Raw genomic sequence first — 140,907 nt, 5'->3', positions numbered from 1 at the left:
AGGCTCTTCATGATTTCCTTTTAGCCTTTCCCAGTTCCTAGCTTGTATTTAGATGTTCTCTCTTGTATACTTTCTGTATACTTGGGCTATGCCTATTTACTTGGCAATAAAATTCTCTTATTACTTATTAAAAAAAAAATATTGTTAAATTTTTTTTTAATTTACTTTTGTGTTTAATTTCATTGGGCTTCTCCAGCTTGTGTCTTCAATTGGTAGCTTGTTATCTGCGACTGCTGAATAATATTTTGTCAGCTGTTCTGCATCTATGCTGGTTTCTGCCCATCATTATTGAAGCTTTCAATATAGGAGTTAATTTAAATTGTCTTACGAAGTCCTCTAATGATTCATTAGGTTTATGAACGACGACTTGTTAGTTTTTTATTGAAAAAGAGGTACCACATTTTTTTTTTATAAGAAAATAGGTAGCACAATTTCTGTCTACCAAATCACTCCCCTTTTTATTTCCTGTTATTTCATTTTTATATTTCGTATGCAGCTTCATACCAGAATTCTCAAGGGGCCCAGAACGAGAATGATCCGAATAATACAACTGTGGGTATTTTATTTGTTCCCTGCATGGAGATCACTTTCATTGCAACATGTTTGTGACTTCACAAATTTCATTGCAGATATTTGTTGGCAATTTGGATCCTAATGTTACAGATGACCATTTGAGACAAGTCTTCAGCCAATACGGGCAATTAGTACATGTTAAGATACCGTCAGGCAAGCGGTGTGGCTTTGTTCAATTTGTTGACAGGCAAGTAAATTTGCCAGATATTTGTCCGGTGGTGTTCTTCAACCATACAGAACATTTTTTAAATATGGGAAACCATACAATACATTTTCTTATTATGTTGTGATGCATCAGAAGCTGTGCCGAGGAAGCATTGAGGATGCTAAATGGAACTCAGTTGGGTGGACAAAATATAAGACTTTCTTGGGGTCGTAGTCCTTCGAACAAACAGACGGTATGTTTTACCTAACACTCTAAATTGCTTTGGCCGGGATGCTTTTGCTTATATGTTTGAATGTATCCGACTAATTTTACAGGGTACCTCTGCTGGTGTTCAGCCCCAGCCAGATCCAAACCAGTGGAATGGTGGATATTACGGATATGCATATGGACATGAAGGCTATGGTTATGCCGCTGCTCCCCAAGATCCTAATGTGTATGGATATTCTTATGGAAATTACCAGCAGCAGCCACCTCAGCAGCAAGCTGGGTATAGCTAAGAAGTTGGGCTTCTTCTCTGTGGCTACCTTTGTTTTCATATAATATTATATTTAATAAATAAATTTGGCAGTGAGAACTGTTGGAAGCTACTTTGGACCTCTTCCCAGCCTTTTAGATTCTTTCCTTTCCTGTCTTGTTAAAATGTCTCTCGCTGACGTTGTGTCCCTGATAAGATTCTGCAACCATTAGTTATGTGTATTTTGTTTTCTGAGCAAGGTATGTGTACTTGCTTTAGTGCCCGTGTGAGCTAGTGTGAACTTTCACCATTTTATGTACCAAAAGTCCAAAACTATTGACCATTTTTCTAGCCAATCACGACAACCCACAAGATTAACTCTATTAATCATGATCATCCGTCACAAACTCACACCAAGCATTAGAATGGTTGCCACGACCATCATTATCTTCGCAAGACAATCATTTTCACCAGTCACCATCTACTATTACAAATGTCAATCCACAGCTAGAGAGTTCTTAAGATTGTCATGGAGCAAGTGCATACCAAAAATGTGCTCACCTGAACTGGGAAAAAAAAATTCCAAACAGGCAGAATGTCCTATTGACCATATTTTTCCAGAGAGGGCTTTGCATGACCAACTTCCACATCACACAAATGTATTTTTTTTATTGGCACCAAGTGTCCGGAAACATCATTCTGACTAATCTTGAGGGTGCATATGTGTTTTTGCAAGTGCATCTCGAGTAATTTAAAGAAAAAAATCTTTCTATCTGATAGCCCCTAGAAATTATTTGCACCTAGTGAGATTCGAACTTGGATCTTGGAGGGAGCATATCACTAAGACTAGCCTTTACCCCCTAGTAGTTTCACACAAATTTTTTAGTAAGAGCAAATGGGAAAGAAAGTAAAATAACCCCCAATCAAATTATTGCATGATTGAAATTAGAGGGAAAGTATAAACAACAGGAAAAGTACACGAAGTAGAGGGAGTTAGTCTCCTCTCTTTCTAGAAAGAGAAACTACCGCTTCTCTAGAAAAGTTACTCATCCTTTCTAATTTGTATTTCCACTAGAAAGGAGGATAGAATCTTGGCTCCCTTTCTCCTCTTCATTCCTTTCATAGTATATGTCTCTTCATTAATTTTCTTCTAGTGTTTTTAATCCTTCATTTCTGCTGGTTTGGTTTTGTCCATATCTACCGCACTCCGGCGACCGACTGCTTGCATCTGCCCCACCACGCAACCCCCTAGCCGCTAATCTATCTGGACAAAGTGGAACTGCGACAAAAATCTTGGCACGTGATCCTCACTCGTGGCTTTTTCTGCACGTGGCTACCACCACGTCAAGATCTTTAGATATGACCGATCCCATTTGACAATCATCAGCACGTGGTCTTCATGCACCGTCATAGGCGAGCTTGAAGAAACTCGATCAGCTACAATCCAATCCATTCGATGTCAATTTTTCTACTATATTTCCGCTTTCTTTAACCTATGATCTTGAATGAGGGAATACGAGTCTCTTTAAGAAATACGAGTCTCTTTAAGAAATATCTCAAGACAATAACTTGTAGTGCACCTTCATCATCCATTGCCTCCAACGGTGGCATCATAGTTCTCACAATTGTGCAAACTGTAAAAAATCATCATTTAATACAACATCCTCTTTGCTAGGTATGGGTGGGGACCAAGCTTTTGGTCTCAAAACACGTTTTTTTTTATCATTTTTACACTATAATTGTTGTAATAAGATGTTTGTTGGGAGCCTCATCCCCTTTCATCCCCTTCTCATATATCTTGTTTTCCTTTTATTAATGATATATATATACATACATACACATATATATATATAATATATGATCAAAAATATATATATATATATATATATATAATATATGCTTGCTTCAGGGGGGAAAAGAAAAGGAGAAGTACACAAATATCCATATGCCAGAATTATGTGTTGCAATCTGGTTTCTTCTGAAGGTGCTAATTTATGACTTTTGAGTACTAGAAAGTTGCTTCAGGGGGGAAAAGAAAAGGAGAAGTACACAAATATCCATATGCCAGAATTATGTGTTGCAATCTGGTTTCTTCTGAAGGTGCTAATTTATGACTTTTGAGTACTAGAAAGTATGCAATGAAGACTGAAAAGCTGTCACTGAAGTTCTGGGCCCACAGCATCATTTTCAGCCTGGACAAACAAATTTCGTGTTATGTACTCTTCTTAGAATGTTGAATGGAGAACGGTCGGTCAGTCAACTCAATACCTGCAGTTCTGCTATCCTTTTCAGCTGCGCTTCTTCACCTCCATCAGACAACGGTAGTGCTGCAACCAGACTATCAAACTGCGAATGAACAAGTGTTGGAATTTATAATAATCGGACCGAAAAATCCCATGCGCATGGACAGAAAACAAGTAAAAGAAGACTCGAAAACTTGTATGTCATACGCCTCAGTTCACCATATCATCGAAAAACTCTGTTAGATCTTATTCCAAAACCAACAATACTCCACATAATTCAACCGACGGTTGCGAGAAAATCTTAAATGGTTTCCAGGAGGTATATGCTGAAGTAGCCAAATGTGAACTATTTGAATTTCTGAAAGAATCTACAGGATGATAATCCGCCATTCTAAGCTGCAAAAAAACTTGAGGGCTAAAAATCTTTTTACCTGTTTAGTGGCCTTGATGAGTGCAATGATGAGAAGCTTGGGTTGTTCGAAGAAGTTGGGGGCGGCGTCGTCAGCGGGGTTATTCGGAGGTGGTTCGGGATAATTAGGGGAGAGTCGAACAGGAGGAGTGTCCCTTTGCAGTACTGTACCGAATGTGTTAAAGGCTAGCGCTGCGATCGTATTCGCTTCTTGTTGTAATTGCGATATTATGTCCATCTTCTTCCCTCAAAATCAATCAATCTTAAGATTTGCATACTGACCGGCCAACCATTCCAGTTCAGTGGACGACGGAGCTCGGAGAGGGGACTTTTACTTTGCGAATGGAACGTTGCCTTTTGGACGGATTTCACATGATCATCTGCCAGCGTTATTATCATTTCAAATTAAGTACGGAAACCTTTCGTCCAAATTTATTTATTTCGTGCATGCTTGATTCAACAAAAATTACAGGACTCTAATCTAAATGTATAAATCAGTTAAAGAAAATTTGCAGGTTATAACAGGTTCTGTAACAAAAATTGTCAATTCTTAGACTTGTTTAGATAGTGAGATTAGATGAGATGATTTAAGATAAATTATATAAAATATTGTTCGAATATTATTTTTTATATTATTATTATTTTAAAATTTAAAAAAATTATAATGATAATACGAGATATTATGAATTGAAAGTGTTTTATATACAAACGGGATCTAATGTAGCGTATATGAACGAACACTAACCTAATCCATTTAAATGAATGAGTTTAGACTACTTAAATCTAATCCCATAATTTTGGGTTGGATTTGCAGATCGTGTTCGTCCGTAAATAGTCAACAAAACTACTGAAGATAGAGCACGAAACCTCCCCAAATATCATGGGAGAACCATCACCTAGATAAAACCGACATTAATTTTCAAGGCTCAAGAATATAACAAAGCTTAAAAAGGGTGACAAAACCATCTCCTTTCCCAGAAAAAACAAAGAATAACAAACCACAAGAGAGCTGTCAGATTAACAGGAGAGAATAATCTTATATCCTAGCGTCAACTTAAACATGGGAGCCATGACCGGAATGCTACCTGTTTATTCCCCAACCTTCACACTACCCTCGTGTCTTTTCTTCTACATTTTTTGTTTCACAAATGATTCTCAGGTCTCTCATAGGGATCTAAGATTGTGGTATCGGGTCATCTTTGACACCATTTTCCATATTCCTTCCGGTACCAGAACTATGGAGCTGGGGTTCCAACATTCCTGGAAGAGCGGATTCTTTGCTGGTTGGCTGGTTGGACTCTGATGGAATAATAGCCTCTCCCTCAGACATCATTGCTGGATGGCTGCTCCATAGCAGAGAGTGTGATCCCAACTCGGTAGCATTAACAGGATCACTTGCAGGTCTTCCATTTGAGAGGGACGTATCAGTTCCACTTGAATTCTCAATAGCAGGCTCCAATTGTGTTTCTTCTGCTATATCTTTTTCTGGAGAAGCCCGTTCTTCCATCACAATGTTGGCGGGCTTATTCATCTGTTCTGAAGACATGGGTTTCAGTTCAGCAAATACAAAAGTATGGTTGAGTTCGAGATTTGGGTACTTCACTTCATCACGAACCAATTCATTAGGCTTAAGGTCAAGACTCACACGGTGCTGAATTTGAGGCTCTTTAGTAGCGATATCAGTGCCTGGCACCATGTCAACAACTGGTTCAGATGCCGATTCTGCTTTTGATTCCTTAGTTCCCTCTCCATTGTGATTAGCTCCTTCAATCAGTGGGGAAGCTTCACATTCCTCCAACACCTCATCATGTTCAACAGTCTCATCATGATCCGGCTGTGCCGTAGTAGATGTAGATTGGCTCACAAGTCCAGGCTCTGATGTTTTCTGAGGCACTTCATTTCCTCCCAAGGAAAGACTTGCATCATTCTTTGGAGAGTTGGCAGCCACAGTTACCATAACAGAGGCAGATAGGTTCTCAGGTGCATTTGGGATTGCAGACTGAAGCCCAGGGGACTGAAGTTGATCTGAAAGTTCAGGTGCATGGGTTTTAAGCTCAGTAGGTTGCTTACTACTTTGTCCAGATGGGACGACAGAATTATGGAGCTGAGATTGATGGTTGAGAACTGGGATTGGAATCTCTTTTCTGTCGTACATCTTAACATGTGGAGCAACGTCATTTGCAGCATTAATTGGGGTGAACCTTCCTGGAAGAAAGACAACACCCCTCAGATGTGTGTCAGTGTCCCCAACCTTAACATTAAGTAGATATCCAGCATCAAATGAACCTTCAATCACACCAGTAACCACCTGACCCACCATGGCACCATCAGCATCATCACTTGTAACCCCACTTTCTTTATTTTTCCTTGTGCTTCCAGATGCAGGTGTCATGGATTTATTCTTCCCCAGCACCAGATTTTCATCCTTCCGTGGACGACCGCGCTTCCGTTTCATAGGAAGGTCTGCAGGAGATAAAGAACTGGTCCTTTGACTCTGTTGGCTCATCTTGCACAAATGAATGAAAATGAGAATTGCACACTGGTCTTAAAATTTTCCCTGCAAACAAGTAAAAACAATTGTATGATTAGTCTACACAATGCTTGGTCAATATTATAAAATCTCTGATTCCCTGGTTAACTTGGCAGATACCCTATAACTTTAAACATCACTGCCGATGAGTGCATATGTTGTGCCAAACCATGCTTGAGTTAATTGGCAAAAGGAACTAATTTTCATACGTCCACAAAATCATTGCTGAATACACACACATGCCCAAATTATAACCAATGCAACTGTAGAAATTATGAACTATACTTAGCTATGGTCATATGAAGTTTGACAGATTCAACAAAGGAGACAGGACATAGCCTCAACATCCTAGTTAAAGATAAAACGGTGATAAGTAAGCATGTCCAACAAAACAATTCTTTTGGGGTGAAGGGAGGTGGATATGCAGAACTACCTCATTAATTATGCAACCATTGCAAACATGTCATATTCATACCCATACCGAAGTGTACATATACATCATGTACACCTCCAAAATTTTAAAACACTAAAAGTAACACTTAGAACAATATTTCAGCAAAAAGTGAAGGGCACATAGTAAATAAGCTATTGTTTTATAAGTGCAGTAAATAAGCTACTTTCGAAATAATTCAAAAAAGACGAGCACTTATAAACTAATGACTTCTCATGATGACTGCTCAATAGGACTTGCGATTATATATCTAAACACGTCTCTATAATTCCCAAGGAAAAGTGTCCCGCTCTATGCCTTGCATGGCATAGTACAACTTAAGATCTTCCTTCCCTTGAACAGTTATGGTAGCTCTGCCTTTGAACAATGACCTCAAACAATACTGCATCTGTAGAGGATCTGCTATAAAAAGTTTCCTCGATGACTAACAGTTTCAGAACATAAACCCTCAAGTATATACACAGTTCTATCTCTATTTTTTTAAGAGCACAGAACTCCGTAATTTTATGAAATAAACCCATACTTATGGCGGACTTATGTCCTTCACTTACACTCAGAGGCAAAACAAACACTATGAACCAATCATTCCATGAGTACTGAGGTTTTCACCATACTTGCTCGATCCTGAGGCATTTACACACTTCTGCTCGGGCATCTTGTTGGATTGAACATGAAACAGGAGACATATATGAGGTTTAAGACAACAATGATGATGAAACCAAGAGCTTGTTGGCAAGTACAAATAAATAGGGCCCCCTCCTCTCGCAGTTGAATTGACACAGGCTACTTCATTCTACTCAAATGTGAAGAAAAGAAGAATGCAACTTGGCAAGCATGTGGATATCACCCCTAGCTCAACCGCTTAACCTTTGCCCTAAGCCCTGAAGCCAGAACTCAACCAATCACTTTGAAGTTTAGCTAAGTTGGGCAGGCCTAACAATGAAATTTTCAATCTAGTTCATGGTTTTTACTTGCCCTTTTATGTATTAACAATATCTCTTCACTGTGACTAACAACAATAAAAAGAGATCCAAATAATAACTAATTTTTTTAAACATAATCAAGAACCCGTATTAATTAATAAACTAAAACACTTGAACAATATTTCTTCAAGTAAAAAGGAATATAATCCAAGTGAAGGAGGTCAAGGCTTGCCAAATACCTCCTAATGTTCTCAAGATGGTCAAACGGGATTTATTTTCATATCGAGATCCTCAGAAATTAACTTATCTCCACCAATATTTGGTGAAAAAAGAATAGAACATTGACTTTTTTTCCCACCTGGGGGGTTAAGAACAGAGAAGAAACAACTTAAACTACTCATTGAGTACTAAAAGTTTGAGCAAAGCCAAGATATTTCAGCCATGGAAGTGATGGACCTCAATCATTCCTTGTTTACTGACATTGTCTATTGGAACCAATCACTTGTCAAATTTATATCTAATTAAAAAAATCAATTTCGCAGTGGAAAATATATCTAAATCCTTCCTTTTCAGGAAAGACTTGGAATTGTCACAAATAATATCAAACACAAAATCCAGCACAAAAACAAGTTTCCCAAAAACAAAGTTTAAATTTTTATAAAAACAGAAGACCTAAAACAAATAAGTTTGGCTCCGAGACAGCTAGGTCAATCTTAGGATTTAACCAAACCTAGAAACAAACAGCCATAAATGATATGTCATCACAAACAGAAATGTACAACATGAATCATACGACCCAAAATAGTTCACACCCTTTTAAAAATTCATTTTCTGATAGGCAGTCGAAGATTTCATTAAAAGCTTAACAGGCATCCAAAGTCGTAGTATACAAGATACACACCTCATTAGAAATAAGAAAAAATAAAAGAAAATCACGGAAACTCAGCCCATTAAAATCTATAGAAGCTGCCCAAAAGAACAAAGTATTAAAAAAAAGAGTTCTAAAAAAAATTCATATATAATAATTTCATTCTAATGCCAACATTCCCATATTTTGAACTGCATTAACCATTTCAGTCAATCTAACAGAGAATAAGAAATCTCAGCTCACTAATGAACTAACCCACAATACGAAAAGACAAGCACCTCTCTACCTCGGACCAAAAACCTAAATGATACACCGAGCCAAAAAACTATCTTGCACTTTTTTGGATCAACAATGACATAAAATCAGAAACAAACAAAAATGTAAAAATTCTTACTATAAAATCGCAAAATGCTAATGCAGATTTAAACAATCACATACGAATTGCACGGTCTCCAATGAATTGAGAAGCAAAAAGGCTTTCCGAAGAACCGATCATGAAATCCCAAAAATCTGATGAAATGGTGGGAGATCGTGTCATTTAGTAATTAATTTATTTCATTCATGTACTACGTTGTTTATTTCTATGGATTTCGCGTGTTTGTTTGGTTCGTGGGATTTTAATTTTTCTCACAGTCCGTAACGGAACGGACTACGAATTACTTGGGCTTGGCGCTGGGTTTAGAACCGTTTCTCCCCCAAAACGTTGCAATAAGATAAGCGGTGCGGGTACGGACACAGAGAAAACAATGCGCTAGGGCATGAAGTTTACCCGTCCGGACCGGAAAACCCCAACGGATCGAATGGTTCCAGTCAGCCCGGACTGGGCCGTAAGGGTATTGGTTGGTTAGTCCATACGATTTCAGGGTTTCGGTTTTCGATCTGGTCATGGAGTGTGGTTTTTTATCCTTGATCAATATATATAGTTTTTTAATTTTTTTATATTATAATTATATAAATTAAGTATGTAATTTTTATCTAACCTATCACTATTGACTATATAAAATGTTAAATATGCTATTAACTAATATGCTATCAATTAACTAATATATTATATGATAAATCATAATATTATATGAAATGATACATACTCTAGTTTCTACCCATAATTAAAGTAATTAAGTTAATTTTTTGTGAGATACCTAAATTACCAGTAAGTATGAAGTATCTATAGACAATGACAATTATTCATTAACCATATAAAAATGTTAAAAGTTTAATATAAGTCGTTGCGCATTAAATATCATAATTCATTTACATATCGAGTAATAAGTTAGTAGCTATTAACATCGTAAATATAATTATAATTAAATATTTTTTTAATGAGTTAATTACATAATTCACATTAAAGAGCTAATTTAATTTTAATTTTGAATTCTTTTATATAGTTTGGCCGAAAATACTTGTTAGAAGGTAATTTTGGACTTTTTATATGTTTGGTCCATTTTGCATTAATTTAGATTGAATGGATCGACCGGACCAATAGATGACAGTCTGGTCCAGTCTATAGGAATAATCGGTCCGATCTTGATCTGAAAAATGGGTAGATCAAAATTTTTGGTCTAGTCCAAAAATTTCTTCTTAAACCAGCTGAACCAGACCGATTATACTCCTACAATGCGTTTAAAGCTAGGTATGCCCATGTCGTTCATGAGCTGGCACGATCAACTTCATGTCATTTAAGACAACTCTATCGATTTTAGATGAAATCGATAATATTCTTTGATTTAAGATATAAAGTATTTTATTTATCCATCCAACTAAATATTAATCATGGCCGCCATTGGTCCCAAGAATATATAAAGAGCAATGATATCCTTACAACCGAATTATACTTTATTTACAATTTATCAATAAAATTATATTTAAAAAAAATTCAAACCCATCAAATTAAAATCAAAATTAAAATAAATATCTCAAAAAATATTATTTTATTAGAAGATTGGAAAAAAATTGTAAAGGGGTAGTTGTTTAATCATTTCTCATATATAAATCAATCTCCCTTATTGTGGTCGTGCCTTAGTCTTTATTGAGGTGTCATTATGTCACGTCAGCATTTTTTTTCAGCCCCTATGCCATCCCATTCCGTCTACAGCTCTCTTACACAACGTCCCACACGTCTCCTTGTTCTCAAGCTTGGCAGCAAAATCTTGATCCTTCAACGTCCCGCACATCTCTTTAATGTTCCGCATGGATCCTTTCCCCCCCCCCCTCTCTCTCTCTCTCTCTCTCTCTCTCGTTTCCTGTTTCTTTATTCTTTTTTTTTTTCTTCCAGGTATCTATCACCGACATCCTCACTTTGAGTTCTAGGTATTCCCGTTTCTTCATTACTTTTCTTTTGAGTTTCAATTTTTTCCAGGTATTCCTTTCATTTTTATACATTCAAAATGAGTTCTAAGAGATAAAAATGACATTTTTACACGTTCTCTCAGTTTTCATTTTTACACATTATAGAAAGTGATTTCTAAGAGATAAGAAGTAGTGGGCGACGATGGTAGTAGGTTGACGCCAGAAATACATCGGCGACGATACTAAGTAGAGAATCTCGTCGGCGGCAGCACTGGGTAGAGAATTTGTGCATTGTCATAGCTTGACTCTATTCTAGTTGAAAAAATCTACAAGCATAAGAAGCCTATCTATTGGTACACGCCCAGATAAACAAATATTGATAGTAAAATGGAGTGAATCGAGAAATTGATAGAACGTATAAAGGCTTGGAGAAAAATACTGATTCAATAGTTTTGCAATACGGGGAGAAGGGGAGAAGGAAGAAACGCAGAAGGAGAAAAAAAGAAAAAGAAATGTCGGGGAGAAGGGGTAAAGGGAGGGAAAAAAAAGACACGTGACATTATTAATGTGTCACATCTATATATGAAAATAATAGTAAAAAGTAGTGAAAAGTAATAAATAGTAGAAAAAATAAATAAAAAATAATAATAAAATAAAAAATAGTAGTGAGAATGTTTGAGATTACTTGAAGTACTCTTACTAACCGAACCAGGAGGATTGGGTTTCGCAATAAGTTTTTGTTGTTTATTTTTTGTTTTTTGCTTTTGTTTAGGGGGAAGCAATTAGATTTTAAATAAATGGATTATATACCCAACATGCTTAAATATGGAATTTAGCATCCATGCTGCATTATCACAATTGACCCATCTAATATGAGGCTTAACCACAATTTCGGGTATTTTAATCCTACTTTGTGGCTGTAAGATGAATAAGAACAAAGAATAAAAAAAGTATAAAAAATAAAACATTTGAAAAAGGACAATGATACAACAACTATATTACAAATTAACTATGTTTTATTTTATTTTATTACAAAAGTAATTTTTCTCTTTATTTCAAAACTATATTAACTAGCTATTCCAACGAAAAACTACTTAAAATATGACATATCAAGTATCAACGGGTATAATTAAAGATGATAAAATTTAAGATAAATAACTGTATTTTTCCTTCAATGTGTGTGGAAATAATGTGTGCCCGGTTGATAAATATTTTGGAAGATAAATATTTTGGCATAAATAAATTTTATAAAAGTAAACTTATAAATTATCGTAATTTGATATGATACATTATATTATAAAATAGATCTAACGTATACCCGTGAATTTGATTTTAGGAAATATTTTTATAACCGTAGAACTTTTCTTTTGATAAATGGGTGGGGCCGGGGTGGAGATCAAATTTCCAAAATGCATGTAACGTGCCTCTAACTAAATAATTTAATAAATAGTAAATTAGAAATACTGTACATATAAGAAGTCTCCATAAGCAGTCGGTGATTTGACTCTCGGGGAAAGCCACTGCCCAACTACTCGATATGGGGTTGCCTGTTAAGAACTTGGGTGTACGTTGTCCCCTCGCTTTCTTTGGACACTTGGGGTTTCCAGCAGTTTGTCGTTTAAATTAATGTAAAATATGTATCATTCATGATGCCGGTGGATGTTTTTGTCTGTTTTATATCCGGCAAGCTTCATGATGCTTTTTAGAGAGGAATGTTATAATCTCACACTTTGTACTCATAATTTCTTTTTTTATAAAGTATGATGTTTATGTTTTTTTTTTTATAGAATCACATAAATTATGACGTAGTGAATAGTAATTGATGAAAAAAATTTATATTTTAAAAAATAATACTAGATCTAATTATAGATTGAAGCGTCGTGTATTTTTTTTTAAAAATATAATCTATTATTAAAATAATTTATTTTTCATATTCATCCTATATTATTTTTTTCATTTCTTTTTTTAAAAAAGAGCGACAATTTTGCACTCTTTTGAGTCTCTAGCAAACATGAGCAGTGACCACTGACCAGTCAAAAAATAGAAAAAAAAAACATGCCCAACTGCTGGTTTGTCAACCCAAGGTCCCACTAATATTATCATTGGTCTAAAATAAATAGAGAACACTGACTAATATTTCTATTACAATCCATGTCATAGTCAACCCGACGTATTTGGTACGTGTTACCCTGATTTATGGTCAGTTATTTTTTATAAAAATAATTATTTTTTATAAAAATAATCATTCTCATCGTAAATATTATGTCACAATTATTTATTTTTAAATATATATAATATAGTAAAGTACATGTGGTATTTGCTTGCTTGTTTTAGATATATTAATGTTCATTATTTAAAGGCTTGAACATGGGTGATAGCCTTTAATTTCTTGTTGATAGTCATGTATTTTAAATGCAATAATCAGAGAGTAGGTTTAGTTTTGCTTACGCGATGTTGCAAGGCCAGCTAAGAGTAGAGCCTGCTCGTTTACTCCTCCATTATTTTTCTACCAAACACTGATGGCCGGGCATGCCCCAGCTTCATCATCAATATATGAATTATGACCTCTGCTAGCTATGATTCATGCCCCATTTCAAGCTTTTCATTATACTGATGATCTATAAATATTCCTATCTGCAATAACATTTCAGCTTGCACTGCATCCCTGGCCTCTTTTCTCCGGCTCTCTCACTCACAGCCACAGGAGGCTATTCTGTAGGAAATGGCTCTTCTGATGGGACAGTATGCTTACTCAAAGATCGATCAGGAAGACCCGGAAGAGAAAAAACATCGACAAGCTCAATTCTTGATCGATAAAATACTTCTGCAAGCGGATGATCGAAGAAGCCCATCGTTTTTTAGAATCAGGATATGCAAGTTGAAGGTTAAGATTGGGAAGAGACTAAAGAAGCTGAGGAAGAGCATGTCGTTGGGTATGTCTGCGGCTAGAGTTGGTGTTTACAAACGAGTAATGATTCACATGAAAACATGGAAGCGCCTTTTTCAGTACCGTGGAGATCAGACCATCAATGTTAACGGCGGCCTGCAGCCTTCTGTGTTCGCTCGAGGCTTAATTTTGTCCTAGTTTTCGTCTTTGTTTGTGGGAATTTAATATATATATACTGTCATCCATCTGCTTCTTGTTACTGTTTCATGCGATATATATATGCAGCATTGTTGTACCCCTTTTTATGATCTTGCTTGGATTCAATCCTACACCTTTCGAGCCGAGTTTGAAGATTGATCACTCTCTCTCTCTCTCTCTGCTTCCGGCCACAAACACAGTCTAAAACTAAGCGCTCGAGATGATATTCCGATCAACAAAACAAACGGAATATTTATTTGAAATTAAAAGTACAATGAAGTTTAGGCTTTGATTGTTAATAAAAAGAATATATATATATATATATGTATATTTCCATCTACGTTAATACTACGTAGTACGTACGTACCTATCAGCTTTAACCTCTCCATCAAATTAGAACGAGTGAAGAAGTGGGTATGGAAAGTCTTCAGATTGCAGTCTGCGGACCAACCTATGTGTCATAGCCAGTCCAAGAGTAACTATTTTAGCGTCTGCAACGTCTGACTTCTTAAATACATTAGCTAGGTATCTTTTTTTCAAAGCATCTTTAATTTCCGACGTACATCACATAAATATGTATGCATGTATGTATGCATAGAGCTTACGAATCTGCATGCCTAGCTAGGCGCCCAATATTACATCCATGCATGACACCACCATTGAGGGGTACTACTTGGATTAACGCCAGTCCCTTAATACATGCATGTTGGCTCCAACCTGATCAAAGTCATCAAATTAAGGTGAACGCAGGATCATTATATATATATATATATGTATGTATGTATGTATGTATGTATGTATGTATATCTTTCCACAACATGCTCTCTCTCTCTCTCTCTATATATATATATATTATATATATATATATATATACACTATCTTCATTTTCTCACTGTATAAATAAATATACCAAAATTACTATATATTTGTTCATGACTTGAGTCGTTATATATATATGATCATCTGATCACTAATCTTATAGTTTGATGATATTTACTTTATTTTTATAAAAAAAAAAATATTCAGAGATTAAATCAACCAATGCAAACATGCCACTGAATTAAATTATAAAATTATTCTTATTTTATATAAATTTGTAAAAAATTTATAGTTGTAAGGTAATAATTTTATATATATAATGTACCTCAATTTTGGACCTGGTCAGGAGTGGCTCGTTAGAAATTACATTCGGCCCACAGCTTAGAACCCTTTGAATTTGGTCCCAGACTCCCAAGCTAACCATCATCGCAGATTTCGTTCTTTGTTCGGCACTTTGTGTTTGTTTCTCCAAGTTTCTCGGCAACCACGGAGATCTTCAGCTTCTTGTTTCAACTATATGCGTTTGCGTTGAGAATTTAATAATCGTACTGGTTGATTTCTTTTAGGTGCCCCTGAATTTTTAATAATCTTTAGTTTTATCGGGGAATTTTACACTTCGTCGAGAATTTTATGAAGAAGTCTAGTTAATTGAGTTGCTTTAGGTAGTTATTCGTCAACGCTCATAATTTAGGTTCGGTTAATCTCAAAATTCAAGGTTGGTTTGACGGGGTTTGTTGAATGGATATCTCTGAGAGGATGGGTGTAATGCGGTGCTCTTGTTCCCAATTCCGGGTGGGACTTTAGTGATCTAAAATTAAATTTCCAAGATTTTGGTTCTGGTCTAGTAGAAATGAGTGTGGTGGGATTTGATATTGGAAATGAGAACTGTGTTATTGCAGTTGCGAAGCAACGTGGGATTGATGTTGTGCTGAACGATGAATCAAAGCGTGAAACACCAGCAGTGGTGTCATTTGGCGTGAAGCAGCGGTTCATGGGTTTGGCTGGAGCCGCTTGTGCGACAATGAACCCCAAATCAACTATTTCTCAAGTGAAGAGGTTAATTGGTAGGAAATTTAAGGAACCGGATGTTCAGAACGACCTTAAGTTGTTTCCTTTTGAATCTTTAGAAGGTCCAGATGGGGGCATCTTAATTAGTTTGGAATATTTGGGCGAGATACAAAAGTTCACTCCGGAACATATTCTGGGAATGCTGTTTTCTCATTTGAAGCGCATAACTGAGAAGAATCTTGAAATGCCCATTTCGAACTGTGTGATTGGGATTCCCTCTTACTTCACGGATTTGCAGAGACGTGCTTTTTTGGATGCCGCCGCAATTGCTGGACTGAAACCGCTGAGATTGATGCATGACTGTACTGCTACAGCACTTGGTTATGGTATTTACAAGACTGATTTCTCTGATGCGGGCCCAACTTACGTTGTGTTTGTGGACATTGGTCATTGTGACACACAGGTTTGTATTGCATCATTTGAGAGTGGACAAATGAGGATAATTTCCCATGCTTTTGACAAGAACTTGGGAGGCAGAGATTTTGATGAGGTTCTGTTCAGTTATTTTGCTGCACAGTTCAAGGAGCAGTATGATATCAATGTCTATTCAAATGCCAAAGCATCTATTAGGCTGAGGGCGTCTTGTGAAAAACTAAAGAAGGTGCTGAGTGCGAATGCAGAGGCACCATTAAATATAGAGTGCTTGATGGATGAGAAAGATGTTATGGGTTTTATTAGAAGGGAGGATTTTGAGAAATTGTCATTAGACTTGCAAGAGAGAATTAGCGTCCCTTGTCGTAAGGCTTTGGCTGACTCTGGTTTGACTGTGGAGAAACTCCACTCAGTAGAGCTTGTTGGCTCAGGATCTCGGATACCAGCTATTAGTAGAAGGTTAACTTCTCTATTCAAGAGAGAACCAAGCCGGACAGTGAATGCGAGTGAGTGTGTGGCACGTGGTTGTGCTCTTCAGTGCGCAATGCTTAGCCCGATATTCCATGTAAGAGAATACGAGGTTCGTCCTGTTTCTATCCAGCAGTTCATAGTTTGCATTGTTTCTATGAAGATGATATCTTTTGGAGCGAGATACAACGATTTCTACCTTATTGGTTTTTTTTCGCATGTTCATCATGTTTTCAGACATTTGCGTGCTTATATTCTTTGTTTTCATATCTTTTCTGGTTAATATGGAAAGATGTTTCTTTGAAGTTAGGACTACCACATATCAATTGTTGGCCATTCTGCAAATAATGTTGTTCTAATCTCTCCAGGACAATTTTTTATTTTTATACATAATCCTACCTATTTCTATTCTTTCGTGAGAAGGGGCATAAGCTTCATTAATTGTCATTACTAAGAGTTGGACTATCAAAGTTGGGTCTTGAGGCTGGAGACATTGATAGAGAACTAACTCAAACTAACTCCTAATGGCATCCTCTGTATTCTTATTTTCAATTCTATTTTTTTCTGACCACTAAAAACATGATATAAATTAGTCATTTCTGAAATAAGCATGGATTATCATAAGTTTCAAATTCTCTTCAAAACACCACCAGAATATTAGAGATGCCTGCTGTACTTTTGTGTGAAGTTCTTATTGGTATTATGATGTTCACAGATGCCTTCATTCATTCCTTATCAAAAAACTCTTGCTGTCATTCACAGGTTCAAGACGCATTTCCTTTCTCCATAGGATTCTCATCAGATAAAGGTCCAGTTTGCACACTTTCAAATGGCGCACTTTTGCAAAAACACCATCCATTTCCAAGTGTGAAGATTTTTAGTTTGCGTAGAACTCATATTTTCCATATGGAAGCCTACTATGCTGATCTAAGCGAATTACCTACTGGGGTATCATCTAAAATAAGCAGTTTTAAGGTATGACTTCCTCTTGAATATGCCTTTTCCATACATAAATGTAAATTTTGAGGTCTGTAGATAATATATTTAATCTAAATCATCCATGCTACTGGTTTACACAACGTAACAAATTTACAGTAGCTCCTTTTGGGTATTTAACAATTGTAATGTAAACCACTCCTTATTATGATCTTAAAGCAATTTTCCTTCAGATTGTCCCCTCTCCTCTCTCCTTTTTCACTATAAGACAAACTTGTTTCTGTGGCATTTTGTTGCTCTCATTTTATTTATCACTCTTAAGAATAGAAGAGAGGAATGGTTAGATTATTAGCATCCTGATAGTTACAATCTTTTATGCTAGTGAAATGCCCGTTAGCGACATTCTAATCTGTAACTTAGGGGTGGTCGTGGCCTTAAGATTGGATGGTGAAAATGGTTTGTTGTGGCTGACCTCAGCACTGAGGATAGAAGACTTGGTTGAATCGATCTTAGTAGAAACTAGTACTTACTGTTGCATGGCTACCTTGAAAAGTAAGGGTCCATTTGGCAACATAACTATTATCAAGTATTCTCAGATATTCTAAGAAATTCCCTTCCTAAACATCACTCAAATACAACACTTTTTAATTTCAAATTTTTAACGTTTTCATCTAATCATTACGAATTTTCCAAACTCCTAAACAAAACACAAAAAACAATACTACTTTTTCAAATTTCAAAATAAAAATTATATTAAAAAATTATATTCAAACAAATTTTTTAACTTTATAATATTTTTATTCAATTTTTTCTCTCCTTTTTCAAAACCCAATAAAACATCTTAACTCAAACCATTTAACTACTATTCACAGATATACTGAGACGTCACAAGAAACTAAGGGCTGGTTTGGAAAAAGTTTACATCCCAAAATTCTCATCTCATCTTATCTCAACAAATCACATCTCCTTCCTAAATATCGTTCAAACACAAATACTTTCAAATTAATCATTACAACTTTCCAAAACTTTCAAACAAAAAATAAAAAACAATTCAACTTTTTCAAATCCCCAAACAAAAATAATCTTAAAAAATTATATTCTAACAATATATTAACTTTATAATATTTTTTATTCAATTTTTCTTTTCTCATTTCCCAAAACCTCATAAAACATTAACTCAAACTATCTCACTACTATTCACAAACTATCTTATTACTATTTACAAAATTCTCATCTCATCTCACTCCCCAAGCTTGTTGATTTGAAAAATTTGAATTATTTTTTATTTTTTGTTTGAAAGTTTGGGAAAGTTGTAATGATTAGTTTGTAAGTATTTGTATTTGAGTGATGTTTGGGAAGGAGATGGGATGAGACGAAATGAGAATTTTGGGATGAAAACTTTTTCCAAACAAGCCTAGGGAGGTTTGGATAGTGAGTGGAGATGAGATGAGTTGAGATGAAAGTGAAAGTTGAATAAAATATTATTAGAATATTATTTTTAATATTATTTTGTCTTGGGATTTGAAAAAATTGAATTGTTTATTGTATTTTATTTAGAAATTTGATAAAGTTGTAATGATTAGATGAGATGAGTTGAGATGATTTTGGTCTCCAAACGTCCCCTAAATGGGCCCTTAAGAGTTTAGTCAGCTTGGTTGGTTTGTCTTGATGCATAGCCATAGATATCTTCAGTGCACAAAAAAGGCATAATATTGGCCATTTAAAGTAGCCATGGGCCCTTGATCACATGATGCTAGCCTATATTTATATACTCTCTCATGCCTACCGATCTAAAAAAGAAGAAGTTATATACTCTCTCATTCCCATGTTACAGAATTGCTGCTACTGGCTTTCATTTATCATGTTTACAGATTCAGCATACATGAAGACAGATACCTTTGGGTAATAGTTAATGATGACTAAAAGTTGATATTTAATCGTTGCAACATTTTCATTAGTTTGGAGATGACATAGTGCAACACTTCTTATGTTCCTCTCTCTTTAATGCATATTTAAATTGACAATGCTGTGACAGCATGAGGTTAAATTTGTCTCCGTCTCCGTCTGCATTTTTTTTTTTTTTTTAAATTGAACTTTTATTAAAAAACCCTCACTGAGGCGGAGGAATAACCATATACAATCAAGCAAGACACTAGGACTTATCTACATAAATAAGACAATTCCCAAAAGTCCGTCCTCCAAAGACCCCGCAACCGTCCAATACCAATGTCATTTCCAACAAACTCCATGATGTTACTATTAGCACCGGCCTTTGCTAAAAAATCAGCTGCCATATTAGCTTCTCTATAAATGTGATAAATGCAGCAATTTAGCAGTCAGAAAAGAGATTGGATTTCTTCCCAAAAATCCCACATATACCAGAGATTACAAGAACCAGATGTGATCCATCCCACCACTACTTTTGAGTCCAACTCAACTATCAAGTTTCTAATATCAAGCTGCTGCGCCATTCTAAGCCCATCCAATAAAGCACATCCCTCAGCAACTGAATTAGTCGACACCGTAGGAATGCGCAAATCCCGCCAAAGCACGACCATGAATGTCTCGTATGATACCGCCACCGCCAGAAGGCCCTGGATTTCCGTTCAAACCCCATCAACATTAAGTTTAAACCATCCACTCCTTGGCCGAGACCACGCTATTGCTTTAGGAGGCTTTACGGTAGGAGGAATAATAGGGCAGTTCAACTCCTTTAGAATGCTTTCATCTCTAGAAGACAAACTTGAAAAGCACCGGAACTGTGAAGAGATATCCAGCAAAAAATATTTGACCATCTGAACCACAGCTGCCCAATTCATAGCCTCGTCCTCCATACGTGCCGCACACTTTGAACGCCAAATTGCCCAAGTAATTAAAATGGGAATGATGCCTCTACACAACCCAGCTTGAGATGATTTTGATGCCCGAAGCCACCAGACGTTTACCACACCTTGCCAAGTACGTAATTGAGGAAGTCTAATAGCAAAAACAGCAGCAAAATAATCCCACACTTTACGCGCCATGTCTCCTTCACACAACACATGATCAATAGTTTCAACCTGAGGAGAAAGACAACAATTACATTTGGAAACTATTGGAATACCAATTTTTTGAATCAATGCATCCACAGGTAATGCTTCCTTTCGGGCTCTCCAACAAACAAAGGACATCTTTTTAGGAACATGTTTTTGCCACTGCCATTTTCTCCAAGAATAGATATTGCCTCTCTTTCGGATAATTTCCCATGCCGACTTAGTGCTAAATTTACCATTAGACTTCGGCACCCAGATGAGGATATCCCATCCAGTTCTCAGCCTTACTTGAGATGAAATAATTTTTGTAACAATTTCCACTGGTACCAAATCACAAAGCTTGCGCTCATCCCAAAAATAATTTCCAAGAACCGCATTCAATTTCAAAGTAATTGAACCAAATATTTGGAATTACTAATCAACAAAGGAAACACAGACATGATACCTTTCCAGAATCTAGTACCCCGCGGGTTGCCCAAGACTGACACCGGATGAGCATCGCCAACATATTGTTTTCTAACAAATTCAGCCCATAAAGAGTTTCCAACTAATAATTTCCAAGCAAATTTCATAAATAAAGAGGATTGAACTTCAGAGAGATCTCTAATGCTCAAACCCAAACAAATTCGATTCCAAGCCACCCATTTTCTTTTCTTTGATTCCTCCCCACTACCCCAAAGAAAATTAGAGAAAATGGAAATCAAAGCTTTATAGACCCCCTTCGGAATATTTAGCACCGATAAAATATGAATGGGCATGCTGCTTAGAACATGTTCGATAAGAATTATTTTTCCCCTGAAGGACAAAGTTTTACTCTTCTATCCCGCAAGTGTTTTCTGCACTTTAATAAGCAAAGGCTCAAATAATCGAGCTGTGAGTCGGCTCACATGTAATGGAACTCCAAGATAATTACAAGGCCACTTCCCCTCCACAAAACCTGTAATTCGAAGCACCTCACCCTTCCTACCAAGAGGAGAATTATTTGAAAAGAAAATAGATGATTTGGTAGGACTTACAAGCTGACCCGATATAGCTTCATATGAGTGCATCGTTTTCATGATCTGTCGAATTGATCTTTTTCCACCATTAGCAAAAAGAAGAAGGTCATCTGCATAAAACAAGTGACTAATCATTGCCCCTCCATGGTGGAATGGCTTAATACCTTTATTAAACTCATCTCGAATCATACGAGAAAGTAGCTCTTTAGATAAAATAAAAAGGTATGGCGATAAGGGATCGCCCTGTCGAAGACCCCAAGAAGGCTTGAAAAAACCTTTAACCTTCCCATTTAGCATTATAGAACACATAGGCGAAGAGATGCAATTAAAAATAAGATCCCTCCATTTCGCCGAAAACCCCAAACGCCTCATCACTTCCAATAAGAATTTCCAATTAACCCGATCATAAGCTTTAGCCATATCAATCTTTATCATGATATTTCCCCCCCGAACTCGCCTATTGATACCTTGTACCATTCCTGTGCAATGGCAATGTTATCGAAGATGCTACACCCTTTACAAAAGGCTGATTGCTCTTGGGAAATTAATTTCCCCATTATCGGTGCCAACCTACTAACCATTATTTTAGTCATCACCTTATACACCTCAGAACACAAACTTATGGGCCGGAATTGCACAAAACTCTCAGGAGCATCAACTTTTGGAATCAACACAATATTTGTAGCACCAAAGAAAGTAGCTAGCAGCATTCCATCAAAGAACTCAAATAGCCATGTTCAACAAATCATCTTTAATAATATCCCAAGCAAGCTGAAAAAAACTTGCTGAGAAACCATTAGGTCCTAGGCTACTGTCTTGAGGGATTGACCAAAGAGCCTCCTTAACTTCCTCCATCACGGGACTCTAGCACAAATAAGAATTATCCTCATCTGAAATGGAGGGAGCTAATACATTCATGACTTCTGCGTCTTCCGTAACCATGGACGTCGAAAGCATCTCACGGAAATAATTCACCGCACCACTATGTACTTCGTCTGCTGTGATAAGGGTTCGGCCATCTTTCAGACGCATGTGATCAATAATTCTATTTTTCCTCTTGCACTTTAACGACACATGAAAGAATGCCGTATTTGAATCGCCTTCCGTAAGCCATTTAATCCTAGATTTTTGACATCCCATAATTTATTGGCGATGTAATAAATCAAAATGTTTTTGCTTACATAACAATAACTCAGCCTCCGCATCTAGAGAGAAATTATCAATCACATTATGTTCTAGAGCAATCAGATCCTCTTCAATAGCTTTCATCTCTAGCTCAACCTTTCCAAAAACCTCCACATTCCACTTCCTTAACACCTATCTTAATTTTTTAAGCTTCAAACTCATCCTCACCATCGCACAGCCAGCAACTTCCTGCTCCCAACAATCACATACCACATCCAAAAAATTTGAATGAGTACACCACATGCACTGGAATCAGAAAATTCAAGGGCCCCTTTATCTCTCACGAATGAGTTCAATACTCATCGGACAATGATCCGACAAAGTTCTAGATAAATATTCCATCCTCCCCTCTGCAAACGAACTTAAAAACTCAGTGTTGACTAACACTCTATCAAGCCACGCCCAAATCCTACCACCCCCTAGCCTCCCATTGCACCAGGAAAACCGCTGACCCGACGAAGGAATGTCCACCAAACCGCATGCTTGAATACAATTATTGAACTCCCTAGTTGCACAAGAAGACCGAAAGCTTCCACCAATCTTTTCTTTGACATCCCGAAAAATATTGAAATCTCCTCCAAGAAACCAAGGAGAATCCTGCACTGAAAGATCACAAAGATATCTCCAAAGTGAATGACGCTGCTGTTGGAAACAACTAGCATATACAAATGTAGCGAGAACATGAGAATCTCCACAAGAAAACCAGCCAGAAAGAGCCTGATCCATCGACAACATCAATTCAAAATCCATCCCTTCAGCCCAAAACAGCCATACCTCTCACCTCCAGCATCAGTGTTATGACAGAAATTTGGAAGCTTCAACCACCTAGCCCAACGCTTGCATTTATTAACGAAAAGAAAAGGTTCTAATAAAGCCACCACTGATGGCTTATGCTTATTCAAAATACGCCGCAACATAGCCTTCGACGAACAAATACCCCTAATATTCCAAATAAGAATATTCATCAATTAATAATGTTTATTAGAACGAGTAATCCTCTCAAGGACTACAGTAGCTGTCCTTTTTTTCACACCGCGAAGATTTTTAATCGGGATAGAAATATCAATGTCCGACTCATAACATTTTGCAGCCAGTTCTTCCAGTTCATCCTCGTCTTCCTTCTCAGACACAGAATTGCCATGCATCTTCCTCCGATTCAGCCATTACTTCCCCCTCCTCCACTACTCCATCAACATCTCTACATAATTCATACTCCAATGCTTCATCTATAATTTTCATGGAGCTTCTGGATTTCAACAACCCATCATGAAGATCATCAAAATCCGCCATGGTCGCTTCCTTCTCAGACTGATCAAACCAACTATCATTGGCCTTATTCAACTATCCGTTTGCGTTTCTTAATCTGTAATTATTCTTTCTTTTTACCGTGGGGTATTCATCTTCCAATCGTTCAGGAAGTAATCAATGTCTTTGTCTGAAGCCATTTGCAGTCACTGTTTAATTTTGTTCCTTGGTTTATTTACACTGGATTAATGATTTTTCATTTATCTAGGTTGGCCCTTTCCAAGCTTCTCACATGGAAGCAACAAAAGTTAAAGTTAGACTGCAGCTAAACATTCATGGAATTGTTACTGTAGTATCAGCCTCAGTAAGTATATAATTTTATCAGTCAATACACTCGGCATATTGGGCCTAAGATATTTTTTAAAATATAATGATAAGTTATCATAATCCTTTTCTACTGTATCAGCAGCTATTGGAGGATGATATTGTTGATCCCCATGCAAGGAGTGATGCTCACTTGACTTCAGATAAGATGGAGGCAGAATCCAATCGTGGGTCTGCTTCTGTCCCAAATAGTGCCGAAGATGGTAACCTTAAACATTTGAAACCTTCATCCATGTCTGCTGTAAGTTCAATTGGCTAACCATTTTTTGTGATTTTTAGCTCTAGACTGTGTTGCCATTAACAATTTATTGCCTTCCACATTCTCTGGAAAAGTGAGAAACATATGTTTTTTTTCTTTTGTAGTTATTCTCACCTTTGAGAGCCTTAATCTTATGTACATCTTATGTTGTGTTCAACTGAGGACATTCTTTGTTATGAGTTGGGAGTTAAGGCTTTAAATTCATTTCCTTGAGTAGGATGATGGGATGAGGAAAAGCAAGGTTGTCAAAAGGCTTGATATTCCTGTTAGTGAGCATGTCTATGGTAGAATGGCAGATGCTGAGCTCTTGGAAGCTCAAAAGAAAGAACTTCAGCTGCTGCAACAAGACTTAAAGATGGAGCATACCAAAGATAAGAAAAATGCGTTGGAGTCTTATGTCTATGAGATGCGCGATAAGGTATAATACAAAATCCCAAATCAGCGTCTTAGCTATCCTCCCAAATCTAAAGACCGCTTCTGAGACTAGGGGAATCTGAATTTGAGTCAAACCTACTACACCTTGGCAAAGCCTTTGTAGAATATGGCTATAAATATTTTGCACGTATGTAGAGGAACAGAAACTGACTCTCTGTCATGGTAACACTTGATCATTCCTTGATTAGATGAGGGGATCAAAGGCTGTTGTGACATTGACCTTTAGAGAGGCTCTACTGGAGGGAATGGTTGGAGAAATTCCTGGGCTTGTTCCCTTAAGCCTCGCTTCTAATGTCGGGACTTAGCAACGTTTTAAGCCTAAACCTTACTGCTTTACCCATGCGGTTGCGGTTTCTTATTACCATTTTTCGCTTGAAATATATGCTTACCTTTTCTTGGCTACATTTGAATATATAATTTTATCCTAGTATGATTTTGATGGAAATTAAGTTCCCTTACTTTCAGTGTATTCAATGTATTTCTTCTAGTTTGTATTGGATTTGAAATGAAAAAGTCTTAGTTATGACTTTCCCTCATATAGTTAGCTGATGATACCTCATGTATTTAACTAATGATTGAATATCTGGGTCTGAATAATTGGTATGTGCAAACCAGACACCCCCCCCATGTGTGTCGAAGTCTTAAGACTATCACTATTCATTCTTTTAAACTTTTGATGCCATTATTTATTGGAGGGGTGATGCATCACATTCCTTTTTTTCAACATTTTCTTGTATCCTTTATTAAAGACATTGAGCATGATGATAGACACTAATTAAGATTTTGCTTTGGTATAAAGCCTCTTTCTTCTTGTGAAAATAAAAGCTGATAAACAACTAGAATTTACAACTAGGATGCTAGTGACAGGGTTCATATCTACAATTCTCTCATTCTTTTCTCTTTTTTTTTTTCTTTTTTTTTTTATAGGTAACAATTCCTTCATTTGTCATGAGGTCATGGTATTTCATTTGTCAAGTCCATTTTGCCAATGTTTAGAGTTTCATGTGTGAATTGTACTTAATATACTCCAAGTCTTCATACTGTTTTATTCAATTTCAATGTTCTGGATGCTTGCATAACACTACTATGTGATAGATATTATATAAATATCTAGGATTCTACACCGAGTTAGAGAGGGAAAGGATCTCCAGTAATCTTGAACAGATAGAAGAGTGGCTTTATGAAGATGGAGCTGATGAATCTGTAGATGTTTATACTGAAAAACTGGAGTACCTTGCAAAGGTGAAGAACAGTTTGTCATTTTTTTAATGAATTATTACTTAAATGATGCATCTAACAGGGTTTTAATTTGTAATAGCTGCTTGATCCCATTGAGAACCGATATAAGGAGGAAGAGGCACGGGCCCAAGCTAGTAAGGGTCTATTAGATTGTATCACAGAATACCGGATGCTTGTACTTCCAGCTGGGGAGAGAGATGTGGTATGATTCTTGTGCATCAATTGGTTGGTGGTGCAGACATTCTTGGTAAATAGCCTCGATACATCATTTTGGTCCTTTTCTTTTACAGATCATTGGTGAATGCAATAAAGCAGAGCAATGGCTACATGAGAAGATCCAACTGCAGAATTCTTTGCCTAAAAATGCTGATCCGATATTATGGTCAAACGAAATCAAGAGAAAGGCAGAGGCTCTCGACATGTACAGTTCTGATACTATTAATTTCCAGTTAACAAATCTATGATTTAAAAAAATCGTACATATAAAGTCCACCTACAGTGTTTAAACTTCTGAGTTCTTTGATTGGAGAATGACAGAAACTCATTAGTCATTGGGCATCATATAGGGCAAAATGGATATAGGAGTGTAGCTCAATAAGAAGTCATATATGTCATGCTCACCCACTTCTCAAAAAAAGTTATGCTGACTATTTTGCTGCCCTGTCTGCCCTTGAAAAAGTTAATTGCTCACTTATCATCTTCATGCTCGGCTGGTAGTAGTAGGTTTGTCAGATGATCCTACCCTACAAAAATCTCTCTCATCAAACTATAATTTCAATTGGATATCGTGGCAATGACGTATTGTTTTCTTTTCATTTGAAATTTTTAGCTTTATTATACATATTCTAACCCCTAGGGGTTGGCATAAGTGGTAAAGGCCTTGAGCTTGAGGGTATGCTCCTCCCAGGTCTAAGGATCAAATTCCTTTGGGTGCAAACAATCTCTAGGGGCTATCGGACTGAGGGATTTTTCCCTTGAATTACCCAAGGTGCACTTGCGGGAAATTCCTTGCCAAGGGCTTGTGCACCCTTGGGATTAGTCGGGATGCTGTTCTTGGACAGCCAATGCCAATAAAAAAAAAAAATTATACATATTCTTGCTTTTTCTTTTCATTTTCTCTTTACATTAAACCTGATGGGGTTCTGTGAATTGTTATAATCAGGACATGGAAACATATAATGAGATCCCTTGCTTCTCCCCCAAGTTCAAAGGATGCAGATGACTTAGATCAGAGGGACGAATCTGATGGCATTAGCATGCAAGTAGATTGATGTGGATTTACCCAACTTTTCACACTGATTCATCTTGATCATGTGCAAGAGTCTGATAGCCGCAACACATAAACAACTTGATCATGTGCAGTTGCGTTTGTTCTCTTGCGCAGGACAAGGTCATCACTGATTATAGTTACTTTTTGGCTTTTTATTTATTTTTTGGTAATAGACTTTGTGTAGTTATATACCATTCAATGTGGAGGATAATAAAGAAAATTACACTTAACCATATTGTATCCATGTTGTTCACTGACTATTATATGGGAAACGATCAGGAGAATTCCTCAGAAAGAATCCATGATTTTCTATACTTATTTAAGTTCGAATATTACTTTTTCTGTTGGAAGAAACTCAAAATAGGAGACCTATCGCCTTCACCACCCCCCAACCCCTTTGTATTTGCAATTGAATATTATGAAACCACATTTTTCAGGCCTAAGGCAGCATGACAAACGACCTTAGTGAGAGCGGGGGACGGCTCTCATTTGGACCACAAACACGAATATCATGCATGACATTTTCTATATATATATATATATATATATATATATGCAGGAGGACCATAAACAAATGCTGTTGTCATTCTCATTTGTTATTTTTCTCGCACCATGTCTTAATCATGCATTCTTTTATTTGTTAACCATGCATCCTATAGATATTATATATGTTATGTATGCAAAAAGATCATGTTTATGATTCATGGCTAATAATTAAATTCAATATGAAGAACTGGTCCAGAGGTAAGACTAGACAAGGTGGATACATTGCCCAAATAAAGTTTTAAGAGCACATCGATCGAACAAATCCATGCCTAAGATATCAAACAAAGCATCAAACCCTACACATTCTAGAACATCTCAATTCTGTCCATGCAGCTTACGGAACAACTCAAAAATCATTACGTGGTCCAATAATATTGGGCCAGGATGGCAACTGAATCCATCAGATTGACTTTAATTAGTTGAACCCTTTATATATTATGATATGGGTCTATCTCCCACTTTGCATTCTAATATACAGTCAAATGTAATTTGACAGCAAGTTTATTGGCTCTGTAGCAGAGGCTCCTTGATCTTCTTGTCCTCCCATTTGTTCAATCGCCTCCTAGCAATCTCCACCTGAAATTTCATGAATTCCTCTGATTGCAGCTTTTTTTTGCAACAAATTTCCATTTTCCTTGTGCTTTTTACTAATAAATAAGCAGCCTTGCTATTTATTTACAAGTTATTATTTATTGTGAGATTTTTTATAATTTTTTTAAAAAAAGTCAAAAAAAATTTTTTATGTTATTTGATCTGTCACACTTCCACGTTATGAGATATATTTGATGTATCAATAAATATTATACTTACAAATATACGTATTTTCTTCATAAATATCTCATAATCATGATAAAGTATTCTTGTATTTTAAAGTAAATGAAGAGCTATCTAGCTAATTATATATATACCTCTTTATTCCAATCCGTGCGAAAAGTTACCCACAGTAGAATGAAGGTCTGCATGATAGTTCCTCCTATCATCCCCGACCATATTCCCTGCACGTACGCACATCAAACCAAGATTAGCTCGGTCTTTTATAAGTTGAGAGCAATTTAATTCAGTACTTCACTACCTAGCTAGCTAGCTTTCCTTTTGATCAATCCTAATAGTTATGCAATTTTGAGCAAGTTTATCTTTGCTGATCACATGATCTAAATTGATATATATATATATATATATATATGTACATAAAGTGTATCAATGCATTATATATCCGTTGTATAAGATTTATGAGAAAAGATTCCATGAGTTCTTATCCAAATTTAAAGACTTTAAAATGGAATAAAAAAAATACAAAATGCTAAATGTATTTAAGAAAAATTTACAAAAAACTTACTTCTCCACGTCAGTTATTGATATGCTGAAAATCATGAAATTTAAAATTTAAAATTTAAAATTCAAAAGAAAACTAATAAAATAAGTCTTGTAAGTAAAATTATAAATATATATAACATTATTCTAAAAATATATATATACAGTCGTCTCTACAACATTTATTAATGTCACATAAATATTTTGGACATAATTATTAATAATAAATGCTATAGATGTCTTATCTCTTTCATGTTTAAATTGGAGGGAACCTAATTCTCTTCAGATTTACCTTAGCGCCAAGGTCGAACTTGAAGCCTAGAAGGCAACCCAAAGGTATTCCAACCACGTAATAACATCCAACATTTACATATGCCACAAATGATTGCCATCCACATCCCACAGCCACCCCTGCATGCATGCAGATCATGATCATCTGCACATTAGCTAGTCCTGTTCGATCTCTACAAGAAATATATATATATATATATATATATATATATATATATATATAGCCCCCCAGCCTAGTCGAAAGATCATGCAGCTAGCAAGCTGAATCTGGTTCAAAATTCATACCCATGAAGTCATTAATTAATGTTTATAACAGCTAGCTATATATAACAACTATCAATATTTCCAAATTAACAAGTTAAGTAAAAAGAAATAATCTTCTTTCTTCAAATAGATCAGTACGTACGTAATAGAGAAAATTAAAATAATTACCAGAAAGAACTGGCTGAACCCCATTGAGAATGAGAGTGAATGCCAAGAAGGGACAGAGCTCCGAGACAGCATTAGCGACGGCTTCACCGCCGGTGAAGCCATAGCTTATGATATCCCGGAGAGCAAGCACAACGACTGCTTCTATTACAGCAATAATGAAAGAAACCAAATTGACGATTAAAACTGTGAATGCTGCTGACTTGGGATGTCCAGCCCCTAACTCATTGCTCACCCTCACACTGCATGCCCTTTCAATCAAGTTAATCAGGTTCGGTTCTCAAACTAATTACACACACACACACATATATATATATATATATATATAGAAAAGATGACAATAATATATAATAGCATTAGAGTTGCAGTAATTATGACTGACCTTGCAGCTGCATTAAACCCTACTGAAACCATGAACAGCAACCCACTAATAGCCATGCTGCACAGTATCATCGATCATGAACATTTATTATTATCACTCCAGTTACGCCATGCAGATCAAGTTGCAATTTGCAACTTTTATCCTTAAATGCGATAAATGAGGAATTTTTTATATGAATTTTTTTTTTATTGTTGACTATTCATATCTCACACTTCATATTTAAAAAAAATATATTTAATACTCTATAAAAAATATCCAACACTCTATAAAATCATTATAAATATAAAATGTGTGATATTAATTACTGATTCATAGAAAAACTCCTTTTATATATCGTCATTGAGGTTTGAGGACCTCATAATTTCACCCTGTCGATTTGTATTTATGAGTTTTTTCTTTTTATAAAGAAAATTGATAACATTTATTATTATCGTTTGAATAAATATATATATATATAGTTATTTTAAACAGTATCAACAACAAATTATAACAATTATAGTTATAATATGATAAGATTTAAGATTCATTTTATACTGAAATTTCACTTTTGAGTCTAAACGTACAACTAATTGATTAATGATATTGAAAGAGTTGTTAAGATTAGCAATCGATTTTAACTTAAAAATAATTTGTATAGACGTAAAGAATGCAAATCACGTGCAGTTTTTTCAGAAAAAATGGGACTCGTAAAATATAATAGTTTAAAATGAGAAATATTAAATACAGTATAGAAAAAATTTATATATTTTTTTTAAAAAAAATAAATATAAAACCACCTTAAAAAATTTATTATTATTTAAAAAAAAAAAAAGAGTGTATCAAGTTGTCAACACTAAAAAAAAAAAGAAAAAAAAAAAGATATATGCCAGAGTAGTCACGGAAACATGTATCTAGAGTGCTACTCTTCCGGCTCTACTAATTATAAAGTGGCGAGTTTTCTTACCATACGGCAAGAGAATCCAAAGCAAGCTCAGGGTTTTCGAGCAACCCAGCAATCAACACCAATATCTGAAAGTACCAAATCTCCAAGCACAACATCACCGCCGATGCACTCGACAATTTTAGAAACTCCCAGAGTCCAGTAAATGCCTGCAAACTAAGCCCTGTCCAGGTCTGCTTACACTCACCGCTAACCAAGATGTACACGAACTGAGCGATCGCCATGATCCACCACGACAAGCTCAGCACCAAGGATGCGCCAATCAATCCCATCCCAAATTCGTACACCGCGAGCCAGCTTAGCAACAGGTGCACCACGAGCGTAGCCGCAGTTATGTACGCACTCGGGGCTACGATGCTCTGGGATTGCAGGAATTTTTGCATGGGGAAGTTCACTGCGTAAGCGAATATTTGTGGGATCAGACCGTAGACGAAAACTGCAGCTGAGGACGCCACGGTTATTGGTTCTCCGAGTAAGAGCAAGATGGGCTTCGATAAAACATAGATTAAAGTTATTGGGATCCCAGTAAGAGTCAGGACGACCATCGATCTTTGCAAATATATGCCTAGCATCTCATACTTGTGGGCTCCGAAGGCCTGGCCGCAGAGAGTCTCCACTGCGCTTCCCATGCCTAACTATAGATATATATACAGCCAAAGCAAACCCACGTCTACGTAAGACAAGCAAGTAATTAAATCACCCAAATCAACATGTTCACGAAAATACGTACATGTTCGCTTGAGAAAATTGTACATACCATGAGGCCGTAGGCGAAGAGTTGGATGCCACTGTTGCCAAGAGAGGCAGCGGCGAGCTCAAGATTACCGAGGTGGCCAGCGAAGACTCGTGTGGAGAGCGACATGAAATTGTTGATCATGTAGACGAAGACGGCAGGTGCGGCGAGGCGGAAGAGGATCTTGAGCTCAATCCACGTCGCAGTTCGGAGGCGCTTGAATCGCGGCAACTTAGGATCCGATAGCACATTTTCGAGCCGGGAGTCGACTCCTTGGACCATAGCCGTGATGGGTTGGGAGTCTGGTGATTGTGAGTACTGCTGATCTGAATCGTTTAGAGTGGTTTGGTGGAAGCCGTCTTTGGAGGCCAGCATGGTTGATCCAGTACTGAGAGTGATCAGCGTGGTAGATTGAGGAGGCCTAAGGTGTAGGAGGTTTAAAATGGTGACTTCACAGTATCACAGGTGTTGCAAGAATGGGATGGTGTCCTTTCTTTATCAATATGCAATAGCCTTAATTGCCAACTATTCCTTTGAGTCGACCCACAGCCACGGGTTAAAAAAACGCATATGCTCTTTAAGAATGATTCGAAGACTATATACAGAGTAGATAGCGATCATTGGCCTTGGATTGATGTGATAAAACTTCAATAAAACAAATAAGAAGTTTCGTTGATTTTAAATTACACACTTAATGAGACACAAACGATGATAGACTGCTATCGTTTTCCATTGTCTTTCTATGAGTAATGAGATACCAAAAGACTACCCTTTTTTTATAATCTTCTTTACTTCCCAAAGACATACGATTTCCCACACAAATTCACAATCAGTACTGCTATAATGCATATAGGAAAATGATAGCTAGTGACCTCATTTTATCTCTTTAGTTTAATTATTTATATATTTTAATTTCTTTTATTTATTAATTAAAAAAGTAATTTTTAATATATTAATATTTTTTTTATTTTTAAAAAATAAAAAAATAAATTTATACTAAACAGCACGACCAATAGTCATTGCCGCGGCCTAACATGACTCAATGCAGAAATTGTGAAGTGACCCCAGAACCTATCTTGATCATGATGATCATCTCGCATCACAGGTGTCAAATCAATAGTTTTGAAATTAAAATTATTGTTTTGATTAATTAAATAGATGAGATTTGTGGATTATTTATGAGAAAATTGTTTGGAAATTAAAATTATTTTTCCATAAATTAGATATCAAACTGAATAATCTTTATTGTTTTTTATTTGTAGTGGTACAATCGTAAAAGCATAAATCTGAGATTTAAAAAAAAATTATATAATGATATCATTTGATAAAAAAAAAAGAAAAAAGAAAAAGAAAAAAGCATGACCAGAGAACTTTTTGGATGTAAATTATTGAATGGACTCTTTTGGCATATGGAAGAGATGCTGCCTGCCAACTTAATGACATCGAAAATTAAAGAGTAACACTATATAAATCCAAAATTTATTACGAACGTGGGTCTCGAAAAGTATATTTTATTTATTATATATATTTTTAATTATTATAAATATTTTTAAAAAAATTAAAAAAATTTACAACATTATTTAAAAATCAAAAATACTTATTACAACCACCTGTTGCAACCGGCGCGCAACTGATGCCTCATTTAATAAATTTTTTTGTTTCTTTTTCTCTCTCTCCATTTCATTTCTTCCCTCTCTATCAATTCAGAGGAAAGCCGATGGAGATTGTGCACAGTTACTCAAGTGGAGCAAGTGAAGATTCTGATCTCAGTTGTTCCGATCTTTGCATGCACTATCGTTTTCATGAATACCATTTTAACCCAACTCCAATCATTCTCAGTTCAACGAGGAAGTGTGCAATGGATACAAGACTCACAAAATCTTTCAACATTCCACCAGCTTCACTTCAATCCATCTCCTACATAATGCTCATCTTTCTAGTCCCCGTCTGACACTTTTTTTTGTCCCTTTTGTGAGAAAATTCACGGGACACGACTCTGGATCATTGCCCCTTTACAACGGATAGGCTTCGGCCTGTTTTTTGTAGCATTTTCAATGGTTTCAGCTTGTCATAATGGAGAGGACGAGAAGGGATGCTAAAGTAAACCTAAACAAAAAAACTCTTTATTTTCTGGATCATTCCTCAATTCTTAGGCTGCATTTGAATGTTGAATTGAATTGAATTTAAATGATAAAATATTATATTGTTAAAATATTATTTTTTAATATTATTATTATTTTAAGATTTAAAAAAGTTGAATTATTTATTATATTTTATATTAAAATTTAAAAAAATTGTAATGATGAATTAGAATGAATCTAAGAAGCAAACGAAGCTTAATCTTTGGATTATCGGAAATGTGTTTCAAACTTTCAGTTGACTTTTTTCAGCTATGGGTGCCAGTCGACTTTCAATCTATTGGGTTAGATTCTATGTGCATTTGTCATTCGACTTCTAAGATGCTTCTTCGGCCTTTTTCTTCCAATAGATAATGAAAGATGGAATGATAAATGCTTCTTCAATTTCTCAAATCTCTTCTCTTGCGTTTCAGTCGACTTTTTAAATTTTCTTTTTAATTTTTGACAAATGTTGACATGCCACGTCAGGCGGTTACACGCCGGTTTTACACCGATTGTACGTAACAATTACTTTTAAAAATATTTTCTTAATTATTAAATTAATAAAAAATTCAGGACACTTTAGAAACAAATTTTCGATGCATTTCTGAAAATTAAATGAAAGCTGGTACTTTTGTCGGCTGAACCATTGCTGGAGGATTGCCCACAGTCTCACCACTCTTTTCCTTCCGGACAAGTTGCAATTTTGTAAATTCAAATATTTTAAATTCACAAATTAACCTTATTTTATATAATATATTACAATTATTTTATAATAAAAATAATTTTATTATTTAATTTATCACACTAAATCACATTAATTTATATTTATATTTTTATAAAAACCTTTTATGAATAAATCTTTTTTTCATTTTATATTTAATGCGATAAATGAGGAATGCTTACAATACTTCAGTCTTTGGATTTTAATCATGGTTTTCAATTTACTACCGTACCGATTGGTATGGTCGAAATTTTTCGTACCGACCGCTGGGCCGGTACAAGTATTCCATACGTTTCGTACCGGTCGATATTTCGACCTTCAGTCTTTTTTTTCAAACTACAAGCTTATTTTTTGACTTTCAATTTAAATTAGATTATTTATAATTTATATATATGTATTTATATATAATTAATTAATATATAGACTATTATTTTAGAATATAATTTATATATATAATTTATTCATATATCGACTATTTCGAAACGGTATCAGTATCGAAATATTTTATTCCAGTGCCTTGACCGGTACGGCTTCCGATATGGTATTCAAAACATTAGTTTTAATTGAATAGATTTCTTATAATTTTCATTTAAAGTTATAATTTCTAAATAAAACATAAATATGTAGAGTAAATTTTTTAATATTTATTTTTAAAAAAAATTTACTTCTTTTTGCTTGAGTGCTTTTAGGTGGGAACCTGGAAGATGACTTTATTTACCATCATATATTGATCATGGCCTTGATTGATATGATAAAAGGAGGGCCATATTCATGCATGCGCCAAAAATAATGTAGTACAATTTGACCCTACTCATTCATGATAATGTTTCAATAAAAATAAATGCACTTTATAAGAGATAAATTCACTGTCCGATTCATGGGGATACGAAAAAGTATTCTTAATGCTAAAATGAACAATAATAATAAAGCATCGATGTCTTCTTTTCAAAAAAATCTTTTCATTATTATTCATGGTTAATAAAGAAAATAACCGAAGAACTTACTCGATAAAGAATTTCACTACTTTAGGACCGTTATAGTTACGACAATCATTCACAGGACTTCAGTTGTCGGCTCTCTTATTATCAGGTCACCAACTTCCTTAACCTTCCGTCACTGGGCAGGTGTCAGGCCTCATACATGGTCTTACGACTTTGCGAAGACTTGTGCTTTTGGTAAACAGTCGCCCGGGCCTGGTCACTACTATCTCCTTTGTGAGGAGACACCCCTTATCCCAAAGTTACGATGTTATTTTGCCAAGTTCCTTAGAGAGAATTGTCTCACACCCCTAGGTATTCTCTACCTACCCACCTGTGTCTATTTCAGGTACAAGTACCCTTTTATTGAAAGTTGTTCGAGCTTTTCTTGGGAGTATGACATGGGTTGCTTCAGCGTCGTAGTGCCTGGTACTCGAACATTGGCTCAAGGTATTTTCTCTAATCCTTTTTACCCTGAAAAAGTAGGGGCACCTTGAGTCCTTGAACTGATAACCATCTTTCGGCGAAATTCTAAAAGAATAAAAAATAAAGAGAGATAATTAGATAATAAAAATAAATGCACTTTGTAAGGGATAAATGCACTTTGTTTCTTTATGTATTGTTGTGATATCATTAAAGAGGATATGGTAAAAGCACCTGCTGATTTTTTTAATGGTACCCTTCTTCTTAAATTTTACTATTCTAATTTCATTGTTATTATTCCTAAGGAAGGCAATCCTTCAAGTTTTGCTAAATTCAACCCTATTAGTCTGTGTAAGTTGGTTAAAGTTTTCTCCAAAATTTTGGTTAATAGGCTTAACCCCCTTCTTTCCAAAATTATTTCTAAAGAACAAGGGGTTTTTATCAGAGGACATAACATACACGATAATATAACACTTGCCTAGAAGACACTTCATAGCATAAATGCCAAGGTGCGAGAAGGTCATGTGATGATTAAGATGGATATGACTAAAACATATGATCAACTCGAATGAAATTTTATATTGGATTTTCTCTAAGTTTTGGGATTCTCTGCTAAATGAAGACATCTTATATCTAATCGTATCACTGCTCATTCTTTCTCTATATTAATGAATGGCACTAGTAAAGACTACTTTTAATCATTTTAAGAATTGCGTCAAGGGGACTCACTGCCCCCTTATTTATTATTGCTGAAGAAGTACTAAGTCGTTTACTTAACAAGAGAGCTACATATGGGAAGATTATTGGCTACAAAACACACAAAGGATGCCCCAGGATTTCTCATCTTCTGTATGCAGAGGTTCTAATAATTTTTTTTAATGGATCCAAAATTTCTTTGAAGGACATGGATACTTGGTTATATGAAAGTATTTCAAGTCAGAAGGTCAATCATACAAAATCTGCTAAACAAACCTCCATTTCTCGTAAGACGATTGGGCTCAAAGCAACATGGTTTCATGAAGGTTCGTCCTCTGCTTCTATTTGGGTGCTTCAATATGTATAGGTAGTATACATGCTACTCATCTTGATCTATTAATCCAAAAAGTGCAGAAGAAATTAGCCTCATGGAAAGGAGCTTTACTCTCTAAGGGGGGTAGACTAGTGTTATTAAACCATGTGCTACCAAGTTCTTATTCATCTTTTAGCAATGCTTAATATGCCTCGCAATGTGCTTCATAAGCTTAATCAGATTTTTGCATACTTCCTGTGGGGTAGTAAGGATACCAAGAAGAATAAGAAATTGGTGGCTTGGGATAAAGTTTATAGGCCTATAGAAGAAGGAGAGCTCAAAATACGAAAGTTAAAAGATATGGAGAAAGCCCTACATATGAAATTTGCTTGGCAGCTCCTATATGATAATTCTCTTTGGGCTAGTTTTTTTCAAGCCAAATATAGAAATAAACACCACCCTTTCCTCCTTGATCATTTCTCATATGAATCAAATTTTTAAAAGGCCTTAAAACCGTTGTTGAAATTAGTTATTAGGGGCTCAGGATGGATTATTAGTGAAGGATCCTTTTGGTTTGAAAATTGGTCCTTTTTGGGAATTCTTGGAGAACTCTTGAATATTACAAATCCCTCTCTGAAAGTACGTAGCTGATGTATACTCTGAGATAGGAGGTAATCGGGAGAAAATTCAGGAGCTAGTGGGGAGTAACCTCTGTGAAGAACTAAAAATTCAAAGTATCAAGATTGTCATAGGTCCTGATATTCCTATATGGAGAGCTTAACAAAACAAAAATTTCTCTACACTTTCAGCTTGGCAATTCACCTATGATCGCAGAGACAAAGTGGAGTAGGCTAAATTGATCTGGCATAGCTTATTGCCCCGTAAAATTTCTACTTTTATGTGGAGAGGTATGCATAAATGCTTGCCTAATTTTGACCAGAATATTATGAAGTTGCATATCTCTATGACCTTAAAATGTGAATATTGTAAAGTGGCTGCTTGTGAGTCTTTAGATCACTCTCTTGTAATGGGAGAGATGCCTAATTATGTCTGGAAGTCATTTGAATCAATCATAGGGCTGAATTTTGGGACTACTCATACAGGGGGAATACAATAGTGGTTGTCCAAGGCTTGAGTGGTATCTCATATAACTGTTGTGTTTGGAGTTCTCCCTTCTATTATCAGCTGAATCTTGTGGCTATAGAGATGTAAAGCTCGCATGGAGGGGGTTGTTGAAACAAGGGAGCAAGTGTGCTATAAGATAAAGAACTTTTTAGCTTAGATTATTCATATCAACATGACTAAACTTTTCATTAAAATTTCAAATGATTCAGTTTTAAAGTAATTTGGGTTATTGACTATGCTTGTCAGAAATAAGCAAATTCAAATTTTGAAATGAATGCTCATTGCACATAATTTTGTTAAGCTTAATGTGGATGGGAGTAGCATCAGGAATTCTGGAAGTAGCGAAGGTGGAGTAATTATTAGAAATGAGAAGGGTCACATGATATTTTCTTTTGTCAAATATTATTGTATCAATTCCAATAATATCGATGAGATTCGAGCCCACTCGAATGGTTTGAATCTCTAGTCATAGATGAATATAACTCTTGTTGAAGTAGAAACTGATTCTCAACTTGTGGTAAATTGGTGGGAAAAAGGTGGGCTTGTCCTTTAGAGGAGTCAAAAGCACTGAAATGAAGCTAAATTGATGGTGCATTCGATGGTGGTTCCGATTTTTCACTGTCTTAGAGAAATGAATAACCTCGCAGACAGATTAGCCAAGTTGGCAAGTTGGGTTGCAAACCAGAATCTGCTACAAATCCTCTATCAATTGTCCCAGCCATGAGTTGTCTTCCTTTTTGGAGTTTCCAGCATCTATGACAACTTTGGCATCTCCTTCGAAAAACACATGGCTTAGACCTAGCTCGAGGCATAAACCCATTGCTCTATGGAGAGCTTCTCCTTTTGCTTGAAAGATTGAGTGAGTGTGATCCCTAGAAGTTATCAAACAAGCTTGTAAACTGCCTGCATAGTCCCTAATAACTATCCTCATCCCCATTCTGCCATTGACCTTATCGAATGCTGCATCAAAATTTACTTTGACAAAAGGCGAAAGTAATCTGTTGATGAACTTAAGTCCTTATAATCTTGAATAATATCGATATTGTATGTTACTATTCATGTATCATTTGTGCATTTTTGTATCCTTTGTACATTTTTTCAAATGGTTAAAAATGTTAAAAAAAAAATTCAAATACACTATGGGCACGGTCCAAGTTGGGCGGTCCCTAGCATTGTCTTTTTTGTCTTTCTTATGTTAAAAAAAGTTTGTTTGGAATCTATTCGGCAGATATAACAAGAGAAATACTTTAATCACTTATTACATTAGGGTTGTACAGAAACCGACGCCATCGATGTGAACCGACCGACCAAGTCAGAAACCGGTCGGGGTGTGGTGGCAATTTGAAGAAATCGACGTTCAGTGGTTCGGTCCCGGTTTAAAGTCGGACCGGACCGCTGAACTGATTGATATAATAAAAAAAATTTTAATATACCCTTATCGAAACGAAGTTGTTCCACTTAAATTTAAGTGGAACGGCGTCGTTTTATAACTATAAGTATTACAACAGATAATGGAAACGACGTCGTTTTATTAAGAATATAAGAAAAAACAAAATAAGTCTGAAACGACGTCGTTCCGAAATGTGTCTTCTTCTTCCCTAGCCTCTTCTTCCCAATTTACTCTGCAACTCTCTCTCTCTCTCTCTCTCTCTCTCTCTCTCTCTCTCTCTCTCTCATTATTCTCTCTATAGATAATTGCCACTACGGGAACCGACGCCAGTCAAGAACTGCCAGAGAACCTCCTCGATCGGTTTCCTCCTCCCCATCGATCGGTTATGGTCGGTGGCTCCCTCATTTTCCAAACGTCGGTCGGCATCGGTTTTGCCCAAAAACCGCGCTGACGTCATCGGTTTTCACCCCTAGATTACATAAATGTAAATACACAAACTAACATGGTTTGATATGGTACGTGCTAGATTGTAAAGTTACTTTTCTTATAAAATAAATTGAACGGATCATATGAAATTACGTCATTTCATAAATTTCTTTTTACATATTCCTTTTATGTATGTAGTACTTCTTTTATAACAAATACCAAGTGGAGTCTAGAAAAGTCGCATTATTATCGTTAGTTGCCCAAATAAGCACAGCCTGCATTGCTGTATTTAAGTAACCAAAATTCTACTTCAAATAGCTAGGAAGTAGGGGTGGGCTCCAACTCCGATGGATTCGGAGTGCCCACCTCCGACCTCCGACTCCGATTGGGGTCGGAGGTCAAAACACCATCTAACTCCGACTCCAATCAAAGTTCAAAGCTCGGAGTCGAAGTTCGGAACTCCAATCGGAGTAGCAACTATCTCATAACTCAACAACATTTCACAATTCACAGCTTCATTTTCACAAACACATTCCCTGCATACACTGGTGTCATTTCACAATGTTCCACTCCATCGTAATCCATTCCATTTTACATTTACAAGCAACCCAACAGTCAGCAACTAGACCCAAAACAACTGTTATAATGTAAAGCATCAAATAATTCCATGCAACCCAACATTATGGCAAAAAATAAAAATTGTAAAAATTAATTAATTTAGGGCTCGGAGTCTCAGATTACACTTACGAGTTAAGGCGTCGCAAAGGCTAAACGGCGCAGACGACGGCAAGATCACTGCGATAAACGTGAACGTAGCAACAAAGACTCAGAGAGGGAATATAGAAGATTCAGAGATTCAGAAGAAGGGAAAGAGAGTGAGGGGAAGAAGGAAGAAGTGGAACAACTTCATATAGTTTTTTTTTTTTTAATTCAAATGTAAAACAACATCGTTTTACATCTTTTTTTTTTTAAAAAAAAAAAGTCGAAATTCGGAATCGGAGTTTGGAGCTTCGTTCGAAATTCCGTGAAGCTCCAAACTCCAACTCCGACAATCATTCTCGGAGTCACTCCGATTCCGAATTCCGACCATTTCGACTCTATCAAAGTCTGAATTAGAGCAAATATCGGATGAAATTGGAGTGGACGAAGGGTTTGCACAGCTCTAGTAGGAAGAGCAAACTTGTGGTTTTGGCGCTACCCAAAACGAAAGTTGTTTTTTCTTTTAAATATTTAAAATGTTGTTCTTTCAATGGACTTCTTTTCTATCTCTAATCGCACCACTGATATGACAAGTTTTAAACTATTGTCTAATTAAGATATTAAATCATTTAAATCTCGTTCAGGTATGTAGTTAGATGAGATGAGATAATATATTTTAAATATAAGCCAAATTTTTAAGTTAAGATGAGATAATATAATTTTTTTACTTTTTTGGATTTGATAAAGGTGTGGGTCTTACCGATCATTGAAAATAATTTTATAATTATTGAGTAATAGTTATAAATATATTAATAAAAAGTAATATTTATAACTAATTAAAAAAATATACCATAAATAAATTTATATCTCAAAACATATTTTTTAATCGAAATTGCCCTTTATTCCCACCAAAATTTAAAATGGTGAATTTTATTTGAGGGGAAGAGGTATGAACATGGAGAAAAAATGATCTTCGAAATGGATGAAGAAAAAAGTACATTGTTTACATAATTTTTTACTGTTTATATCAGTTTTGTACGGTTTATTATAGTTATGTCAATTTTATACTATTTATTGTACTATTTATGTCGGTTTTATTCTGTTTACTTAACTTTTTACTGTTTATATAAGTTATTAATTTCAAAACGCAAATGAGTAGAAATGAAATAAAAATATCACACTGACCGTTTGGATACCCAGATGAGACTTGCCATAGAGCCCAAATGAGATAGTTTCTGAATATCCAAACCGGACCTTAACGTGTCATATCAACATTTGTAACTTCAGATGACAAAATTTAGAACGAAGCATAACATTACACTTGGCGAGTGGTGTTGATGTTCTCGTCACATTAGCCATGTTACAACAGATACAACCTAAATTTATAAGGCAATCAGCTCGGTATTGAGAAATATAACATCACTTTCCCCGTTTCCCGACTACTTCCTCTACAAAAACTTATTAAACCAGCAAGCAAGAATCAAGAATCACTTATATGCTCATAAACACAATTCTATTAGTATCTAAAATAGAGATTCTCTACCCAATAGATAAATAGTTTTCTATTCAGGAACCAGGATTGTATGCAGTTGGCCTTCATCTATTTTTCCTTTGCTCTTCCAAGGACTGACTCCGTGCAATGTGCATGAAAAAGCTTCTTAAAATCACACGACCATTATGAGGACCATCGAGGAAGCAAAAAGTAGAAAATGCATGACATTATCTGTATGAAATCCTGCCAAGCAATTGATCATTAAAGTCAAAGATTGTTTAGGACAAAAGGTTGCAACAGCCTATAAGGAACTTCCAACCTCTTTGCCTATAAGTTTATAGAGAAAGTGGGTGACTGAGGGATTCAGTTTGTCCATCTTGGGATAGTTCCCTCTGAAGGAAAACTGATATCCATCAAACTTAGAATTGAAGTGATTTCCCAATATCTTCCATGCATTGTATTTCATGTCCTTTTCATGAAGATTGAAGTGGAAGGGCATAGATACTTCATAACCAACTTGATGGAACCAAATTGGCCCGTTTGCACTGTATCTTTTGGATGACAGAACTACCTCAATTAAGACAACTACCATTCTTGGTGAGTAAAACTATGTAACCAAGCGTCTGTTGTAGCTTATCCACAATCGAAGATTGCGCAAATCTAACTCACATTTCATTAAAATATAAAAATAATGAAAAGATTCGCACGTACCACTTTGAGCAGATGCCACTGCTGGAAGTGCAGGAATTTTGACAGCTGAAATTCCCATAAGCCAGGTTGATAAGTATAACAGAGAAAATAAGTATTTGTTTCACATTAGGATATTGATTTTTGAAAGAAATAAGCAACAAATTATTTGAAAGATCTGGTACTCCATACAAAAGAATAAAAATCAATCGCTGGGACATACTTTTATTGCATGATGAAGCTGGCACTTTAGATGTTGTGGGCCAGGGAGCTGGGATGTTGTCATTAAGATCACAAAGGAAGCTTACTCCTGAAGACGTGTCAAAAGTTGCATCAGACGGCATGCTTGGCAAAAGACATCCAGCCTCTGCACCAGAAAATGGACGAAGATAAATGTTAGTTACAAGATCGCATTCGGAAAATAATAATTTTTTGTCTATAGACTGAGTCTATGACTATCAATTCTCAATGCATATGAATTATGTCCATTACCTTGATTTCCAACTGAGATGTTCAAATTACAGGTCCATATCATTTCAAAATGGCAAAAAAACAAAAAACAAAAATATCATGTGTTAGAATCAGGTTAGAGTAAATGTGACAGAGAAAAAGTTTATTTGCTTATGAAAGGGAACCGACAAACACCTTACCTTGGAGGGAGAAATCCTTGAGGCTTATATGGCAAAGACTATACACATCTTTGTTAATTCCTGATTTTCTTAACTTTGTTCCCAATGATGTAGCACAATCCAAAGCTTGCAAGTTGGTTATAAAAATCTGCTTTTGCAAGTGGGACACGTAGCTTTCCATGGCCCTACAGCATGTTGTCTGGTTACTCATCCCATCCCCACAGCCCGTTGCTACATTCCTCATGTCAGGGAAAACCAGGGGGCAAACTGAAGCAAGAAATACAAGAGAAAAACTGAGAAAATAAATATAAGATCAGCGATGCCAATCCCCCAGCTGAAGGGATTGGCATCACTGATAAAAGAACAAGCACAACAACTAAGAGGAAAAAACAAAACATATTTTTGAGGAAGAGGAATCCCAGAGACTGTTCAATCGCAATGTCTTTTACCCGGTTAATCTCCATATCCATGGAATGTGCTCATATTACACACATCTCACTAATGGGACGTGGCCCCTAGAAATTATATGCACCCAAGGAATCGTACCTTAGACCTGGCGGGAACATACCCCAAAGCCAAGGCCCTTATCAATTGAACCAACCCCTAGGGGTTAAGAGGAAACAAAAACTACCACACAAAGAAATGTTGAATCAATTATTTTTATAAAAGATTAAGGAAATTATAAACAAGTGTTAACCAGCTAGGAGCTACCGATATTATCAAGAATTATCCCACCCAACAAATAGAGACCAACCTCAAGTTGGAATTTGTACTAGCAAAATTTTTTCACATATTGACCTTCAAAAGTGTGCAATTCTCCACATACTCCCACATGTAATCATTTGCTTCTAACACAAGTAGTCTAATGGTTCCATCGATACTTTAAATTTCTTTAGGTGGCTCTAAAAAAACTCCTAACAAATAATCTTGAGAGAGGTTCTATGGACCTCCATGCATTACCCAAGACTCACCTTTATTTACATTGCAGTTCGATAGTCCTCTCAGAACTTTCTTCGCATGAGAAGGATCAAGTTTACTAGCCAGCCAACGGAGGACAATACTTTTACAATCATTTACCCTAGTAGAATGCCGAGGTAAGATGTGGGGCCCATCCATGCTCATAAGCTCGGAAGATTTCGAAGCAACCCTCGTAGCAGCTTCTAATATTGCGCCCTGACAAATTTGGGCACAACATTCTTTTACAGGATCAATCTCTTTACAAGCTGCCAGAAGCTTAGATGTATCAACAATGGTCTCAAACTCATTAACATCTTTGACCGGGCATGATGCTTGAGTGAGATTTGAACCGTGAACTGAGCATATCTGTGCGAGGCTATCATTTGCACCCTGGCCTACCAAAATCTGCTCAATATCCGAGAGACAAGGTTCGGCATGGGTACCATTTAAAGCAAGCACATTGGTTTCTTTGCTTGATTGACCAATGAGAATTGCAAGGGTGGCTTCCAGTTGTGGACAACAAATTACATTCGCCAGAAAGGGTGCAAATGCTGACCAACAATCTATTGCTGTTACACTCATCAAGCTTTCAGCAGCAGTGAAGTTCAACATGCACACACCTGCATTGGAAGAGAGATAGATCACCAAGCAGAAAAAGTAATTAAACTGCTCAACTCAAATAGTATTAAGAATGCCCTGTCAATGGAGATTTATATACATATTAAATAAAAATTGATAAATAGTATAAATAAATGGACCTGATAATTTTGGGACAGTGGTATTTGTGAAGGGTACCAATGGTGACGGTGCAAGAAGAGGCAGAAAAGGCCGAGGAGACCCACTGGGAGAGATCTCGGGAAGAACAGCATCCCTTTTTTTATCCACTAAAACAAGATCTTTAATATGATTTAACTCGCTGCAGCGAGATTCATGGCAACCTATGGCAGAAACAAGAGTAAATGAGGATATAATTTTTTAAATTAAAAGATTGTATCAGGAAACCTACACGGACAGTTTCTAATATGTTCTACGTAATAAAGTTGTAAGGATTTGAATTACTACAGGCATGTGATAGAAAGATGTTAGAAAATATATTAGAGGTGAAAATGGAGTAAATCCTAGCTGGACGTAACCTAACACATCATGGTATAGTAGAGCATAGGAGAATGGATCTCATCTTTTCAACTCAAATAGAAGTAATATGTACCAAATGAAGCTTCCATCCACAACCCTAACAGACTGAAACTCTTCCAACAATAAATAAAAGGAATGTCAATTCTAAATTGATGATATAAATCTGAATGCGCAAAAGCATACTTCTCTAAAAATCCGCTCCACCCTACATCAAACAGCACAAATACAAGTGATATGCTGAGTCTGTCGTTTATTGATCTATCAGTTATTTGTTCTAGGTAGTGTACTACAATGTGTGTTTCTCATCTCTCCAAAAAAACAAAAAAAGCCACAAGATGTAATTCACACATACAGGGTAGAAATTAATGCATATTGGATTAGCATCCTCTAGATCTCTTAGGGTATTCTACTATGCAGAATTCCTAATTCTCTCTCAATCGTTACTTCAATATTAAGTGGTTTGAATTATTCTACATCAGTGTGTACTACTTTTATTACCCAGTATTTATCACTTCAGTAGTTACCACAATTTATTATACTAATTAAGTGAATAATGTCGTTGTGACAAAATCCTTAACATTTAGTTTGAAAGTAATATAATAATTGGGGTTAAAAAAATTATATGATAGTATATTTACTACTTGCAGAGGACCTTGATTGAGGCCCCCCAAAATTGATATACTAAGTATATAGTCCTCAGATGCATCCAACAAGATCTTGCTTTTCTTAGCACCATTTCAATGGAAAGAAACCTTGGTATCATTTGATCCATGTAAGATTAAATTTGCTACTTGTGCAAAAGCATTTGTTGCAACAATGGCGTTCAGGGTACAATCACAGCGGCAAGTTATTCACCCAATCATTTACCTAAACAATGACCCCAATTAATTGAAAAAACCTAACACTATCCTCAATCTGGAAGAGTAGCACCTCATTTTATAGTTTCAAAGAAAGAAATTTAATTAATTGCCAGCAGAACATGCAGATCATTCAAGTAAATTGAAAGTGTCAATAATACAAGATAATATAAGCTCAGTCAATTGATTTCCCGGGCACCATATTCTCAAAAGATGAAAAATGAAGTTTAAGAACCTAAATAAAAAGAAAAAGTGAACCCCATATCGGTATACCAATGGTGAGATTCTGGAAATCCCATCACAAAAAAGACCCCGCAATACAGAAGAAGATTTTTTTTTTTGACAAGTAAATGATTGTATTAAAGAATAGGCATAGCCCTAAGTACACAAGATGGTATACAAAGAGAAAACACCTATCTAGGATGAAGAAGAGGAAACAAGAAATTCAGCCAAGTCTAAGCCATTAAAGAAGAAGATATACCAAACCCAGTTACATTTCTTCCAAAACAGAGCAATTAAACAATGACATAACTATTAAAAAAAAAAACCCGTAGATCATGTAAAAATAGCCAAAACCCAGTAAAGGAATCAACAAGGAAGGGTCGCATACTCACATAGAGCCAACAGAAACACTTCCACAAGAATGATATTGATGAGAGTGAGCTTGAGAGTTACCCCCTCTTTCATGCCTTCACTAGTATCACTCCCAAACAGAGAAACCATAAAAAAAAAAAACAGTACCACCGAACGTAGCAAAACAAAGCTAAAAAACAAACCAAGAGAAAGAGTGTCTAAGAAGAATCAGCTTTGGAGGGAAGGGAGTGGTGGGTATGTGAAGAAACAAAGGAAGAGAAAAAACAGAGTATTGAGAAGCCATGAATGAGCTCTAAGGTGGGTGGGGACGAGAGCAGTAGTAGTATTATAGCTGTGAGAGAAAGGTAGACCCGACCGTAACCAAGAAACTCAGATAGAACAGCACCGGTGCATTAACGCTATCAATTGCCTTTTCCCCACTCCCCCCGCTTCGTACACCAGTTGGCTCTCGCACACGAGACGTGGGTGGAGCTGCTTGCTTGCATGCTTTGTCGTGTCTCTCACGCGTGTGGATTTCTCAAGCGTTTAAAGTGGTCTACGCGGCCAGTTGCCAGTTAGTTGTGCTGAGTAATTATAGATGTCAGTGTCTCAGTGCATCGAATTGGGATTTAATTCGCATGGTGACTGCATTTAGAGACATGCAATTGATCGGGTTATTTCAATTAAAAATGGAATAAATAATGATATATTCTTTGCAATCAGGTAAATTCAATATATATATTTTTGGAATTCTTTTACAATTTTTTACAATTCATTTCTTAGGAAATCATATTATTTTACTAAATAAATATGTTGCGACCATAAAAAATCTTATAAAAATATATTCACAAATTGTTATAATTTCATATAATATGTTAATATCTTATTTGAATAAAAAATAGAATCATTTCATCTCATTTTATTATTATATTTTTTTTAAATTTTTACATAAAATATAATAAATACTTCAATTTTTTTAAATTTTAAAATAATAATAATATTAAAAAATAATATTTTAACGATATTTTATTTAATTTTCATATAAAATCATCTCATCTCATCTTACTATCTAAACGAAACTTAAATCTAAATCTATTTTACAATAAAAATAGATTTAGAATAACATATTACATCAAGTCACAATCACATCATTTTATAGATTTATTTTTGTAAAATATTTTTATGATTAAAATATTTCTCTTTATTAAAAATAAGTTTTAGTTTTAAAAAATTATCTCTATATCTAATATAGAGTTGTAAAAAGATTATAAGAAAGTTATAGTTTAATCTCCCTTTTTTGGTTTTTTTTTTTAAGTTCAAAGCCATTTGCGTAGTTACATTTTTTTTCTTTTAGCTACACGGGGACAAAGTTAGGATTTATGCAGAGAGGGGCATAGGATATATAAAATATAATTTATGGAGAATAAAATATCTCCATAAATTATATTTGAGATTAAAAGAATTCACACTTAATATTCTTTTATTCTTATTTTTATATCATTTTAATCTTTTACGTAGTAGCAGCTAGAACTTTTAGTAATTTTCAAATATTGCATTTTTTCCTAGAATTTTAATGGTTGAAACTAAACTAATCAATTCTCTAATATAGAGCACAATCACACTCTTTGAGAGAAACAATATGAAAATTTTCTAATAAATCTTCTCACGAAAATATGCACTGGAAAGTTATATAGAAAATATCTAGATTTGAATCTATACAGATCTTAACCAATATGATCCTTTAAATAAATAATTTGAAATAAGTTTTAGTTTCAGTAGAACTCTGTTGATGAAGCGAATCTGTTGCGAAGAATTCTCCTGACGAAATGTTGACACCCGCGATAAATTCTCTCTACAGAAATTGAACATAGTTAATTGTTCAACTTCTTTTTTGGATAAGAGCAGATTTCTTGAGATTCAATTTTCACACTTATGACTTATTTAAACAACCTCTAATACCATCTAGATAAACTCAATATTGTTATAGATAAAGTCAAGATAATTTACATTCATAATATAAAATTAATAATAAGATAAACTCTATCATTTTTAGTTACCTAATTCTATCCAAACCTATTAAATTAATCACCTAATTCTAACCAAAATCTTGCATCTACAACTGCCATAAAATAACATAATAATAATCAGAATGTACAGAATGATACAAATTAATCTTCATGTCCATCAACTTAATTATCTAATTGAAAATAAGCAACTATCGGTAAATAGATAAATTTCGTACGATTCTTTTATTAAAAAATAAATCTCATCATGAGAAAGTATTAAAAAAATTGTACGAAATTTATTTATTTAAAATTTTACGTTGTATCTAATATTACTTTTCTTCCCAGTTTTAACAAATTCCATAACATACAGTGTTGTTTATAGGCTGACTTGTAAATAGTAGAACCTCAACTAATTAACCTCTGGAATACTCTGCAGCGTCGGCCTCCACGGCCGGTGATGCTCTTTCAGCACGCTATTAAATCTCCGGTCAGCAGCGTGTGCCCACCAGCTCGCGAGGATCTGTTTAGCAGACAACCCTTGCACGTCCACTCTTCCTAACAATTCCTCCAGCTCCTTCTTTGTAATCGTGATCTTCACTTCCCTGCAGGTAATTACATGAGAAGTAATACTACTAGTAGTAATGCAGCTGGTAGAAGAAGCTGGAGACGGCGGCCCAAAGGCTCCATTTTGATCATCAAGTAGTCTGATCTGTTTTTTCATGTTGCATGTGTTTTCAGCTTCTTCTTCCTTCTTCGACATGAGAGATCCCAAGTCATCACCAGCCCATACCATCGACCTGTGTTCACTTCTACAACAGTTTCCCATCTCTTTCTTTTAAATCTAGCTATACTAGCTAATTAGTGTTGAGAGAGAGAGAAGAGAGAGGTGGCATATCAGAGTTTCGAGCTATTTATATATGGGTGGTGGTGTTTGATTGAAGAATTCTTCTATATATAATCATTTTTACTTATTTTTTGTGCAGTATTAATATGATTAGTCTAAATAGTTATTTTATATTTAAAAATTGACATAAACAATCCTATCAGTAGTGTGCATAATGAATACATAAAAATAACTGTACATAAAATTTGTGTTGAAAAAAAAGGAGTTAACTAGGACGTTCCAAGAAGCTACGTACGTAGATACAGATCACACATGAGAGGGCATGTACGTGGTAGATTGAGATATATATCGCTTTCATGGCAATCTAGCGGAGTGGTTGGTTTACCAAATAATATAATCAAGTTCCGTGTACATGATCTCAGATATATATATATATATATATATAATACAATATTATAATCGTGAGCAGATCGATCGAGTATGAACAAATATATGGAAACGGAATCTTTGACTTGCTTTGATTTGATTCAGGTTCATACCTTGATCATGACGTGCGCTTTGTTAATTTTCACAGACAAGTTCCCATTTCTTCTTCTAATTGAATCCTGAAGTTCATGCATGCTCATGTACGTTTATCTTTAAGGATTTTTATGTGTACGTAGTATTTGTACATTTTGCATTAGTGCGTACTGTATATACAACGCGCGTTTTGCTTGTTAATATATAATATATATCATGATGAATATAGTTGATAAAAGTGGTAATTAATTATAATATATTATATATATATAGAATCAAGCCAACGGGAAACCCATACAATATATATATAGTTGATTAATGCCCACTGGAAACATGCATGTGTGGCCTAATTGAGAAGAGATTATAAATATATTCAAGCGACTTTAAAATATATTAATATATATAAGCAAGGATATATAGAAAAAGCTAGCACGTGTCATACAACTTCTCGATCCAAGTACTTGGATGTATGGACGTTTATTGAATTATTTAGCTAGCTGATAGAAGTTGATTGAAATTCATCGTGGGTGGGTGCTTACGTATATATATATCCTATTGCATCAATTAATTCACATGCATGCACTTGGCCGATTTCTCGAGAACGCCATAAAAAATCATCTTTGAGGAGGCAAATTTGAAAAGTGATCATTCTCTTGAGCCAATCACACTTCCGATATATATATATATAACCAATTACCATGAGAGGGGGTTTCAAAAAAAAAAAAAATACCATGAGAGAGAGAGAATGATCATATGGATCGAGGATAATGTTAGTCAAGTTGTTTTTGCTTCTTCTAGCTGCATGCATAACGTCAACTCTTTGTTCTCACAGAAACATATTTGGCCATTTTCCATGATGTTTTTTTCAAAGATGTATAATGGTGGGAAATACCTAGTTGAAGACACAAACTTAACCCAATTAATTGGCCTTTTTGCAGCGAAATTACCTGCGACAAGCACAAAGTCATCAATAAAAAAACTATTTACAGTGAAAATATATCTCCACAAATAATATCTGATGAATATGACACCACTTTCTTCGCTTTTTGTCATGTACAGCAACTATGGTACGTCGCTGAAAGTGAAATTGCTATGTGGCAACATTGAGTTCTTCTATATAGCATCTATTGTAATGGTGCACACACTACGTGGATGCATCCCCTTTTTTTTTTTTTTTTGGTTAATTCAAAACGCACGTTTTGATTCAATTTGAAAATATTTTCATCCCATTCGAATTCATCCCGCAGAAGCCCTGCTCCATCGCAACCCACGTCTGCTTCCACAACCCAGCACCTCCCGGCAATGCCGTCTCTCTCTTCAGTGCCATCGAGCGGCGCTCTCTGTCTGCCCATCGCCTCCACTATACCGCGAGCTCGTTGAACAGAGCAAACAAGACTTGAACCCCACGAACCCTCCTTCCTCGCCACGAACCCGCGTCAGTCGGCTTCCTCTTGCCAGTGCCACCTCATGACAACATCTCTCCGTTCAGGGCCAACTCGCGACGCTCGTAGGTCTGCCCAGCGCCACCGATCCTCGCGAGCTGATTGAAAGGACCAAACCAGCAACGGGACCGAGTGCGCTGTTTCGCCAAATGGTTTGCTAGGTAAATATTGTACTACCATTTTCCCGTCCATACATGCTATGTTCTTCATGTGTACATCGAGATATGATTTTTGTGTTTTTTAAGATGGGTATGCTTAGGGCATGGAGAAATTTCCAGACAATTAGGTCCTTAATTGCTCTCTTCTTTCTCTATTTCTCTCACCCTGAAACAAAGAAATCAAAGTCATATAGAGAAAATTTTAATGTCGCACCACCATCTCTGAAAACTCCCTCCCCTTTCTCTCTCTCTTTTCTAGACTGTCTTTGGTCGGAGCAATTTGTTTGCTCTGTGTTTGCTTGGAAGAACCATCTCTAGTGATGCCCTTGTAATTCACTCACCACATTTTGGCTGCCTCTATTTCCTAGATCTGCTCGCAAACCCTTTTTTTTTTTTTCCTTCCATTCTTGTGTCCTTCTGCGTAATATATCCAAAAAGCATGAATATATTGAATGATTTAGGTATTTTTCAATATATCCTTATCTGCCTAAAAAGAGAAAATAATTCATTTGATAGTATCTTTCATTAGTGTAATTGACAAGGTTGTTAGGCACACCTATGTTCATGGTAGTTGACATTATGGCTACTGTTAACGTCATGTCTTGCACGCCTTTGAGCCAAATTCAAGCAGTTCAAGTCTTTCAAACTGGGCCTCAATCAGTGAGGTACGAAGCCTCCAGCAATGGTCTGGTGCGACTATATTGTATCAATGCGTACATTCATAGTGGTGAATAGTATTTAAATGTATAGAAAATAAGAAGAGATGAATACACAGATTTACGTGATTCAACACTAGACCTACATCCAAGGGGGGCTGGGGAGGGGAGATTACACTATAAGAAGCTTGTTTACAGTCTCTTATAACCTCTCATTTCTCATTGTACAATGGAAGCTGTAGATCTACTCGTTGGAAATGATGTTCTCTCTGGAGCTCTCAGGTTGAAGAATAAGTCCCAAAATCGGAAGTAGTCGAAGAGTCCCCCAAACCGTAGGCTCTCTGCCCCTTTTATCTGACCATCTACTTGTGTACCCCTCGGTAGTGGTGAGGGATGTCTGCTTTGTATATATGACCGTCTCCATTTCCACTTTCTCCTGACACTTTCATGCCTCCTGACACCTTCACCCCTAGTCTTTCCTTGTCTCATTTATCTCTCTCTTCCTTTATCTTCTAGTAATAGCACTCTTGATGGGCTAGGTCTTAAGAACTCTTTTAGGCCTGGTGTATTTTGCCACCTCACAACTACAATAAATAATCACAATTGGGCTCATAAATAATCACAGTGGGCTCATTCATTGCTATGCAGAAAATCCAAAAGATAGCTGCCACATATACCAAGGGCAAGGTTGCAGCATATGCTTTTGGTGAATCTCTCTCTCCCTCTGCTTTTCATATGTAAGTATAGAGGTTTATAATGAAGTCTTCAGGCAATTTAGGTCTTTGCAACTTAAGTTCACTGTAGTTCTAACTTTTTATCTAACTTAGCTATAGGCGGTAAATAAAAAGTATAATGCATGTTTTTCACCAAGTTCATTAGATTTCTAGCTTTCCATCTAACTTAGTTGCAGACTCATCAAAAGTATAAGATGTTCATTATGATTATCTAGCTTTCCATCTAACTTAGTTCTAGGGGTGAAAAAAAACTGGTGAACCGGTAAACTGGACCAGATCGAACCCGTGAGTTTCGTCTGGTATCATGTTTGATTCAGTCCGTTACCAGTTTCATTTTTCTCAAAATTGGTCAAAATCAATCTGGTTCCAGTTTTCATTTTTCTAATACCGGACCAAACCGGTTCATATATATTTTAATTTTTATATGATTTTTTATATTATATATAATAATATATAAAATAATTTTGTATTAGATGATAAATTACTAATTAATATAATATTAACTTTTAAAATCCTATATCACTATATATTATAATATACTATAATATATCACTATAGTCCATAATACAATTATAATATATATTATAATATACTATAGTATATTATCACTATATTATTATATACTATAATATACTATACCGAAAAAATCGAACCGAACCGGACCGGAACCGGTAAAATCGAAAGTACCGGTTTAGAAGTATAACCGGTGCGGTATTGGTTCTTCAAATCTCAAAACAGGTGTATACCAATTTAGTTTTAAAATATATATGTTCAAAATCAGATCGAATCGGACCAATTATACCCTTACTTAGTTTCATCTAACATTATTTTTATTTCAAAAGGTTTGGGAGGAATATTTTTGGTATTTGTTAACATGGGTTTTGATATCCCTGCAACTTTGCAAATGAAAAACTAATCACTCTGAAGTTTGCACAGCTTGCCATGACACTAATTTAGAACAATGTCACTACAACATAAAGTGACTATCAGATTTCTGTTAACTTGCATATAAATTTGCTTGGCTTCCTTTGTTTCAATGTCTTTCTTTCTTCGTAACTTCCTCCACTGCTACCATTTTCTATTGTCAGCACTGCATGCATTTGCAGTTCGTTGTTATTCCCGGCCACTTCTTTCACTAGTTTTAAAATGAGTGGACTATGCCCTATTGGAACTCAGTAAAAATGTTAAATCATTGTGTTTGTTTTACCGAATTTAAGGAATTGATTGATAACCTTGTTCATCATATTAAACATGGAGTTTCATTCCAAATGCATGGGCTCTATGGTTATTAGAATTGACTTATTTTTATTTTTTATTTCGAAAGGTTAGAGAGGAATCTTGTAGTGAAAGCCTACTACTAGCTACTACTACTGCAGGTTCTTATTGCTATGTGGAACTTTGTGGTTGCCGTTGTTGGTCAATCACCCATCTGCCACAGCATGCAGCTACTGCCCATTGTGGAATTTTAATCCAGACGAACTTCCAGAGGACAACATGCTGCATTCGGCAAATTGATTTAAATAGCACAGTCATAATTATTAGATTTATTTAAACTGTGGATATCCAATATTGAGCTTTAATCTTTTTTCTTCGTTTTTTTTTTTTTTTTTTGGCCTTGTTTTGGGACCATTTGTTGTGGATTTTCAATTCATAATAACTGGTTTTTTATTTTTTATTTTTTTTTGTGGGTTTTTTCTATTTGTGGCGAATTAGATTTGTTGCAAATAATTGTTTTTTTTTTTTTTTTGTGGAAAAGACCTATTTGTATTGCTTAAGGATGATTATTGTATTGTCTTAACCTCTTATATAAACGTTGGTCTAGGATGCTAAATCAATTCAAACTCTAACTCAAATGAGTTTAAGTTTTTTTTATATTTATAAATTTAAATTTATTATTTAAATTATATTATAATTTGGGTCTAAAAAAATATTTTTAAACCAAAATATATTTTTTTAAATACAATATGGTGCCTAGGCGGGGGGCGGGGTGGATGGGATTTTTTCTCCCGCCCCCGCCTCCCGGTGGCGGGGGCGGGGAAAAAATCTCCAAACCCCGCGGGGTGCGAGGGAGGGTACCTCCAGCCCTGTACCATGCGAGTATCATCCCTAATTTCATTGATCAACAATCTTTCACTTTCTCTCTCATCGCAGAAAAACATAAACCCTAACAATTAATAACAACGCACTTCCAAGATATACCCATAGACGAGTATTTCTCTATTTCTTTTTTCCTCTTAAGTTCGATTATGTTTAGACTCATATCTGCAATTTTGTTTTGATTTAAACCCATTATAAAATTTCTACTTCCCTCATTTCTAAAATTAAAACCCACCAAACCAATATATTTAATATGTTTTGATTTTCCTGAATTTATTTTGTTAATCTGAGTGGTCATACTTAGGAGTGTAAAAAATAATCGGTGAACAGGTAAATCAGACCAGACCGGACCATATCGATGGGTTTGATCTTGTGTCGAGTTTGAGTCGGTTTAGTACCGATTTTATTTTTCTTAAAACAGATCAAAATCAATCCAATTTCGATTTTTCTTTTTCTAAAATTGGACAAACCGAACGGGATTAGTTCATATAAATATATATTATAATTTTTTATATTGTATATAATTTTTATGTATAATATATAATTATATATAAAATAATTTTGTATTATATAATAAATTACTAATTAATATAATATTAAATTTTAAAATCTTATATCATCTATTGTCTTAATAGTTATAGTAATACTATATCACGATATATTATAATTTATTATAATATATCACTATAATCTATAATATAATTAGAAAATATTATCACTATAATATTATATACTATAATATACTATAGTATATAGTATATAGTATATTAAAATAAAAAAATCAGACCAAAAATACCGGTTTGAGGATAACCGGTACGTAATCGATTATTGAAAATATAAAACTGATGCATACCGATTCGATCCTAAATTTTATCCAAAACCGAATCAATTACACCCCTACTAGCCATATATACTTGAGAGACAACAGCGTCCAAAACGCGCCATTTCATGCCCAGTTCCATTCTTCCCACACATTTTTTCCCCATTTTTGTCTCCCGCCCATTCGGCAGCCAAGCCCTTCTCCTGATGCCAAGACACACCATTTTATTAAACACCTACCATGCCATGTCATTTTCGTGTTCAAGAGATATGCGAAATTGACTGAACATATAGCTTTTATTTACCGTATTAAGTTCAAAAGCAATACGTGAACTTGAATTGGGTGTGTTAGAGTATTTATATTGGGTTCTTCGTAAAATTTTCTATAATTTAATTAAAAAGTATATTTTTTTAAAAGTCTTTTCTAAATTTTACTATTTTTTAAAAATATTCTACGTCTCATTCTCTATCCATTTCTTATTCTTTTAAAATAATATTTATTTATTATTTTTTTCTTTTACTTTCATTTACAAATTTAACTGTTTAATTTTTTTTATTATGTTTTGAACTATTATTTTAGTAAATATTTTAAATAAAAAATTAAATTATTTTTAATATTTTCTTGCAAGGCCCAAGATCCACGTAACCCAACATTCAACACACGAGTCAAAACGGACTGAAAAAATCCCCAAATTTCGATTGTTTTTTCTTTTGAAGAGTACTTTACTATACGTATACGTAACGTAGTACAATAATATCGCTTTCATCCTATTATACTTTACCAAGGGATGCATTAATTACAGTTGATATTGCAAACAAAACTCCGTCCCTTTTTACGTTCCATGAGTACACAAGAAATGATCAGAGAATAGACTTCTCTTTTCTACTTCTCTTGGCGGGCCTTCCCCTCGTTGAAAGCGATAACTTCTGCTAACTATATAGAAGTTATAGCCCCACCATCTATTAATTATTACGAAGAATTCATGCGTGTATATATATATATATATATATAAATGTTAAATATATTTAAGAAAAATTATAAAAAAAAAAAGAAGATATTTTTTCATGTATTAGTTATTAATATATTAAAAAATAAAAAAAAATTATATTTATATTTTAAAAAAATTAATAAATAAATTTTTATAAATAAATATATAAATAAAATTATAAGTACATGTATTACTATTACTCGTATGCATAACTCGGACGCCTAATTCCCTGTGTGAAGTCCTTTAATAATTAGGAGGAGTCATGATCATCAGAACGAATTTATGAGAGAAAATATTGGGGAATGCTCTGTTTAGGCTATGTATATCATGTGGTGCTGATTAGATTTCTTGGCTACTTGTGAAACTTACACATCAGGAATTATTATGTTACATATAGTCGTAGAGTGCGTAAGTACTGTGCAGTCATTTTGAAAAATAGTGAGATCTATTATTACAAAAATAATTTCTTTTTATGTAGGTCTTGTATTTATTCACTTTTTTCAAAACAACTGCACGACGTTTACGCACTCACGACTGCAAGTATCATTTCTCTACACATCAGATTAAAAATGAAAAAAGATGCCAAGCAAATCATTAATCATCGATCACCCAACTGATCTTCTGGCAAAACCAGAACTGTAGTAGTACTGCCACTTTCATGATTGAATGGACTGATCAAGAAACTACCTGCTGACGATGAAATGGGAAGTTCAAAATCGTTGCATATATATATATATATATATATATATAATTGAGATATGCTACAGAGCAGCTACTATAGATGTATTTATATTACTATTCCTCTCTCTCTAGCGTCTCTCTCATCAATTTTCTCTCTCTCTCCTCGACTCTCTCTCATCCCTCATCTCTCTCTCATCTCGTCTCTCTTTTTCATTGTCTCTCGCTCCTCGACTCTCTCTCTCATCAAATCTCTCTCTCATCATCTCTCTCTCTCATCAATTTTCTCTCTCGCTGACTCTCCCTCTCCTCGACTCTCTCTCATCCCTCATCGTCTCTCTCTAATCTCTCTTTCTCTCTCTCTCACATCAGCTCTCTCTCTCTCTCTCATAACCGATGGTATTTCGAATTCAGAGGGATTTCGTGTGAGTGATTTGGATTATGCCACGTAGGGTGTGTCTTGGCTGCTCCCAAAACAGTGGCTTCTCCCCATATTAATTCTATATAATTTGTCCATAATATGGCATGGCAAGTATATAATTTGTCTAGAATTTGTCCAAATATTCAGGTTTTTGGAGACTCAAACGTGGTTATACAAGCTATAATAAAAAATTTCATAGTCTTAGATTGGATTTTGCAATTCATCATCACAGATATTAAGCACCACCTTGACTCTTTTGATGAATGAAAGGCAGAAAAAATTCATTGACTTAAAAATCAATGTGGGCACAACATGGCATAATGGGCAGCTTCAACACAAGTATATGAAAACATCCCTTTAATCCAACTCCCGCCTTCTCTACGAGACTTCCATAGTGGCAAGGACCCCTTTAGATAATTTGTATTTTAATAATTATGCACTAGCGACTTTCTTATTTTGTTAAGTTTTTACTAATGAAAGCTTGATTAAAAAAAAAAAAAAAGTAGATACATCGATCATCTCCATGAAACTCTCTCTCTCTCTCTCTATATATATATATATGCCATGCTTAATTTCTGGTTTTGGTGGTAATGTTGTATATGTACTTGTAACAGTTCCAAATGCTTAGTGCATGATGTCTCTGAGAACTGGACCAATGGGATCAAGGATCCAATGCAAGATAGTTTTTTTTATTATTATTAGCAAATGCTAGAATTGCATGCTAATTTTCCAGGAGTAGTATAAGAGGTACAAGGATGATCATCGTGTACAACCCTGACGAGCAATGAGAAATGCTACACAATTTTTTCAACTTTCACACACCATATTTTTTAAAATTTTTTATTTTTTTAAAATTTTTTTTAGTTTATTCTTTTAAACTAATTCACTTCTTATATTCATTATTTATATATTAAATATTTGATAAAAGTAAAAAAAATTAAAAAAAGTATGGTATAGAAATTGTGTGAATAGTAGAAGGTTGTGTATATTTTTTTAATAAAAAAATACATTTTGGCTAATCAATTTTGTTTTTTAAATGATTTTTTTTTTGTCGTGTTCAGGATGTAGCCTGACAAAACCTTCATAAGGCCATTTGGCCTTTTATTTTATTTTATTTTTTTCATATATTTTTTTATATCCCTAAATATTTTTTTAAAAAAATTTACAACATAATTAAAAATACATTTCCTTAATCATTATAGGAACTCGTTATCGTGACGGTGGATTTAGAGCTCGTTTGGATAGTGAGATGAGATGAGATAAGATGATTTTAAATAAGTTGAATACAAAATTTTTAGAATATTATTTTTTTAAAATTATTATTATTTTAGAATTTGAAAAAATTAAATTATTTATTATATTTTATATTAAAATTTGAAAAGTTGTAATGATGAGATCAAGATGAGATGATTTGAGAGTGACCTTAAAGCACTCCCAATAGCTCTTGTAAAATAGAGTTTTTTGGTTTTGTGTTTTCATCTTTATTTTACATTTTACAATAGTAATCCTCTACATGTAGAGAATACTATTCATACCTCTAAAATATTTTTAATTATTTTCTCTCTCTTTGATCGTTTTTCCCGTTGCTTTTGTTTACCAGTATTCTCTCTCATTTCAGTCCCTATCTTCCTTGAAGTGAAGTTTTTCTTCGCCAATTCCATCACCGAAAGCACTTCAAGCTATTCTTTAAGAGGTGCTTCCACATCATTAAACGAAAACCCTAGTTCCCACCATGAACATATCTAAAGACATCGTTTAGTTTAAGTAGCATTTATCTTGAGGGCCAGGAAGAGAGTTTGAGTAAATTACGTGTGCTTCCAATCAAATACTTAAGGACAAGAACAAGGATTTCTCCATTGTAGGTGAACCTATCAATAAAACAAGAAAAAGTAAGAATTTGTAGATTGTTCAAACTTTTACAAATCATTGTTGTGTAACTTTGAAAAATTATAAAAAATATCTCAGAATTAAAAATTTCTTTTTCATCATACTTTCAGCCACCAAATAGTTGTTTGGTGTTATGAGGTTCATGAAGGGAGATCATAGAAGATTAAAAGTGGAAGCTTGAGATACGGCAGAGGCAAGATACCAAGTGAAAGAAAGAGACAAGCGCAAAGTGAAGAGAAATAGGGCTTGTAATGCATTAGTAGTGGCTGGAAAATGACGTAGCTTAATATTCAATAAAAGATGTAGTTTTGTATATAGAGAGATATTGCAAATATCAAAATATATGAATATATTACAAATTTAATAGTAATTAGAAAAAATATTTGAAATGAATAAAGAAATATTAAAAAAATAATATTTAAATGATATAGAAAAAAAATAGATAAGCTGATGTATGATCTATTATAAAAGTTAATATGTAAAATAGAAAAATTGAATTTTGATGATATATTTTAAAAGATATGATAAATGAACTATTGGTAGTGCTCTTAGAGCATTCCTATCTCATTCCCCATAACACTATTTTCCCTATAATTAAAGCTCATTTTACGGTTTTGATTAACATTACTCCTACATCCGAATCCATATTTTAGGAAAAATGTTTAGAGGATGAATAGTGGTTTCCCAAATAAAGGAAATCATTATTCATCCCCTAAATCATATTTTATCAATATTTTATTCTAATAAATAAAATAAATTCTGCTTATAATCATCTACATTTTCTCTCGTATTTATATTTATTATAGTTTTAACTAATAATTTTAAAAATAATTTAAATAATTAATAAAATATAAAAAAAGTTAATTTTAAAAATATTATCATACCTGCAAAAAAATAATTTAAATTTTGTTTAAAATATTCACTAGAGTAATAGTTCAAAACATAAGAAAAATATTGAGTAGTTAAGTTTGTAAATGAAATTGAGAGAAAAAAGTAATAAAAAAATAAAAAATATTATTTTAATAGAATAGATAAATGATAAGGAATGAGATGTATGAAATTTTTTAAAGATGAGTAAAATTTAAGAAAATAATTTAAAGAATGTAATTTTTAACTAAATTATAAAAAAATTTATATGGAATGAGATAAAAATGCTCTTATTTTATATGAAATTTTTTAGTGTTTTCTTTTTCTTTTCTTTTTTTTCCTACAAAACGGTGGGTCCCACTGTACTTAAACAAACCACGTGGAGAGTATCAGAGTGGTTTGGATGACCTGACAGCCGGTCTTACTACACGACGAAGCCTCCAACAAGAAGTTGAAAGCGTAGTACATAAGAGTAATTCGCATACAATTATTTTTATAATTATATTTTAAAATAAGAATATTTATTACCTTTATAAATTATTTTATCAAAATACTTATGATTTAAAATATAGTTATATAAAGAATTATAAAAAAAAAATTAGCTTCTATTATTTTCCATTCTATAATCTTTATGAAAATCGAACTAACATTGATCGGTATGTGGATCCAATTAAATTATTAATACAAAATATCCCTTATAGATTATGACCCGTTTGTATCTGGAAAATATTTTACTTCATCTCACTATTACAATTTTCTTAAATTTTCACACAAATATAATAAATAATTTAATTTTTTTAAATCTTAATTCAACTTTTTTAAATTTTAAATTAATAAAATATTAAAAAATATTTTTTAACTTTTATATTTTATTTAAAATATTTCATCTCATATCTGAATCCAAACCGACTTATATTTTGGTAGTCATCCCTTTTTTGCTTTTGAAAAGACAATTAAATTCTTCATCTTATTATAAGTTGTATTCTATAATTTAAAGGATAAAGTATTTCTTTAAAGTATTTTTAAAAAGATTATATTGACAAATGAAGTGACAAAAAAAATTTTTTATTTAAAGTTAAATAATTATTATTGATTTAAAGCGAAATAGAGAAAGTAATTTTATTTTTTTAAAATCACGATAATACCCTATTTATTTGGTTTCGGTGGGTAAGGACGGTGGGGATAGCTTTGTAACAGGTGAGATTCAGATTCCACAAATATGACGTACTCGAATCATATTTTTTTTATTTATGTATTTATTAATTAATTAAACTGAGGCTAGTTCGGCTTCTTATTCGGATAGAATCGCTGCTGTTTTTTTTTTTTTAAATTTTTCGAGGGATCTTTGCTGTTGCACATGAGAGACAAAAGTCGTGGGCCATGCAATATTATAAGTATATTCCAAACAAATATTATTAGACTTTGTATCCATGATTTGATTCAATTATCCATGATTTGATTCAATTATCCATATATATATATAAATTATATTTACAGTTTTAAAGTATACAAATATCGCATATTTTCTTTAAAAAAATTAGATAAATTTGAGACTTATGTGAAAAAAATATTTTTTCTCACTTTTCATTTAAAAAAATAGATAAATATGAGATATATATAAAAATTTATCTTTTTAATAATAGATTCTATTTTTTTTAAAAGAAACGCGCGAGGCTTACATATTTTAAAACTATATTTAACATTATTTATATATATAACTAAAATTGAGAAATGATTTCACAAAAAGTAAACTTACAAAGTTGCATGCCTTCAAGTTATACACTAGGTTGTAAAGTTATTTTTCTAATAAAATAGATCTAACGTATCATATAAAATCACCTTAAATTGTGAGTATATTTTTATGAATTTTTTTTATAGCTAAACACTTCTTATTAAACTTATTTATTTAATTAAAGTTATTTATTAAAGCTAATGAGATAAGAATATCACATCACGTGTACTTACTTGAATAACATGTAAGAGTTTCTTATATTTAAAAAGTAATATATTGGTTAAAAGGGAGAAAATGAGAAATATTATTAGTCATTCTCATATCATATTATACATAATTTTTAAAGTTTTTCTCTTATTAAATATGTAGTGTGTAGATTATGAGTAGAAAAATTTAATTAATTTTAAAAGAATAAAATTAAAAAATTAAAAAATTAAAAATAAATATAATATTTTATGTTTTGAGATAATGAATAACAAAATTCGAGAAAAATACTGATAGCCGAAGCATAGGATCCTCCATTGCGATGACAGGTCCAATACTAGCAAGGGTTGGGCCATGGGTCTGGCAAGTGGCAAACCGAACAAATTTCAAGCGGGTCCCAATCAGCAATCAAAGTCCGGCCATAGCAAGCCCCGGGTCCCACCTCCACAAAAATAAGGTCAACACAAGAAATTGGGGCCCACCACATCACAAGTGGCACTTTAGAGTACAATCAAACGATCAGACAACTGACTTTCATTTTGGAATGGAAATGATTGGTTTCTCTATAGCCTTTTCACCCTCTATTTCTCGTAAGTTATAAAGAAATTGATAAATTTTATAAAAGTAAATTTAAAATTTGATATTTATAAAATTAATTTTATTAAGAAATTGATTTGCTATATCATAAGAAGCATATCAATTTGTAAATTAATTCTTAAAATTTTTTTTTATAACCATAATAATTTTTTCGTATGAATAATGTTAGGTATAAAATTTAAATAAAAAAATTTCGTACAAATCTTTTATAAAAATAAAAAATAAATTTCACTAATAAAGAATAAGAGTAATACTATATGTAATCGTAGAATGTACAAGTTTTATATAGTCATTTTGAAAAATAGTATGATCTGCTATTAAAAAATTAAATTTTTTTTATGTGAATCTCGTATTTATTCACTTTTTTAAAAATAATTGCGTGGCGTTTACGCACTCATAACTGTAACTATATTTTTCTAAAGAATAGAGTCGACTTTTTATAAAAAAAAAAGTACTTGAATAAAAATTCCACTAATGTTATGTTTTGGTTGGGTAGTGAGATGATATGAGATGATTTTAAATTAAAGTTGAAAGTTGAATAAAATATTATTAAAATATTATTTTTTAATAATAATATTATTTCAGTATTTGAAAAAATTAAATTGTTTATTATATTTTGTGTAAAAATTTGAAAAATTTATAATAATGAGATGAGATGAAATCGTTTTTATATCCAAACGGAATAACATGATGAACTTCCACCTCTTAGAAATAAAATAATTATACTTATCATCTCTACACATTATATTTATTTTAATTTTTTTTTATAACAAGTATGTAATGTATAAATAATAAGTAAAATAATTCAATTAATTTAATAAAAATAAAATAAATAATTTTAAAATATATAAAATATATAGTGTGAGATGATAAGTAACTACCCTCCTAGAAATAATATTGGAAGTGTAAAGCACCTAATGACACGTGTGCTGCATCATTCAATTTCTCAATTAAAACTGTAAAGATTTGATCGACCATGCTCTTTTTATTACTAGTGCGTTTACCCTACATGTCCTAGAGTTTATCGTACTTCTTGTACTCTGGAACAAATGTAATCAATTTAATCCTTATATTTGTTTATCTTATAATTTATTGTTTTTTCTAAAACAGGAGTCGAAAATTTTTTCTTTACTTACGAAAACAATTTGAAAGTCGATTCATTGCTGCTTGCAATATCGCTACTTGTTTTCAAATTTAAATCTTATAATTTAAAGAAAAAATATATTTATAATTGTAAATTGTGCAACTATCGCGTAATCGTTTTAAAAAAAATAAATAAAACATGAGACCCTTATGAAAAATAATAATTTTTTAATAATAATTTTTACTTTTTTTTTAAAGCGATTACGTAATATTTATGGACTTCACAATTGTATATAAAATTATTCTAAATTAAATTATGTCATATAGATAATATATAATATAATGGTTTTTAAATAAAACTACTATTTGTCAAAATCCATCAACCCGTTATTTTTTACCTTTGAGCCCTTTGTGCGAGAGCCACGAAAACTACTCAGAATCTCAAATTACTCTTAGGGTGGCCATTTTCTTGTTTCTTATAATAATTTATTGGTCATTTAGAATATGATATAAGATTATTTGGTTAATCTCAACTTCTTCTCTATTTTTTTCCTTGTTACTTGTATTTTTACATTTCTTTGACTTGTAGGGGTCCCCATCTCTAATCTTTGGTATCCAAAATATTATAACAAATTAACCTGCCTATATAAAATGTGATCAAGCACTCGAACACATTCTACTTGGGCACTTAAAAACACTAAAGCCAAGCCTTAGTTGAAAATTGGCCTTCCAATGGCTATGTGATCATTAAGTCATTTTGATTAATAAATTATAATAAGAAGAGGGCTGCTAGATATATAAAAGAATCCTGTAAATTGATGTGACATGCAATTTTTTTTTTTTTTCATTTCGCCCCTCTCCCCCTTGCCCCTCCCCTCCTCCTCTCCTTTTTCCACTCCCTTTCCCAAACCCTTGAGCCTAGGGTAGCTGCAACCCCTCGCCAATGTCGCTGCCACACCTTCCTCACCTCTCGTCGACGTTGTTGTCGCATCCTTCACTCTCCTTGCTTCTCAACGCAACTCAATCATCTTCCTCACCCTATCATCTCGACGTTGGAACGTCATCGTCGTCACCCCTTACTGGTCGGTACGCGATCTCTCTCTCTCTCTCTCTCATTTCGGGCTGAGGGTTGGTGAACAGGATTTTGGGGAGTAAAAAAAAAACAAAAACAAACTTAACTGATGTGCAATGTCAGTTTGTAGGATCTCTTTGTGTCTTTAATTTTTTTTAATAAAAAATACTTTAGTTGTAAATAAATTTTATAAAAGTAAACTTACAAACTAATATGAATTTAATATGAGAAAATAATAAATTATATTCATTATTATTTGGAGAAAGTCTATTAAATAATTAAATAGACTTTACAATGGTTTAAATGCAATGAATTTATAATATTAAATAATTATTTTTAAATATAAGTCTATACGAGGCTTCAATTTTCTTGAGATCTTTACAAATAGTAACAAAGTCGAACTCAAACAAAATTTTTAAATTAAGGTCATATCACCTAAATTAAAATGACTTGAATGGCTTCACAAGGACCCCCAAGATTCCAAATGTGGAAATTTATAATACTCCTCATAGGCAAATGAGATTCCATGTTATAAACGAAAACTAAAATGGTAAGTTTTTATAATGAATCGAATTGATTTTTACGAAGGACAAATTATTCATGCGATCCCACCAATTTATTTTACTTATTTATTTTAATTATGGACCGTCCAATGTGGCTTTGAGGGAGACTAGTGGGGAGTCGGGAGATTATTTTAATTTTTAACCATTAACTTAAACCATTCTCGTTACATCCTAAAATGCTAAACCATCAATTGTGGAGTAGTGTTTAATTAATTTATGGTTATTATCATCATTAACCAAACCTTTTTTTTTTATTTTCCCTCGCGAAATATTTTATCTCACGGTCACTATTTTAACCACGTGGCATCGATAGAGACAAGGCTGGAAGACCCCACTTGAATTGGGTGCACACGTGGGAAGTGCTAAGAGGACGAGTAGGATTGGAGGTGTAGTGTGCGGTACCCACGTGGACATGGGCCCCGGAGTGTATACATTTGATGTGGTCAGAACAAGATGGATTAAAGAGTGAGGGTCCACTTATAGAAGGAGAATGACAAGTGACGTGGATAAATGCAATCTCAAGGACGTGTATAACAATCGCCTCCCCCTCTAATTAGTAGTCATGGGTTTGCATAAAGATTTGGTTTGATTCTACAAAATTAAGTTATCTTATTTTATATAATTATTATATTTTTTAAAAAAATTTAAATAAAATATAATAAATAATTTAATTTTTTTGATTTAAAAATAAAAATAATATTATAATAATATTTTATTCAACTTTTAATAAAACATCTCATTTTATTTTATCTAACTTCGTAACCAAATGAAATCTAAATTTATGACATTTTGAAAAATAGAAATGCTTTGATTCTCTTAATGCGACAAAATTGCTTTCATTCTCAAACAAGATAGAATGCACCTACTAAACCCAAATTTTCTATAAATACAACTATTTTAGAACCAAACAAACTTTATAGGGGCATTCTACACGTATAATAAATTTTATAAATTAAAATATTTTTAGTAATTTTTACCTTTTCTCTAAATTTCTATTTTTTTTTTAAAATTACTAATTATTAAATAAAATTATGATTTATCTAATAATGATTTGTACAAAATCTAAATATACAAGTTTTACACAGTCTCTTTATAAAATAGTAGACTTCACCATAAAAAAATATAAAATATTTTTTTTTATTGAATTTACTATTTTACAAAGAATCTATATAAGATTTGCACAATTTAAATTTATACGTAACATTATTTTTAATTAATTATACAAGATATAATGACGACTTAAGAATCATAGAGAATCTTCGTCCTAGCATTCATTTTTTATGATTACCATTATTAGTTGTCAAACTTAATCAACTTTGTCCATACTTTTATATACTTTAATTAATAATTTGGCGAATAAAATAATATGATATAATATGATTTTGTCGAGGATGACCTCTGATCATATTGTATAGTTTATATGTTAAGGGTCATAAGATGTGATTAGTTAACATTAGGTAATTAATAAGATGCTCAAAAAAATAATTAGCATAAGAGACGAGGGAAACGGTCCAATTTCCAAAACCGGTAAATTTGTTATTTGATAACCAAATTTGGCAAAGTGAGATAAGATAACACTCGGTTCTTTCTCTTTATAGACCGACCTCGGCTCACAGCCAGTGGCAAGTGACTGTCACGCGGCAAGAAGAGAGAGTGGAATAGTAAGAATTACTGGCTCTTATTTTATTATATGTCTATTTATTTGTTTGAGTTCGACACGCGAACGAGTAGGCGTCTTCTATTATAATCTCTAATTGGATTTGGAGGAGTGAGGGAGTGATGAAATGCAGAGACAAAATGAACCCAAATTCACATGAAATTCAGTTGTGGGGTACGTTGGGGGTGGGGGGGGGGGAGGTGTTCTGGAACTGAAAATGCTATATATATGCACGTCCAGTCTTCCAAAGCCAGCTTATGCGAAAGCCTCTCAACAATGGAGTCTCATAGGTAGCTTCATTTTAGTGGTAAACAGATCTTCGTTTTTTATTATTTTTATTTTTGTAATTCTTCTTGTGTCTCCGGCGGAAGCAGATTCCGTCGCCGAGTTCTGACGTGTCTTACCATGCTATAATGGCAAAGGGTTGGAAACTGACGACGAGCCTAAGCGAAAGGTACCTGGGGACGTATAGCTACGGCAGCAACGGGCACATCCAAGGGTCGAACGGCACGGACTCATCGGAGCTCGGAGAAGAAGATGTCTGGTCCATGGTTGACGGCATGGCAGGCCGGGAGGATCACGTCGGCTTCAGCAACAACAGTCCGCATGCAGAGTGGACTCCACGCACCTTTGGGGAGAGCAACGCGAGCGTGGGTGTTGGGAACCACCACCAGATCCCTCGGGATGACCGACTCATGGGCGGGCTGTCGCAGGCCTTCGAGGACTCGGGCCGTCCGACGGCGTCACCTAGGATCGTGCACCAACACGGGGTCCACCACATGGCCACGTCGGCTCCTGTGAACGTGCCGGACTGGAGCAAGATCCTGCGGGTTGACTCGGTCGACTCGCTGCAAGAGCTGGACGACGGGTTGGATGATGGGGACCCGGAGATGGTGCCCCCACACGAGTACCTGGCGCGAAGCAGGAAGATAGCGGCCACCTCGGTTTTTGAGGGCGTGGGCCGGACACTGAAGGGCCGGGACATGAGGCGAATAAGAGATGCGGTTTGGAGTCAGACCGGGTTCGATGGTTAAATTTATTTACTGCACGAAGCACAAGGATTTGAACCCGGTTGGACTGTCCATTGTTGTTTGTACTTTGTATTGTTTTGTGGGTCGTAGCTGGATGTTTAATATTCTTAACAGCTATATATATTTATTTTGTCTCAACTTGGGCGATGATTCGGTCTAGTCGGTTCGGTTCGTTCACCCGAGTCGACTTTGGTGACAAGTGAGCCTAAGCAATTGGTTCATAATTCAGAATTTGTGGCTGTGACTGTGAGTTCTTCCAAATTCCTATTTTCTCTTGAAAGTAACATTCCACATGCGGTGGGAGTAGCTCCTCCCAAAGCGTGTCAGATAATATATATATATATATATATTTTTAACTACTATTCGAGTTGAAAATTAATCTTAACTCATTTTATTTTATTATTATAAATTTTTAAATTTTTATATAAAATATAATAAATAATTTAACTTTTTCAATTTAAAAAAATAATAATATTATAATAATATTTTATTTAACTCATCTAAAATTATCTCATCTCATCTTATTTATCTCTCTATTCAAACCGGATCTTAATCTTGTGACTACAAATTTCATACTCCTTTCTCGTGCTTATGAGTAGAGGAAGCACCTTTTAAGAATTATTAAATTTTATTAAATTATGAAAAATTTTAAAAATTTTAAAAATTAATTCTCATAATATTTAAGCATATACTAAATAATCGTAATTTTAAATACATTTTTTTGCAAGTTAACAAATAATAGAGTGAACAAAAATCAAGCTACCATGGGATGGTTATCTATTTCTCTCAGCATGGAAACCTTTTGCATGCTCATCATCATTAATTGAAAGAGAAAAGACAAAAAAGAAAAAAAATAAGAGGGTATGAAAATGACGCACTATAGTTTAGATTGATGAATGAGTCATGTCATTTTCTCGGAAAATAAAGTTTCAAATTCAATTGAAAGTAATCTTATCCATTTCCTTTGAGTTGAAAATAATGCTCCATGATATCTAAATCAAAAAGTTAGGTATTGCAATTATTGTGCCTTGTCACAAGAAAAACGACTTTCACATTATGTACTTTAATTTTTCTGAAATATATTAAAAGCCAATGTGTGATGTCATTGAAGATCGATGCATGTAATTTTAATTTTTCATAGTAGAGTAGACATCTATAATTTTATTTTTTTTTTGTTTTTTTTTAATATTATTGGACTCCACAAATTCTTGTTTGTTTTCAGAAATGAGATGAAATAAGTTAAAAGTAAAATTAAAAAGTTAAATAAAATATTGTTAAAATATATTTTTTAATATTATTTTTATTTTGAAATTTAAAAAGTTAAATTATTTATTTTATTTTGTGTAAAATTTTGAAAAAGTTATAATGATGAAAGAGAAAATTTTCAAAATTTTGAATTTTAGTATTAAAAGCAAACCAACCCTTAAGGTATAAACAATACAATTGAAGCGAAGTTGAAAATTTACACCCAAAGTTCACAACACTAACACGTTGGAGTTGGAAAATGATAGGTCTGCATATTCTCGCTACAAAAGTGAATTACACACTGACGTGACATTGAATGTCACTTGTTAGTGCCATGTCGAGAGCTCAGGCTCTAGAGTTTGTAAAGTGCTTGAAAATGTCGAGTATACATGCTCGAAAATTGATATAAAAGAGAGAGAAATAATTGATATAAAAAGAAAAGATAAATAATTAATATAAAATTTATTGATGAATGAATAGTTTCTTTTAAATTTAAAAAATAATTTTAGAAGTGGCTGTAACTAAATTCTAATTATTTAGAATATAACTATTCTAATGTGATCACATTTTATTATGTGTATATTATGTGTAGATGTAGAATGACTCATTGGAGTTTGAACCCATCAAAACCAACAAAGTTTTATACAGAGGAATTTGGTTAGTCAAAGCAAATACAAAGTTAACCCAACCAGCTGGCTTGATTTGGTTATATAAATCAAATTATCTCATTTTATATAATTATTATAATTTTTTAAATTATCACATAAAATATAATAAATAATTTAAAATTTTTAAATTACAAAACAAAAATTATATTAAAAAATTATATTTTAATAATATTTTATTCAGTTTTCAACTTTTATCTCATATCATCTGTGTAACTAAATGAGTTATTTTCTAGTATTCTGTGAATAATAATGAAAAAGTAATGAATAGTATTAAAAAATAGATAAAAAATAAAAAATATTAATAAATTATTTTGAGAATAATTGAAATATTCTCGGTATCTAAACTTAATCATTTTGAAATTCAATTATTAACCCTGATCCTGTTCATTATCACACCTAGTTGGACAAAAGCAATAGGGCCCAACCCAAAGAGGGAAGAAAGTTGATTACTTGTAGAGGAAGGTGATAGATCTTGCGCCGTTTGTGGGGTTACATTGGCACAACTTGACAAAGGGCCCAGCTTGTACAGTTGTTAGTGAAGGTCTCAATGATCAAACAAACTCAGGTGTGGAGGATTCCTTCCTTGTGAAGAAAACGACGCAGCTCCTTTCCTTGGTCTCAAAACTCGGGAGGCTTTTTTTAGGAGAAATGATACTTGCAGTCGTGAGCGTGTAGTCGCCGTGCAGTCGCTTTTAAAAAAGTGAATAAATAAGGGACCCACCTGAAAAGAAATTAATTTTTTAATAGTGGACCCCACTCTTTTTCAAAGCGACTGCACGGCGTTTGCGCATTCCACGACTGTATGTAGCATTACTCTTTTTTTAGAGCTATCGGTTTCTATTTCATAAGTGCCCTTAATAAAATTTATATGGACTGCCATACCTCCTTATTTTACTTGTTACCGATATATTTTAGATCATTTTATTTTCACGGAAAAAATATGGAATCCGAATTCGGATCAACAGGTATAAACACTTAGAATATCTAGTTAGCTGCTGCATGTCGACAATTTCAACGTATTACTCTCATCCTATTACCATTTATCATATAATTAAAATCATTTAGGATTCTAAGTATTTATAACTGTTGATGTTATGTTTCGTGGCCTAGACAACTCCACGCTATTGGGCTCGGACCTGGATCTTGTTGAGATAAAGAATAGAGGGCTCAGGAGTCGTGGTACCTCCAATGCTTAAGTTAGTTTTAGTGTAGGAGAGGAAGAGAGAAATAATCAATCAAGGAAGATAAGAGTAAAAGTATTCAAAAGTATGAACCCTTTCCCTGGACGTGGGAGATGGTATTTATACCTGGCTGAGCTGACCCTCGTGATGGGGATAGTGGGTTTGTCATCCCGTACGCGGTCTAGTGTCCCTGCCACTTACCTGTCGCGTCGCAGATTAGTTAGATCTGATTGCAGCTGTCTCTGACACCCCAGGAGGCATGTTGTAGCGTGCTGAGTCCCGAGATGCATTAAATGCGGCATGACTCCCCTTCTTGTCGTGATCTCCTTCGTCCCATTAATGCGCCGTGGTCTTGGTCAGGCACGTCCACCTCTCTGACCAGTCTGGGCCCTGGGATTCAGGGTCAGGGGATGTCCCTAACTGTCGTCCAGTAATGGTATCAGACTGTCCTGCCTTTCATCCTTTTGTCAGTGTACTTTGCCTAGTTGCTTTTCTTCTTGGGCCACCTGGGCCGACTTGGCCCAGCCCAGGACTTATCCTTGGACCCGGGCCCGAGCCTACTCCTCAGGCTCGGCCTTGGGGATTACTCCCATTACATTATCCCGTGAATTCCTAGCACATGTGTGTGGTGGAAATTTAAAACATCCCTACTTTTCCTGCCGCCAAGGTGTGTGGATTTCTATGCTTTTGCCATCTCTCCAGCTTCCCGACCGTTTGATTCTGAAGGCGTCTTCTTCGTCTTGAGCCTTACATTGGCCTGTGCTCACCACGCGGCTAACGTGATCCCCCCACGTCTACGCAGTTTTTCATCGTTTGGGGTTCCCGAGGCCACCTGCTTGCATCATTCAATGCTGGCGTCACCTTGATTTCGGCGGACCCTACGTCTCCCCGATTTGACTCCCGAGAACGCAATGGTTCGGAACGACCCCATGATGCCTCGGCTTCCCCATGGGTCGTGCTTTCCACGCAACCATCTAACGGCTATTGGCGTCGCCCTGTCAACCCGTTCATTTTCCTAGGACTATCACGTCCCTTCGGTTTCTGAGCTGCGGTTGTTTTGCTGTCCCCCAAACACTAACTGTCACCTACCCTCCTATTTAAACACTTCTTCCTCCTTTGATCTTCCTGTTTCTGCTTACAAAACTCCAGAAATTTTTTGCTCTATCTCTTTCAAGCTTTCCCCTTAGTTCTTGAACTTTTCAATTCTTCCACATTTCCTTTGTAAGTTTTGTCATGGTTGCTCCTAGTGAAAACGAAGGCCGAATCCTTTCTTTCGTTGAGAGGAACACGAGTGGCCTTGTACCCGTTGATGTTTTCCAACAGGTTACGGCTACCGTTATGCCGTCCCATCCGAGACATCCTTGACTTCTTAAAGTTGGCTCCTGCGCAACTCCACCCCAATGCCTGGCGAATCATGGTGGCGAGTTGTATAGTATTATGACAAATGTTGAGTGGAGGCTTCGAAGACTATCTCGACTTGACCACTTGGGAATTCCTGTCGGTCTACAAAATCCTCCGACTTGATGGGAGCTTGTGCAGTTTCCAAGCTCGGGCTGCTGAGAAGGGCTTCGTCACGCTGGAAATGTGTTTCTCTTCCATCAAGGAATGGCAGTGACGCTTATTCTTCTTCTCCGGCTCGGCCTAGGAGTATCCCAAGGAGTGGAAGTTCATCAAGAATTTCCCATTCGAGCTGTTTGGGCCTATGTGCCGAGGAGTCAGGCTCTTTCTATCAAGTTGTCCAAGAGAGAAGCGCTTTGAGTGGCCGCCCACCCATTTGCATCTGAGACAAATGTGCTGCTGATGGAGGCAAACATTAGGCATCACCTGCTTCTTCCCGACCGATCTTTAGTGCTCGGTTGGGAGTCCTTGTTCGTCCCCCTTCTTCTCCCATAAGGAAGCGCCAGTCTTCTCCTCTAGCAAGGAATGATTGAGGCAAACAACGTTGGGTTGAGGACAGCAGTAATGGAGTCACCCCTGGGTCGGGGGATTGAGGCCCTTGTTCCAGAGCCCTTCCAGCCCAGTTGCGCCATCTTCCTCTCGTGGGGCCTCTGCGAATTTGTCACGTCCGCCTCCACCGGGGTCTCCCTTCAGCAAGTTCGGTGCTGCTTCCCTACCAGCTCCGTTAGGCCTTCCTCTCGATTCTTCCCGCAACCCGTTTCGTCCGACGCCATAAGGGCCTACCCGGGATGCTTTTGGCAGCACATTTTCGCCATCTCCAACACCAGGCTCTCCCTTCAAGGAACTTTATGATGTCAACGACCCATTCTAGCTTCGAGGGCTGAACCATGGACATGTCGATCTCGATGGTCAGTGTGTCAACCATTCGAGACAGTATGATCCCGAAGAGGGGCTTCTTCCTGGCCTGAGGCGGCCTTTGCCAAAGGGTCTGCTTTGTGGTTTTCTCCCCTCGGGATTTGCTGGATATGAAAGTACTTGAAGAGGTCGTGCGCCTCCTCTACATGTTGGAGGTTCTTCTTCATTTTCTCTCCTTTAGTGGCGAACTGCCCTGTTACCTGGCCGACCACTACCTGCGAGTCAGCCCTCACTTTGACCTCGGTGGCTCCCAATGACTTGGCTACCGTCAATCCTGCCAGTAGCGCCTCGTACTCAGCCTCGTTATTAGTAGTTTGAGACTGAGACTGATTGCGTAGTCATGCTCTTCCCCGAACTCTATGACTATGTCCACCCCTGCACACCCTAGCGTGGTAGGACGAGCCGTCGACATAGACCTGCTAGGGCTTGCCTTGGGGTGGGATAGGTATTTCTTTAGGGAAGTCTGAGAACTCGGCTATGAATTCTTCTAACACTTGCCCCTTGATCATTGTGCGGGGGAGGTACTCAATGTCAAATTCGCTCAACTAAATCGCCCAATTCGTCATTCGACCAGACACATCGGGATTCTACAGTATTTTCCTGAGAGGGACATTCGTGAATACTTTCATCGGGTGGGCTTGGAAATATGGCCTCAACCGTCTTGCGGTGATGACTACCGCGAATGCCAACATCTCCGTTCGGGGGTACCTGGCCTCGGCTCATTGAAAAGCACAACTCGTGAAATAGACGGGCAGTTGGTCTACCCCTCGCTACAGACTAGGACAACAGACACCACATTCAGGGTCACTACCAGGTATACAATCAAGTCTTCCCCCAACTCGGTTTGGTTGAGATGTGGCGGTGGACCAAAAACTCCTTTAGTTTGCTGAAGGCCCAGCTGCATTCGTCATCCCACTCCCGTGCCTTTTTGAGGTCCTCGGTCGGTCGACCTTGCGATGAAGCAGCTCAGAGCAGCCACTTTCCCTGTCAACCTCATGACTTCATTGATCATTCGTGGCAGCGGCATGTCCACCATCGTGATTCGCCTTGACCTTCTCGGGCTTGGCCTCAATTCCTTGCTCCAAGACCATGAAGCCCAAGAACTTCTCTGACTTGACACTGAAGGCACACTTCAGCGGGTTGAGCTTCATCTTATACTTCCTCAGTACTGTAAAGGCTTCCTCCAGGTCGACGAGATGCTTATTGGGCTTCTTGCTTTTGACCAAGAGGTCATCCACATGGATCTCTATGTCCGCCCGATCTTTTCTTTGAACATTTGGTTAACCAGTCATTGATAAGTTGCACCAGCATTCTTAAGGCCGAACAACATGACTTTGTAGCAGCAGAGTCATCGGTCGGTGATGGAGGCCATCTTCTCCTCATCGTCTGCGTTCATCCTGATCTGATTCTACTCGGAATATGCATCCATGAAATTGAGTAGGGGGTGCCCGGTCATTGAGTCCACTGTTAAATCTATGCACGATAGCGAAAGCTATCTTCGGGTAGGCCTTGTTCGGGTCAGTGAAGTCAACACACCCTTTCCATTTCTCGCTCGCCTTCTTTACTAGGACGACATTGGAGGGCCATTCGGGATAGTGGACTTCCTTGATGAACCCCGCAGCCAAGAGCCTGTCTACCTCTTTGGTGATAGCTGCATACTTCTCTGCACTGAAGCTGCAGCGCTTTTGCTTGATTTTCTTTGTCTCATGGTCAAAATTGAGGCGATGTTCGATGACGAACGTATCGATTTCTGGCATTTCTTCATGACTCCAAGCGAACACGTTCTGGTGCTTGGCGATGAGCTGTTTCATGGACCAACTCAGTTCGGGGCCATCTTGGTTCCCACTTGGATAGTCTGTTCACAGCGGATCCACAGACACTAACTCCAAAGGTTCGTTGGCTTTTGCTTGCCGTAGAGCCTACTCATCCCTTACTTCCTCATCCAGCTCCGTTAGGGTCGGAGCCGGAGGTGGGCCGGTGTCCACTCCCACTCCTTCAAGAGCTCTGACCTCGATGGCCTTAAGCTTCAGCTCCTAAGCATAGCATTCTCGTGTCAAGACCTACTCGGCCCAAATCTCACCCATCCCTGTGGGAGTTGGGAATTTCGTCTTTAGGTGGAATGTGGAAGTCACCACCCTTAGGTGGTTCAAGGTTGGTCGCCCCAGGATCTCGGTTTAAAATATTATTTTTTAATATTTTTGTTGCTTTAGAATTTAAAAATGTTGAATTGAGATTTGAAAAAGTTGAATTGTTTATTATATTTTATGTGAAAATTTGAAAAAATTATAATGATAAAACGAGATGAGATGAGTTTAGAATTTTATGTCTCATCTCATTTGTCAAGCATACCTGTCACAGGTAAAGATGATGGAAACCAAGAGATTCTGGATCGAGTCATTTGCACCAATATATATATGCGCCATTCTGGCCTCTGCATTAAAAGGCCCATTTTCATTTCGCTAAAAGTTCTGTTTGGTTTGTTGGAAACTGAAGAGTGAAGAGGGTCAACATTATATTATGGAAAAAGCTACAATACCCACTAAACTTGACCGCTTGGTTTTTTTATTTAATAATTAAAAAAATCATATTAAGTATATTGGTATATTTTTTTTATTTTTTAAAAATATTTAAATATATTAAAAAAATATGAATAGAAAAAAAAAAAAATACAAAAGTAACTAGCAGTATGTATGAGCGGTGCTATTCAGGCAGTAGAGTAACACTGCTCTTATATTATATGTAGAAGGAATTGGGCTGACCTCCCAAGCCTAACCTAAAGTATTAAAGAGCCACCAGAGACCAACCTAGCCATGTTGGCATCTCCGAATTGGGGAATAGTTTGTTCTTGCGAGAATAGGGATAATGAATTGAGTAAAATAGTTTGTACAAATCTTAAATACATAAGTTTCAAATAGTATTTTTGTAAAAAAATAGAACACACCATAAAAAAAATGTGAAAAAATATTTTATTTTTCAATAAAATAATTTTTTTTAAAAAATTTGTACAAAATTTATCTATTTAAAATTTATAATTAACATTACTTAAAAACAGAAAAAAAGTAAAAAGTATACACAAATCATTGCCAATGCTTTTAAAGCATATCGGTAGCTAAAGGCCCTTACTATTTTATTGGGAATAATGTACTGTCAATATCGTCTAAGGTCTAGTCTTTCCACTAACTTGCAAAGAAGAAAAAGTACTCTTTATAGGTAGTACAATAACGTCTATGCTAAGAGGGCATGTCTTGTAGTACAACATGAATTCTAACATAAGTTTAATGTTGATAACTCGTTAGTCAATTCAATTCAATTCAATTTAGAGCATTTTTATTGGTTTGCTCAAAATTAAAGGATGATTAAATTTAGATAATTTATATCAAAAAGACTTTACATTAGATTGGATATTTCTAAAATAATTTAGATTTCTGTTACAGTAGTTGGTCAAAGATAGAGAATCACAATAGATTCACTAAATATTAAAATACTAATTTCTCACTTCAACCACATGTAGGTGTTTCTGTAGGTGCAGTTGTGCAGATTTTTTATTGACATTGGAATGAGTATGTTGCTAGATATTTGGTTAGTGAATAAAAAATTTAGATAAAAATTTAGATAAGTTTAATATCAATTTTTGGTTATTAGTATTAAATGACTTTTGAAAATATGATTTTTTAATATTAATTTAATCAGAATATAATTATTATTAATATTAAATTGGGAAAATTATAAAATGTGATACAAATAAATTAAATAAAAAAAATTATTAATTTAATAATATTTTATTATTATATAGAGAATGAATGACTAAATTAATGTGGGGATTGAATTTAAATGAAATGGACAAATACAAAAAAAATGTGATATTGATTAAATTTTGAATATGTATTAGGCATTTCAATCTCCATTTGTTACTAATTTTGTATTAGGTCTAAGAATTTTGACAAATGTTATCTGTTTTAAATATCGTATGTCGAGTTTAATCATATTAATTTGAATTTAGATCTTATGCGTTAAATCAAACGAATAATACCCATTGATCATGACCCATGAATTTTATTAAGATTCGAGTTGTGTGTCTATCGTCTCAAAAATTGTCAACCTTAAATAAATTCTTATATGGTTTGCTGCCCACGTTAGGTTTTTAGGGCTAATCAATAGATTTAAGACAATTCTAACCCTTCTAATGCGTTTGTTTTATTGATAGAAAAACAATCCTTTCACATGTTGCTCTTCGGGTGAGACTTCTGGCTATATTCTCAGTCCTACTCTTTAATTAGTCATCAAAGCATACCAATTATCATATAAAACGTACTTCCTAACTCTCATGTTTATTCCTATGGTCATCCACACTATTATTTTACTTTTAATTTATTGCCATATTTTATATAGTGAAAAGAAAGTGAGATGTGAATGTAGTGTATAATATTACTATTTTTTTGAATGAAATACCGTTCTCAACCATAGATAAACGGTCACTTCAAGCAGAAATATAAAGAAACTATTATTTGATATAATATAAATAATTAAATTTAATTTATCCTATAAGCTTATGTTTTTGAAACAAGTGATATTTTCATATAGAATTAAAATCTAGATCTTGAGTTTGAATCTCACATTCTTCCAATCAGTTTAAAATTTTGAGTAAAAAGATATTCTGTCTTTATTTATCCACGTTTGTTTGACAGTGTTATCAAACCTGCGTATGTACACTATACATAGTGGACAACATTTATTACAAAAAAAATAAAGAAAAACTTAAAAAAAAAAGACAATGACATAAAGTCCTTTTCATGTTAGACAATCAGACTCTGCCTAGTATCCAAAGTTATGTTATCGGTAACCATTTATGATGACGAGATCAAATTGTTGATGTTGCGTTTTGCGGCTTGGGCAATTCTATGTTGTTGGACTCGGATTTGGTTCCTATTGAGATAAAGAATGGGAGGCTCAAGGGTCGTGGTACTTCCAATGTTTAAGTTAGTTTAAGTATAGGAGGGGAAGAGATAAATAATCAATCAAGGAAGAAGATAGTAGAAGTATTCAATAGTGTGAACCCCCTTGGGATGTGGTATTTATACTTGGCTGGTTGGCTCTTGTGGTGGGGGTAGTGGGCATGTCGTTCCGTACGGAGTCGGGTGTCCCTACTACTTACCTGCTATTCCTCGAACTAGTTATACCTAATTACGATTGTCTCTGACATCACATGAGGCATGTCGTGGCGTGCCGAGTCTCAGGATTCATTAAATGCGACGTGACTCCCTTTTTTGACGTGATCTCCTTTGTTCTATTAATGCGGTGTGGTCTCGATCAAGCACGTCCACCTCTCTGACTAGTCTGGGCCCCAGGATTCGTGGTTAGGGATGTCCCTGATTGTCAGCCAGTAATCATCCTCTTGTCAGTGTACTCTGTCCGATTACTTCTCTTTTTTGGACTTTTTGGGCTAGCTTGGCCCAGCCTAGGCCTTATTCTTGGACCTAGGCCCGGCCTCGGGAGATTATTCCCTTTACAGAAATGATTTTAGATAAGTTGAATAAAATATTATAATAATATTGTAATAATATTTTTTAATATTATTATTGTTTTGAAATTTGAAAAAATAGAATTATTTATTATATTTTATATGGAAACTTAGAAAAGTCGTAATAATGAGGTGAAATAGATTGAAAATGTTTCTATATTTAAATGGAACAGCATCCTGTACATCCATAACCTGATTTTGTTTACAATTTTCCCCCCTATAAATTATAATATTTAAAGTTCTTGTTCGAGTTTGAATACAAGTGTTACTTTGTTTAAACATGACTTTGATTATAATATTTTGTCTTTTTTATAATGTCTTTAGTTTCCTGGAATTGGGCCACAAGTTTCGCAGTATGGCCAAGATGGATTTTTAACAGGTTTTAGTATTTGCTCATGTCCAATCACTGAAATTAAGGTTTTTTAAGACTTATGTTTGAACTTTAGGACCAAAACTAAGAAAAATATAGATATATAAAATAAGTTTTATAATTTTTATTAAATTTTTAATAAAAAAATAAATTATACCGTCATAAGTAGATGCATTCTATTTAAAGAAAAAAAAAAGACAAATTTGAAACTTATTTTTAAAGCAGTGCTATCATATCTCCTCAATTTTTAGAGTGAGCCACACTTTTTAGAGTGTTTGAGAATCTCGTACTTTAAGACTATACCTAACATTGTTCTAGATAAAATAAAGAGTTTTGTTACTCATCATTTCAAATTCTATATTTATTTTAAATTTTTTATTTTATTTTTATTAAACTAATTGAATGCTTTTGCTCATCATCCAGATATTACATACATGTTAAGGGGAAAAAAATTATATGTAGTGTGTGGTATTTGGTGTAACTTTAAAGATGACGAGTATAATTTTTTTAAAATAAATACTTTAAAATCCATTTTATTTATCTCTCTATCACAATTCATTAGTCTATTTATTGCTCTCCAGATATCTATCTAAATTAATGGTTGGGTTGAGGGACTAAGAATAATCAACGTCATGGTTTAAAACTGAGCTGTTTTCACTAAAACCAAGCAAATGTGTATAAATATATACCAATTTTACCCATAAATAGATCTTTATGTATAGTAGTTTCAGAAACCTCCATTTTTAATTAAACATTTTTCCAGTTTCTGCAGAATATTAAACCAAAATATTTAATTACCATGAAAAGGATGTTCGATTATAAGTACAATCCTTTTAATTTTTATCAAAATATTTTTGTGGGATTTAAAGGGGAGTCTCTACTCTCTGAGTCTCTAATGCGGCCATAAATACATAAAATTAAGAAAATATCTTTTTTTTTTCAACCAATTAAGAAAATATCTTTTTTTTTTTTCAATCAATTAAGAAAATATCTTCGACTTTCCCTTATAGTTTTTTTTTTTCGAATTCTAAAAAAATATTCTTATAAAAACCATTTCTTTGGTATTTATCGATTGACAACTTTATTTATTTTCGACGATTGCTTTGCTCAGTTATTCAAAGAGAGAAACGACAATTTCAGTGTTCTGTTTTCGTTTCTCCATAATCATCGCCTCTTCTGATGTACTTTATCTGCAAAATTTCAGCCCATTTTCCAACCAAAACGTAGGAAGTAGAAAAACAAAAAAGCGACCATTTTGGTGTTTGGTTGGTTTTCAAGAGTGAAACTCAGCTTCAAGTCCGATCAGGCAAATAACTACACTTCTGGGCCTGTATAATTGTATATGTATGCACAACTTTTCTTCTTTCTTAAGGGCTCGTACTCGAGAGTCTGGGATTTGCTTAAATTCGTTGGGTAATGCGTCTCTGAGTTGGCTTGTTCATCAATTTCACACTCATTTTCTTTGAAATCCAACCCCACAAGTTGATTTTTTGCTTTGTATTTCAGTACTCTACTAGACTACTACCAAATCTTGATCAGAAAAATGGGTTGCTGTTGCAGCAAGAGAAACTCTCCAAAACCAGTTGTAAACACTGCGCATGGATCAGGCATCCAAACCTACCAAGCCCAACCTTTTGTGCAAACCCAGAAAGTTTCTGCCGCTCAAACTCAACCAAAGCCAAGGCCACAGCCACAGCCACAGCCACAGCCGCCAATTCCAGCTCCACCAAAACCTGCACGACCGGAGATTAGGTCGGTGCCGAAGCCAGACACCATTCTGGGCAAACCCTTTGAAGACATTAAGAAGTACTACACGCTTGGAAAAGAACTGGGCAGAGGCCAATTTGGCATCACTTATTTGTGCACCGAGAACTCAACTGGCCGCACTTACGCCTGTAAATCCATACTGAAGCGCAAGCTTGCCTCCCAGAGCGACAAGGATGACATTAAGAGAGAGATTCAGCTTATGCAGCATTTGTCTGGGCAGCCAAATATTGTGGAATTCAGGGGTGCTTATGAGGACAGGTATTCCGTGCACCTTGTGATGGAGCTTTGTGCTGGCGGTGAGCTTTTCGATAGAATCATCGCAGAGGGCCATTATTCTGAGAAGGCCGCCGCGGCGATTTGCCGCGCCATCGTGAATGTGGTCCACATCTGCCATTTTATGGGTGTGATACATCGCGATCTTAAGCCCGAGAATTTCTTGCTGTCTACCAAGGACGAGGGGGCGATGTTGAAGGCAACTGATTTCGGGCTGTCTGTCTTCATTGAGGAAGGTGACTTCTTTCTCCTCTTTCGAGTTTTATTTTTTCTTGTTTAAATCAATATTCTTGTTCTGAATACAGCATTAGAATCTTTTGTTTGTAGTTAATGTTATTATGTTCAGCAAATTCGTTCGACTCTTGCACTGTGTTTGTGCTCTATTCTTTGATTGCTATTTAGATAATTTTCATAGTTTTCGAAAAATTATGCAAAATTTGGTCTGGAAAAGCCTGTTAACAAGTATTAAGCCTAAACACTTACTGGTAGGACAGAATGGCATTTGATTTGTTATTACTATATGATGTGAAAAAACAGAACTTTTAATTGTGGATACCCCACCCAATAGTGCAGTTTGCATGACTTCATGGAGTGGGCATTATTTGAACTCTGAATTACAATTTTTATTCTTGCAAATTTTGATTTGATGATCGTTAATCTAGTTAGCGGCCAACATTTTTTTCGTACATATATTGGTATGGGAGATTAGAATCTTCGATCATTTTATCGTGATACTTATGGCATGTGTTATTTCCCTTTATTGGACTTGCTTTGATGTTTCTTTCATCTACTGAATTTGTATATGTGCTGCTTCTCTATACATATATTTCTTATGTTGTTGTTCCATTTATTCATAGAATTCATGCGTTGCTATGTGACTGAATCTTCTTTTTGAACTCCTCTCAGGAAAGGTTTATCGTGATTTAGTGGGCAGTGCTTACTATGTCGCCCCTGAAGTATTGCGGCGTAGTTATGGAAAGGAAATTGATATTTGGAGTGCAGGAGTGATCTTATACATACTTCTCAGTGGTGTACCTCCATTTTGGGCTGGTAAAAGAAAAAAAAAGAGGAGCTTTTCTTAAACGTTACATGTTCAGAATAACTTAGAGTTTCTTTTATTCATTTTAATCAACAGCTTGGAGTAAGATATCTATCTCTAATAATATTGCAGAAACTGAAAAGGGAATATTTAATGCTATACTGCAAGGAGAACTTGACTTTGAAAGTCAACCATGGCCACTGATTTCAGAAAGCGCAAAAGATCTAGTCAGGAAGATGCTGGCTCAGGACCCAAAAAAGCGGATAACTTCCGGACAAGTTCTTGGTATAAAAGTTAAAACCCCCTGTTTTCCATGTCAGCAACTGAAAATTATATCAAAGAAGAGTGTAGACATTATATTGTGATCTATAGCGATATTTATAGATCACAATATAAGAAATCAGATATCGTCTGAAATTTCATTTTTTAAATAGAAACAAGTGAAAAAAAAAATTGTTGGTGTTAGAATCATGGTTTTTACTCATCATTTAATGTGTTAATATAAATTCACAACATTCGGTTGCATTGCCCATGATGCATCTGGCTTACCTTGTTATGCTCATGTGATTCTGATTGACATGCTGATACCCTGTATCCTGTATGGTTAGAGCATCCATGGATTAGAGAAGGTGGCGATGCATCAGACAAGCCAATAGATAGTGCAGTTCTCTCAAGAATGAAGCAATTCACGGCTATGAATAAGCTCAAGAAGCTTGCATTGAAGGTAAATTATCAAACTGTGTGTAGAAGATCCTGTTTTCCATAATGAGAATTGTGATATGTTGCCCATGAACATATTTTTTAAGGATTCAATTATTATTAGAAAGGTAATTGTAACCTCTAATATGGTAAGCAAAATAAAGGAAACTCCATCAGTTGAATAATCTAAACTGTTCAAGAAATGGAGCTCTGCAAGTCGTCGTGTGCTAATTGGAGAGGATTTCCTTGTAGCCCCTCCCATGCAATTTCTCACTGAAAAGAACTGCTTCTTTATAGTTACTAGATACTAAGAATCTTTCCTTTTGTTGCATGGGTCTAGCTGGTTTTTTTCTTCCATTTTCTTCTAATAGTCTAAAAATTCATAGGTCATTGCACAAAATCTATCTGAAGAAGAAATTAAAGGTCTTAAAGCAATGTTCACAAACATGGACACAGACAAGAGTGGCACAATCACATACGAAGAACTGAAGACGGGTTTGGCTCGAACAGGGTCGCGACTCTCAGAGTCTGAAGTCAAGCAACTCATGGAAGCTGTAAGTAACGACTGGACCCCATATGAACTCTATCTTTCTATAGTTGATTATATCTTTGCATATCATACTCAACTGGCATTCTAGTTATTTTTGTCTGTGATATGTATATTTCAGGCTGATGTTGATGGAAATGGAACAATTGACTATATCGAATTTATATCTGCTACAATGCATAGACACAGGCTAGAAAGAGATGAGCATTTGTTTAAAGCATTTCAGTATTTTGATAAGGACAGCAGTGGGTGAGTTCACAATCTTCTTGTGTTGATATTAGCCATATTGTTTGGGACTTATTGGATTCCAGCATTTAATCAATTTTCAACTACTAGATTTTACTTGCTGAACCGGAATAAATAATTTTTTTCAAGTTAGTCTATTTAACTATGGTCATAGAAAGAGATGCAATTTAATCTTATGAAAAAAAAAAGTTGAATAACTTTTCTACTTAACAGTTATATCTGTTATTTGTGTTATTAAACTTCCTATATTATATGAATGGACATGCTGAGGTAACATCGTGCGGGTTTCATACATGGCCTTTCTTTTATTGTGTACTTTTGTAATTTTCAATTAATGATAACTCTGAGGTTACAACGGTCCAGATCTAATGAACTGCAAGGCCTACTTAGTCAATACTTCAACTGCAAGGTCCAGATCTAATTTTCACTTTAAATTATGCTACAGGTATATTACGAAGGATGAGTTAGAGAATGCGATGAAGGAGTATGGAATGGGTGATGAAGGCAGCATCAGAGAAATTATTTCTGAGGTGGATGCAGATAATGTAAGTTGTTTCTAATTTAAGCGTCTAGAACTATCATTTAGAATACAAATGGATACTAATACCCACTTCAACCAACAGGATGGGAGGATCAATTATGAAGAGTTTTGCACAATGATGAGAAGTGGAATGCAACAACCTGCAAAACTTTTCTAGTTCCACCACCACCGGGAGTTTAATGTTTTTCGAACAGAGTTTGAAATCATGCAAGTGACCTGTCCTTGAATGTCTTGATGTGGGCAGGATTCAGGCCCTCAGGGCAATCTCACCAGTAGGTATGAGGTAGACCACTGTTGAGTTTTCTTTACGATCCTTTGTGTTGAATTTTTAAAATGGGTAGTGTGAACTTTCTGAGCCTATTGTTTGGATTGGCTTAGTTTGATCAAGTGTACTTTTTGTGAATATCTAGATCCGGTTTTTCTGTTCTCCAATTTCCTCACCTGTCTTTACAGTTTCCACTTTCTTCTTCAATTCTCTCTTTGTAAACATGGAAACTAAATTGGAGAAAAAAGACAGCTACAAATGGGGAAAAAAAACACGAGCCTTTATCTGCTTCAAACGGTCAGACTTTGAAAACTAGGACGTGGAAGGTCTGCATAGAGATTGTAAACTATGTGTACGCGGCCCTGGTGCCTTGTTTCTTTGGTTAGTTTTAGCTTGAAAACGGGGCCGAGTCCTTGGCTGAGCCAGACTTGGTGTGAGACCAGTTGTGCAGATGGTATTTGATCTAGTTTGACTGTGTCTACCGTGATAAACTTAGGCCTCGTTTGGTTACGCAAATAGGATGAGAAATCTGTGAATAGTAGTGAGATAGTTTGTAAATAGTAGTGAAGTGATTTGAGTTAAGATGTTTTATAGAATTTGAAAAAATGAGAGAAAAAATTGAATAAAAATATTATGAAGTTAAAATATTATTATAATATAATTTTATTTTAAGATTTGAAAAAGTTGAATAGTTTTTTGTGTTTTGTTTGGAAGTTTGAGAAAGTTGTAATGATTAGATAATAATTAGATGAAAAAATTGAAAAGTTAAAAAAATTTGAAATTGAAAAGTATTTGTATTTGAATGATGTTTGGATGTTAAGATGAGATGAGATGAGATGAGATGAAATGAGATGAATTAAGACCAACTGTGAAACCAAACGGGAAGTACGCGATGAGTTCCCTTGAAGCTTATTATCAACATATTTGATATCAACTTCTAGTGTGTAATTTTGCACCATCGGACCATTTATCCTTTTGTGAGGAGAAAAAGAACAAAAATGTTGTTCCAACTTCCAACTCCTAGGTTGTTGCTTCTGATAGTGCAAAAACATCAAGTGAGCAATCCATCGTGAAAGGGTGCTGCTACTCACAAGGTTTCTGTCTCATAATAGGATCTTTTCGATATCTAGAACAACTTCATTGTGAAGTTCTTAAAATCTTAGCTATCATTTTTAACTAAATGATTTTACTTTTATGGTGTTAGTCCACTTTCCTTGTGAATATTTTCTTCAATGTTTGGAGAAACTCCAAACATAATAAAAGAAATCTAATCTACAACACTCCACCCATATTTCATGAAGAACAGTCCACTTGCAATCCTTAAGCTCCAAGGTTCAGATGAATATTATATGGCTCAAAGACTAGAAAGCTGAAAGCCAATGAATCGAGGGTGTCCTTGTACTTATTACGTGATTGCTTTTACCTTATCAGCACATTTTCATTAACTTAAAAAGCTGTGGTTTGGTGCCATGTTCAAAACTTTTTCTTAGTTCTTAAAAGAAAAAGGCTCTGATATAGGCTACCCTTTGATTAGATTAAGATGGGATTGCTGTATTTTGTTGAAAAAAATAAAGGTTGCTCTTGCTCATATGGGTGGGCCTGGTTCAAAAGCATATTAGATGTAATGATGTAAGTGTGTGCGATTGTTGACGTATTTTCATCATTTTAATTTTTATTATTTTTTGATTAAAAATTATTTATTATATTATATTTATAAATTTATTGTTTAATATTATATTATAAGATGAGATGATAAAAAGATGATATTAATTAAAATAATGAATAAATTTTTTCTTTCGTATATATAATCTTGGGAATTGGGGCATGAGACTCGACAAGTCAAGACAGACTCTCAAAAGTGGATCTGAGTGTGTACTGTCGAGCAAACTTTTAGCGAAAGGTCTTCGTTGAGTGAATTCTGTGCAAGTCTGTATCCACTGTGACTATCACGGGAGTCTGCAAACTCAACCTAAACTAATAATTACTCAGTTTTAGAATAGGACGTTGCAAATACATCGTTTCTGCACTAACTGTGGTTAATATATTATATATGTGTCTGCGGTTTCACATTTTCCAGACAAAAAATGACACGCCATTTAAGGTATGTACCAAGAAATTTCGTGTACTTGTTTTTAGGCAAAGGGGGGAAAAATGACTGTTTGTGTCGATGTCAAACTATGAATACAAGCAGGTAGAATAACAGTATGGTACTATGCTTTGCCATTTTACAAGTCTCTGGGCAGCTTGATTGCATAGGATATAAAGGACATGATGGGGTCACGTAAAAGGATGACCATTAGCATTCTACTACAGTAATACGTTTTCTTTTTGTCAAATGTTGGAAGGTAGTTAAAAGGTCAAGTCAGTATAGAAAAAACACATTTTACACTTGACATAGCTGAATTTGATTTGTAAAAAAATGTTTAAGACACAGTTGTAGCTAGAGTCGGATCTTCCCAGCCTCATGGTTTAAGGGGAAGAAAAAGATAAATATAAATGATTAAATCTTTCTCTTTTTATCCGCTTAAAATTTTAAGATAAATGATTTTATATGGTATCATAATAGAGATTTTGAGTTCGAATTTTGATTCTGTATTCTAAAAAGAGAGTATTAAGAGTATAATACAAAGAATACAAATAAAAGCAAGTTGCACCCGAGAAAGTCACTGATCCGTCATGCTTTCGATATGAGCTCCCTGGTTAAGGATAAAACTGTTGAAATCATTGATTCCGAATTCTCTTCTCGACTTGGTTATTGGGTTACTGCAGTCTCAAAGCTTGCTTTAGGAGTAAATTCCAATAAACTTGTTGGACGTCCTGGTTGTACTAAAATATTGAGTTCAAACTTAAAAGATGCAAAACGGAATTACTGAAGTATCTATGAGACCCAATCCATATTAGTAGTATCTCCTGCTTGTCATTTTCATGACTCAATTTGATTCTGTGCCTAAACTCATGAACATCACCTGACTTGAGCTTATCATGATTCATGACCCTGGGAACCCTCAGTCTTCACCAAATTAAATCGGTTTCATTTGTACGTTCTTGAGATGAAATGTGTTCTTTATGAATAGTAATGAGTTGAGATAGGTGAATGAATTTTGTAAAATTTATTTAAGATGAATTTAGATGTATTTAAATGTTAAGATAAACTTAAATGTATTTATGAGAAATTTAAAAAGTTGTGAATCCCGCATGTAAAAAAATATTTAGTTAAAAAAATTATAAATATAAAGAAATTTTGAATTGAGATGAATTCAATAATTTGAGAGTTAGATATTAGATTCAATTTCAAATTAAACTCGACTGAATTGATCTCAGTTAGTCAAAATTCCAAACCGTCTTTTAAATTGCAGACGATACAGTTCTGATTGCCATGGTTTTATGAAAGGCAAAAGCAATTTAAACCGACGAAACTGAAAAAAGCACTGCCCGGTGCAAAATCATGACTTGGTTTCTCGCACCATAGTCTGTGAACGAACGTGTGTATGTTTGAGTTAGTGTGGGGCAAAAACCTGTCTTCCAAAACTTCGTCGCTTTGCCGGCACTCGACACTAGATTGAGACTTGAGTATTACTCCCTACCTACCGCAAAAATAATTATTGAATAGGATATGGCTCGTCTCTTGTTCTTGTGCTAACAGGTAGCAATTGGATGCAGACACATGTCCGTCATGTCCCAACACCACCATGAATACGTGTTCTGATCCCACAAAACTACGACACGAAGCTGGCATGCATAATAAAATATGCATTTATATCAGCAAATCTTATCCTAATAATTGTTTACCCTTTTTCTTTATCCTTCTAGTAGATCTTTCCAGTTTCCAATTTACTTTTCTTGTATCTGTGTTTTGTTTAGTAGTAATTACTTTGATGCTTTAAGCAAGGCCTCTTTTCTTTTCCTTTTTGTTTTTTCTCGTTTTCATTGGATTCCAACCCAAAATGTGCTGCCATGTTCATGACATTGCAAGAAAAGTAGCATACGCATGAACCATTAATGACTGTCATCATTGCAATCCTTGCATCATACACCATCACCACCCTCCATAGATATACACATACATCCAACATCCACCATGCCCATCATAACGTCAACCTCACATGAGGTAGAAAGGAGAAAACCTACACTAATTAAAGCAGTGTTTGTACTCTACACGGTTATAATTTTAATACCGGTCACTTGCACTAATCACTGCCCATTAAGCAACAAACGCATATCTAGAAAGCCCATATTATTCTGCAATTCTCAATCTTCCCCACACAGAGACTAGGAAAGAAGAGCTTAACTTGTGGTATATCTTTCAGTGAAGCTTGTTGGCAACATTGCACTGCTTTCTGATCTCACCCTTTGTGCCAGTAAGAGGGTTGTTCTCGGAGAGAATGGTGATGGCTCTGGAAAACTCCTTGAAAAAGTAGTCCTGGCTCTTGGCCATTTTCTTCACATAAGGCTTGGTCCTCTTATCAGTGGCAAGTTGGTGGTCCACTATCAACAATCCTTTGTTATCCAATATGTTCCTGTAATAGTTATTGTCTAGCTTCATTGGGGTCCCACGATCGTTTCTCACATACTGAACAGCCTTGGGGTCTGGGATTGCATCAGGGCACTTGTATAGCATGTGCTCAACATGGCCAGGGTTGAGCGCAGGGTCAACTTCTGGGTATAAACGGTGCACCAGCTTCACACAGTGAGTTCGACCAACACTGTGAGCTCCTGTTTGAAACAAGACCAAACAAAAAAATTTTAAGTCTTTTGGATATGGATATATTCATCTGGTATGAATTAATGTATGCATGTACACTTTTTTGTCTGTAAATAACATATGTTATGTATATTCGTACTATTTATGTTTATGGTTTGATGGATGCTTTAATTAAGGGCATCGTATATATACCTAGCAAAGCAACCACTCCAGGGGTGTCAATACCCATGGCACCAAACCTCTCAAGGACAACAGAGATACTCTCATTGTGGTCTGGGAGGTACTGCTCGAGCACTTCTGCTCTGCTCTTCCTACCGTCTCTTCTGCCAGTCTTGAGAGGGATGTAAGGGCCTCCCACCTGCACCGAAGTTCAACCAGTTTTACTTTCACACGCTAGAGTAGTAATAGATTTATGGCTCAAAAAGAATATATAAATATGTAATAACCAGTTTGCTTCTTCAGCTATAAAAGGAAAAAGTACAAGGAAACAGTTTAAACGGCCTAAGAATTGCATGCAGTTTTGTGGATCAGAACTATTTATAACCCTGAACATCTGTAGTACAGAGGCTTGATCTATCGAATCTAATTGGTAAAAAGAAATCTATGGTATGCATGTGAAATGAACGGTTCTGAGATCAAATGCAAATGAATATGTAGGTATATATATTCAAATTTGGACCCAGAATAAATAAGGGAATGGGTGCATGGGAAAATGTGGATCTGGAAAACCAAATGGCTAAAGGTGCAAGTGACAAAGAAAGGGAGTACTGCTGTGAGGCCAAGGAAATTACCGCAACAATGCCATCTCTAGCAGACAACACGAGGATATCTGCACAGGAAACCACTCCAGGGCACTCCCTCTCCACAGCTTCTTTGATGGTGTCGAGGTACCTGAAGTTCCTTAGCCCGAAGCTCCTGTCTGTCTCCTTCTCAGACAAGCTTCTCCTTGTTGAGTCCAGCAGCAGCGAAGCATCACATGACTAGTTCTCAAACCATAGAAATGCTTTCATCAAGAACAAGAAAATCTTCGATCTACACAAAATGACAAACAGAAGGAAAAAGTCGAGAGCTTACCTCAACAGCACAGTCATGAAAGATGTTCCTCAGCCACGAGAAAGCAGTGTTCTTGTGGCGCTTGTAGAGGAGCCTGACTTGTTCACGGATGATGTCTTCAGCCTGAGGGCATGAATCCTTGTAAAATTGCATCACAAGACCTGGGTCCTCCTCATTATTTGCAGAAGCAGTCCTGATGAGGGAAACTGCTAATAAGGACAACAAAGCAAAGAAGAAGAGAGCTTTGGAAGCCATTTCTCAGTTCTCAGTGACTGACTGTGCTTTGGTTCTAATGGCTGCTTCTTAAATAAGCCAAGGACGGATAAATTCAATAGAAAATTAAGCCATAAGACTCATTATTGTAACTGTTATTAATTACGATTATGATGAATGCATTTGATCTTTTTTAACACTTGTAGCATTTGCAGCATTTACTGCTCAAAAGATAAACTATAAGATGATAAAAGAAACTTACAATAAATGATTATTTAATAGAATAAAAGTGAAATTATAATATAGTGTATAGAATTTGCTAATAATTCAATCAGGACCACTGCAAACTTGATAGATTGATCCTACGGTCTTACCTGGTCTTGATATGTGGTTCTAAAGGAATTTATTTAAAAAAGATGCAAAACCCCTATAATAATCGAGTAATGCTATTTTACTTTCAAGAAATCGACTGTGATTAGGACAAGTGGAGATCAAGATCTATAAACTTTATGCATATCTTCCTACCCAAAAACTCGTTTTTCCTAGTCATTGTAGCTATATTAATAACGCATGCAGTAAAAATAATAATGCAGTAATGAAATCGAGTCGCAGATGAATAGTTTGAGTGCAAATTAGAGCACCGACAGTTTATAGAAGTAAGTATATAGTAGTTTTAACGTGGTCTATTCAGCAGGCAATCCCAGCAGGTTGACTGCCATTTTCACATTATATTAATCTTGGCTGGCTTTACATTTACGTCAAAATGGATCTCGAGGTGAGCATGCTACAGATCAACATGCAACTGCGAAGGAATTTTGACGCATTCACTTAAATTATTGCTTTTAGTACTTAAAAAAAAATGATAATTTAATGACAGATATGAGATGAGATGAGATATAAAATTTTTATCTTATTTTATTTTATTATTATATATTTTTTAAATCTTCATACAAAATATAATAAATAATTTAATTTTTTCAAATCTTAATATAATAATAATATTAAAATATAATATTTTAAACATTAAAATAAAACATAAAATTCTTATCTCTTCCTCAAAGCTGTCCTAAGTGCGCCTACTTGCGCGCGCTCTCTCTGATTTCTCTCTCTCTATCCCTTATATCTTAAAAGCTGCTATACGCAGATGAATAGGAATAAACAGTCACTTTCTTCTTTCACTTTTATCCCTCTATCTAACCGTGTGTGTACATTTTTGTCCTGAGTTCTTTATATTTCGTTCGTCTGACCAAGGATGTTTTTGTCTTTTTAGTGAAGGTCCTATACATCTTCTGCTTCCTTCTCTCTCTCGACTCAGACCCCTCTCTCTTCTGTTTAACGTGTTTAACGAAGGACAATTCCTATTTTGAAGAAAGCATATGGAGACAGCATGCATAAAATTTTGCATGTTGGTTCAAACACCTGTTCGGTGGTTTCTAAATTGCTTAAAGGAGGAAACTGAAGCCTGGGGCGTGAAACCATATGATATAAAGGATGCAGATACTAACTGCAAAGCTCTCGTCCGCAAAGGCGTTGTGCGTGTAGCTGATATCAAGTTTCCTCTTCCATATAGGCCAAAATCGTTTTCCCTTGTAATTGTTTCAGATGCTCTGGATTACTTGTCTCCAAGATATCTCAACGAGACCCTTCCTGATTTGGCAAGAGTATTAGCTGATGGTTTTGCGATATTTACAGGTAAATCTCCAAGAGAAGTTTATCCTCTCTCTCACTTTGCATCATGGGTGCTTGAGTTTGGATTTAAAATTCGTTTCTCACCCTCAATATTTTCTCGTACAATCCGTTACCTGAAGCAAATTATTTTTTCCATTATATTAGCAAAAGGAACTAGGTGTCCATGTGCGCCATACTGCTTGAGTTTGGAAGCCGACGGATATGACGGGGGTAATAAGGCTTAATGACTTTTCAACTCCTTGATCTATCTATATATATATATATATATATATATATACACAAAATTATATTTACATAATATGATCCTAAAATCTTTCATATTAATTTATGTATATTTAAATATTTAACTACTTATAAATAGTTCTTATCCAAATTTAGATAACTACTATTCACGATACAAATCATATTTTAATCGTTATTTATCTCTCCTCCCACTCTCTCTCTCACAATCTTTTATTTTTCTCTCTCCTTCAACAACACAACAAACATTTACTTGCACATTCATTTTATTATTATAATATATTATATATATATTTTTCATTTTATTATATTTTTAATATAATATATAAAAAAAATTATATTTTTTATTATTGTGTTTGTATTATTAATTTCAAATGTATGTAGTGCATGGTAATTGCAAAATATATATATAAAAAAAACAAAAAATTAATAATCATATTTTTTTATTATTTTGTCTGTATAAGCTAACGTGAAAATTTTATTTAAATGACAAAGTGAATATATAAAAGAGATGATTTTGTATATGCATATGCATATGCATAGACCAATATTAATATTCTTAGAAGCTAAAATGGATGATGGGGATTCAATTTAGGAAGATATTTTCCTTACCCAACAAGTCAATGGCTATGATTAAAAGAGCTTTATACTTAAAATACATAAAATAAGTAAAACTAAGGGTAATGTTGTAAAATCATATAATTATACCCTTCCCTCATTTTAATAAGTCCTATTTAAATAAAAACATATTTCATTTAAAGAATTAATAAAAATGACATAAAAGAACATTATTTATTAAATATTGAACGAAAGAAATTGAACTGCATCGCATTGAGATCTCGACGCGCGAACTCTCTTTTATAGTTCTATAGTAAGGGATGTAACATGATTAAAAATATGAATTCTAAGTACTTAATGTACAAATTAATATATACTTGTGACACATTGTATGATCATAATATATATGCATCTTCCACGACTTAATTTATATGATGATCATAAAGAGGTGTCATGCATTACATAGTCTGCCACAAACCAGCCAGCCAACCAACATTTTGAACTAATCTTTTTGTTAAACTTGTATTAAACAAATTTAGCAAAATGATCAATTTGTAAAATTTTATTAAACTATGGCATATTTTGAATTAATTTTTTTTTTTTTGTAAAAAATCATATGATTTTTGTAAAAAATCTAAATTAGACAAACTTTTCTTGGACGTTGCTCTATTACTAGTATATATATATATATATATATATATATATATATATAAAGAAATTATAGTTACAGTAGGTAAACACAATTATTTTAAAAAAATGAATAAATACGAAATTTACATGAAAAGAAAATTAATTTTTTAATAATAGATTAATTTTTTTTCAAAATGATTATATGATTATATTTAAAATTACTCATATATATATATATATATATATATATTCATCCTTCAGTGAGCATCTTTTCCAAATCTTTCCCTCGCTTGAGTGCACTCTTCTATATGATGTTCAGTCTTGCTTGCTGACCATATATATAAGGAATAGAAAAAGCAAAAGCGAAAGCGACAAATACCTATCACGTCCAAATGAAGTGAGCCCTTCACCTTCCAATATTATTAGTGATATTAAGAATAAAACTTGCATAGCTCATTCAAGACTGAACAATTAAGTAGTTGAAGATGGGGTCCTCGATCGGACGAAGAAATTATTATAGGGTGGGGCTAATTCTTTGTATAATTTCTCAATTTATCTTTTTCCTTGCCTTATATATTCCTTGATGTATTTTTTTATTTTTTAATAAATATTTAAATATATTAAAAAAATATGAATAAAAAACTTTTTAAAAAAAAGTTGTAAAAGCAACTAGTGGTAGAGTAACACCGCTCTAAAAAAAATATACTTCTTACATACTCAAGAGATATATGTTGTTTTTTTTTAAATGATATATCAATGACAGACATTTAGAAAAAATTAACTTAACTCTATAGTTGTAGAAGCTCACTTTTTTTTTAATGAGAGTATCTTATAGCCGGTCCGATCCATCTGTTCCTTCTAAAATAACAGCCATCCAATTAAAGACTCACACGTAGCTCCTCCATTTCATATGCAATATACCTGTCCACACCTGATAATATAAAAATGATTTCCTCCCTCTGGAGTCCACCGAAACCTCCTCCTCTCTGAAGCCCCACACATGCACCACTACGCCTCCATCCAGCCTCCGCTCGATGAGGCTCGTCTCACCGCAGCCATCTCTGACAAAACCCGATCCTCCAGCCTCTGCTGCCACACTAGCCCATATGTGACCGCACGACACACAATTTTTTAAACTCCCCTCTCTCTCTTGAAACCCAGATCCCTCGCCCCTCTCCTCTCTGCAAATTTTCAATACCTGAAAGCTGCTTGTAATAGTATCCTTTGGTAGAAAAGGGAACACATGCATCTCCAACTCAACATAAACGATAGAGCATTAGCAAGTAACTAACAGAAAACAACAATAAATTCATTCAACTTTTTTTTTCTTGTAGATAGCCTTGGCCCTTAACACGTTTCTGGTCCCCTCACCTTCGTCATGGCTGAAAACTAGAAAAACTGGCCCGGTTTCACATGTCTATCTTTTATCACAAAAGAATAAAACAAACCTACCATGATCCATATGAGAATACTTTATATGGACCACAACTGAAACATTTATAATGAATTTAACATGCAGGCGGGGGGCAATAGTATGAGGGAGAGAAAAAATCATTTGAATCTTTTATCCATACCATTTCATGAATCTTTTACACTAAGAAACAAAGCATTTTTACGAAGAGGAGTGGTGGCTGTGTCGAACTGGGTGGCTGGGTCATCGACGGACTGGTGGTTGGATGTTGGACTGGTGGCGGCAACAAGAAATGGAGCTGGTAGTGGTCATCTGATGGTGGCGGCAATGAGTGGTGGAATTGGTAGTGGTCGCTGGTGGCGGCAAGACACTTTCATTAGAGGCAGTGAGGCATGAGTGAAGGGCTCCTCTTCTCAGATGGGTGTAATCAGATGAAAAAAATCTACTTTGCATTTTATGAAATCCCTTACATGTCTCATTCTAATTGGGGGTTGTTAAACCTATAAGAACGGTCAGACTGTTCTGAAGAGGAACTGTTTTTTAATACATATTTGATCACGCTCGCCTGATGCAAAGCAATGGGATAAGAAGTAATATATATATATATATATATATATATATATATCTTTTATTATATAAGTGCCTATCAGACGGCTATAAACGGAAATTCTTGTTTTCCGTTAAGTACACGTTAAAGCAGTAATCTGCATTCATTTTGGTCTCTATCGAAAATCGGCTCTCTCAAACTAGACTGGCTCTCTCTCTAGAACCTTGCTCTGAAACTCACTCCTCTGAATCCAGCTCGGGGGAAAGGGAGCTTTGGCTCCTTCTTCCTCTTCCTCTCCTCGCCGGCCCTTTGCCTCAGTTTTTTTTTCCTCTCTCTCTCTCTCTCTCTCTCTCTCTCTCTCTCTCTCTAGGTTTTTGGCCGAATAAAGGGGGTAGCCGTTTCGAGCTTCTCTGGTGACCATCGTTAGACACGCGCACCACCGGGAGAAGCCTCACCCACCGATCTTGCAGTCAACAGGACTGGGAGCCAATCGGAGCGGCGCGTTGCGCTGACGTGCTGTTTAAAGGAAACGCGTGGGGTTCTCAAACCACGGCGATTCATCTTCTGTCGACGCCATGCGCAGCACCTCAGGACCCAGCGACTCCGGCAACGACTTGACCGGCCGAACGACTCCTTTCCAGTGTGGCGCATGTCATGCATGCGCCATCGTCAATTTCCATTTATTTTCCGATTCTGTTTGGTGTTGTTTGTCTGTTTCCGATACTGTGTTTGTTTGTTTGTTTGGTTTTTGTAGTTTTGTTTTGGTTTGATGTGAACTTGATGCCTTTCCAATTTCTTGGGTTGAGGTTTCATTTACAGTTTGTTTGCACAGGAATTGGGATTTGTTAGTTGGATATTTTTGTTTGCATATCATGTTTCTCGTGCAAAGCGTGAACTTTATTGTATGAGAATTGTCTGATTGATCATTCCCTTAGCATAGATTAGTGAGTTTGTGTAGTGGGTGTATACTTTATTTGCGTAACGGATTTATTGATTTGTAGATGGGCTCCACAGAGTGTCAAGTTCACCGGCCATTAACGACCTTGATTCCACCCATAAGCCATTTTTGCAGTCTTTCGCACTCTCCTCTGAACCATACATACTGTCTCTGCTCACCATGGGTTGCTCTTCCTCTATCCCAGGTAATCCTCACAGGCATTTGATTGATTTTGTTGTCCTTCGTTTTAGGGTTTGCAGCGGTTCAGATTGATTGAGCCTGAGTTTCTTTTCTAATTTTAATTTTGTTTAATCCAAGGCTAAATACAGATACCCTCATATGGGTTTCCAGAGTTTTTTAAATCAAGGTGTTGGAAATGGGTTTTCAGTAGGGCGATTGTCATTGTGTGGGTCTGGTTGTGTGCGACTTTATGGGCGATTTTGGTTGAATTAATTGATTGGAGGGTTTAATGTTTGCAGATAGGAATTCAGTCGCACTCACACACAACACTTTCTATCTCTCTTTCTTCTGCTCTCTTACACACACTACACTTCCCACCCTCATATCTGTGTTTTCTTTCATTTATTTATTTCTTCAACTTTATTATTTTTAAATCTTGCGAATTTGAGGTTTCATCTTTCAAATTTTTTTTTTTTTGTGTTTTTTCAGTTGTTGTTTGTTTGTTTGCTCTTCATGTTCTGGTTTTTTTTTTATCATCTGTAAAAATCAACACCTCTTTTTATTTTTGTTTTCTGATTTTTTAGAAATAAAATTTTAAATCTAACAGATCTAAACCTCATCTTTCAGATTTGTTTTTTTTTTTCAGCTAATGCGTGTTGATTATCTTTGTGTGCTTGTTTCTATTTTTTTTTGTTAATACATACAAATCTGAGATTATATTTCTAAGAAATCGCAATCTGTGTTTTTTTTCCTTTTCAATTTTCGGTGATCCAGTTCTTTGGTTTAATATATTGAGAAATCCGCTCATGGGTTTGATGAATTTTGTTGTCTATGCATTTTCTGGTGGGAAATTCGTGATGGATTTGCGCATACAAGTCACTTGGCTCTTTAGGTTACTTTATTTTGTTTATATATGCGTGTACTTTGTCTCCCTTGCATGAGGAAATTTTGAGAAATTCCTAATTCTTGCAACTTTTCGTTTGGTTTGGGCCAATTAATGATTTTTGCATAAAACTACTTTTGGGTGGGCTTATTTATGCTAAAATTTAGTCCAGATTTCGTATGGCATGCTTGTGTAGTTCGATCTAGTTATGTGTTGTTGTATAATTAGAATTATACTTTTGTGATTTTGGAGTTTGGTATAGACATGGTCAAGGGTTTGTTTGGACTGCTTTAATGTAGAATGCATTTTATGCAAACATGGTGATTGTTTTTATGTGCTTTGCTTGAGCCAAAAGTTTTGGACTTCATACTATGATTGTTTGTGTTTTCTCCTTTGTTTTGTCGGATACTAAATAATAATGTTTTAAGTGTATATTACCAGCCTTTCTTTCCTGGGATATTTTTGCAGATTTTTTCTCCTTCATCCTTAACGAATCTTCTTCGTTCCCCGAAAATTCAATCTCCATTAATAAATGAAATCTCTGCGTTGTTTCTGCCTCTAAATCAGACAATGGATCGCAAGAATCTTCCTTTCAGGTGGGATCGAGTTTTCTCTCTCTGTTTGTTTAATTATGCTCTTTGGTTGAATTTATGTGCGCTTTGCTATTATCTGTTGAATCATTGTCAATTAGCAACATCCCATATTACTAATTTTTATGATTCCTTTTGCCTGTCGGTTTAAATAGGCTATAGTTTACTCTTTTATGTTCATCTTATTCTTCCTGTTCAACTTCGATATTTGTTTGTTGCAGGGAGCTGAGTTATTTTTTAGGAGCGTGCTGGCAAGCATGGAAAATGTGTACTTAAACATGAACCCCACAGCAAAACAAATATTAGAGCTTGTTCAACCTGTCAATAGCAACCAGATTTGCTATGATCATTTGGCATTTAGAACATTCGGGTTATTCTTGGTTTTTAATTTTGCATATTTTATCAGTCATTTATACGCTTTTCTATCACTGATATGATATTTTGTGAGTGACATCTTTGTCTTCACTGGTGTAAAAATACCTATGTTTAAATAAGTAACTTTACTTTTGGTGCACATAGGCAAATACATGCACAATGCACACATAATTAGTAATTACTGAACTCGAGTCATAGGCTTAACTTTGTTTGTATCTTGTGCTATGATATATAAGTGTACCTTTTCTTTTGGAACATGCTAGTTGAATGGTTATGGTATTGACTTGATGGCTAAATTTTTTCTTGATTTTGGCTATGAGCCATGGGACGAGTTGAGGTTTCCTGTAAAGCAGGTTCACGTCTTTTGTGCTATTGTGTGTACGAACAAAGATTTTTTTCTGCTCTGCAGGTTGTATGTCTACTTTTTCTTATTCTTTGCAGTTTTTCACATCTTTATCCGTCAGTCTACAGGTTGTATGTCTATTTGTTCTTATCTTTTAGTCAGTTTTGCAATTTTTCACATTATCCATTGAGTATTAGGTTATTTTAAGTTTATTATTTTTCTTCTTTAAAGTTTAGGGTTTTAGGATTTTAGGGTTTAGGGTTTAGGCAATTATATATATATATATATAAGGTTGCACATTATTGGAAGCAAGATATAATTCTTGCCAAATTATTTAAATGGCCCCAACTACGTGCGGCGAGATAGTTTTTGGTATATATATATGTAAATATATATATATATATATATACTGTAAATGCATAATGATTGGGAAAATGGAAAAAAACTAAATTATCTCATCTTATCTCATATAATCATTATAACTTTTTCAAACTCTCACACAATATATTATAAATAATTTAACTTTTTCAAATTCTAAAACAAAAATTGTATTAAAAAATTATATTATAACAATATTTTATTCAATTTTCAACTTTAATATAAAATCATCTCATTTTATCGCACTATCTAAATTGCACTTAATTAAACTAAGGGAGGCATAGGAGTCGGACGGGTGCCTTTCACTATTTTACACATTGACCAGTAATAAGAAAACACGTAGGGATTCTAACAAAATAACAATACAATTGCATGCAGTGAATCTGGATTAGCTTTTGACAGATACACTTAATCTGACCCATTAGATCATCCGTAACCCATGAAATTGCTCGCTTCTAATGCTAACGAAAGATTTCAACCCAAAAAAAGGACAGAAAAAGAAAAGATAAAAGCGTATTATTGTCAAAAGGAGTTATATTCAAGAAAAGTTTTACTGAATCGGAATGTGCATTTTATTACCTGTATAAGGTTATGTTGGATGCCCAAATTTTCTCAAAATGGGGTTGAGAAGATTGGGCTTGGCCTTAAGACAGGTCTTGGTTGGAGCCCAATATGTACTTTGTCACATGTAGCCTGTAGTGGTGTAATTGGTCTGGTTCGGTCTGGGGGTTATAGATCGAAAATTTTTATCCACGCATTTTTTGGATTGAGACCGGATCGATTATCCATATAGACTGGACTGGACTGTTAGCTATTGGTCCATTTGGTCCGGGCAATATAAAATGGGCTAAACATATCAAAAATTCAAAATCACTTCTAGTGTGTATTTTGACTATTTTCAGCCAATCAATACATAAAAGCCCACAATGTTTACATTTTAAAAAATAAATTATTTATCTTTATTTGCATATTTTGTACTTAAAAATAGCCTAAAAATTGAAAAACATTATCAAAATTATCCTTGTCAATCCATGAGAATTAACAATCATCATAAAAAAGTTAAAAACAAAAAATAGAAAAAATGAAATTAAAAGATGTAATATCATCCAAACTCTAATTTGGTCAATGATGATATGTTAGATGAAAATTACATATAACTACTGTATAAAATAATATATATGTAAAAATATTTTAAAAAACCATATATATATACTTTGCTCAGTTCGGTCTGATAAATAAAAACCGCACTCTAAGATCAAACTGAAAAACAAAATTCTTCAATATATATATGAATTGGACCTTGGTCCGATCAGGTTTTTCGGTCTAGCCAGTTAATGTTTGGATTAAAAAATCATTTCAACTCATCTTATTTCATCTAATTATTATAATTTTTCCAAACTTTCAAATAAAATATAATAAAAAATTTATTTTTTTCAAATTTTAAAATAAAAATAATATTAAAAAATAATATTTTAACAATATTTTATTCAACTTTAAACTCTCATCTCATCTCATCTCAACTTAATTCAACTCACTGTCTAAACCTCCAAATATTTCCATAAGTCACACAACTCTTGAGAAGACCTCTCGAACACTGTAGCATGACTCTTGAGTTAAACACACCAAGAATTACAATATCATTAAATATCAGCTATCTATTTTGAATAATAATAAATAATATTTCAGTACATTTATGAATAGTAGTGAAATTATTTAAATTAATATATTTTATTAATTTTTGGGAAATGAGAGAAAAAAACTTGAATAAAAATATTATAAAGTTAAAATATTATTAAAATATAATTTTTATTTTAGAATTTGAAAAAAAAGTATTTTTTTTTATATTTTGTTTGGGAGTCTGAAAAAGTTAAAAATTTAAAATTAAATAGTATTTTATGTTTGAATGATATTTAGAAATGAAATATCTGAAAATACTTAAAATCAATTGTGTTGACAATAGGCACTTTAATCAGGCCTATTGGATCATCCGTAACGCATAAAATTGCTCGCTTCTAATGCTAATGTGAGGGATCCAAGGCAACAACATAACTTAGGATTTTCAACCACAAAAAAAAAAAAAAAAAGACAGAAAAACAAAAGACAGAGAATATTATTGTGACATTGTCAAAAGGAATTATGTTCAAGAAAAGTTTTGATGAATCGGAATGTGTATTTTATTGCTGTTTATAAGGTTATATTGGATACCCAAATTTTCTCAAAATGGGGTTGAGAAGATTGGGCCTAGCCTTAAGATGGGCATGGTTGGAGCCCAATATATACTTAGTCAAATGTAGGGATGTAATTGGTCTACTTCGAGGGGTTACGGATTGAAACTTTGGCCCACCATTTTTCTGGACCGAGATCAGACCGATTACCCATACTAGGGGTACTACCCACACCATACGGTGCGGGGTAGCCCCCACCCCACCCCCGCATTCGAGGTACCCCACCCTGGTGGACAAGGTGTGGGGTAGATTGAGAATTCGTCCCGCCTCATGTATACTTAAAAAATAAATTACATTCTACTATATTTAAAAATTATTCCTAGGTACAAAAGTGATTAAAATTATATTTTTAAACCCAAATTGTAAATTTAAATTTTGTAAATATGATTATATTTTAAAAATTATGTAATTTTTAAATTTATTAGTGCATATTTTGTGAACAAGTCTAACAAATTGTAATATATATTTATATATACACAATTTGTAAAATATAAACATATATTTATATTTATATAATATATGTATATATATGTATATATAAACATGTAAGCGGGGGCAGGGCAGGGGAAATGAGGGGCGGGGTTACTCGTCCTGCCATGCAAGTGCGGGGTGAGAAGGGGTAGGGTAGCGAGGTGCGGGCCTTGTTGCCCACCCCCCTAACCCATACAAACCGGACTAGACTGTTAGCTATTGGTATGGTCGGTCCATTTGGTCCGAACCAGTGTAAAATGGGCCAAACATACAAAAAAAAACCAAAATCTCTTCTAGTGTGTATTTTGACTATTTTCAACCCATCAATACAAAAAAGTTCACAATATTTACACTTTTGAATATCAACTATTTATCTTTATCTACACATTTTGTACTTAGAAATAGCCTAAAAAAATTGAAAAATTTATCAAAATTATCCCTATCACCAATGAATTAACAATCATCACAATAAAGTTAAAAACTAAAATTCCAAAAAAGGAAATTAAAAAATGTAATATCATCGAAACTCTAAATACATATGATCAATGGTGATAGGTTAGATAAAAATTACATATAACTACTGTATAAAATAATATATAAAAAATATTTTAAAAAATCATATATACATTTTGATTGATCCTATCCAAAAAACCACATACCCTGAAACCGAATAAAAAATCGAAATTCTAAAATATATATGGACTGGAACTCAATCCGGCCGAGTTTCCCGGTCCAGCTTGTTAATGTCTTTATGGTGCTTGTATTTCGAATTAGTAAAGTCTTAGTCCACACTAAATCATAAAAGTTCTGCTACATAAAGTCATTTTTACATATTTTTTTTATGCTGATCGGTTAAATAAGTTATTTTATATTAAAAAAAATAATCCAGCCGATCACATTAGTAGACAAAAAATAAGAATACGCAAAACTAACCGCAAACCAGAGATGAGAGTGCATGCTTGCTGGGCTTGCAAATAGATTTTATTAAATAATATTATTTAAAGAAAAAAATAACACAGTTCTGGCAAAATCTTACATTTTCTCATAGAAAGCTCATGCACTGTTGCATTACACTATTTTCTCATCTGGCTTATCTAAAACAGCAACTTCACACTCTTTACAAAAGCAAGCAGTGATTTAAGCCAAACCAAACTGGTCGTTGACATGTGGATTTGAGTGATCATGATCTTTCCCCCGAAGTACTTGAAGACGACGTTGGCCTTGAATTCCAATACTTTTCAATCTCCTCAGCAGTTCTTCCCGGAATCCTCCCAGCAATCAGAGACCACCTAGGCAGTACATGTTACCATTCCGACAATAATATTACATTAATTTTGCTGCGAAAATGGAGAGCGGTAGGAGTTAACGACAACCTAAGAATCAACAAACCTTTTTCCGACCAATCTGAACATCCTAGCAATGAGTGTCACCTCATCTTCTGAGAATTCCAGCTTGGAATCCTGATTACTCTTTACCCCTGAAGAAAAACAACAGAACTATATATGTTGTTGCCTTTTCACCATCTAAAATCAAAAGCTAGTTGATCTTGACTGAAATAACACAAAAAAAGAAAGATATCGATCAGATTTCAAATGGGTATATTACCTTTAGTATTCTGATCATTACTGTCATGGTCATCAGTGGCATGATCTAGCAGCTCTCCCATGATTCTCCACCAGAAGTCTGCACAAAGTCAAGAAGGGTCGGGTTCTGCAGAATGATTATTCAATATGGAGGAACATAAGCAATTTATAAACAGATCACCATTAAGGTCGAGAAATACAGGAAGACTGGTAGTTCTCAAACTTTGATAGGTCGTTGAGGCTATCATGTTAATATGATCAAGTAGTCCTTCCTTTTTGGGGTTAAAATGAGGAGCCACAAATCATTCCAGCTAGTGCGTATCTGCAGCACGCAACTACGCAAGATGACAAAGCAAGCTCGTGGGTACGTTGCTGCCCTGGCAGTACTTGTTTCCTTTATCCTGATCTATTGGCCGGATATATATCTTAGCTAGCTTCCCTCGCATTAGTTAGTTCATTCCCATCCTTACCCGGCCGACAACTATATATACGCACGGTCCGGTGACACCCCGGCAAGTGGCAACAATCATGCTCAAGTCTAGAAATTATGAACTGTATTTAATTAGTCAAATGGTTCCAATTCCATAGAGCTCAAATTTGTCATCTTTGTGGGTTTGGATTGGCTTTGATTAACTATATATATATATATATATATATAAATATATAAATATATATATCGATTCTGATTTTTTTATCCAATTGAATAATCTATTAAATGTTTGTGTGAGGTTTATAATTTTATTAAAAATGTTATACCAACAATATTAAATGTTGTATAATTCATGATATGGTGGTATACAAATTTATAGTATTTATATACATATCAATGAATTAGGGGCTATATTATCTTACGGAAAATGATTAACCTATCTATAACTATTTACAACTTTATTAAAAATGACAAGTAATTATGTAAAATCAAAAATATTTTTTAATGAAGCAACACAATTACATTAGTTGATTTGGAGTGGATAGTAAAATACTTGTAGGTGTATCATTATCCCTGTTAAAAATGAAATTCAAGTTTACAAAGTTACAAATCCATCATTCATTTGATATGTAGTTGTAATGTAGACTATTTTTTCATAAGAAAAAAAGGGAAAATGTTACTATGTCTCTTAATTTATATCACTCACTTTGCCTCTTTGGTGTGATGCCACATAACTTATTAAAAAATAAATAAAAATACAAATGTAAAAGGGTAGAGAAAATTTAGAGTTTTAGTTTTCATTTTTTCGTGTTTTTGGGCGCCATTATATTTTGAATATATATTTTTATAATAAATCATGTGACACTATATTGTGGTGCCCCGCCAAAGGTGTAAAGAAGTGTTATAAATTAGAAAGTATAGTAGCATTATTCATAAAAAATAGAGATAATAGAAAAGTGAAATATAATTTTAGAATGTGTAAATTTGCATATATAATTCTTTTGAAAAAAAATAAAATCCACTATAAAAAAAAATTTTTCATTTGAGTCTTGCGTCTATGTCTATGACTGTAAAAAATATTTTCTAAAAAAACATTGCTTTTGCTATCATATAAAAAAAATAGTGAAAAAACAATATTTTTTACAATTATTTTATAATCATATTTTTAATTGATCGCATTTTCTTTTCTAAAAAAAAAGAAAAAAATGAAAGAGTGACAATGAATGGCGCGACGGCGCGTATGCTGACATTCAACAAAAAATTGAAAAAAGAGAGAGAAACGACGAAGCAGCCTGGTCCTGTTAGAAATAGACTGTTTCATTCAACTCATTCACAGTTAACTGGCACACAGGTTCAGAGTCTCCAATCGCCCAATTCCTTTAAGCCACCATTCTGCTGGTACGTAATTGCCCCTCATCAACCTTTTTTTATTTTTTATTTTTTTCTTCCCTTGATTTCGATGTCATCCACAACATCTTTCTCCTAAAAAAATCATGTTTTTTGCTTCAGCGCGTAGTTCTTTATGCTTTGAGCTTTAGGGTTCCTGAGGTTTGAAGGCAATGCAGTCAAATTGGTTGTTGAATTTAACTTTTTTACGTTGTTTTTATTTTCTCTGGCTTTTTTCCCACTTGGTATTTTCTTTCATGATCAACAAGCTCATGTTATTGGTTCCGTTGCTAGAATTTGCCGAATTCGATTCATTATACTTCTCTTTTTTCACAAAGAAATAACTTATATTTGATAAACGGTTGAAAATGGGATTCTGAATGGTTCGCTTTGTTCCAAACGATGTAAAGTAGCATTCTTTTTAGGATTTACCTCTTATTGAAAAAACGTGCTGATTAAGTTGTTTAATATTCAACTTGGATTTGATGAGCTACTGATCTTGGATGCCCACGTGGAAATGAATGAACGCGACTCCGTGGTGTCGATTTTATGTTGGGCTTGAAATCTGTATTAATTATGCTTTTGGAATGGTTCAGGATGGTATGCACTCTTGTGATTGTCACTTTCTAGATAGTTGGGCTGCCGCAGCTTTTAGATGTCTATAACTATCTTGAGAACGAGATTTCATTTTAATTGAAATGTCGACACTTTCAAATGCACAATTAACTGAGGTTGGGCATGTTGATTGTCAAAATGTTTGCCCTGATACCCAAAGCCATCAAAGTTCTTTAAAAGTTGAGGAGGAGGAGGAGGACGAAGATGTAGATTTTAATCCCTTTTCAAAGGAAATCCTTTCACCTGAAGTTTCCTCAAGCTTGAGTTCTGAAATTGATGGTTTGGATGTTGGTGTAGTCGACAGTGGGGGAAAGGTCTTTGATAATGGTGTTGGAATTAATCTATCAAAGCCAACTAGCGAGGTGCAAAACTCTGTTGTTGGAGATTCTGAGCATGGTGAGGTGGAAACTGTTATGCAAACTACAGTATCTCCCGAAGGAGTGTGCGAGAAAGAATTGCTAAATTCTGTTTCCAGAAATCCCAAGAACAGAAAACCTGCCTCAATCTCTCAACCAAAAATTGGTACTGTTCAAACAAAAGACAATGGCACTGGAGATGATTCTAATGAGGTTATGGTAGGGGAATTACGTAATACAATGCATTCCCAGAATCCCGTATTACACTTAGAGAATAAGGATGCTATCTGCAAGCGTACTAGGGCCCGTTATTCTCTTGCAAGTTTTACACTTGACGAACTTGAGACTTTTCTTCAAGAAACTGATGATGATGAGGACCTTCAAAATGTTGACGATTAAGAAAAGTACCGGAAGTTTCTTGCTGCTGTTCTACATGGTGGAGATGGTGATGGTCAGCCAAATCAAGAGAACGAAAATGTTGATGATGAAGATGAAGATAATGATGCTGATTTTGAGATAGAGCTTGAAGAGTTGCTGGAGAGTGATATAGATGAATGTAATGGGAATAAAACCCAAAAGGAGTACATGGGAGCTGGACGACGGCCAGAGACTAGGCAGAATAGGCGCCAAAAAGACTCTGCCCAATATAAAAAGAAGCTTCAGGACAGGCAAATAGGCCATTACGTCCTCTCTTACTGGTTTTGCCTAATGGACCAATTGTACCCTTCTCTACCAATGATGGGAAAACTTTGATGCCTGATTATTTTATAGCTGAAGATGGTTTTATAAAGGGATTTACTCTGCATCAAATAGGCCTGTTATTTTATAGAATGTTTCAAGTGCTTTTCATTCTTTGTCAATCATATGCTTGCTCAGAAGTTTAACCTCTGTATACGTTGCCATTTGGTTGAAATTGTTTCACAGCTGTTCAGGACTATCGACGGCGTCAGGTGAAATCTGGTAGTGAAGCTCCCATTGTAAGAGAACCAATGTTTACCCTTTCTTGTTTCCCATCATATCCTAAAGCTAATTGTGAAGTTTTAAGGGGGCCTGTTGTCTCAGCTGTTAAAACGGTGCCGTCTTCACCCAACCCAGTGCCACCTAAAAAAACACTGGCTGCTGCACTTGTTGAAAGTACCAAGAGGCAATCAGTTGCTTCAGTTCCAAAGGAAATTGCAAAGTTAGCTCAAAGATTTTTCCCTTTCTTCAATCCTTCATTATTTTCACATAAGCCACCCCCTGCAGCAGTCGTAAATGGGGTGCTTTTCACTGATGCAGAGGATGGGTGAGTTGCGTACTTTCTTCTCTTCTTGGTTGCTGCCTGCTATTGCTTTTCCCAAATTGGTGGCTTTAATTTTCTTGATTATTTACTCAGATTTTTTTTTTTTGATTATTCATTGTAGTCAGTTTTAGAATGCCTTCATGTCACCTTTTCATGGTTCTACTTTTGTAATGGTTTAAGAAGCCAAATGAAATTTGACTGTAGAAACTAAAGCGAACTTATTTGACTTTCAGTATAGGTATTAACCGGATAGGAATATTTTCTGAAAGTCATAGAGTTGATGGGATTTTAAGAGTCATTTCTATTCACCATTTAGGATCGGTACCTTGATTGATGCAGTGAGAGGTAAAAGCTTTTCAAGGTGAGATTATTGGGAGACTGTAGTTTAATTGATTCGCATCCAAAAGCAATCTTTTATGCAAAGTGAGACTGCAGGTGTGATTGGCAGTTGAAAATAATTATTAAACAGAAATGCTTTGTACATGGATGCAGTGCACGAGATACACACGGACTAAGCTGCGTTTAGATGTTGAATTGAGTTGAGTTGAGATGATAAAATATTGTTAGAATATTATTTTTTAATATTATTATTATTTTGGGATTTGAAAAAGTTGAATTGTTTATTATATTTTGTGTTAGAATTTGAAAAAGTTGTAATGATGAGTTGAGATGAGTTTGGGATCCAAACTAAACAAAGTTCATGTGTACAGTAAGGAACAGTATTTTTTTGCCTACTACCACATACATCCCATGCATCCTGTCTGTGTGTGTATCAGCACTCAATTATTAATAGGGATAAAATGACCAATAGTTTTTTGCATTGTAGTTCCCAAATCCCAAGAAATCTTATTTATTCTTGATGATGGTGTTAGGCATTAGCCTTTTGTGTTGCTTGTTTGTTTCCTTTAATTACTTCAACAGGCCTGGTGGCTAGTGACAATCTAGAAGTTTAACAAAATTGTAAGAGACGTTTGTGAAGTTTCTCTTGTTTTATGTTGGGATTCAATGCAGGCTGTCGGCACTGGGGTTGATGGAATATAACACGGATTGGAAGGCGATTCAACAACGTTTTCTTCCATGCAAATTGAAGCGTCAGGTAATTTATGTCTAGATAATGTATTCTAAATGCAAATATTTTCTGGTAATCATTATCCAGACAAACTCTTAAGCTTGGTTATACATTTGTGTTTCAATTCGTCCTGCCATTGCTGCTAAGCAGGGACTCAAGGGAGGGAACCATTTGTTTGTCTAAGGGTGTGCAAATAGAGTCTTCACTGTTTATTCATTTATTAAAACAAATTCATATTTTATTCTCTTGGATCAGAATTACTATAAGTGGGAAATTGTTCAGATTTTTTTTGTCTAAGGGTGTGCAATTAAAGTCTTCACCTTTTATTTATTTATAAAAAAAATTCTTCATCTTTTATTCTCTTGGATCAGAATTACTGTAGGTGTGAAATTGTTCAGAATTTTTTTTTTATAAAGTTATTAATGAAGGCATTGCCCCAGTAAATAGGTAGTGTGCAAGACAAATGCTTAAATTAAAAATAGGAAAAGAGATAAGAAGATCATGGAAACTCAGCCCATTACAATCTATGGAAGCTACCAAAGGAGCAAAGCATTAAAGAAGAAAGTTTTAAGCTCCTTCAATGTCTGCTCACGAACCTCAAAATGTCTATCACTCATTTTTCCCCGAATACACTACACTATACAAATAGAGATAATCTTCCACACTGTTGCAATTTGTAGCTATCATATAACTTTTCCAATTGGTGAAGAGGTCTGCTATCCTTTTGAAAAATACTCAAGCCAACCCAACTCGAGTGAAAAATTCATTCCACATTGTACTAACAACCTCAGAATAGTCATTATTTTTGCATATTCAACACTGATCCATCACAATGATGTGGCATTTTCTTAGGTTGTCCATGGTGAGGATTTGCTCTTAGAATGCTGTCCAGGAAAAAAGGCTACTCTCATAGGTGCCTTAGTTGCCTTAGTTCGCCAAATATTCTTTTCAAGGGAATGGGTTACAATCCTGAGGTATAAGGACCTTATAGAAAGATCAGATAGTGAATTCTATTTCTTGGTAGAGGCCCAAAGCATCTTATCTGCCCCTCCAAGACGTAATCTAGTAGTGTAAAAGAGGTTGTAGAAATTCGTGAGGCATCGACCCCCCAGTTTTGGGCCGCTAAAAAAAAAGAACAATCCACTAGGGGGAGTCACTAGAGAAGTTTAATAGATCAGCCAATGAAGCTTTCTGCACACGTGCAATGTTATACATTTATGGGAAAACATCCTTAACGGTTCTGTCATTACACCACAATTCATGCTAGAATGTAGTCCTACTGTCCTAGAGCCATTACCCACCTGACTAAAAAGGACCCCACATCCTCTTTTGATATTCTTCCATAAGCCCACCCAATATGGCCTATGCATTTATTAGAACAACGTCCACCCCAAGTACTCCCAAATTTATAATTCCATAAGACCTCTCATTTTGGTACCACCATGCCATTTCCCAAGAAGGGCACAAGTGAACAATAGCAAGTTTCGAACTCCCAAACCACCTTCAAAAATTGGAGAGCACATCTTGCCCACTTTACTTGGTGAAATTTTAACTCTTCACCAAGCCTGCTTCATAAAAAGTCCCTATGTAGTTTTTTTATTTGATTGGCCATGCTATTGGGATGGGAGCAAAGATAGGAAATATGTAGGCAAATTTTTTTGATTGGAGAAATATTTAGGCAAATTTAGAGAAGGTGCTCTTGATCAAAGTGATCCTAATTCCTACCACCTTTCTTTTCCAGTTTTAATCCCTAGCTGTTTGGTTAACTATTGTCAATAGATGTGATTTTTCTTACCTATGGGTGTTAGTGTATTTGATTTACTCTCTCTCTCTCTCTCTCTCTCTCTCTCGCTCTCTGTGTGTATGAGAAAAGAAAGTGTTTCATAGTGCTGTTTTTGAGGTTTTTTCAATTGATAATGGATTAATATGGTACAAACTAAGTTTCATGATTAGGCAATAATGGGCTATTTGAATTTACTCGTGCTACTTTTGTTGCAGATTTTCGTTAGGCAAAAAAATCGCTGCTCATCTAAAGCACCAGAAAATCCCATAAAGGTATATCGACAATCTAGATCACAATGAAGATAAATTATCTTTATCTATAGCTTCTCATTCTTATTCATTGTCATCCTAGGTGGATTTTTTCCTGAAAGAATGAATATAACCTCAAGTTATGATTGCAATTTACTCCAAAATCTTGCATTCTTGGTTGTGATTTCTGTCTCTAATCAAATTGATTTGAAATGAACTCTTGACTCTTCAGTTGAATGTTTTGTCACGTTGACTGGTTGAAAGAAATTTATGGTAATAGGATGTTAAAAATTTGTACGGTACAATTTTTTGTCATATTTCATTACAAGAGATGGTATTTAGTTCTGTTTAACAAATGCACTATTTGAACAGTGGTGAGGCAGATTGATCTACCGGAGAAGTCTCTGGATCATGTTCTCATTTTTAATTGATAAATATATAATGTAGTTGTTTCTACTTCATACAGGCAGTTCGGAGAATGAAAACCTCTCCATTGACTGTGGAAGAGATAGCATCTATTCAGGAGGTAAATTCGATCAAGAGCTTTGTTGATTATTAGTATTTTTCTTAACAAGATTTTCATTTGAATGATTGTGTATTATTTACTATATGATGCAAATTACTCAGGGACTTAAGCTTTATAAAATGGACTGGATGTCTGTGTGGAAGTTTGTTGTCCCACATAGAGATCCATCCTTATTACCTCGGCAGTGGCGCATTGCCCTTGGAACTCAGAGGTCATATAAGCAGGATGCAGCAAAAAAGGAGAAGCGATGATTATATGAATCAAGAAGAAGAAAATGCAAAACTGCAGATCTGCCAAGTTGGCAAACCACATCTGAAAAGGAGGTTTGTTATCCTCTGAAGCCAGAAAACCTACATGGACATTGGATCCTTCATAACTTTCTATCATATATACAATATTCTAATGAGTTTCTGATGGGTTGGACAATGCAGTCTGAATTGCCTATCACGAGTAAAGAATGTATGCATACCCCTGCATCATAGCCCGAAATTTGTGGTTTGAGCTGTAAACTAGCTGGCCTCTGCCTTGATACACGTAGTAGAATCTTGTTTTTCACTTGTTATGCTTTCAAGTTTGATAGTAATGTTGAATAGAATGGGGTGGAGGGTCTAAAATTATGGAATTCAAAATTCAGAATTATGGAATTACTTTGTAGTACAATGCTTGCTCTTAACCTTTTATTGAATTACATTGATTTTTTTTCTATTGATAACATCTAGATGTGTTCATATTAGTATATAATTATGTATTTGCATCTCTATGTTATATAGCCTTCTCTCAGTTCATCAAGGTGAAAAGAGTTTGGCCTCAGGCTGGGGCTTAGCTCACAAGCCTTGCAATAAAGCCGTTCTTCATCTCATCAATGGGCAATTTAGGGTTTTTTTCTCTCATTGATGATGGTGTAAATTTATACTGTGGTTGCGTTTGGTGCAGGACAATCAAGCTGAAAAAGCTTGTCGGGAGAATAACAGCAGAGATGATAGCATAGATAAAGCTAGTGAAGCTCATGTGCACCAGGCGTTTTCAGCAGATTGGAGGCCCAGTACCTTCAGTCCCATGAATTCTGCTCATCCTTGCTCAAATATAAAAGAAAAAAACCTGCCTATGGATACTCTGGCTCAAGGAAGTACTCCGATCAGGAAACAATCAACTTATAATGGATCTAGAGAAGCACAATCCCAGACTGCTATCATGCATAAGCTTCCACAATTGTCACAGTATACTCAGCATCCCTTTAGTTCATCTCATGCTACAAATTGTGCATCTAATACCATGAAACAAAATCATCCAGCTTTTGGTATGACATCAAATATTAGTAAATCCCCATTCTGTTTTCGGCCTTATCAGGCTCGTAAAAATAGTAGTGCTACTAATTTCCACCTAGTGAAATTAGCACCAGACTTGCCACCTGTGAATCTGATAGGGACCTCGGTCACGACCCTAGACGCTAAGCTGCTGCGCCCCTCCTTGTGCCATGATGACCGACATGATCTGCCACTTGCTTGACAGTGATGGCTATGTATGGTGTTGGATTAACTTGGATGAGTGTTCAAAGGATGTTTCTGGGCGAAATGTTGGTGGGCGTGCATGCATGCATGTGTAGAGCAGTTGGGCGGTTTTAAGCGGTTAAGTAGGTGGTTGGCTGTGGGTTGGCTAAATGGGTGGTTGGCTAAGGCAGCTTCTGATGTTTGTGGTTACTTCCTGCAAAGTAGGGAGGTGGTTATGGCTGGACAAGTGTCTAAGTTTGGGCGTGTGGCTTGGACAGTTACCACTAACTACTGTGCTTGTCCCTGTCCTTGCTCCAACTCAACTATGGTGGCCTGGTGCAGGCTAAGCCCCCTTTAATGGCTACTTGTGGCTGCCTTACGTGTTGTTCCACTCGAGTAGAGCAAAATGATCAGGAAGCAAAGAGGAGTGCAATGCAATAAACAACAAACCAAGATACTGAAATACCTCAGAATTGCATTAACATAGGGAAAATAAAGATAGCAATGGGTTACCCTGATTCACGAATTGCACAGGGTTAACCTTCTCCTTTGGGATTCACATATTGCACCCAATGGAGCCTAAGTGTCAGAGCACGTGAGTGCCTTCAAAGCTTACAAGTCAATTGTCCAAATGTTCAAAGATATCGAAATGCAATGGCCTAGTACCATATTTATACTAACATTCAAATAATAATAATTACAAAGAAGATAACAGTTGCTGGTTCCACGCCTCTTGGTTGAGGCCTCATGCCGTTGGTGAGCCATGGGTGGCCTGGATGAGCCCACGGCATGGGCAGCTTGCTGATGTGCGTGGGTCTTCAGGTTGGCCTGCTGGGTTAGCCCTGGCTGGTCCTTGGTCCCTGCATGTGTGGCCCAGATTGTGTGGGCTGGGCGTTGTTGGTGTGATGCTTGGTTGAACCATGGTGGCCTTGAGTGTGGCAGGCTGCTGCATGGCCCAGGCTAGAGGGGCCTGAGCGTTGGTCTACATGGCCAAGGCTAATGGTGCTTGGGCGTTGAACAACATGGCCCAGACCGTGTGGCCTGGGAGTTGGTCGGCATGGCCCTGGCCAAGGCCAGGGCGTTGAGTGGCATGCCAGCCTGCTGGGTAGCCACGCCGTCAATTCCAAGTTGGTTGTGCATGCGCGCGCTGCGCTGGTGCCCAGGCCATGCATGTGCGTTGTGCTCATGCACATGCCATGCATGCGTGCAGTGTGTGCGCGTAGCCCATGTGTGTGCGTTGCGCGTGCGCACTAGGCGTGTGTGCAGTCTGGCCGCTCTGCGTGTGCGCACTAGGCATGCGTGCAGTCTCGCCGTGCGCTGAGTAGGGTGTGACAACCTCGCTCGCGCGTGCGTTGACTGTGCATTGCCTGTTGAGGGTGACCGTGGCCTAGCATTCTCCAAGGGCTTGGTCTGTGGACAATCAAGCCATGCCAACAGAGCCTCTGATGGGTTGTTTGGGCATGACAGGGTGCTTGTCAAGGCATGGCCCGTGGCCTCCTGCCTTGGGGTTTTGACATTCCTCCTCCCTTTTAGCACATCTTTGCCCTCAAGGATCAAGTGAGGATACTTCTTCTCAAGCTCATCATAGTCCTCCCAAGTTGCTTCGTCTCTTGATGTTCCTTCCTATAGGATCAATGCTTGCCATATTCTGGATCTACCTCTGCCCCTTCGATGTAGCCTGTACCCGAGTACTTCTTTGGGCTTCATGAGGATCATTCCTTCTTGATCCACTGTGGGTAACTCCTCCCCCTTTAGACTTGGGTCCCCTACCTTCTTCTTGAGTAGGGAAACTTGGAATACCGGATGCAATTGTGAATTTGGTGGAAGCTGAAGCTTGTATGCCACATTGCCGAGTTTCTTCAACACTTTATACGGCCCATAGAACTTCTGGTTCAGGTTTGCACTTTCGGTCTTCCTCATGGATTTTTGCCTGAGCTGTCTAAGCTTTAAGTAAACATAGTCGCCCACTTGGAAGGTCACGGCATGCCTTCCTTTATCATGGTACTTCTTATTGGCCATCTGTTTGTGGATGATACGAGGAACTCACCTTGAGTTTGCTGCCTTGTAACTCAAAAAGCGGCTTCCAAAATGAACTCATAAAGACCCTGTCCCGATCTGACACTATGGTCCTTGGAAACCCATGCAACTTGGCAATGTTATGGATAAAGGCTTTGGCTACCGACTTGGCTGTGTAAGGGTGATGTAGGGGAATGAAGTGGGCATACTTGCTTAGCCGGTCTACTACCACTAGAATCACTTCATGCCCTCCACTAATGGGTAGACCTTCTATAAAGTCCACTGCCAAGTCCTCCCAAATCCTGTTTGGAATTGGCAATGGTTAGAGAAGTCCTGCTGCTGGCCTTGAGTCATACTTGGCCTTTTGACAGATGTTACACCCAGCCACTTGTCCCTTGACATCACTCTTGATCCCCTCCTAATAAAAGAAATGCTTCAGTCGGATATAAGTTCTCAGCCACCCTGAGTGGCCACCTTCCCTGCTGTTGTGGAAGTGATCAAGAATCTCTTTTCTAAGATTGGGGGCATTTGGCACATACACATAATTCTTGTAAAAGATGAGACCATCTTTAACACTGAAGCCTACAACCCCTTGACCTTGGGCATCCAAGAGCTCAACAATCTCAAGTGACCTTGCATCTAATTGGGCAGCCTCTCCGATTTTGTCCCATACTCTCCATTCAGCCCCACTCAATGCCAAACTTGATGACTCATTATCCCCAACTGTCTCAAGTAGTTGGCTGCCTTCCCTTCTGCTTAAGGCATTAGCCACCTTGTTTTCCTTACCCTGTTGATAGATTATGTCGTACTCAAATCCTAGCAACTTGACAAGGAATTTCTGTTGCTCAGGGGTGACTATTTTCTGCTGGAGTAAATGCCTTAAGGCTTGTTGGTCTGTGATGATGGTGAATTTGCGCCCCAAGAGGTATGGTCGCCATACCTTGACAGCATGCACAACTGCCAACAGTTCTCGGGCATAAGTACTCCATGCTCTCTTCATAGGCCTGAGTGCCTTGGAGATGAAGGCTAAAGGCCTTCGATCTTGCACCAGTACAGCCCCGATGCCCTCACTGCTTGCATCTGTATAAATTTCAAACGGCCTCTCAAAGTTGGACAGCGCCAACACAGGTGTCTTGGTCATTGCTCGCTTCAGTTCTTCAAAGGTTTCCCTACCCTCGGCTGTCCACTCAAACTGTCCTTCTTGAGCATTGTTGTGAGTGGCTTGGCTATGAGACCATAGCCTTTGACAAACCGTCTGTAATAACCTGTGAGCCCCAAGAATCCCCTCAAAGCCGAGATGTCCTTGGGTAGAGACCAATCTACCATTGCCTCTATTTTCCTCTGATGTACTTTGACACCATCTCCCAAAATGAAGTGGCCCAAGTACTCCCAACTCCTTCTCCATGAAGGCACACTTGGTGGCCTTAATGAAGAAATGATGCTCCTCCAGAATTGTTAGCATATTTTCCAAGTGTTGCTTATATTCTTCAATGGTCTTGAAGTAAAGCAAGATGTCATCAAAGAAGACAAGCACAAACTTCTGAAGTAGTGGCTTGAAGATGCTATTCATTGCTGCTTGAAAAGTTGAGGGCGCATTGCACAAGCCAAAAGGCATCACTAGGTATTCATAATGACCTGAGTGAGTCCTAAAGGCTGTCTTATGGATGTCCTCCTCATTCATTCGAATCTGATAGTAGCCTGCCCTCAAGTCCAACTTGGAAAACACTGTGGCCTCGTGTAGCTCGTCTAACATGTCGTCAACTGTGGGAATTGGAAATTTGTCTTTAACAATAGCTTCATTCAAAGCTCTATAATCAGTACAGAACCTCCATGTGCCATCCTTCTTCCTTACCAACAGCACTGGTGAAGAGAAGGGACTGGTGCTAGGGCGGATACGGCCACTCTTCAGCATCTCATCCACCTGCCTTTCAATTTCTTCCTTTTGAAAGTGGACATATCTATAAGGTGGCACATTGACTAGCTTTGCTTCATCTACTAGCCGAATGCGGTGGTCAAACTCCCTAGGAGGTGGGAGTGTGGTGGGTACATCAAGTACCCCCCTGTGGGCTTCTAACACTGGCCTGACTTCCTCGGGTAGTAGCTCTAATTCCCCGTGAGTGTTCTCCTATCCCTTGTTCTCGACTTGCCTCAGTACATCCTCTTTGGCCACTACTATGGCGAAGCAATGTGCCCCACCTTTGCATAACTTCTCAAACATTAAAGCCTCGCAAGACTTGATTTCCTTACTAGGAATGGCTGTCCAAAGCCGCTTCTTGGAGCCAAGCTTAATCTCCATTGTCATGTTATGATAATCATGGATGACCTTGCCAAGGCTCTTAAGCCAAGCATTCCCCAAGACTAGGTCAAGGCCAACCAACGGCAACACATGCAAGTCTGCTACAATTCGTACTCCTTGCACATTCATCTTAACTTCACGAATGAGGGCCTCACACTGGAGTTTGTCACCACTTACAACTTTCACTTCAAATGGTGGAATAGGGTTGGGATTGAGACCAACCTTGCTAACGATACTAGAATTAATGAAGTTGTGGGTGGAACCACTTTCCACCAGCAATGTCACTTCATACTTGCCCACCCATGCCATTAACCTCATGGACGTGGTTTAGAAATGCCAGCCATGGCATTCAATGATAGCTCGGCCTCCTCCAGTGTATTACCAGATTTGGCTTCCTTGGATTCTTCCTCTTGGCTAGACGCTTCACTGCTGCCTTCCGACTCATCATCACTTGGCTCATCTTCAAACATAAACAAGGCTTGAGCTGCCTTGCACTTGTGACCAAGGCTCCATTTGTCTACACACTTAAAACACAGGCCCTTCTTGATGGGCTCCTGCACCTCTTCACTAGTCAACTTCTTGATCTCAGGCTTCGGTTTGGAGGTGGTGGTTGCTGTGTCCCTTCCCTTCCAAAAGACTTTGGTTTGCACAGTATTGAAAGACTTGCTCCCCATGTCTTTGTTGGGCGCCGCTCACTAGCACGGCTTTCTTCAAGGATTTCAGCCATCTTCATCACTTCTTGAAGTCTTGTGGGTTGTCTAAGTTTGATTTCCTTGGCAAGCCAAGGTTTCAAACCATCAATGAAAGTGCCAATCAAAGCTTCTTCAAACCAGCCCTAACCATAATCTATAATTGCCTAAACTCCTCGATGTAGTGTTGGACCTTGCCCTCTTACCTTAGCTTGGCCAGTTGCCTATGGTGATTGACAACTGGTGATGGTCCGAACTGACTAAGGAGTTCTTTCTCAAAGGCTGTCCACCCCAGCCTCATGTGATCCTTATCATACTAGTCCTTTATCCAACGCCACCATTTTCCAGCCCTGCCTTCAAGGTAAAAGCAGGCTATTGACACCCTCTCATGGCGTGGGATATCATATGTTTGAAAGTAGTGGTGGACCTTGTCCAACCACTCATAAGGATCACCGTCGCTATACTTGGGAAAGTCGACCTTAGGCCGTTTGGGTCCCCAATCCTGAGTCCGGTTGCCCCTTCGGTCTTCATAGTTCTCTCTTTCATAATGTGGCCCACGGTTTGGCTGTCTTCCCCATGCTCTTGGCTGTTCATGTTGGTAAGGCTCCTCAAAGCCTTGTTCATGCTCATGATGAAAGTCAGCCATTGGGTCCTCTTCCTCGAAGGCTTGATTCGGGATCCATCTCTCTGCATACCCTTGGTGGTTCTCCACACGGCCACCATGCGTCAAATCTTGCCTTGGGACTGCATGCATTGACTCGGTCACACTAGTTTCTAGTCCATCAACATATGCATCGTCCCCTTGGTGGAATGCCCCATGGCGATTTTCAACCAGTCTCCTCTCTATCCACTCCAATGTGGTGTTCGCCTCTCTCCTTATAGCATCCATGGCCCTCTAGTTATCCTTATTAGAACTCTCCATGGCCACACGTAGTTCTGCAATGTTGTTGGTGACACCTTCAAGAATTGAAGTAATCTTGTTGGTGCGATCCTCTAGAACTTCCAGTCGGGCCCTATTAGAAGTGCCCGTAGTCTCTTCTAGAGACTGATTCCCTTGCATGCTAACTTACTCTCGCAACTGTTGGCTTAGGCTTGCAAACTGAGTATCACTACTGTGTGGCTTGTGAATTGCCCCACACGATCGGCTTATGCTTGCAAACTGACAGTCACGAATGGGAACAGTGGGCTGTTGATGGAGATTGAAGTTCCAACCTTGGGTCCTTCACCTTCGAGGGTGATCGACCCCAACCACGATCTGTGAGTCCTACCTTGGGTTGCTCACGTTCTTGCGTGGCAACCGTTCCAAACCTATCTACTCTGACCTCTTCCTTAACCCTAATGTTGTTGTTGTTGCTTTGGAATTGTGAAGTTTGGGGGTTAAGGAAGAGGTCGGAGTAGATAGGTTTGGAGCGGTTGCCACGCAAGAACGTGAGCAACCCAAGGTAGGACTCACAGATCGTGGTTGGGGTCGATCACCCTCGAAGGTGAAGGACCCAAGGTTGGAACAATGTCGGAATCCTCCGTGGATCCCCCAACCAAACTCACAAAGAATGAATGATGGGTTGCCTACCTCTGTAGAGAAGTGAGAACCTCTCTCGAATCTTCAAGCACGTGGCTGCTCTCAATGAAAGCACCAATTTGGTGATAGGGACCTCGGTCACGACCCTAGACACCAAGCTGCTGCGCCCTTCCTTGTGCCATGATGACCAACATGATCTGCCACTTGCTTGACGGTGATGGCTATGGATGGTGTTGGATTAACTTGGATGAGTGTTCAAAGGATGTTTCTGGGCGAAATGCTGGTGGGCGTGCATGCATGTGCAAAGCAGTTGGGCGGTTTTAAGCGGTTAAGTGGGTGGTTGGTTGTGGGTTGGCTAAATGGGTGGTTGACTAAGACAGTTTCTGATGCTTGCGGTTACTTCCTGCAAAGTAGGGAGGTGGTTATGGCTGGACAAGTGTCTAAGTTTGGGCGTGTGGCTTGGACAGTTAGCACACTGCTGTGCTTGTCCTTGTCCCTGTCCTTGCTCCAACTCGACTATGGTGGCCTGGTGCAGGCTAAGCCCCCTTCAAGGGCTACTTGTGGCTGGCTTACGTGTTGTTCCACTCGAGTAGAGCAAAATGATCAGCAAGCAAAGAGGAATGTAATGCAATAGACAACAAACCAAGATACTGAAATACCTCATAATTGCATTAACATAGGGAAAATAAAGATAGCAATGGGTTACCCTGATTCACGAATTGCACAGGGTTAACCTTCTCCTTTGGGATTCATGTATTGCACCCAATGGAGCCTAAGTGTCAGAGCATGTCAGTGCCTTCAAAGCTTACAAGTCAATTGTCCAAATGTTCAAAGATATCAAAATGCAATGGCCTAGTGCCATATTTATACTAACATTCAAATAATAATAATTACAAAGAAGATAACAGTTGCTGGTTCCACGCCTCTTGGTTGAGGTCTCATGCCGTTGGTGAGCCATGGGTGGCCTAGATGAGCCCACGGCATGGGCCGCTTGCTGATGTGCGTGGGTCTTCAGGTTGGCCTGCTGGGTTAGCCCTGGCTGGTCCTTGGTCCCTGCATGTGTGGCCCAGATTGTGTGGGCTGGGCGTTGTTGGTGTGATGCTGGGTTGAACCATGGTGGCCTTGAGTGTGGTAGGCTACTGCATGGCCCAGGCCAGTGGGGCCTGAGCGTTGGTCCGCATGGCCAAGGCTAATGGTGCCTGGGTGTTGAACAGCATGGCCCAGACCGTGTGGCCTGGGCGTTGGTCGGCATGGCCCTGGCCAAGGCCAGGGCGTTGAGCGGCTTGCCAGCCTGCGTAAGCCTGTTGGGCAGCCACGCCGTCAATTCCAAGTTGGTTGTGCATGTGCGCGCTGCGTTGGCGCCCAAGCCATGCATGCGTGCTGTGCTCATGCACATGCCATGCATGTGGGCGGTGTGTGCACGTAGCCCATGCGTGCGCGCTCACTAGGCGTGTGTGCAGTCTGGCCGCGCACTGAGCAGGGTGTGACAACCTCGCTCGCGCGTGCGCACTGACTGTGCGCTACTTTCTTGAGGGTGACCGTGGCCTAGCATTCTCCAAGGGCTTGGTCTGTGGACAATCAAGCCATGCCAACAGAGTCTCTGATGGGTTGTCTGGGCATGACAGGGTGCTTGTCAAGGCATGGCCCGTGGTCTCCTGCCTTGGGGTTTTGACAGAATCTTCCATGGTCTGTTCGTATAGTCTCTCAGACAGACTTCAAAGGCCATCAGTTTGGAGCATCTACTAAGGTTTCTGCTGCTGGAGGTGGTATTGGTAATTCTTGAATTGAAGACGTGGTTTCTCGAAATATTCATGCTGTGAAGTTGGGAACTACCGATTCAGTAACATTGGTACAGAACAAAAGTAGCCCACTGCAAGAAAATGTTTCGCATTCAGTTCCTGAAGAATCTGAAGTTGTTAAGGATAAATGTGTTCTGGAGGAAAGATGCTCTGATTCCGATCTTCAGTTGCATCCTTTTCTGTTCCAGGCCCCTGACGATGGATATCTGCACCATTGTCATTTGAACTCCAGCTCCAGTACTTCTACTTCTTTCAGTTTCTTGTCAGAAACTCGACCTCAGTTGAACCTAAACCTCTTTCATAATCCTCACCTAGAAAGCAATGTTGAGTGTTTCAATCAATCATTGAAGTCAAAGGATTTTACTTCAGTATCTTCTGGCATGGACTTCCATCCACTGCTACAAAGAACTGATGAGATATATACTGATTCCGCATCTGCCTGCTCAACTGCACACCTCTGTTGGTTTGGAAGGAAAATCTGCTCCACTTCAAAATACTCCTGATGCTGTACAGACCGACTCACTAGTAAGTTGTGGACTGGCCTCTGGTCCTAATCCTCAAAGCCCTACCGAGAAAGCTAGTGAACTGGACTTGGAGATCCACCTAAGTTATACGTCGAGAAAGGAGCAAGGTCATATGACATCCAGAAGGGAGAAAGCTGTGGAAAGCAGTGATGTGACAGCACATAATCCAACAATGTCGGTAATTTCAGCAGCCACAACTAGAACCCAAAATGCCGACTGCCCACATTATGAGCAAGGTGATAATTGTTCCACAGTTAGTACCAATCTTGTTTCAGGTGGCCATGGATTGGCAATACCAAGTAATAGCATCAGCAGATACAACATGGATGATATTGGTGACCAGTCAAATCCAGAGATTGTGATGGAACAGGAAGAGTTGAGTGACTCTGAAGAAGAAACTGAAGAACATGTAGAGTTCGAGTGTGAGGAGATGGCTGATTCTGAAGGAGAGGATGGATCAGGCTGTGAACAAATTGTCGAGATGCAAGATAAGGTGATTCTACTCTTTCTTTTGAGTAATGAGAAGCATGACCTTTTTTTATTTTATTTTGTGTGCTTCTAATTCTTTTTGTTGCAGCTGAATTTTGTTTTATTTATAGTTGTGGTGTTCCAACATGAACTCTGACCTTTGATAGTTTGAACGTTTCATACTTATTCCCTCCTTCCCTCCTTCCCTCCCCCACACACTACCCCACCTGCCCACAAAAGAAGAAATCTAGTAAATTGTTTCTCATGAAATGGTCGTACGCAAGAATCTATTCTTAAATCTGTTGCATATTCTTTTTGCCGTTCTGCCTATCTAAGTTCGTTTATTCTTTTAGATTGACATAATGAGTTGCCCACATACCATGATTTTTTAATTTTAGTTGTATTTATTAATATATAGCATGATTGTATCCTGTCTGGATAGTTTGCATTACATCAATATCCAACTGTCATAGTTCCATTTTCTTTTAGGCAAAGATTGAAACCTGAGATTACTCCTAGGCTCCTATCCCAGGCACCGTTTTACCATTTCTCCCAATTGTAGAGGCAGTTTTCTTGAAAATGATAATCAGCACATTTTTTGCCTGTGCATTGTTTTGATTAATCATATCACACTCATGCCTTATGTTTTGAGATCAATAATCACTTTCATTTTTTAGGACTTCTATATTTTATACTCTGACCTAAATCAAATTATGTTGTTATACATAGCCAGAGGCATTTCCATATACCAGAAGTGTGAGATTGGAGTTGTGCCACCTACAACGGAATATCTTGACAAGAACATAGGAGATCACTTGGATTTAGCATGAGAGGGGGATGAATGGTATCTCATATTGTTTGGGAGGGAGAAGTTTGTGCAGTTTATATGATTCCAAAGGTTTCTAATTGTAACATTGACTTGTGGAGTATATACTCAGATGTAGCTTGAGCTTTCCTTGATTCATTAATATTACGCCCCATTTCAACATTGGGAAAATGAATAACTCAAGCAAAAGTGATAAGTTATAAAGGTAGTTATGAGTGCTAAGACTCACGCTAGCTACTTATTAAGTGAAACTAGGCTTTATATGTAATTCTTGGGTTAGTTCGGTCTCTTGGGAGTTATAGCACAGATGTGACTAGTACTTTTCCTTGATTGTTAGGTTCATATCATCTTGACATTGGTCTGTTCTCTTAGTTTTAAGTGTCCCATTATTTCTTTTTATTCACCCAATATAGACGTATCTTTTCTTTTTGGTAGGGAAGCTAATTATTATTCTGGTTAAGATTTTGTATTCCTTTTAAAGTTTGTTCTCAAATTTTCTGTTCTCTTCTTAATAGGACGGCCAGAATACCCCTTTGGAAAATCAAGAGATAGTTGCTTCTAGCAGTGATAAAATATGTGAACCAAGGGTATGTTTGCTAGAGTTGGGTTTGTCTAATCTAGGGAAGGATGATACAAGTAATTCTTCATGGTTAAGTTTAGATTCATGTGCACCAGATTGTCTTTTGAACACAAACACTAATCAGGAAGAAAAGACTATTGGTGAAGGTCCTGCAACCAAAAGTTTGTCTTCGTGTCGTCCTATCAGATCTTGCAAGAAGAAGAAACGAAGCACAAATGATGTTACTCTGCAGAAACATGCTATAGATATGGCACGACAGCTTAGCCTTGGTCCTCTTGTTCCCATATTGAAAAAAACCTAGGAAGTGTGCATGCAGAACGAATACAAGTTTGGATGTAGCACTGGCTTTTGGAAGCTGCGGCGGTCATGGTAAAGATAGTTTTGTTTGATTACTAATCTGTATATACTAATGGCGGTTGGTAGTTCTTCCTTGGATGTTGGGAACCCAATCACAAGCGAAAGGGGACAGAGTGGAAGTAGAGGGGCCAGCTTAGCCTTGTCTGGTGAACTTTTTTTGACTGGCCAAGAACAGCGGGCTTGATTTGGTGGAGGTGGGTATGCATGCAAATTTGAAAGATGGGGGGTATGCAGGAGAGAGAATGAAACTTATATGGTATGGTGGAAGGGAAGTGAGATCTACCGATTGATTTGAGCGGCCGTACTATGTCGTTCGGGAGACATAGCTCCACACGCTACACACAAGAATGAATTGTTATGCGGTCGGTAAACTATTTCTGCAGGCAGCATATAAAATCAGATCACGTAATTTTGAATATGTCGTTCCGTCGTATTCAGAGGCTTTTAAGTTGTGTAATGAAATGGTTGAAATGGGCTTGATTCCTAATACTATTGGAGATATGGAGGGAGCGTCTTTGCTATTGTCTGACATGTTTGATAGGCATATATCCCTTATCAATTCTCCTACTCCATCCCCATAAAGGGGTTTTGCAGAAATGGATGTGAGTGATCATTGATGCCCATAAACTAACCAGATTACGGAAAAGAACCTCAATGCAGCTTTCTCACATTATTCATATCAATTACATGTGTAGAAACAAAAATCTAGCCGGAGCCAAGCAACTACTGGGCTGTATGTTTGTTCATGGTTTAATCCATGACCTTGTTTACATACAGTTTAATTGATGGGTTCTGCTTGGAAGGGAATGTAGAGCGTACAGTTCAAGTTTATGACAAAATGACAGGTGGAAGAAATCGCAACTTGGTTATACACAACACTCTTATATTGAGTGTTGCTAAAATATTAAGTGGAGGTTTTACAAAGGGCGGGCTTACTTGATGCCATACTGTATAGTACTTTGATAAATGGCTCCTCGGTGCGAAGGCTGATGAGGCATTTTGATGCTTTCAGAAAGAAGAAAGGTGGGGGGATTGAGAGAAGACAGTCACTTGCAACATATTTAATCAACTTCTTTTGCAAGTTTGGGTGTTTCCAACATGCAAAAGATGTAATGAAGATGATTGTCGTTCGTGGCATTGTTGCCAATTCCATAACATGCACAACTTACCCATTCCAGAACGAATTGCGGTCTGGAGGAGGCGATCGAGTTGCATGATGAGATGGTTGATTGGCAAACATTTAAGGGCATTGTTACCCACCCACATTTTCAAAAAGGCAATGCAGAGCCTTGAGTTTAGCATGAAAAAGTGAGCTTAAAAAACGCGTTTTGTGTGGCCATTCTTAGCCAATGTGACAACTTACTTCATTGTATCGATCATCCTGTTTTCATCCAACTTTAGTTTTTGCTTTGGAACTCCCAGACAATTTTAATCAAAGAAAATGCTGAGCTACGAATCGTCGAATCCAACTGGCGGATGATTGATAGATTTTAAATTCCCATGTATACCTAGAGCATATTCGAGAATACATTGTCAGATGTTTAAAGAATGCATGACAATCTAGGCTTGGTAGAGGGAACTTCCTCCTACTCAGAAGGCATGACATTCTGAAATGTTTCAACAGAACTCAGCCCATTGATTAACTAGCTTTTGCAGGAGCATCCGGCTGCTTTTCTGGAGTAGTATCTCGGAAAGCTGGGGTTTCATTGTATGCCTCATCCAACCGGGATAAAAGAGGGAACTGAGTCTGCAGAATAAAATTTAAAAAAGGAAGGAAAAAGAAATAACCAATCAGCAGATACGGAGAGAAATGGACTCATGCAGGCCCTATATTTCAAGACCACCTGATATAGTTGTTACCATAAAAGAATGAGGGAGAAACAGTAAAAACTTTGTAGCCATTGGTATAAATCAGAAAGAGTATTGGCTTCCTAATGTAACTAGCACACTAGTTTACAGGCCAAGCACTACCATGTCGACATGGAATCGATTAGTTGCTGCATGAATCTGAGGCGCGAGAAACAAATCTGCCTGCAATGCAATAGTGACTGCATTATATTATGTTTTGAGAAATACCTTAATTCATGAACTAATCCATGCATGCTCCTGTTCTGTGATGTCTTAGGAGGTGAAGTTCTACCCTACTGTGCAACCTGCATCTATGACATGTAGGCTATGAGACTGGCATCGACACAATTTCATATACTTGTGCCAAAAACATAGTACTTAGAGTTGAGTTGGAATGCATGCTTTTGGAGAAGAACGATTTTCAGATTGCTACCCTAAGGATTGAGTGGGTTCAGAGATATTTTGTTCTACTGCCAGAAAGGTAGCAGTTTGGTCTCAATAACAAGGTTGTATTAACATTACAAGCAGTAAAAGAAAATCTTTCTTTGGTTGTAGAAGATTGAGCAACTTAGGATTGTTGTTCATTCGCAAAGAACCCCAAGGAAATTGGAATTTTTGGTACTAAAGTGAAATTTTCAAAGAGATCCACGTTTTTCACCTTCTTTTCCGGGTGATAGCCAATTTGAAATTTAGTTAATCAGATTTAGGGTTTATGATTGTGTGCTCAAGGCAAGGGACCAGCATATTCAAAGTAAATTAGTACCCTAGTCAACCCATGCCCCACTTCTATTCCCAATCCCTAGTGGGATAAAAAAAAAAGATTCTTAACAACTTAATAGTATAATATTGGTAGAAACTTCCAAAAACCGACTCTATACAATGTCTGCACGGTGTATAGCGAATAATCCATGCCACTCTATAGGTATAGACAGATGGATTAGGAAACCAAACCAGGAAAACTTCATCTCCAGTTGCATATCTTCCAGAATGGTCTTTTAACAACTTTTCGATTGCTGAAAAAAACACAAATAATAATCAAATTAAGGCCAAAATGCTATTTAGTAGCAGATACTGTGCACACAAAAATGTCCCGTATGATGGGCATTGCCAATGTGAGAAAACCAGCAGGTTTAGAAAGATCAAGACGATCCTAGAAAATAAAATCATACATTCAGCACTTATTTCTCCCCAAGTACCATCATGACTGCTCTATGGATATATGAACCCTGAGCTGACTGTCAGAAGAAACAAATAGAAATGCTCTCTAATCAATTTTGGATGGTTTGTAGGATCCCCCACTCTAGTAGATCATCAAACTCCCTTGAACTTTTAGGTGCAGCGAAAAACTAGTCACAGAACATAGAGAGTTAAGACTATTATGAGATATCTGCAACTTTATCTTGCTCAAACTCTCTGTATTTGATTTATCAATTTACAGTCAGTGTGACAGAATTTGTCTTGTCATCAGTTTATAGTGTAGATAATGCTTGGACTATCATCCATGCCTGAAACCATTACCCAAAACATATTCAACAACTCTAGTCCCATATTTCTAATTATAAATTTACAAGCCCCCAGAAAAGCAAGATTGACATAACAGAAATATTTTTTTAAATTGTCTGCTACGTACATGTTCATGGGCGACAGTAACTTCACAATTTAAATTCCAGTTGTGACGTCTAAATTTCAGAGGCAGCCTTGTGAAAGCTTACCAGTAAAGCCTTTTTCAATACTGCATTTAGCCCAAGCAAGGCTCTCGTAGGGACCAACTTTCTCGGTGTATTTCTGAAAAAGGGGAAATCAGCAACACCAAAAAATATAATATATGCTCCAACAAACATATCAAATTTTTAACAAATAGATACATAACCACAAAAGTCTTGCTCAGATATATACCGGAAGTCTCACTCGCAGATATAGAGGTATTTGATTAGGCTGTATGCTTGAGGAAACAATATTGGCCACCTAAATATCCAGCAATAAAAGATACCCCATCAGTGTCTGAATCTGAAACATACTTGCAAAACATGTGTGAATATTAAGAAAAATAAATACGTCAGAACAAACAGTTGTGCCTGATTACATCAGTAAACTCAAACCATTATTACTACTTCCTGCATCTATCCCCTCAAGTCTGGATGAGAAAATGAATCTAAAGAAGGATTGTAGTGACATATTATCTACCATGTAAAAAAGAAATCCCGTTATTCATCATGTGAGACACAAGGTGTTTCCACAAAAAATATGTAGTCAATCCTTGAATTGTTCCAGCCTAACTTGCTAAAGGAGTTGAAGAAAATCATGACGCCGGTGGGAGGAGACAGAGAAGAGATAACAATACAATAACATGGGTAGAATCGTCAATAACTGCCCAACCTTCTTAGAGCATTAGCATTGGTTTATGCATATGCATATGCAAAATTACCTCTTTTGCATATCCATTTTGTCATTCAAGCAAAATTTCCATATTAGCTTATGCATATTTGAAACAAAATAATAAATTTTATTATTATTACTTTTTTGCTAAAATCAATTTTTTTTTATATATTTTACAATTAATATCCACTACATACATTTGACATTAATGATATAAATGTAATAATAAAAAATATAATTTTTTAATAATAATATATTAAAAATATAATAAAATGAAAAAAAATATATAATATATTATAATAATAAAATAAATGTGCAAGTGAATGTTTGTTTTGTTGTTGAAGGAGGGAGAAAATGAAAGGATTGTGTGAGAGAGAGTGGGAGGAGAGAGAAATAATTATTAAAATATGATTTGTAGGGTGAATAGTGGTTATCCAAATTTGGATAAGCACTATTCATAAGTAGCTAAATATTTGGATATGCATGAGCCAATGTGGAGGATTTTAGGACCATATTATCCAAATATAACTTTGCATATGCATATGTATAGACCAATGCTAATCTCTTAGATGCCTCTTTGGTACTAGTATCACCTGTTAGTTCACCGTGCAAAAACCTAGCGAGTTTATACATTGAAGCTCCAGTTAGAAGGCTTTTGTTTTTTCTGTAACTAAGGTCTTGAAAATGGCTGAAACAGATGATTTATCGAATAGGACTCAACAGAGCATATGATTGTTAATCTTAATTGTGCACCTATTCTTTTTCCATAAATATGTTAAAACTTCAAGCAATGCTAAATTCCAGAACCACCCAAAATGCATTTCCTATTTGAAGATCCAGCTTCAATTCAAAATTTCTCATGGGCAGTCATTTTATCATACAGAGCACGTGTATAGCCTTAAGCTCAAGGAGCATGGATACAAAAAGGGGGATGACAGAGAAAGCATTTCTTATTTTTGAAAGAGAAATACAAAGAGAGAATATTTTTTGGTTTTGTGTTTCTGAAATGACTCCAAAGAGAACCTATTCCAAGGAAATTCAAACTCAACCGCTTCTCTAGAAGAGAGAATTTAAATCCTAACCATTGGTTTCATTTGCCCCTTATCTGTTCCTTTTATTCCAGAGAACGCAATGGGCCATGAAGGTGTGTAGTGATCTCCAATATGCCCAATTCATTGTTATTCAAGCTTCTCATCGTCCATGTGTTAACATGACTTCCAAATGTCTTTGAAAATTATCAGCGGTGCTAGAAAAGAAAAGCCACTTCTACCACCTTGTTTATTCATGGTATGATCATAACTATTTGTGAATCACTCGGAAATGTGTGCAATGGAGTTACTTCCAGACAATTTGCATGAAGTTTTAGCCAGAATGCTACCATGGATAGATGGAATGATCTCGTATGTTTATGCATCTGTGTGTGTGTCTATATATGCTAAGTAACAATCTCATATATTTATTTCAGATAAAAACTCCAGCAGCCAAGCATATGTTATATTTTTCAACTAGAGCATTTAGTGTAAGATGTAGAAATCAGTGAACACGGGTTCTTAAATTTACCAACTAATGAATAATTGTACTTCACTGTATTGAAATAATTAGTTTGAGCAGAAGGGAAGCTGATTAAGAAACTACGTTATAGCACAAAATATGCTAATAATTATCAATATCGACAAACCAAATGCAAGATCACCTGGTAATTGATGCCTCGTTTTTGAAGATCTTGAGGCAACAATGGATACTGAGGATATTTCTCTTCTAAATACTGTGCACATTCCAAAGTAGAACAAGAACCGTGGTAGGAAAGATTTGAGAATTTAAGGATAGAAGGTCAAGAGATAGTGAAAACATGGTAATGATATACCATTATGACTAAAAATCTTAAAAAAGATATACCATTATGATGGCAAGAGAGTCGGCAACTACGAAGTCCCCATCCACGAGCACTGGCACGGTACCAACAGGATTGAGCTTTGAAAACTCTACAAAGCAAAAGAGATCAGAATGGTTTCAGGTGGGACGTTGTTTTCCTCTTATTTTTGTATTGTAATAGTAAGGTTGAATTTGTACAAGGTGCAATTGTGAAATGCATGCATAGCAATATCCTACATTCAAGCGTTTGACAAAAAGAATACATGCAGAGAGTAATTTTGGATATTAAGATGAATAAAAATGAGAAGCAAAACTCACCTGGACTGAATTGCTCGTCCTTCCGCAAGTCAACTGCTCTATACTCATAATTTAATCCTATGTATTAAATGGAATTGAAAAAAAAAAAAAAAAAAAAAAAAAGATCAATGAGAGAATAACTACGATCCCGTGAATGATAAACATAAAATATTAGATGAAGTTTGCATTAATAGTCGAATATCCATTAATAAATTTTTTAAAAAAAATGAAAATGATCCGAACAATTTGAAACGGAAACCAAATTGAACAGATAGAAAATTGGAAAGAATGGTCCGCTACCTTTCAAGTTGAGAGCAATACGAACACGGTGGGAGCAAGAGCTGATCCAGTACGAATACAGCTTCAGCTGATTCTTATCGCCACTTCTACTTCCAGTCGCCTAATCATAATCCAAACCAAATCATCATCCAAACTAAAAATCTCAATTTCTCGCTCTCTTCTCATACGGATTTCACTCAGAAATACACACACACACACATTATAGAGTTTTTGTGTGTATATATATATGTAAATGTATAGATAGAGATGTGAATATACAGAAAAGCTAAACGGTAAAAAAAGACGGCCGTAATAACGCTTACCATCACGCATTCCAACTTCCAAGAAACAAAGAAGGATAATTCGAACAATCAGCAATTGCTTCTTGCAGCTCTGATTTGGTTTTGCAGCTTTGCTTAAAGAACTCTGCAGTCTGCACAGCCAGCTTTGACTTTTAACAAGAAATCTTATCAGCAGTGTTTTTTTATAATTAAATCAATTAATTATTGAATAATATTAAAATCTTTCAATTTTTTTAAAGATTAATTACTCTTCTTAATGACTAATTACTTTTTTTTAATGGCTATCAAAAGAAATACTGTACGCTTTCAATGACTTTTTTTTTTTTTAATACAAATCTATAACACATAATTTTTGAAGTAGGAGCATCCACTTTTGCATTAAAAACCACGAGTACTTTAGTTGCTTAAATTAAAATAATTTAAAAGTCATGCAAATAAATATAAGATAATTTAAAATTTTAATAGTTTATATCACTTTATATTTTTTCATTTAAGTATTCTTTCTCTATCTTATTTATTTTAATTAATAATCGAGTTTAAAATGCTTCCTAATTTGATAATAAAAAGTACAGAAAATTTATAATTTCTTCGTGTATCACACGGGTGCATGATTGATTTTATTATGAGAAGTAAAAATTGATTATATCGAAGTAAACGTTTTCATATGATCCGTTAAATTTATTTTGCGATAAAAATAATTTTACAATCTAACGTATTACATCAAGTCACGTTATTTTATAAATTTATTTTTATGTAATATTTTTTTAATTAAAGTATTTTATAAAATGGTAAAAGCAATATGTATAGACTTTGTAGCCTATATACATAAAATACGTGTAAAAGAGAGACACCTAACATAATTAACAGCTGAATTCATTAAAATCTATCTTTGGAAATCTATTAGCAAGGTTAAGGACCTCAGTGATAATTTTGAATACAAGAAATTCATTTTTTAGATAGAAGGCTTTTGAAAGGGCTGGTTGATAGTTAGGAAGGATGTGATTTCAGTCCTGCAAGTATTGGTGTAACGTTTTCACCAAGCCAGAGATCTTATGAAGATGATGGCTCTTAACCTCATTTCATTACATTATACATAACTCTCGTTACCCATTTCAGTAAGAAAACTGTGTAGTTCAGGGGAGGTGATTGAATTGGATGATCAGATGGTGCTTAAAGGGAGTAATCCCTGATGGACAGATCTACATTAAAGGCCACTGTTACCCAACTTATTCATGAGATCCATTGCAGAGAATTGAGTTTAGCATGGCAAAGTAATTAAGCTTCAAAAACACCAAGTTTAATGATGAAGAAGCAATGTCACTCGATCATTACCAAACTGACTCCGAACTTTTTATGTCCGCGAGGATCCCACAAGGGTGTTTTCTACTTCTAATAAGCCATGAACTAGATCAGAATCGTTCCCAAAAAGGCCAACTTTAGGACTCTCAGACAGTATGTACTTGCTGATCTACCAATGCAACAAGTGGATGAATGGTAAAATACATTATAGGGATTGTGTAATCTTCTATATATGATCCTCTTTTACATGTAGGCAACTCAACTGATTGCTTCACAGATTGACAGCTGCCCTCCCTCAGATTTATTTCTATTCAGAAAAATCAGATATAGCAATGCAGTGTTTAGAATAAGGGAAAACAAACCAAAAACCTTGTTGATGGCCCAAGGTTCCAGACTTCCAGTACTACTCAGGGCTGAAAGAGTCTGCATCACTAAGTTCAATATGATATATAGTAGACAATGAATATGTCTACAATTATTGAGACTGATATGATTGTGTGGTGATGTGATTATTGTCTGTCTTTTCCTTGTGTTTTTAATTTCAATGTGTAATTGTCAAAATTCAATCTTAAGGTGTCCCAACTACAAGAGTGACACCTGTTTCATAACCAGCAAAATAAGATGGACCATTACCTTTTGTTTTGTTTATTTTTCAATTTTTCGTAAGAAAGAAGGAAAAAAAAAAGAATAAATATAGATAGAAGCTATTATTGGGAGCATCCATTTGTACACATGATGTGATATTATCTAGACCACACATCTTTCCAAGTGAGTGTTGGGAACAATCAACTAGAAGTAGCCACGCAGTGAGTGCAAAGTGTGCACTGCTATAATGGCTTCTCTCTAGCATTACTAAAAAAAAAACTTATATTGCATTAGCTTCTCTTCAAATACTGGTTAGACTAGCAATACCATGCATCTTAGTAGGTTGAATCAAGTAAACTATGTTGGATATGAGATGAACTAGGGTTTAGCCTATTGACAACTGAGGATTAAAAGGAAAGTTGATTCACGGAAGTGATATAAGGCAAGTAGCACTTAGCACTAGTTTCCGATAACTCTACAAGAAAAAACTTCTACTATCTTGGGGGACTCTCTCTAGAAGGGAGGCATCTCTTCAGCTTTTTAGAAATTCTATTTTCCTGCATGGCATTGAGAGATATGAGGGGTTATGAAAGATAGTAAAATCACCTAACATAGTAGATTTTGCCCTCAAATGGTCTGTTGACATAGACTTTTATACCGAACTACGTAAATCTCTGTATCTCTATCTTTACTTGCATTTTATATGCTTTAATTACTATTTATTTCATAGATGAATATCCGAACATTGTATCAACGCTAAAGCCATCATCGTGGGCCATTCAATCGTACTGTTGATAGCTCAATTGATGGGAAAAATGTATCAACAAACAAGATAAAGTGTAACGCCCTGTCCTCGAGGGTCCGGAGAGTTAACTCATATTATCTGATAATCAACTCCAACATTACTAATACTCTTCCAAAAACTTCAAATCAAACGTAAAGACTTTAAATTTAATTAATCACACATATTCGTATATAAAATCCTCAATATAGTAACCCCAAAAATTACCAACTTTTCTACATGTCACTTAAACTCACATTTCAACAATATAATTATCAAAAATCACCAATATTCATCGAAAACTTTCTATTCTTAAGTCATCTCACTCAATTCTTCATAGTTTTGATCATCAGCTGAAATATCCAAAAAATCATCTGAAAATATTGGAGATAAGATGAGGGTGAGTTATCAACTACTCAGTAAGTAGAGAACATATATTACTATGCAAACATGAGCATTTACAGATTTCAGAATGCAGAACAAAACATTTTTTATTTTCAGAATGAAGAGTCAGAACATGTTATCAAAAATATCAGAGCGAAAGTTTCAAAAAATATTCTTATTCAAAGTCTTTTGGCATAGCATAACTGACCACCATCATACCAGAACATCATATCACATCAGATGCCATGTTTAACCCCCGTGGTAGGGTTGTGCAACCCTCGGTAGCTAACCGAGCAGAAACAGAATGTGAATCTTTCCTTATTTATTCTCGAAGCCCCGAGTGTGCACACATGAAAGACCACTAGAAAAACAACTTTCTTTCCAAAATGGGTGCACCAGAAACAGAACATTTGGTACCATCCCAAACAGAAGCCACTATTAGCACTCGTGGTAGGTCAAATAGGTCACATCCACAAACCACATCCCGACTCAGAATGTCATGCCAAAAGTTTTCACAAATTACATCATATTAGAATAAAGAACATCTTCATAACAGAACATAATTTTCAAAAATCACATCATATCAGAGTACAGAACATCTTCAGAGCAGAACAAAGTTTTCAGAAATCACAAAACATAATTTTATGCACAAACTTTCATATTCGCTCTCTTTTGCACAGTTCAGAAGCAAAATGCAAAATAGCTCATGTCTACACCAGTCATGCTAGAAAATACTTTATTCTTAAACAGAATTTCATGAGTAATGCAGAACAAATAACTGAGGTAGTTCAAATATCTTTTCATAATAAAACATGCATATTTACAAAAATCAACCCCAACCCATTTTATTTTTATGCAAATCTAGCATAGAAATCCCGCTTACCTGGACGACTTAGCTTTTCAGAATTTTCCTAAAAAATGTCGAATCGACTATAAATCGTCACCTATAAAAATAATCACGTAATTTTCGTAAGTTTTCAATTAATTACGGATTTCGATATTTAAGCATAAGCTTATTAAATAACCTATTTTAATTCCTCAAAACTTAAAACTTTCATAATCTCAAAATATATCATCACTTCCTAAAATCACCAATATCCACCATAACCCACGTCAAACTCAAAACACCAATATTTAAACCCGAAACAACCAACAAATCTCATAACATAAACCAATCACACAAACAATTCCATCATTCAATCCAACCAACCACCCTTACTACTCGAACTCAGTCCGACACAACCAACCAATTCATAGTAAATTTGAGTTAGTGCGAAAATACATTTAAATCTCAAAAGTTCTTTAGAAAAATACTTACAATGCTCTAATAAAATTTTTGAAAGATCACGGAGGTGCTAGAAGTGGCGACACAGTAACGGAATAGTGCAAAATACATTGTGGCCGTAGGTCTCAAAATCTCACTTTTGAACAGCGACAAACCAAGACCCGAGATTGATAAGGAAGGGCTTAGGGATGTCAGTGAAGCCAATGTTGGTGGTGGCTGGCCGTGGGTGGCGGCGTAGAGGGTGGTTGAAGACTAAAATGTCCAAAATGAAATGTTGATGAATGAGCTTCACCAGTGGCAGATCAGGGCTGAGGATGGGTGCATTAGATTGCTAGGAGGTCGAGGATGAAGTGGTGAAGAAATTGTGGCCAGAGGTGGCGCGACGGCGGCGCTGGAGTGAAGAGAATGCCGTTGCTTCATGCCGTGCATGGAGGAGAATGCCGGCGAGTGAGGAGCTAAAAACCGGAGGGAGAGGTAGCCGGAGGGTGGGGAAGGTCGAGTGCAGGGCGGTGTCACCAGACGGAGGCGCAAGGCGGCGGGCTGGGGAGGAGAAGAAAAATGCACGAGGTGAGGGAGAGAGAGGCTCGTGTGTGCGGGAGGAAGGGGTTCTAGAAGAAAAAGAAAGAAGAAAAAGAGGAAAAAGAAAAATAGAGGAAAATAAATGAGATCCAATCCTCACAACTTGGGTCACAAAATTAATCTAATGAAAATTATTTCAAAATAACAGTTTAAATAAAATTAATTTAAACACAGTGACTAAGTAAAATAAAAATAATTAAATCCAACAACACAAAAATTTTAAAACCCTCAAACAACTAATTTAAATTAAGAGAAATTTAAATGTAAAACAATAATTAATATTAATAAAATATAATAAAATAATTTTTACAATTTAAAAAAATTATAAAATAAACCAAAAAAAAATTTAATAAATTTAAAATAAAAAAAATAATATTTAAATTAATTAAAATAATTATTGAGTTAAAATTCACTAAAATACGGAGTGAAAATTATTAGAATCCAGTTATCCGTTGAGTAAAAACACGTGAGAATGATGTCTATGAAAAGTGTAAGTTCCAGGATTTACTGAACTCATTTTGGCTCAGAAAGGATCCCAGTCGCATCGTTGTATATGCCTTTCGGGATGGGGAGACTCTTAAATGTAACAGAGACAGTATCCCTCTCAGTTTATGCCACGTGAGAGAGGACCCCACCGTGAACCGATGATAAAAATGAGAAGTAAAGTCCTGCCCCAAGCAATCTCCAACGGTCAAAATCCTTATCCCAAACCTCATCCACGCTCTCTCTCTCTCCCTCCACTCATTCCACTCTTTCTTAGGTACCAGAAGAACATCTCAGAGGCATGTAGATAAGACTCAAACAAAAGAAAAACCAAAACCACATAGCAGACTCTCTTTTCTGCTCTTCACCTTCTCTTCTCTACCATTGTTTGTCCTTCCCAGAGCCCAAAAACCCAGTAAAAACCATGTCCTGCTCAAATTTGACAATGTGGGTGCCTTCAAAACCTTCTCTTTCTGATGCTTCTTCACTCTCTTTCCGCTCCTTTCTCAACCCTTTTCAGCTTCCTTCCCATAATTCGCCCTCTTGCAGCCCCTCTCGATCGGGGACCCCGATCCACTGTGGTCTTCGTGAGCTGCGAGGCCGTATTGATTCTGTAAAAAACACCCAGAAGATCACTGAGGCTATGAAGCTTGTTGCTGCTGCTAAAGTCAGAAGAGCCCAAGAAGCCGTGGTTAATGGCAGACCCTTCTCAGAAACTCTGGTAGAAGTTCTATACAACATCAATGAGCAGCTACAAACTGAAGACATTGATGCCCCTCTCACCAACGTTAGGCCCGTCAAAAAGGTTGCCTTGGTTGTTGTCACCGGTGATAGGGGTCTTTGTGGCAGTTTCAACAATTCAATTATTAAGAAAGCCGAAGCCAGGATTGCTGAACTGAAGGGTCTTGGTCTTGATTATACTGTTATTAGTGTCGGTAAAAAGGGCAACACATACTTCCTTCGGAGGCCTTATATTCCGGTTGATAAGTTTATTGAAGGTAACACACTCCCTACTGCTAAAGAAGCGCAGGCTATTGCTGATGATGTTTTCTCACTCTTCGTTAGTGAAGAGGTGGATAAGGTGGAACTTTTGTACACCAAATTCGTGTCGTTGGTCAAGTCCGATCCAGTTATTCATACCTTGCTTCCTCTCTCGCCAAAGGGAGAGATTTGTGATGTTAATGGAACGTGTGTGGATGCTGCTGAGGACGAGTTCTTCAGGCTTACAACCAAGGAAGGGAAACTGACGGTGGAGAGAGATGCTGTAAGGACTCAGACAGCGGACTTCTCGCCCATATTGCAGTTTGAGCAGGACCCAGTTCAGATTCTCGATGCTTTGCTGCCTCTCTATTTGAACAGCCAGATTTTGAGGGCATTGCAGGAATCACTGGCTAGTGAGCTTGCTGCTAGGATGAGTGCCATGAGCAGTGCAACTGATAATGCAATGGAGTTGAAGAAGAATTTGTCTATGCTCTACAATAGGGAACGCCAGGCTAAAATCACGGGTGAGATATTGGAGATTGTTGCCGGTGCCAATGCTTTGACTTAGTGAATCAAGGTTCGGATTCCCCACAGTTATGCTTCTTTATAGGCTATCTTATGAGTGTTTCCTAATTCTTTCAAATATGCTTGTTTAAGAGCAGTTCTGCAGAATTTACACCTTTTCATTGTAATTCTCATGCGTATAAACTTTGTGCACAGTGAGAACTGCAATGTATTTTGAAACAGAGGAGCATTCTACTTATTTTTATGTCATTTTTTCTCCCTTATAAACATGTACTATTTGAAAATCTCACCGGATGGTATCTTTCCTGATCTATGCTTTGACAGTATACAGCTTTGTTACTGAGGAGCTCTTTTACTTTCCATGGTCACTTGGCAGTAAAGTACATACTTGTTCTTCTTTGTATAATTCACCGGTCTATGGCTTTCAAAATCTGAAATGGCTGCTGTGATAAGTAATGCCCAAACAGGTTGTATCTTGCAGACCGAGTTTCAATGAACTGATATATCCAATAATAGATGTTTTGAGCATTTCTTGATACATATTGGATGACTCCAAAGGGACTTTCTAACAACGTATACTTTAAAATCTGACGGAACACATCAAGTCACATTAATTTGTTCATTTTCTTTTATAAAATCTCTTTGTGGTTAAAGTATTTTTTCATTCTGAAATTTGATTTTACAATACCTTCAACTTGATTCGTTTTACTTTTGTACCTAACTCGGATTAATCTTTTCAAATATACCCCCATGAGGTTAGCAATCAGGGAAATAACTCTTATAACGCTATACTATTTCAGACCACAATTCTGTCCAATCTTGAATTTGAAGATGGGAAATAACCAATTTACTGTGTTTCTTTAAACTCCATAACCTGTGAAGAGTTTAATGTAAGTTTCTACTGAAATTGCTTTGAGCGTTTGGTTCTCAAACTCAGCTGAGTTCAGTTTAATTTTAAACTAGTCTAACATCCAAACATCCAACTCTCAAATTATTAAACTTATCTCAACTCAAAACCTTCTTACACGTGGGACCCATAACCTTTTTTAATTTAAAACATCTTTATACGTAAGACTCACAATCTTTTTCAAATTTTTATAAAAAGTATTAAACTTATTTTAATATCTAAATACATTTTAAACTCAATTTAGATGGATTATACATAATACCCTCTATTATTCAACTCACTATTATTCATAAAAAATTGAACTCAATTCAACATCCAAACACAACCTAAAAATGATCCTAGTGTTCAACCGGTTCCTCTCGCGGTGAACATAAAAGCAAAACTCTCACGACTGTTTGTATCCCAATTTGATTAGCCTCAAAACCTTTTGATTGTCCACCTACGGAAAAATTTAGAAAGTCACCATACATGAGTCCTTCACATGTGTGGCTCTCTAAGATCTGGCTTTATATGCAATACTTTCCATATGACTACAGAAAATAAATAATTAGGTTTGTTCTCTTTGTTCTTGAATATAAACTAA

The 140,907-nt window shown here is 35.9% G+C and overlaps 17 protein-coding genes across 29 annotated transcripts in view; 9 read left to right on the top strand and 8 right to left on the bottom strand.

The window, feature by feature from the left end:
- Nucleotides 1-1,549, top strand: part of LOC109019725 (polyadenylate-binding protein RBP45-like) — a 6,520-nt gene extending 4,971 nt beyond the window's left edge. Inside the window, exons 3-6 of the mRNA XM_019002077.2 lie at nt 497-552; nt 630-760; nt 872-971; nt 1,054-1,549. Coding sequence (XP_018857622.1) covers nt 497-552; nt 630-760; nt 872-971; nt 1,054-1,236 — 470 coding nt within the window. The 3' untranslated portion in view covers nt 1,237-1,549. The remainder of the gene's footprint in view (nt 1-496; nt 553-629; nt 761-871; nt 972-1,053) is intronic.
- Nucleotides 1,550-3,269: 1,720 nt separating this feature from the next.
- Nucleotides 3,270-4,211, bottom strand: LOC109013170 (mediator of RNA polymerase II transcription subunit 21-like). The gene is made up of 3 exons (XM_018995162.2): nt 3,868-4,211; nt 3,462-3,539; nt 3,270-3,385 (listed from the first exon to the last, which is right to left on the bottom strand). Exons 1-3 carry the CDS (start codon nt 4,081-4,083, stop codon nt 3,350-3,352), a joined length of 330 nt encoding a protein of 109 aa, XP_018850707.1. The 5' UTR covers nt 4,084-4,211; the 3' UTR covers nt 3,270-3,349.
- Nucleotides 4,212-4,699: 488 nt separating this feature from the next.
- LOC109013163 lies at nt 4,700-9,503 on the bottom strand. Of its 3 annotated transcripts, XM_018995152.2 has the most exons (3): nt 9,056-9,438; nt 7,378-7,481; nt 4,702-6,402 (listed from the first exon to the last, which is right to left on the bottom strand). In XM_018995152.2, exon 3 carries the CDS (start codon nt 6,349-6,351, stop codon nt 5,020-5,022), a length of 1,332 nt encoding a protein of 443 aa, XP_018850697.1. In that variant the 5' UTR covers nt 6,352-6,402; nt 7,378-7,481; nt 9,056-9,438; the 3' UTR covers nt 4,702-5,019. The 3 variants fall into 3 exon arrangements, with proteins under 3 accessions (XP_018850696.1, XP_018850697.1, XP_035545503.1); XM_018995151.2 differs by lacking the exon at nt 7,378-7,481 and having other exon boundaries at nt 4,700-6,402; nt 9,056-9,503; XM_035689610.1 differs by lacking the exon at nt 7,378-7,481 and having other exon boundaries at nt 4,713-6,402; nt 9,012-9,438.
- Nucleotides 9,504-13,406: 3,903 nt separating this feature from the next.
- Nucleotides 13,407-14,129, top strand: LOC109013167. Its single transcript, XM_018995159.2, has one exon. It carries the CDS (start codon nt 13,626-13,628, stop codon nt 13,986-13,988), a length of 363 nt encoding a protein of 120 aa, XP_018850704.1. The 5' UTR covers nt 13,407-13,625; the 3' UTR covers nt 13,989-14,129.
- Nucleotides 14,130-15,170: 1,041 nt separating this feature from the next.
- On the top strand, nt 15,171-27,991 carry LOC109013165 (heat shock 70 kDa protein 16-like). Of its 4 annotated transcripts, none has more exons than XM_018995155.2 (9): nt 15,171-16,812; nt 17,478-17,690; nt 24,380-24,475; nt 24,578-24,736; nt 24,972-25,172; nt 26,285-26,431; nt 26,508-26,630; nt 26,719-26,849; nt 27,591-27,991. In XM_018995155.2, exons 1-9 carry the CDS (start codon nt 15,658-15,660, stop codon nt 27,697-27,699), a joined length of 2,334 nt encoding a protein of 777 aa, XP_018850700.1. In that variant the 5' UTR covers nt 15,171-15,657; the 3' UTR covers nt 27,700-27,991. The 4 variants fall into 4 exon arrangements, with proteins under 4 accessions (XP_018850700.1, XP_018850699.1, XP_018850698.1 ...); XM_018995154.2 differs by having other exon boundaries at nt 15,171-16,827; nt 24,581-24,736; XM_018995153.2 differs by having other exon boundaries at nt 15,171-16,827.
- Nucleotides 27,992-28,406: 415 nt separating this feature from the next.
- LOC109013166 (protein DETOXIFICATION 40-like) lies at nt 28,407-32,850 on the bottom strand. The gene is made up of 7 exons (XM_018995158.2): nt 32,355-32,850; nt 31,601-32,232; nt 30,658-30,714; nt 30,279-30,517; nt 29,848-29,966; nt 29,153-29,239; nt 28,407-28,820 (listed from the first exon to the last, which is right to left on the bottom strand). Exons 1-7 carry the CDS (start codon nt 32,703-32,705, stop codon nt 28,746-28,748), a joined length of 1,560 nt encoding a protein of 519 aa, XP_018850703.1. The 5' UTR covers nt 32,706-32,850; the 3' UTR covers nt 28,407-28,745.
- A 9,652-nt stretch (nt 32,851-42,502) lies between these two features.
- LOC109013168 (uncharacterized GPI-anchored protein At1g61900-like) lies at nt 42,503-47,932 on the bottom strand. Its single transcript, XM_018995160.2, has 8 exons — nt 47,591-47,932; nt 45,744-45,923; nt 45,000-45,605; nt 44,050-44,295; nt 43,892-43,903; nt 43,623-43,766; nt 43,424-43,468; nt 42,503-42,955 (listed from the first exon to the last, which is right to left on the bottom strand). The coding sequence occupies exons 1-8, from the start codon at nt 47,697-47,699 to the stop codon at nt 42,885-42,887; spliced, it is 1,413 nt and encodes a 470-aa protein (XP_018850705.2). The 5' UTR covers nt 47,700-47,932; the 3' UTR covers nt 42,503-42,884.
- A 163-nt stretch (nt 47,933-48,095) lies between these two features.
- Nucleotides 48,096-50,461, bottom strand: LOC109013171. Its single transcript, XM_018995163.2, has 2 exons — nt 49,974-50,461; nt 48,096-48,194 (listed from the first exon to the last, which is right to left on the bottom strand). The coding sequence occupies exons 1-2, from the start codon at nt 50,379-50,381 to the stop codon at nt 48,159-48,161; spliced, it is 444 nt and encodes a 147-aa protein (XP_018850708.2). The 5' UTR covers nt 50,382-50,461; the 3' UTR covers nt 48,096-48,158.
- An 18,304-nt stretch (nt 50,462-68,765) lies between these two features.
- On the top strand, nt 68,766-69,855 carry LOC108982103. Of its 2 annotated transcripts, XM_018953389.2 has the most exons (2): nt 68,766-68,881; nt 68,997-69,855. In XM_018953389.2, exons 1-2 carry the CDS (start codon nt 68,792-68,794, stop codon nt 69,606-69,608), a joined length of 702 nt encoding a protein of 233 aa, XP_018808934.2. In that variant the 5' UTR covers nt 68,766-68,791; the 3' UTR covers nt 69,609-69,855. The 2 variants fall into 2 exon arrangements, with proteins under 2 accessions (XP_018808934.2, XP_035545502.1); XM_035689609.1 differs by having other exon boundaries at nt 68,793-69,855.
- Nucleotides 69,856-82,004: 12,149 nt separating this feature from the next.
- Nucleotides 82,005-86,454, top strand: LOC108982097 (calcium-dependent protein kinase 2-like). 2 transcript variants are annotated; one of them, XM_018953382.2, is made up of 9 exons: nt 82,005-82,313; nt 82,461-83,176; nt 83,847-83,990; nt 84,112-84,264; nt 84,588-84,703; nt 85,065-85,232; nt 85,347-85,474; nt 85,917-86,016; nt 86,095-86,454. In XM_018953382.2, exons 1-9 carry the CDS (start codon nt 82,243-82,245, stop codon nt 86,167-86,169), a joined length of 1,671 nt encoding a protein of 556 aa, XP_018808927.2. In that variant the 5' UTR covers nt 82,005-82,242; the 3' UTR covers nt 86,170-86,454. The 2 variants fall into 2 exon arrangements, with proteins under 2 accessions (XP_018808927.2, XP_018808925.2); XM_018953380.2 differs by having other exon boundaries at nt 82,407-83,176.
- A 3,789-nt stretch (nt 86,455-90,243) lies between these two features.
- LOC108982099 (peroxidase 42) lies at nt 90,244-92,517 on the bottom strand. The gene is made up of 4 exons (XM_018953383.2): nt 92,054-92,517; nt 91,771-91,959; nt 91,172-91,337; nt 90,244-90,990 (listed from the first exon to the last, which is right to left on the bottom strand). The coding sequence occupies exons 1-4, from the start codon at nt 92,285-92,287 to the stop codon at nt 90,581-90,583; spliced, it is 999 nt and encodes a 332-aa protein (XP_018808928.2). The 5' UTR covers nt 92,288-92,517; the 3' UTR covers nt 90,244-90,580.
- A 924-nt stretch (nt 92,518-93,441) lies between these two features.
- Nucleotides 93,442-100,447, top strand: LOC108982094. 2 transcript variants are annotated; one of them, XM_035689608.1, is made up of 4 exons: nt 93,442-93,937; nt 98,335-98,462; nt 99,789-99,916; nt 100,132-100,447. In XM_035689608.1, exons 1-4 carry the CDS (start codon nt 93,622-93,624, stop codon nt 100,184-100,186), a joined length of 627 nt encoding a protein of 208 aa, XP_035545501.1. In that variant the 5' UTR covers nt 93,442-93,621; the 3' UTR covers nt 100,187-100,447. The 2 variants fall into 2 exon arrangements, 1 of the variants encoding a protein (XP_035545501.1); XR_004801368.1 differs by having other exon boundaries at nt 93,444-93,937; nt 98,322-98,462.
- A 4,206-nt stretch (nt 100,448-104,653) lies between these two features.
- Nucleotides 104,654-105,689, bottom strand: LOC108982093 (MYB-like transcription factor ETC1). Of its 2 annotated transcripts, none has more exons than XM_018953377.2 (4): nt 105,467-105,689; nt 105,308-105,385; nt 105,092-105,179; nt 104,654-104,991 (listed from the first exon to the last, which is right to left on the bottom strand). In XM_018953377.2, exons 1-4 carry the CDS (start codon nt 105,531-105,533, stop codon nt 104,883-104,885), a joined length of 342 nt encoding a protein of 113 aa, XP_018808922.2. In that variant the 5' UTR covers nt 105,534-105,689; the 3' UTR covers nt 104,654-104,882. The 2 variants fall into 2 exon arrangements, with proteins under 2 accessions (XP_018808922.2, XP_035545500.1); XM_035689607.1 differs by having other exon boundaries at nt 104,681-104,991; nt 105,486-105,504.
- Nucleotides 105,690-107,018: 1,329 nt separating this feature from the next.
- On the top strand, nt 107,019-114,845 carry LOC108982101. Of its 2 annotated transcripts, XM_035689606.1 has the most exons (7): nt 107,019-107,113; nt 108,997-109,357; nt 110,366-110,450; nt 112,422-112,478; nt 112,921-112,980; nt 113,082-113,303; nt 113,914-114,845. In XM_035689606.1, exons 2-6 carry the CDS (start codon nt 109,062-109,064, stop codon nt 113,229-113,231), a joined length of 648 nt encoding a protein of 215 aa, XP_035545499.1. In that variant the 5' UTR covers nt 107,019-107,113; nt 108,997-109,061; the 3' UTR covers nt 113,232-113,303; nt 113,914-114,845. The 2 variants fall into 2 exon arrangements, with proteins under 2 accessions (XP_035545499.1, XP_018808931.2); XM_018953386.2 differs by lacking the exons at nt 110,366-110,450; nt 112,422-112,478; nt 112,921-112,980; nt 113,082-113,303; nt 113,914-114,845 and having other exon boundaries at nt 107,698-108,997.
- Nucleotides 114,846-120,991: 6,146 nt separating this feature from the next.
- LOC118348277 lies at nt 120,992-126,778 on the top strand. 3 transcript variants are annotated; one of them, XM_035689603.1, is made up of 2 exons: nt 120,992-123,803; nt 125,120-126,778. In XM_035689603.1, exons 1-2 carry the CDS (start codon nt 123,198-123,200, stop codon nt 125,483-125,485), a joined length of 972 nt encoding a protein of 323 aa, XP_035545496.1. In that variant the 5' UTR covers nt 120,992-123,197; the 3' UTR covers nt 125,486-126,778. The 3 variants fall into 3 exon arrangements, with proteins under 3 accessions (XP_035545496.1, XP_035545498.1, XP_035545497.1); XM_035689605.1 differs by lacking the exon at nt 125,120-126,778 and adding an exon at nt 124,512-124,742; XM_035689604.1 differs by lacking the exon at nt 125,120-126,778 and adding an exon at nt 124,508-124,742.
- Nucleotides 126,779-127,000: 222 nt separating this feature from the next.
- LOC108982102 (glutathione S-transferase zeta class-like) lies at nt 127,001-132,669 on the bottom strand. Its single transcript, XM_018953387.2, has 10 exons — nt 132,537-132,669; nt 132,235-132,334; nt 131,956-132,012; nt 131,662-131,747; nt 131,459-131,530; nt 129,286-129,354; nt 129,102-129,174; nt 128,341-128,402; nt 127,513-127,572; nt 127,001-127,288 (listed from the first exon to the last, which is right to left on the bottom strand). The coding sequence occupies exons 1-10, from the start codon at nt 132,537-132,539 to the stop codon at nt 127,181-127,183; spliced, it is 690 nt and encodes a 229-aa protein (XP_018808932.1). The 5' UTR covers nt 132,540-132,669; the 3' UTR covers nt 127,001-127,180.
- A 5,466-nt stretch (nt 132,670-138,135) lies between these two features.
- LOC108982100 (ATP synthase gamma chain, chloroplastic) lies at nt 138,136-139,957 on the top strand. The gene is made up of 2 exons (XM_018953384.2): nt 138,136-139,469; nt 139,742-139,957. Exon 1 carries the CDS (start codon nt 138,336-138,338, stop codon nt 139,458-139,460), a length of 1,125 nt encoding a protein of 374 aa, XP_018808929.1. The 5' UTR covers nt 138,136-138,335; the 3' UTR covers nt 139,461-139,469; nt 139,742-139,957.
- Nucleotides 139,958-140,907: the final 950 nt, after the last annotated feature.

The sequence above is a fragment of the Juglans regia genome, chromosome 4 (genome assembly GCF_001411555.2).
Source record: "Juglans regia cultivar Chandler chromosome 4, Walnut 2.0, whole genome shotgun sequence".
NCBI classification, from domain to species: Eukaryota; Viridiplantae; Streptophyta; class Magnoliopsida; order Fagales; family Juglandaceae; genus Juglans; species Juglans regia.
This window is presented reverse-complemented; position numbering and strand designations above follow the sequence as displayed.

Excerpts from the sequence above, each read along its gene's own strand:
- LOC109013170 (XM_018995162.2), bottom strand. The coding sequence starts at position 4,083 with ATGGACATAATATCGCAATTACAACAAGAAGCGAATACGATCGCAGCG. Across the intron at positions 3,540-3,867 it reads TCATCAAGGCCACTAAACAG|TTTGATAGTCTGGTTGCAGC; the intron begins GTAAAAAGATTT and ends GTTCATTCGCAG. Across the intron at positions 3,386-3,461 it reads AAAGGATAGCAGAACTGCAG|GCTGAAAATGATGCTGTGGG; the intron begins GTATTGAGTTGA and ends TTGTTTGTCCAG.
- LOC109013163 (XM_018995151.2), bottom strand. The coding sequence starts at position 6,351 with ATGAGCCAACAGAGTCAAAGGACCAGTTCTTTATCTCCTGCAGACCTT.
- LOC109013167 (XM_018995159.2), top strand. The coding sequence starts at position 13,626 with ATGGCTCTTCTGATGGGACAGTATGCTTACTCAAAGATCGATCAGGAA.
- LOC109013165 (XM_018995153.2), top strand. The coding sequence starts at position 15,658 with ATGAGTGTGGTGGGATTTGATATTGGAAATGAGAACTGTGTTATTGCA. Across the intron at positions 16,828-17,477 it reads TCCATGTAAGAGAATACGAG|GTTCAAGACGCATTTCCTTT; the intron begins GTTCGTCCTGTT and ends TGTCATTCACAG. Across the intron at positions 26,631-26,718 it reads CAGCTGGGGAGAGAGATGTG|ATCATTGGTGAATGCAATAA; the intron begins GTATGATTCTTG and ends TTTCTTTTACAG.
- LOC109013166 (XM_018995158.2), bottom strand. The coding sequence starts at position 32,705 with ATGCTGGCCTCCAAAGACGGCTTCCACCAAACCACTCTAAACGATTCA. Across the intron at positions 32,233-32,354 it reads TCTTCGCCTACGGCCTCATG|TTAGGCATGGGAAGCGCAGT; the intron begins GTATGTACAATT and ends ATATATCTATAG. Across the intron at positions 28,821-29,152 it reads GCACGGATTGGAATAAAGAG|GTGGAGATTGCTAGGAGGCG; the intron begins GTATATATATAA and ends ATGAAATTTCAG.
- LOC109013168 (XM_018995160.2), bottom strand. The coding sequence starts at position 47,699 with ATGGTTTCTCTGTTTGGGAGTGATACTAGTGAAGGCATGAAAGAGGGG. Across the intron at positions 45,606-45,743 it reads CACTGTCCCAAAATTATCAG|GTGTGTGCATGTTGAACTTC; the intron begins GTCCATTTATTT and ends CTTCCAATGCAG. Across the intron at positions 44,296-44,999 it reads GAACTGCAATGTAAATAAAG|TTTGCCCCCTGGTTTTCCCT; the intron begins GTGAGTCTTGGG and ends TTCTTGCTTCAG.
- LOC109013171 (XM_018995163.2), bottom strand. The coding sequence starts at position 50,381 with ATGGGAAACTGTTGTAGAAGTGAACACAGGTCGATGGTATGGGCTGGT. Across the intron at positions 48,195-49,973 it reads CGCTGCAGAGTATTCCAGAG|TCACCATGCGAATTAAATCC; the intron begins GTTAATTAGTTG and ends CTCTAAATGCAG.
- LOC108982103 (XM_018953389.2), top strand. The coding sequence starts at position 68,792 with ATGCTATATATATGCACGTCCAGTCTTCCAAAGCCAGCTTATGCGAAA. Across the intron at positions 68,882-68,996 it reads TAGGTAGCTTCATTTTAGTG|GGTTGGAAACTGACGACGAG; the intron begins GTAAACAGATCT and ends ATAATGGCAAAG.
- LOC108982097 (XM_018953380.2), top strand. The coding sequence starts at position 82,243 with ATGTATGCACAACTTTTCTTCTTTCTTAAGGGCTCGTACTCGAGAGTC. Across the intron at positions 85,233-85,346 it reads TCAAGCAACTCATGGAAGCT|GCTGATGTTGATGGAAATGG; the intron begins GTAAGTAACGAC and ends TGTATATTTCAG. Across the intron at positions 86,017-86,094 it reads CTGAGGTGGATGCAGATAAT|GATGGGAGGATCAATTATGA; the intron begins GTAAGTTGTTTC and ends TTCAACCAACAG.
- LOC108982099 (XM_018953383.2), bottom strand. The coding sequence starts at position 92,287 with ATGGCTTCCAAAGCTCTCTTCTTCTTTGCTTTGTTGTCCTTATTAGCA. Across the intron at positions 91,338-91,770 it reads CTAGAGATGGCATTGTTGCG|GTGGGAGGCCCTTACATCCC; the intron begins GTAATTTCCTTG and ends ACTTCGGTGCAG. Across the intron at positions 90,991-91,171 it reads TGGAGTGGTTGCTTTGCTAG|GAGCTCACAGTGTTGGTCGA; the intron begins GTATATATACGA and ends TGTTTCAAACAG.
- LOC108982094 (XM_035689608.1), top strand. The coding sequence starts at position 93,622 with ATGGAGACAGCATGCATAAAATTTTGCATGTTGGTTCAAACACCTGTT. Across the intron at positions 93,938-98,334 it reads TGGTTTTGCGATATTTACAG|AGTGTCAAGTTCACCGGCCA; the intron begins GTAAATCTCCAA and ends TGGGCTCCACAG. Across the intron at positions 98,463-99,788 it reads TTGCTCTTCCTCTATCCCAG|ATTTTTTCTCCTTCATCCTT; the intron begins GTAATCCTCACA and ends ATATTTTTGCAG.
- LOC108982093 (XM_018953377.2), bottom strand. The coding sequence starts at position 105,533 with ATGATAGCCTCAACGACCTATCAAAGTTTGAGAACTACCAGTCTTCCT. Across the intron at positions 105,386-105,466 it reads TGTATTTCTCGACCTTAATG|ACTTCTGGTGGAGAATCATG; the intron begins GTGATCTGTTTA and ends GACTTTGTGCAG. Across the intron at positions 105,180-105,307 it reads TAATGATCAGAATACTAAAG|GGGTAAAGAGTAATCAGGAT; the intron begins GTAATATACCCA and ends GTTTTTCTTCAG.
- LOC108982101 (XM_018953386.2), top strand. The coding sequence starts at position 107,800 with ATGTCGACACTTTCAAATGCACAATTAACTGAGGTTGGGCATGTTGAT.
- LOC118348277 (XM_035689603.1), top strand. The coding sequence starts at position 123,198 with ATGAGATATATACTGATTCCGCATCTGCCTGCTCAACTGCACACCTCT. Across the intron at positions 123,804-125,119 it reads TTGTCGAGATGCAAGATAAG|GACGGCCAGAATACCCCTTT; the intron begins GTGATTCTACTC and ends TCTTCTTAATAG.
- LOC108982102 (XM_018953387.2), bottom strand. Across the intron at positions 131,531-131,661 it reads ACTCTCTTGCCATCATAATG|TATTTAGAAGAGAAATATCC; the intron begins GTATATCTTTTT and ends GAATGTGCACAG. Across the intron at positions 129,175-129,285 it reads ATCTGCGAGTGAGACTTCCG|AAATACACCGAGAAAGTTGG; the intron begins GTATATATCTGA and ends CCCCTTTTTCAG.
- LOC108982100 (XM_018953384.2), top strand. The coding sequence starts at position 138,336 with ATGTCCTGCTCAAATTTGACAATGTGGGTGCCTTCAAAACCTTCTCTT.